The following is a 144,179-nucleotide window of genomic DNA, read 5'->3' on the forward strand; positions in this document are numbered from 1 at the left end:
TAATTATTTACGGAGCACCTAACTATGCAGAGAGTGCTCTGCTAGGTTGAATGGGAAATAAACAGTGTAAGACTTGTGATTCCCAGATGGTCCAGTGGTTAAGAATCTGCCTACCAACCAAGGGGACACATGTTCGATCCTGGTCCAGGAAGAACCTGTATGCCACGGGGCAGTGAAGCCTGTGGGCCCTAAAGCCTGTGTTCCCAAACAAGAGAAGCCACCACAATGAGAAGCCCTTGCACTGCAACTAGAGTAGCCCCAGCTCACCACAACTAGAGAAAGCCCGAGTACAGCAACTAGGACCCCGAAATAAATAAGCAATAAGTAAATAAACACATTTTTTAAAGGGTGTAAGATTTGGTTCCTAAATTCAATAAATTTACGATCTAGTTAACTAGAAACAATGCTTTACACTCTTTTCACCTGTACATTTTTTTGAAGTATTTCAAATAGTTCATCTTAATCCTGACAATGCCATTCATTCATTCATTTATTCAAATGTATTTATTGGTTGACTGGCCAGTGCATGGAAGCACTGAACATTCTGGGAATTAAATGGAGAGGAAAATAAACACAGTTCTTATCTTCCTGAATATACCTTTCAAGTTAGGAAGACAGATCTTAATCAACTACACGTTACAAACTATGAAAAGTACCACCACAGTAAAGTACACTGAATAGTAAATAGGGCAGGAATAGCTCTACCCATTTTGCAGAAGACAAAACAGAGGTAAGCAAGCACCTGAGTGTTCTAGAGGCAAAGAGCAAATGAATTCTGTGAGAAGGGTTAGGCCCTTCGGCTTTTAACATGGAGTTGCTTGATTATAATCCAACATTTGGTTTTATTTCCTCTCTTCAGCCTAAGGTCAGGGGATGTGAGGAATCAGCAGGGATGTGAGGCCTCCTGTTCCAATCAGGTCAGGACACTTCAGCCACCAGTCTCCCTCTCTGCTTGGCTCAAGAAGAGAAATAGTCTTCCTTGTAGAACATGATACAGACCCTGGTCCCTGCCTGCCGTCCCACTGCTCTAAGTAAAGGGTAGTTTTCTTTTCTTTTCTTTCTTTCTTTCTGGCCACACTGTGGGGCTTGCAGGATCTTAGTACCCTGACCAGGGATTGAATCTGGGCCCTCAGCAGAGAAAGCACAGAGTCCTGACCACTGGATCTCTAGGAAAGTCCCTAGGATGGCTTTAAACTGCTGGTCAGCACGGGCCAAAGTAAACCAAATGGATTCTTTCCTATCATTTCACTTTCTCGGCATTCCAGCCTCCTCAGCACTAGTTAACCTGTCCTAACTTTTGCAAAAAACTGTCTCACGTTATAAATACTCTTCTAGATAACTTTGAAATACTTTTTTAAAGATTCACAGAAAATTGGGATAGGACAGAGTTAGAGAGAGATGGTGGCTTCCCAGATGACTCAGTGGCAAAGAATTCGCCTGCCAGTGCAGGAAACATGGGTTTGATTCTTGGGTCAGGCAAAGGAGGGCATACCAACCCACTCTAGTATTCTTGCCTGAAAAATTCCATGGACGGGGTGCCTGGTGCACTATAGTCCATGGGGTTGCAAACAGTAAGACTCGACTGAGTGACCGGTCCCAAGTGAGCTGATGACTATTTTATGAGTGGATTCGAGAAGAAAACTTTGGTTTTATTTCTTCTGGGTGACACGCATACTGGGAGGAGGGACAGTGTATTTAATTAACCAAGGAAGCAGAGGTCTGGCACCAGCCCAGGATCTTGCCCTGACTTCATCTTGACAAGCAGCAGCGGGGCCAAGTCACAGACTGTAATCATGGAGCCTGATCCAGAACCCAGACCTTCAGACTCCTATTCCAGTGCTTCTGTCACTGCAATTCCAGAGACTTAATAAATCCTTGACCAATTCATTCAACAAGCAGAATATCATACTGAGGACTAGAATGTATGAAAATAACATTCTGGCTCTCATCGTCTGCTCCTTGAGAGTCCATCCCCCACCCCAAAGAGCAGGTTAGATACCACCTCTCCTTTGTGCTTTTATAATACTCCTGTGTTACTTCTTTCATTGTATTATACCTATTTGCTAATATGTCCATTTCTTCCACAAATATGTACTGTGAGGACCTCATAGACAAGATCTTGTTGTCTTTTTACCAGAACCTCACGCAGTTCCCAACACTTAGTAGGGGCTCAGTAAATCTTTGCTGAATGAGTAGATGAGATGCTGGTCCTAGCCTCCTTGGTCACAAACCTAGGTAGTATATAGGCACGTATATCCCAAGTGAGAACTGGAAAGCTGGTATATCCACCCTATGATTAAATGGCATCACCAGGACTGTAGATGAAATAGAACAGCATCTAGGTACCTAACAGAGTACTTCCACTCCCTCTTCCTGCAGGCCCATTCCAACTAGAGGTTTGACTCAAGTAAAACAACAGAAGTTGGTTTCATGTGAATGTATTTAATAATGTGGCATGTTTAAAATTGAACAATTCAGAAAACTCTCTTTTATTTTATTTCATCCATGAGTAGCCAATCTTGGGTTTAAACAGGGTAGTCTTTCTCCAAGGCAGGGTTGTTTTATTCTCCTATGCTTCATTTTTGTTTTGCAAACAAGATAAAAGATGCAGCTAGGAGAATGAGGGCCATATTCAAAACTAAGTTGTTGCTCAGCCAACCCAGAGAGAGGAGAATATTCATAAAACTCATCTATATAATTTTTCATACAAAATCATCATAATGATGTAAAGCAGGATCTTGGGAGCCTCCGTGGTCAGCTCAGCCTGGACTATGCACAGGGGATGGGGAGATGGTAGCAGTGGCCTTCTTCCCACGCCATTGTCCACGGTGTGACCCTGAGCCCCAGCTCTTGGAGGCAGACTTGGGGGACACAGTTCCAGTATCTGTTCCAGTTTTAGATACAGAACCAAACTGGGAGATAAGTAGAAATGTCATAGAGAAGCTCAGAATCAAGATAGTGGAGTAAGGACTTACCCTGTGGTCCTGTGGTTAAGAATCTGCCTTCCAATTCAGGGGAGGCAGGTTTGATCCCTGGTTGGGGAACTAAGATTCCACATGTTGCAGGGCAACTAAGCCTGTACACCACAACTAGAGAGAAACAATCTAAGACCCGATGTAGCCAAGTAAATAAATTAAAAAAAAATAGATGGTGGAGTAGAAGAACGTGGAGCTCACCTGCTCCCACAAATACATCACAAAAATACATTTTCCACATGCAGAACAATTCTCACAGAATACCTACTGAACACTGCCAGAAGACCTCAGACACTTGAAAGGACAAGAAAGATCTCCATGAAACCAGGGAGGGCGACAGAAGTGTCATAGAAATCTGATTAGGTGTTTGGTAGTGGTTTGTAAACAATTTCTCCACCAAGCCTTTTTGGGTCTAAGCACATCTCCATAATTGTGGCTCGTGAGCACTGGTCTGTTCTTGTGTCTGGAGACAGCTTTGGTTTGGTTCCTCCCCTCCACAGACCATCAAGCTGCTGTCAGTCCAGCCCAGAAAGAAATTAGCATCAGTTTAATAAATGAGTGAGTGTGTATACATATGTATGCATGCATGCTCCCGCGTGTGTGTGCATGAGTGCCTACATGTGAGGGAGCAGGGCAAAGAGTGAGAGAAAATATTTTGATTCATGACAAAGACAAATTGAAATTCTTTCTCTCAGCTTTTTCTTGGATAGTTTTCTATTCATCCTCCCTTCAAGAGGGTGGATAATTCAAATTGGAATCAGTAGGTCCTTAACTATTCATCACACACCTGCATTCTCAAAGGCAAAATGAAGTGCATTCAACTGGTTCAAATTTGTAGGGGCTATATCTGCTGCTGCTGCTGCTGCTAAGTCACTTCAGTCGTGTCTGACTCTGTGCGACCCCAGAGACGGCAGCCCACCAGGCTTCCCTGTCCCTGGGGTTCTCCAGGCAAGAACACTGGAGTGGGTTGCCATTTCCTTCTCCAATGCATGAAAGTGAAAAGTGAAAGTGAAGTCACTCAGTTGTGTCCGACTCTAGCGACCCCATGGACTGCAGCCCACCAGGCTCCTCCGTCCACGGGATTTTCCAGGCAAAAGTACTGGAGTGGGGTGCCATTGCCTTCTCCAGGGGCTATATCTACGTAGCACCAAATAAGCGAAGATTTTAGAACTGAATTCATATAATTAGTAAATGCAGATTATTTAAGCCCCAGTGTAGATTATCTGAGTTTGAACTGCTCACTTTGGCTATCTACACTAATTCAGAACCCTCTCTCTGAAAAATAGCAAATATATATATATATATATATATATATATATCTCCTAACCTATTCTATATATAATGTATACAAACATCTGTAGGCAAACTAGAAAATATATACATAACTTATAAGTCTAAATACTTGGGAACATCAGGATAACAGTGAAATTTTCAGTCAAATATGAAAATGGCTACAATTTTCAAAAAACATGCCTGAGCTATCTGCATAGTTACCTCCACATTCTACAAGGCTGCTGTAGTTATATAAATATATTTATATACCATTCTATTTAAATCTGCAAACACACACATTGTGTAAGCTACTAATATGCAGAAACCTATATATGTTTATATGCTGAGATATATAGGGATTCATAAGTACATTGTTTTATTTATTAATTTATTCATTAGATTTCTATTAGCCATGTCTATTTTGGTTAATTATCTGGGAGAATCTGGCCTCACAGAGCCCTGCCTCCCTCTTTCCATATTTCTGCTGCCAGGAGGTCCTGTGCCCCAAGGCCTGGGAATTTTTAGCTCCTTTCTGTAAACTAGAGAAAAGGTCAATCGCAGCCTGAATGAACCCATAAATATTAATACTGCCCCATTTCCTGGAATGTTCTTACAAGAAGAGTCATCTATACACTATCCTCCCTAATAATTTTTTTGTGTAAACAGGGGCAGTCCTACAACAGAACTGCCCCCCTTCTTGGGATGAGGAAAGAGGCGGTGCAGGGGAGAACTATATGGAATCCTGTTTCCACCCCAAGTTTAAATATAACTCAGAGTCAGTATAAAAGTGGCAGGTAACCACTCTGCCCCTATCTTACCCTACTTAAACTAACTAGATAGTAAGCTGAGCAAGTAGGCAATGAAATTTGGGCCCCATGACCCTATTTGTGTGTCTTTGTGTTATTATTGTTTAGTCCTTAAATTGCATCTGACTCTTGCGACCCCATGGACTGTAGCCTGCCAGGCTCCTCTGTTCATGGGATTAACCAGGCAAGAATACTGGAGTAGGTAACTATTCCCTTCTCCAGGGGATCTTCCTGGCCCAGGGATTGAACCTAGGTCTTCTACATCGCAGGCGAATTCTTAACTGCTGACTCAACAGGGAAGCCCTTTGGGTGTCTTTTGTGCTGTGCTGTGCTTAGTCACTCAGTCTTGTCCGACACTTTGTGACCCCATGGACTATAAGCCCACCAGGCTCCTCTGTCCATGGGGATTCTCCAGGCAAGAATACTGGAGTGGGTTGCCATGCCCTCCTCCAGGGGAGCTTCCCAACCCAGGAATTGAACTGGGGTACATTAACACCTAAGGAGCCTTTAAAAAATACTGATGCCTGGGCCCCACTCCACACCAGCTGAATATATACATCAGGGAGTAGGCATTGCTACTGCTTAAAAGTCCCCCCAGATGATTTTGATCCACAGAGTTGGTTGAGAGCCACTTATTTACACTGATCTGGTTCAGTATAAACCAGAGACATATCCCAGGAATTGGGGACCGATAGACAAACAGAGTGATTCTAGCCAAAAACGAACAAACTAACAAAAAAAACAAAGGTTGCTTTCACAGAGCATTATGTGTTAATATCAGATCATGTAGAAACAGCCAAGAAACTGGGTTGGGAGTGGGGGGATTGGTGTCTTTTAGGAACCTCACATTTGGGAACCCATTCCCAGAGTAGTTACAAGGAAAACTGGGGCATGTGTGCGCACGTGCACATGCGCGCACACACACTCATCCACGCAGATTTACACACCATGTGACTGCAAGCAACTTAAAACAAAAAAATTTTAATTGAATTTCGGGGCCTGGGGAAGATCTGAACCTATAATTATTTCTTAGCAAACTGCTGAACACAGGGTTTCTCTCCTCTGGGACGAGATGAGACGGGTAGCATAATGAACCCTCTTTAATTAAAAAATAAAATGTTTAAGGATAATCATATTCTTCCAAGCTACATTATTTTTTTTAAAGGAAAGGAAGGAGGATGAGAAAATGCCCATTTTCAAATGCCCAGTGTTAGGCTGCCACAGATGGCCTCATTTCTCACTCAACCCTCTAGATTCAAAGTTAGGTCCTCAAGGGAGAACTCGAGTCTGCATTATTCCCAGGAGGAAGCTAACTTCTTCATCCCAGCTTTATTCCCAATTCTCTTAAAATCAACAGGCAGATTCAATGCCAAATTGATTCTAGCCAAGGAGAGCTGCAGGAGGGGAGCAGAAGTTGAGACACCAAAACAGAGACTCTTTGCCCAACAGCCCTCTGACCTAATTTGATGCGATTCTCCAGGAAAGAAGTGCACTTTTCCAGACTTATGGAAAAGGGGGTGGGGGAGGGTTGGGGGAGGTGCTAAGAAGGAGAGGGTGGGACAAATGGAGAGAGTAGCGTGGAAATATATACACTAACATGCGTAAAATAGACAGTACGGACAGTGGGAATTTCTGTATGACTCAAGGAAACTCAAACCAGGGCTCTGTGACAACCTAGAGGGGTGGGATAGGGTGGGAGGTGGGAGGGAGGCTCAAGAGAGAGGGTACATATGTACACCTATGGCTGATCCAAATTGATGTATGGCAGAAACCAACACAATATTGCAATTACCCTTCAATCTGTTGCTAGTTGCTAAGTCGTCTGACTCTTTGCAACCCCATGGACTGCAGCACACCAGGCTTCCTTGTCCTTCACCATCTCCTGGAGTTTGCTCAAACTTATGTCCTCTGAGTCGGTGATGCCATCCAACCATCTCATCCTCTGTTGTCCCCTTCTCTTCCGGCCTTCAATCTTTCCCAGAATCCTTCAATTAAAAATAAATGAATTAATTAATTTAAAAAAAGAAGTGCACTGTTGATGTTTTCCACCATAGAGTTCTTCTGCAGTTCCTTAGGAGAGAGATATTTGGAATGTGGATATACAGGCAGAGGCGGGGAAATAGCAGATCCTGGGACTATGGAAGGGGCTGAGGGAAAGGCGGAGGAAGGCGCATGCTCTAATTAACAGAAAATGCTTCTCTTCAGAAAAGGGAACAAAACAAAGATGTCCATAGAACTAGACGCCTGAGTTCTACCTCTCAATTGGATCTGAGTTTATTGGTGGCCTTGGGGTACAGTCAGTGATCAACCACCAGGATAAATATGAGACATCCAACTCAGGATGTTGTTTTTTAATTTTGTTATTTTCATTTTCTTTGAATCCTATTTTCTCTTCTACTACTTCTGGGTCCAACACTCCTAATGCTATAGTTTCTGCATTTAATGGAGATCTCTTTATTCGAGGTAATAAGTAATACACTGGAAAAACTAAATGAAAATTCTATTTTTCCAGAACTTTTCCTACCCCTTTTCCCTGAAGAAAAAGTAAAGGTATAAGGTTCAGATAGAAAAGAATCCATCTGCCAATGCAGGAGATGTGCCAATGCAGGTGGAGAAGATCCCCTGGAGAAGGGAATGCAATCCACTCTAGTATTTTTGCCAAAGAATCCTATGAACAGGGGAGCCTGGTGGGCTACAGTCCATGGGGTTGCAAAAAGTTGGACACGACTGAGAGACTAAGCACAACACACACGGTACATAAAACAGCTTAAACCTATTACTGTTGCTGATTTCACATCAAAAATGACTGGTGACGGGATGTGTCTGTACTTCCAAGTGCAGCAGGTACAGTGGCTACTTGTGCAGCTTCTTTAAGCACTTAAAATACATTACAGCCCTTTTCCTAGGCAGTGCAAACTTAGGTTCTCATAGCTAAAACGGAAACATCCACACCTCAAACTACATGTAGACACACACACACTGCTGCACCAGAAACATTCACGCCGTGGCTGAACGAAGTGCTAAAGAGCCTGGAAAGCTACCAGTGGGGAGGGACCTCTCTGTCAACAGCCTAGAGAGCTTTGCCCTGGCCAGGTCTGCACCTGCCCAGGGAGAATTTTGGTAATTTTAATAAAACCAAATTAAATCCTAAAGTAAGACCAGTTGGTGATTCAGTAGAAATGGCCCCAGACCATTATGGAGTGACTATAAAATAAAAATTATAGATGGATAAGAATAGGAGCAAAGCAAATAAAATCATGTTAATGGAAGAGAGAGGGACCACGGCAGAGAGGAGGAAAAACTGCCAAGTGTGGAGACGGGAGCTGTTGACAGGATTCTCCAGGTGAAAAAGCTTTTGAGATGCGGGCCTGAAAAGGACAGAGAAGAGAATTGGCACTGAGCTTGGGATTTGTCCATTCGAGAGGAAAGGCTGGGCGGGGGTGAGGGGGAAGGCTTGAGGGAAAAAGCCTCCCAACCAAGCATGGAAGGGGCAGACGCGTGAGGTGCTGGAGAAGGTGGAGGGTTGTGGGGCGGGGAGGGGAGAAGGCCGCTGAGATCCCGGCTCTCAAGGACGTTCTCTTTACATCAGGGGGACAAGTTTGGCTATAAGACACTCTTCTGGGTACTTGCTGTGCATGTTTTACTCTGTTCTCATGACATCTTGTGAGAAATAGTCTATTATTCAATTCAGATTTAGAAAGTGAAGTTCAAAGGGTTATGTAACTTGCCCAAGGTCCAAAAGCTAGAATGATCAAATCTAGGATTTGAACCCAGGCTGAAGCCCACTTCACCATACTCTTTCTAATGCTTGACAGAGACTGACTATAATGTCGGTGTTTCCCAGAGAGATGTGGGTCTGGAAGGATGCTCAGCATTAGGCCATCCAACCGACTGCTGCTTATGCTAAATCCTGCCCTCCTCCCTGGACTCCTTCCCTCACCTGAGAACTTCCGTGGGCAGGGCCTCTCTGGCTGAGGTTGGCTTCTCTCTCCCCACCCCCACCCCTTCACAAGAAGAAGACATCAAAGATCGCAGCAGGGCCATAAAGAGAGGGAGGGTGTTAGAAGGGAGCCACCCTGGACTCATAAACTGGGCGGGGGTGGGGGTGGAGACCCACCCATTTGTCAGGGACACTGCATCTCACTTTCCCCAAAAACTGAGATGTCAGCTTTTGCTTGAGGGCAGGGCACTTAAGTGCAGATGGCTGCAGCGAGAGGCGGGGTGGGAATAGGGGTGATGACTGGAGTCATTCTGACATGGAAACGGTGCCACCTCTCCACCCGACCTTGTGAGGCCAAGACACTTGGGGGGGTGTCATTTGAGACCTGAGTTGCAGTTTCAGTTCCACTGCCCCGTGGCTGTGAGGAACTTCTTTCTGTCTCCTCAGTCTCTTTACCTTGTTCTGGGGTTGATCTTCGCTGGCACCCTCCTTTACCTTGCTGAGAAGTTCACTGGAGACCACACAGTGGAGGCAACCTACAGAGCACAGCTGAGTTCCCTGGGCCACAACCAGGCTGCACACGTTGAAGGACAGCTAGAGACCCCAAGAGTATCAGTGGTCTCCCGGTCACCACCTCCTTCTACCATCACAGTCAACCAGAACCTCCAAACTCTTGTTGGGTGGTGTCTGAAACTGCAAGTCATGCAAATTCAGTAAAAAAAAAAAAAAAAAAATGCCTGTGTTCTTAGAGCTAAGTGCAGTCTCCTCCGTTAGCCTAGGAGCATCTCAAGGACAGAAATCAAGTCTTGTTCCCAGATAATTCTTCCACTAAATAGAGAGCTCTGCACACAACGGGGGCTCTTGAAATGCAGTCAGCAACATCCACATGGATCAAGAAGTCCATGTTCTCCTAGGCAAACTGGAGAATCACAATTAAAATTCTCCCTTCCTCCCAATCACATTCACCATAGAACTGCTTTTTTTTTCTGAATCACCGTAATTATCAACAAGCTTTTATTAAATATGGTGCTGTGCTTGTTGCTTGACATGACAGATATCACAGGTCCTGCCACCAGGAGACGTGATATAGACCTAAAAATATACAGAGTGTTGGGAGAGCTTGAGTTCTGGGTTGCAAACGCCTGGGTTCAAAGCTCAGCTCTGCCTCTTTTCAGCCATGAAACACTGGACAAGTTCTGTAACTACTGTGTACCTCTTTCCTCATCTTTGAACAGAGAAGACAAAAGGCCCTACCACACAGGGTTGATGTGGTGAGTAAATTAGATGATGCGCACAGAGCACTTAGGATAGTATCTGACACATAGCAAGCACTCAACAAGGTAACCATGGGAACCAGTTTCTGAGCAGAAAAGTGGCCTGATTAGGGCCGTGTTTTAGGAAGACAAATCTTGCAGCAGAGTCTAGGATTGTTACAAGGGAGAAAATTGAAGGAGAGGAGGTTTTTTGTTTGCTTTTTACAACAGATAAAGCTTTTACAGCAGATAAAGCAAAAAGGCAAGGACAGCCTGAATCAGAGCAGAAGGAAACAACAGCTCCTCTTACTCTCGGAGCCTTGACCTCCCAGAGAGACCAGGAGCAACCACTATTATTCAAAAGCTGATGTGAGAAGAAAAGGCCAAGGAAGTTGGTGAAGAAAAGTATGAAACCTGAAAAGTATGAGTTCTGTTTATAAACTCATGAATCGATGTTACACTGGAAGTTTCTAGACAGCTTTCCAAATCACATATAGCTATATAGATGCAGATATAGATACATTGATAAGTAACCCCTACCCCAACTCCCACTAACACAGAACTAGTTAGGATGGTAGCAAAAGAGATTATATTAGGCCTAAGATCTGGGTTCGATCCCCTGGAGAAGGGAATGGCTACCCACTCCAGTATTCTTGTTTGGAGAATCCCACAGACAGAGGAGCCTGGCAGGCTACAGTCCGTAGGGTCGCAAACAGTTGGATATGACTGAGCGACTAACACTTTCACCTTCAGTTCAGTTCAGTCGCTCAGTCGTGTCCGACTCTTTGCAACCCCATGAATCGCAGCACGCCAGGCCTCCCTGTCCATCACCAACTCCCGGAGTTCACCCAGACTCACGTCCATCGAGTCAGTGATGCCATCCAGCCATCTCATCCTCTGTCGTCCCCTTCTCCTCCTGCCCCCAATCCCTCCCAGCATCAGAGTCTTTTCCAAGGAGTCAACTCTTCAAGTGAGGTGGCCAAAGTACTGGAGTTTCAGCTTTAGCATCATTACTTCCAAAGAAATCCCAGGGCTGATCTCCTTCAGAATGGACTGGTTGGATCTCCTTGCAGTCCAAGGGACTCTCAAGAGTCTTCTCCAACACCACAGTTCAAAAGCATCAATTCTTCGGCGCTCAGCTTTCTTCACAGTCTAACTGTCGCATCCATACATGACCACTGGAAAAACCATAGCCTTGACTAGACAGACCTTTGTTGGCAAAGTAATGTCTCTGCTTCTGAATATGCTATCTAGTTTGGTCATAACTTTCCTTCCAAGGAGTAAGCGTCTTTTAATTTCATGGCTGCACTTAACATCTGCAGTGATTTTGGAGCCCAAAAAAATAAAGTCTGACACTGTTTCCCCATCTATTTCCTATGAAGTGATGGGACCAGATGCCATGATCTTAGTTTTCTGAATGTTGAGTTTTAAGTAAACTTTTTCACTCTCCTCTTTCACTTTCATCAAGAGGCTTTTTAGTTGCTCTTCACTTTCTGCAATAAGGATGGTGGCATCTGCATATCTGAGGTTATTGATATTTCTCCCGGCAATCTTGATTACAGCTCGTGCTTCTTCCAGCCCAGCGTTTCTCATGATGTACTCTGCATAGAAGTTAAATAAGCAGGGTGACAATATACAGCCTTGACATACTCCTTTCCCTATTTGGAACCAGTCTGTTGTTCCATGTCCAGTTCTAACTTTAAGATAAAATAAATGACAGACATGGAATAGTTCAGTGGGCTTCTGCTGCTCTGCTATCTTTGAGCACCAGTCATCTAGCCACATGTTGACAGTACGGCCCACAGGTGGGGTCCTGGAGAGAGTAGCCTCTGGAGTTTCTTTCTAAACCAGACTGCTTAGAACACTCAATATTTCATCAACAAAATATTATCAGGTTGGCATATCTTTCCCAGGTTTCTTAATATTTTCTTATCCTTGCAGTTAGATTTAGGTTTTTTTAGACCTCATTTCTATTTTTTTTTAGATCATGCTGTGTGGCATGTGGGACCTTATTTCCTCAATCAGGAACTGACCCCATGCCCCCTGCACTAGGAGTATAGCATCTTAATCACTGGACCACCAGGGAAATCCCCTCTACCTCATTTCTTTTGGGGCCCATGCCAAGACCATCTTATCCTTAACCATTCATAAGACTTCATAGGAAAATCTGTATTCCCCACCCTGAGAATTCTTCCGAAAGGACTCTCTCCTTTCTTTCCTTGTTGGACACAGATTTTCAGCCCCCTCATAATGGCCACTAGACTTTAGTCAGATGCCGCATGTGTCTCTGTGTCGCTAACGAGTTCTATACCCTTGAGGAAATCACATTAACTGCTCTGTACCTTGGTTTCCTCCTCTGTCAAATGTTAGAATTCCGTTACACAAAGCTATTGTATGATTATAAATGAAAGCACTTTGAAACTGTAAAATGCTATTAATATTTAAATGTTTGTTATTTTTACTACAATATTTACCCATTACAAGAAAGAAAAAAGAGGGAGCTGGCAGGGACTCTGACCCCAACCCTATTTTTTCAGTTGTGACCCACAGACTCAGCTGCTCCACAGCATGTGGAATCTTCCCAGAGCAGAGATTGAACCCGTGTCCCCTGCATTGGCACGCGAGTTCTTAATCACTGCACCACCAAGGAGGGCCTCCTATTTTTTTTTAATTAAGTTTTATTTTTGGTTGTGCTGGGTGTTTGTTCCTGGGCAGGCTTTTCTCTAGGTGCAGTGAGCGTGCCCTACGCTCTAGCTGCAGTGTGAGGGTTTCTCATTGGTATGGCTTCCCTTGGGGAGCACAGCCTCTAGAGCGCAGAATCCAGTAGTTGAGGCACATGGGCTTCAGTAGTTGAGGCTCTCAGGCTCTAGAGCACAGGCTCTATAGTTGTGGTGCGTGGGTTTAGATGCTGCATGGTATGTGGGATCTTCCCAGATCAGGAATCAAACCCGTGTCTCCTGCATTGGCATGCAGATTCTTTACCACTGAGCCACCAGGGAAGCCCACCAACCTTATTATTATTATTTTTTTTAATTTATTTTGGCTGTGCTGGGTCTTCGTTGCTGTGTGGGCTTTTGTCCAGCTGCCTTGATAGGTGGCTTCTCTCTAGTTGGAGTGTGTAGGCTTCCCATTGCAGTGGCTTCTCTTGTGGGGGCGCACAGGCCCGTGCTGGCTTCAGCAGCTGCAGCTCCCAGGCTCTGGAGCACGGGCCCAGTAATTGTGTCACATGGGCTTAGTTGTTCTGAGTCACGTAGGATTTTCCCGGATCAGGGATCAAACCTCTTGCATTGGCAGGTATATTCTTTACCACTGAGCCAGGGAAGCCCCATCCCAACCCTCTTTTGACTTGCACATTTTGTCATTTTTCTAAATCAAACTGCCTTTTTTCAATCCTCAGAAAACTGGAACACTGATGTTTTCCAAGAGGGTAACACCTATGCGACTGGTAGACTGGGCTAAAGCAAGTATTGTGTCATCTAAGAACAGAGATTTAGGGATCTTTTGTGCACCAGTATGTTTAGAGGATCACAGGGCTTCCCTGGTGGCTCAGTGGTAAAGAATCTGCCTGCCAATGCAGGAGTCGTAGGTTTGATCCCTGGGTCAGGAAGACCCCCTGGAGTAGAGCATGGCAACCTACTCCAGTATTCTTACCTGGAGAACCCCATGGACAGAGGAGCCTGGTGGGCTACTGTCCATGGGGTCGCACAGAGTGGGACACCACCAAATGACTGACCACCACCACACGCATCTGTATGTGAGGTCCTGCCATTGTCACTTCCTAGTTGGTCTGAGAGGACTATTAGCCTCCACACTCTGTGCAGGAGGCTGGGACAGGAGCTATATCTGGGATTTGAGGGAGTGTAAACTCTGCCCCAGGATGTGCAAATGAGGCCTAGAGGGAGTAGATCAGAGAACCGGGCGCCATGCTTTCTCCCCCAGTTGTAGTTACAGTAGGATTGGCAGATGTGGGCTAAGGAGAGAGGAGGAAGGAGTAGAGCCTCCAGGAGCCCTCAGGGCAGTGCCTGTGTTGAACTACCTGTGTTTAGAGTCAGGCTGATGGTTGTCTGGCTTCTCCAAGGAGGAAACAATAATAACCCTGATCATCTTCAACATCAGAAAATGATCATTAGTGTCCAGCTCCTTTTCTCCCTTCCTCAAGAGTAAGGGTCCAAGCTGCTCCCATTTTGTAGACAGAAAACTGACTCATTATGAGCTGGGGAGAGGTACCAGGTTTGGAGAAAAGTTTCAGGTGTTTCTAGTTGTTATTTTGTCCAGAGGCACAGGTTTAGCCCCATAAAGATCCCTATCCAGCCAGGGTGGATGCCTGTCTGAATTTTGGCAATGGCAACAATGGGAGGAGGCGGAGCAGCACGTGGGCCCTGTCATGAGAGGGCACAGGGCAGAGTGCAGCAGCTCGGCATCCCCAAGGGGGTGACACTCGGTGGACTGGAAACTTCTCCTGTTTGGAAAGCTTCAAGACTCTGCATTCCCAGCGACTTCTCTCTCCACAATTTTCTTGCAACCAATGACAAAGTACCAAGTCTTTCCTCTTGGTAAGGAGTTTCATGAAATCTAAAGGAAAGAAAGAAGGAACCTCAGGACAGGACACTTCTCCCCCAAATTAGGGAGAGGGACAGAAGGGAAGCACCTAATTCAAAGCAAGCCTGTTTACCAGCTGCCAGCCCAGACACACCCCCAACAAAATGCCATGGAGAACGATGTCGTGACTCATGGCTTGGCAAGTACCAGGATCATGCCCCGGGCTCCCAGATACCACACTGGCTCCTCCAGGTCGCTCTGGCTGGATCTCCTCCTCCTCCTTTTCCCCAGAAGCATTCCTCATCTTGCCCTCTCTTCCCAGCCCCTCCTCTCCTCAAATCATTCTCTGCAGTGAGAGGTGGGGGTGGACAAGCAGAGGTAGAACTGGGATTCGAGTTAGGGTTAATTTCAGGATCAGGATTAAGGATGGGATTAGGAATGGAGTTAGGGGCTTCCTTGGTGGCTCAGACGGTGAAAGAATCTGCCTGCAATGCAGGACACCTGGGTTCGATCCCTCAGTCGGGAAGATCCCCTGGAGAAGGGAATGGCTACCCACTCCAGTATTCTTGCTTGGAGAATCCCATAGACAGAGGAACCTGGTGGGCTACAGGCCATGGGGTTGCAAAGAGTCAGACATGACTCAGTGAGTAACACTAGGGATGGAGCTACTTTGAGACTGGGTTTAGTCAGCGGACTTTTGTCGGTAGAGACAACAAAACTCTACTAACTTATATGCATTAATGTCTTGGGGTAGCAGAGGGTTAGATGTCTTGGCCAGAGGTCCACGTTCTTTTTTCTTTCTTCTTTTTTTTTTGGCCGCACAGCATGCAGGATCTTAGTTCCCTGACTAGAGATAGAACCTGTGCCCCTGCATCGTAAGGGTGGAATCTGAACTGCTGGGCAGCTGGGGAAGTCTCAAGGTCTGCTTTCTTTGAGATCAGACTAGAAGAGTTAGAATCTGGTTTAGAAGGAAGGAAATGTCACACTTAAACAAAAATGTACTCAAGAATCACTTCCTAGGAATCTGAGCAAATGTTTCTGGGAATCAACTTCATCCCTAAGGATTGTAGGTACCATAAAACCACTACATCCGTTCTCCAGGCACTGGGCAATATTCTGTGACTTCACCTTGATCTCAAACTTACAACTTTCTAGTATACCCAAGAGTCTTTCTTGGATTTCTTCTCCTAATCCCCTCCTGCTGCTGCTGCTGCTGCTGCTGCTAAATCACTTTAGTCGTGTCCGACTCTGTGTGACCCCATAGATGGCAGCCCACCAGGCTCCTCTGTCCCTGGGATTCTCCAGGCAAGAATACTGGAATGGGTTGCCATTTCCTTCTCCAATGCATGCATGTATGCTAAGTCGCTTCAGTCATGTCCGACGCTGTGCGACCCTATGGACAGCAGCCCTCCAGGCTCCTCTGCCCACAAGATTCTCTAGGCAAGAATACTGGAGTGGGTTGCCATTTCCTTCTCCTGATCCCCTCCTAGTCTTATCCAAAGAATTGTTCCACTGTCCCATAGTCTCCAAAGCACCAGGGCCCTGACATTTGGGTACCTCGGGCACTGTCTTGGCAGTGAGGCACAAAGCATGCTGGGGCTTCCCAGACTGAGACATCTGTCAGCAACCTCAGGAGGCTCCCTTGGGCGAAGGACAAGACACATTGCAAGTTCTAAGCTCAGTTTTCAAAGACAGGAAGAAAATAAAGTAAAAAAACTAGTGGGCAGTAGCAGGGCACGGAACAGGAGGCTTCCCAGGGGCTCCTCCGGGAGAATTTGGTCCATAAACTGATGTGATGCACTGGGTTGGATCCCTAGAAACCTACACACATGAATGCACACCAGCACCTTTTTACATTGCTCAACTCAGAAAGATGAACTAGCAAGCAGCCCACCAGTGCTATGCAAGCAAAATCTCTTCCATTTCATAGGGGCCTGAATTTGTCTTCTTTCTCTCCAAACTCTCCTCCCACATCTGGCCCCTTAGGTGCTTGGAGATCCTCCCGCAGAGGGACGAGAGGCTTCGAGGCTGGCACAAACCCCACCTCAGCCCTGCCCTCCCCATGAGCAGCAGCAAGACGGTGATTAGCTGCTCTCCCCAAGGCTCCAAGGTAAGGGAATTTTTTTCTTTCAAACATGTCACATCTGGCACATCTGCTTTCCTAGCAATGATGCATCCCAAGGGGTATAATCAACAGTTGGGGCGGGGCTGGGAGGCAGGTCTGTACTGACAGAAGCCTGAGCCAGAGATGCCAAGAGCAAAACATAGGAACAGCCACTACCCCCACTCCCATTCTACCGCGGGGGCTGAAGATGAGTCCTATCCCTGCGCATCTTCCTGCCTTACAGCCAGGTGCCCTCCTCACAGGCCAGATCTAGTTTAGGGCACAGAGACCACGCATGGAGCACTTTGCTTTGGGAAATTATATAATCCTTTCTCTTGTCCACCCTTAAACTCTCCTATTGGAATAGAAAGGGAAGTGGAAGAGAACTGGGCATCCATCCCCCTGCCACAAGTTCAGAAGCCCTGGTAGTGGCTCCCCACTCTTCCTCCCCTACTCCTAGTAGCCACCTTCATCTCTTCTCTGCCCACCCTAACTCCTTGTTCTTTCCAAGCCCAATTCCTCACCACAGGGAAAATCTCCCTCCCCATCCTGGATGTAGTGTTTCAAGGGGCTACCTAAATGCCTCCTAGCAACAATTGGATGAAACACCATTAGCACTTTTATCCTTCTGCCCATTGGAACAGCCCTCTCCTCCACCTCCCACTTCCCTATGACTTCTTCACTTAAGACACTGCCTGTCAGCTTGGCAATCTGCTTCTTTCCCTGCAAATGTCTCCCCTTCTACCTTCAAGGTCATTTTTTTCTTTCTTCAAAGACACGGTCCTTTCCTTTCTTTCTGGTCCTAATCCACCTCTCCCAAACAGTCCCTTACAGTCTCTCCTGAAGGAAGTCCTCTGTCAGTAAGTCACCCATTTTGCTTCTAATGGTGTCTCTCCATCCTCCATCACTACCTAGACCTCACCCTCATCTTACTATGTCCGCGTGTTTGTCATTATCCTGGGTATCACAGTGTTCCCATCACACCTAGAGTCTCCCTCTTGTGCCCTGTATACGCCAATTTCTTGATGCAGTAAAGGAAGGTAACTGAGCAAGAGAAAGGCATAGGGTCTAATACCTACTCCGCTCGCACAAAAAGACGTAACCAACATATATACACGTACACACACGCATACACATACACGTACATACACCAAGTCATCCCAAAGATGACTGAGCTTGTCAGGTATAAATCATGTTTGGGTTTCAAATGCAACAGTAATTACATGGTATCTTAACTATCTGTGCAAACTGTCAGAGAAAATATATTGGCAATTCAGGGGAAAGAGGAGGAGAGGTTTGGAACATCCATTGAACACCACCCTCACCTTCTCTGAAGTCATCTGGAGATAGGACAGCACAGAATGGCAAAGACGTGCTGGGGCCAGTCCCAACGCTTTCAGAGCCTAATGATTTTTGGGGTGAGTTGTGCTGTCACAAGCTCCCAGGGAGGAGGGGACAATTCAAGATGAATTGTAGGCATCCCCAGTCTCTGGAGGTATTGCAAGCAGCAGCAGGAAGGATTTAGGCTAAATTTTCTGCAGACAGTCTGACAAAACAGTGGCCCCAGAAAGACTGAGTCCTTCCTCTGTGAGTTTGGGAATCATCTGAACCCTTGGCATCCAGGCAGAACTAGATCTAGATTATTCCAGAAGGGGAGTGATATTTAGAACATTCAATTTTATCTTTTTTAAAGGAATGAATTGGTTTAAACATCTATTTATTTATTTTGGGCTGTGATGGGTCCTCATAGCTACGCACGGGCTTTTCTTGAGTTGCCAAGTGGGGGCGACTCTTGGTTGCAGTGCGTGGGCTTCTCATTGCAGTGCTTTCCTATGTTGCAGAGCAGAGGCTCCAGACATGTGGGCTCAGTAGTTGTGGCTCACAGGCTCTAGAGCACAGGCTAGGTAGTTGTGGCGTACGGGCTTAGGTGCTCTGCAGCATGTGGGATCTTCCTGAATCAGGGATCGAACCTGTGTCTCCTGCATCAGCAGGCAGATTCTTCACCACTGAGCTACCAGGGAAGCCCCCTAGAGCACTCATTTTAAATGTAAAACATATTCATATATGTAGGAAGTCTCCATGTCTGAGATTAGGATTACATTACTTCTTCTTAGTTGTAGCTACAATTTGGGGCGCTCCTCCCCCAATTGTTTTCTCTGCGAACACTCCTCCCTGCCCCAGATTGACATTTGCTTGGGCTCCTCTTTTCCTAGAAGCACTGCTTACCTGTGTCCAGCCTACGTTTCATACCCATCTTCCTGCCAGTGGTCTTAGGGATAGCAGACTGATAAGTTTCAGAAGGAGAAAATGTATGTAGGGACAGTGCAGGGAGTGGGACGTGAGAGATGGGAACCAGACTGAGGAGGGAGAGATCAGACTGGGGGCAGGAGCGCAGGCCTAGGGTTGAAAAGCTCATTGCTGCAGGGCAGAGCCGGTGAGGAGGGCAGGCGGAGAATGAAAGAAGCAGATTTCTCGTGGCTCCTCTAGCCCACCTCTTGCCTTTGGACAGATTTCACACACACACAATTGGTTCCCCACCAACATCAAGCCAGGGAACTGTCATCTAAAGCTGAGAAAAGAATAGTGTATCAGGAGCTGGCTTATGAATATTTCTACTGTGTGTGTGTGTGTGTAGGTGTTCCGGTGACTTTGTGCGCAAGAGGAGAAGGAAGCTGCTTGGACAAAAGGCTGTCATATATGGCGGCAGAGGGCAGGGCCTTCTTCATCAGAGATGTAGGAAATGCAGATGGAATGTGTCTTCCCAGAATGATTCTGGATAGTCTATTTTTATATGTTCCCAGATCTTCTTGACCTAACCAACTAATAAAACAACACACATACACACACACACAAGTACATTGTATTATTACAAACTTGTATAAATAGTAACCCCCAATTCCCTAGTTGGCATCTGGATGAATCCCATTTGGTTCAACACCCCAACTGTTCCTCTAGGCCACAAGTTTCTCTGTCAAAGGAATAAGATCCTCTCCATTTTTCTCACCTGGGGACTTCAAGTTCACAAGCCCTATTTTAGTCTTGGTCTTACTATCAGTATCTCATTCCCCTAGAGTGGACATTTTAACTATCCTGTAAATGACCACTCGATTTAAGGAACAAAAGTAGTATGACAGTCACACGAGCCACAGAGATTCCGGACAGACCCTAACGGCCAGCACAGCTTTCACATTTCCCCGGCAGGGTTATTCATATGCTGCAGGCAGGCAACTAGAGAAGAGAGAAGGGATTGCTTTTTTAGTTTGTGGAAGACAGCTCTCCAACCCAGCCCATTCTCCAAATTCCTAGATTCCTAAAGATTCAGCATTCCTGAACTCCAAACACTGGAGTTTGCAGGGCTGAGATTTCCTGACCTGTCCCTGCAGAGCCGTGAAATTCAGTTATAAGGCAAACAAGGCCATGTTTGTCCCATAAAACCACCATGTGCGAGCTAATTAAATGACACCATAAAACAGAGAGATAAACGCAGGCGGCAGGGAGCTCGCCTAGAGATGAAGATAGGATCAGATGCGTGGCTGAGATAAAGACAGGCAGGAGAAGAGCTGTGAGTGAATATCCCCAACCCCAACCTCAAGATTCCTCAGGAGCTTCCAAGCACAAGTGAGGGACGAGGGAAAGGAGGGTTTGAAGATAGAGAAAAATTACACGAGGCCTAAACGGAAAGACGCTAGCAAAGGATGTAAAGTGGGCTACACAGATGTGGACCTCCCCATCCTGATACACTCATGGAGACTCTTACATATTATAGGTAAACGGATTTGCATATATACACGAAGTCATATGTAGAGATACAGATACACATAAGGAGTTTCATAAAAACACCTTCTACACAAGATAATTCTCCATTTCACCCCCAAAGTGAGTTAAGCATCTTCCACTGCAATGCAGGGATGTGTAAGTCATGACCACAGGAACTTCCTCCAGCCCTAAAACAGTCTTTGATTTTGTGATCTCTGAGCACACTGAGAAAGAACATTTTAAAGTGACATATGATCACTGCTTCCCCTAAATAGTAACCCATTGAGAATGTCACAGAAATGACGGGTACCTAGAGAAAATAAAACGTGAGTTTGTATCTGGTCACACAGCCTCGAGTTCTGCTGTTTGCAACAGTAGAATGGTTGAGGGCTATCACTGGGCAAGGTGCCTGTCCCAGAGGAATACCGTGGCAGGTGAGGTTCAGGAACTCACAGAATTCCAGAAATAAGCTTCAAATTTAGCTTCCTTCATAGATCTTCTTAGACAAGTACGAGTGAGTCTCAGGACCTTCCCCCTCCCTTCTTCCTTGCCTCACTGCTCCACCCAGGCTCACATCTCATCCAGAGAAATTCGACTAAAAGTTCAATTCCTCATGCCTGTGCCCTTTCCCAAAGATATTCCCATTAGAAGGAAAAATTGGAAGTGAGGGAGATACCAGATCAGTAAGACAAACTCAGGGATAAGGGCCTTCTATATACCAAGCACAACTGGAGAAGCAAAAATGAATGACCCCGAAGAAGTAAAATTGTCACTATTTGCAGATGACCTGATACTGTGTATTGTTGCTGTTCAGTTGCTAAGTCATGTCTGACACTTTGCAATGCTGTGGACTGCAGTACATAGGCTTTCCTGCCCTTCACTATCTCCCTGAGCCTGCTCAAACTCATGTCCATTGAGTCGGTGATGCCATCCAATCATCTCATCCTCTGTCACCCCTTTCTCCTGCCTTCAATCTTTCCCAGCATTAGAGTTTTTTCCAGTGAGTTGACAATTCGCATCAGGTGGCCCAAGTCTTGGAGCTTCAACTTCAGCATCAGTCCTTCCAATTGATACTGTATGTAGATTACCCTAACATTTCCACCAAAAAACCATTAGAACTAATAAGTGAATTCAGTAAAGTTGCAAGTTACAAGGCTGATATATAGAAATCGATTGCTTTTCTATACACTAATAGTGAGCCATCAAAAACAGAAAGCAAGAAAACAATCTCAATTAAAATTGTTTAAAATTGCATTAGAAATGAGTAAAACACCTAGGAATACACTTAACCAAGGAGGTGAAAGACCTATACTCTGAAAATTATAAAATAATGATGAAGGAAATTGAAACTGATACCAAGAAAAGGAAAGATATCCCATATTTTTGGATTGGAAGAATTAATACTGTTAAAATCTTCACACTATCCAAAGCAATCCTTATCAAAACACCCATGACATTTTTCATAGAACAAATAACCCTAAAATGTATATGATAATCTAAAAAAGAGTGGATGCATGTATATGTATAACTGATTCACTTTGCTACACACCTAAAACTAACACAACATTGTAAGTCAACTATACTCTAATAAAACCTTCTTTAAAAAATCATGGAACCACAAAAAGACCAAAATCTCAAAGCAATTTTGAGGGAAAAGAACAGCTGAATGGATCATGCTCTCTGACTTCAGACTATACTACAAAGCTACAGTAATTAAAATAGCATAATTCTAGCTCAAAAATGGAGAAGGCAATGGCAACCCACTCCAGTACTCTTGTCTGGAAAATGTCATGGACGGAGGAGCCTGGTGGGCTGCAGTCCATGGGGTCGCTAAGAGTGGGACACGACTGAGTGACTTCACTTTCACTTTTCACTTTGAAAAGTGACTTTCACTTTTCACTTCCATGCATTGGAGAAGGAAATGGCAACCCACTCCAGTGTTCTTGCCTGGAGAATCCCAGGGATGGCGGAGCCTGGTGAGCTGCCATCTCTGGGGTGGCACAGAGTCGGACACGACTGAAGTGACTTAGCAGCAGCTCAAAAATACATACATGGATCAATGGAAGAGAATAGAGAGTCCAGAAATGAGCCCATGCACCCATGGTCAATCAATCTACATCAAAGGAGGCAAGAATAGACAATGGAAAAAAGACAGTCTCTTCAATAAGTGATGCTGAGAAAACTGGACAGCTACATGTAAAAGAATGAGATTAGAACATGTCCTCACATCATATACAAAAATGAACTTAAATGGATTAAAGACCTAAATGTAAGACCAGAAGCCATAAAACTTCTAGATGAGAAGATAAGCAGAATGTTCTTTGGCATAAATCATAGCAATATTTTTCAGATGTCTCCTATGGCAAAAGAAAGAAAAGAAAAAATAAACAAATGGGACCTACTTAAAAGGTTTTGTATAGCAAAGGAAACCATCAACAAAATGAAAAGGCAATCTACTTAATGGGAGTTTTTTGCAAACGATGTGACCGATAAGGAGTTAATACCCAAAATATAGAAGAAGCTCATACAACCCAATATCAAAAAAAAAAAAACAAAAACCTGATTGAAAAACGGGCAGAAGACCTGAAAAGACATTTGCCAAAGAAGACATACAGATGGCTAAAAAGCACATGAAAAGATGCTCAACATTACTAACCATTAAAGAAATGGAAATTAAAACCACAATGTTACCTCAACCTATCACCTGTAGGTATGGCTATCATCAAAAATTCTACAAATAACAAACGTTGGCAAGGGTGTAGAAAAAGGGAAGCCTGTACACTGTTGGTGGAAATGCAAATTGATGCCACCACTGTGGAAAACAGTATAGAGGTTCTTGAAAAAAAATAAAAATAGAACCACCATACAATCCAGAAATTCCACTCCTGGGTATATATCTGAAAAAAACAAAAGACTAATTCAAAAAGGTACATGCACCCCAATGTTCATAGCAGCATTATTTACAATAGCCAAGTTATGGAAGCAACCCAAGTGTTCATCAACACATGAATGGATAAAGAAGATGTAGCATATACATACAATGGAATATTATTCAACTAAAAAAAATGAAATTCTGCCATTTGCAACAATGTGGATGGACTTAGAGAGTATTCTATTTAGTGAAAGAAGTCAGAGAAAGATGTACAAGTGATGTACAAATCACTTATATATGGAATCTAAAAATAAAACAAATGTATGTAACAAAACAGAAACAGACCCACAGATACAGAAAACAAACTAGTGGTTGCCAGTGGGGAGATGGAAGAGGGAGGGACAAGATAGGGGTATGGAATGCAGAGGTACAAATTACTACGTATAAAACAGATAAATGACCAGGATAAACTGTACAGCACAGGGAAATATAGCCTTTATTTGGTAATAGCTTTAAATGGAGTATAATCTATAAAAATACTGATTCATTATGCCATAAATCTGAAACTAATATAATATTGTAAATCAACTATACTCTAATTAAAAAAAGACCCTGATCCTGGTCTTGAAGCATACATCTCTCCTTGGACAAGACTGTCAGCGATCCAAAAGGAGTCCCGTATTCCAAAACGCTAGCCTCAACTTTCACCATTCTCTACTGAGTTCTTTTCTGTGCTGAATGTGCAGAAAACTGGAGCCCTGAATCACTGGCAGTTGAGGAGATGGTCTCCCTGGACACTTAGGTTCCTTTCCTGGCTCCACCCTGTCTCGCTGGGCAGTTCTGGACAAGTCATGGACTCAGTTTCTCTACTTGGGAAGCGGGGGAGGCTCCCACTGACTAGTTCTCAACTTCACAGAGCAGCTTGGTGATTAATGGGTTAATTTCCGTGGGAGGCTTTGAGCTCTTGGGATGAAAGACACCCTAAAGCCCTGACTCTATTGGAAACTGCCCAGCCAGCAAGATACCCTGAAACCAGAAAGGGGGCCTTTGATCATATATTAAGGGTTGTCTTTGGAAGAATGAACTAGAGGGGATGAGTTAAAACAGCAGCAGAAATTAAAGTAGGATGAAAAAAAGAGGACTTTCTGGCTCCTGGGTGGAGTCCCTTGCCCTGGAGTTGTTTTCAGATTTTTCACTTGCCTATAGAGGGGGTGGTCTGAATCATTTCTGGAAGCTTTTTTTGGACTTCCTATAGCCCACTCCATGTTAGCTCGTCTCTGACAGATATTTAATATTTAAGGTTAAATATTTAACCTTAATGTCTCCCTCCACTCCACATATGAAACTAGCTACCTCTCCCACTGCACAAGTTGGTAACAAGCATAAATAAGAATGGTCCACTTACTTTAAAAATTGTTTTAATCATTTTAAAAAGTTAAACGGGGACTTCCCTGGTGGTCCAGTGGCTAAGACTCTGTGTTCCCAACACAGGGGGCATGGGTTCTATCTATGATCAGGGAACTAGCTCCTACATGCTTTAACTAAGAGTTCACATGCTGTAACTAAAGATCCTGCATGCTGCATTGAAGATCAAAGATTCTGAGTATCACAACTAAGGCTGGGCATAGCCAGAAAAATAAACAAACACCTTTTTAAAAAGTTAAGTGTATAGAAGAATTTTGCTATAGAATTTATCCAAAATCTCAAAATACTCATTATCAGGATAAAGTATAAACATTGAGATTTCAAGCTTGGTTATGGGGTCAGGCTTAAGCTTAAACACTGGCATTGCCATTTTCCAGTTATACAACTCTGAGCATCAGTTTAATCAACTGTAAAATAGCAATAATAAAAATTCTAACTTTGTATGTATTGTAAGGATTAAACTGGAAAATTCTGAGACTACTAAGAGTTGACAAGGATGGTAGAACAACAGGAACTCTCAGATAACTCTTTTTAGAGTGAAAATTGGTACAAATACTTTGGGAAACAATTTGGTATTACTGAGTAAACTTGAATATTCACATATCCTCTAACCCAGAAATCCCACAACGAGGTATAGACCCCCCAAGACATGGGCACATTTGTACTAGGATACATGTTTAAGTCTGTTCAAAGCAGCATTGTTTTCAATTGGTTAAAAACTGGAAAGGATACAGATCTCTGTCAATAGTAGAATGGACTAAATATCAGCTATTCACACACCATGAAATATATACGGCAATAACAATAAACTACAGCTAAAAGCATATTCAAAAGCAGAGACGTTACATTGCCCACAAAGGTCTGTCTAGTCAAGGCTATGGTTTTTCCTGTGGTCATGTATGGATGTGAGAGTTGGACTGTGAAGAAGGCTGAGCGCCGAAGAACTGATGCTTTTGAACTGTGGTGTTGGAGAAGACTCTTGAGCGTCCCTTGGACTGCAAGGAGATCCAACCAGTCCATTCTGAAGGAGATCAGCCCTGGGATTGCTTTGGAGGGAATGATGCTGAAGCTGAAACTCCAGTACTTTTGGCCACCTCACGCGAAGAGTTGACTCATTGGAAAAGACTGATGCTGGGAGGGATTAGGGGCAGGAGGAGAAGGGGACAACAGAGGATGAGATGGCTGGATGGCATCACTGACTTGATGGACGTGAGTCTGGGTGAACTCCGGGAGTTGGTGATGGACAGGGAGGCCTGGCGTGCTGTGATTCATGATTTGCAAAGAGTTGGACACGACTGAGCAACTGAACTGAACTGAACAGCTAAAAGCAACGACGTGAATGACTCTCACGTATAGTATGCTGAGTAGAAAATGTAAGACTAAAGAACACTCACAGTGTGAGTGTATTTATATAAAATTCAAATGGGACAAAACTTTGTTGTTTGAATATATGCTGTTATATAGTAGCTAAATTGTGTCCTCCTCCTTGGACTGTAGCCTGCTGGGCTCCTCTGTCTACGGGATTCCCCAGGCAAGAATACTAGAGTGGGTTGCCATTTCCTTCTCCAGGAGATCTACCTGACCCAAGGACAGAACCTTCGTCTCCTGCATTGATGGGTGGATTCTTTACCACTGAACCACGTGGGAAGCCCCTTAAGGATACATACATGGGTACTAAAACCATTATGAAAAGCCAGAAAGCTATTATTACTAAATACAGGACAGTTGCCTTTGGGAAAGGGAAGTGAATGTGATCAGAAAGGGGGCTTCTAGGGTGCTGGCAAAGCTCTTCTTTTTATGAGTGTTGGCTACATGACTGTTTCTAGGTGCCACAGTATTCTTTAAAATACACATATGCTCTTTATATACTTTAATGAATATGTGTCATATTTTACAATTTAAACATAAAAAGATTTAATTAGATTACATATGTAAAGTGATTAATAAAACATCTAGTGAATACTAAGCTCTCAGTGAATGTTAACTATTATACCCATTATTTATCCACCACTAGTTCAGAAATTGTCTGTACTCTTTCCCCCCATTAAGTGTGGTAGATATGTGGGTTTGTGTTAATCACATTTAGTTGCCTACTATGTGCTGGGCTTCCCTGGTGGCTCAGTAGTGCAGGAGATGCAGGGTTCTATCCCTGGGTCAGAGGAGCCCAGCCAGCTGCAGTCCCGTGTGTGTGTGTGTGTGTGTGTGTGTGTGTGCTCAGAAGCTTCAGTTGTGTCCGACTCTTTATGACTCTATGGACTGTAGCCCACCAGGCTCTTCCGTCCATGGGATTTTCCAGGCAAGAAGACTGGAGAGGGTTGCCATGCCCTCCTCCAGGGGATCTTCCCGACCCAGGGATTGAACCCACGTCTGTTATGTCTCCTGCACTGGCAGACGGGTTCTTTACCACTAGTGCCACCTGGGAAGCCTGGCTACGGTCCACAGGGTTGCAGAGTTGGACGAGACTGAACGACTGAGCACGGACACGCACACGCACGCACGCACGCTATGCGCTACACACTGAATGAAGGAAAGATGAACCAGAGAGCATTCCCATCCAAGGTGCTCACTGCACTGATCTGAATGCACCCAGACAGCTCCTGCTTCCCAGACTAGCAACTTCTCTTTCCACCTACCTGGGTCAAATGTCAACTTCTCAACGATGATTAAATCACAAACCGGCATTTGTATCTAGAAAGAAATCTCCACTTCAAACCACCCCTCCTGCATCCTTACCAATTGTATTACTGCCCCAGACAGTGGGTATCCACTCACCCCACTACAGACACACCAGATGCAGTCATCATCCCATCTGCCACACCCTCCACTATGGCAGAGAAAAAAAAAGAGCCATGACCAAAAAATCTCCCCAGTGTCTGCACTAGCCTCCTCCTCATGGCTTCCCACCCCAACCCCACCACCCCAGCTTCAGGGCACAAAATACATTATGACCCAGGGCCTTCGTTTACATGTAACAAACAGAGGTCAATTTATTTCTAAATCACTTTTTTTACGGCTCTATTGAACTATTTGCCACATTATTTATACGTTAATGGGCCAGGCCCCTCTGGGAAGCTCCCCATCTAATAAATAACGTGCCAAATCATTAAGCAAGGTGATAAAATCAAAACCATTTAAAAATACATCAACCTGCGTTCCCTTCCAGTGAAATAAGCTCCAGGGGACCAGAGAAGGGACGGGGGAGGGGAACCATCTTCTATTACTGAGTTTGGTCGGGTGTAGGGTTTTTTGTTGTTGTTTTTTTTTCTCCTCTGGGCTGGAGATAAAAATCAGAGCTGAGACATCTAGATAACCTGGCTGCTTAACCATATCCCTAGCAGCTAAGAGTGAGAGGAAGTGGAGAAGTATTCACTAGGGATGGCTTCCTGCCAGAGGAAGAAGGGGCATCAGATTCTATCTCCCACCTGCCCTGTAGTCTATTGGAGGTAGACAGAGGAGCCCAGCTGGGCAAAAGAAGTTACACCTTCTGTCTGGGAACTAGGAATTAAAAAGAAAATCCACTGAAGCCCTTTGCCTTTCTACCTGTTTCCCATCACTATAATTCTCTCTTATGAATCTCTGTATTTACAATTAATCTGAGTCACAGAGAAGAACACTAATAATAACAATTACTCCGGCTACCCCTCCCCCATTCTCCACCTCTCACCCTAGAGGGCTTTCCACACCCTTCTTTACCACTAACCCCCTCAGAAAACCTGTCCCGAGCTGGCATAGCAGTGGCAAGAAAACCTAGGCTAGAACATTTACTCCTGAGCACCCTGAGGATTTGACCTTGAGTTCCCAAGGGACTTGACCTTGAGGTTCTTCCAAGTAGTCCAGAGAAAAAAGGCACAGGGGAACTCTTCAATCTGTCCCTACCCTGAGGCTCCCTGTGGGTAGACCCCTGCCTTAAGTGTTATAAGGAATGATTCAGCTAGATCATGCCCTCATTGATGAGAAAGATAAGACCCCTCCTCAGGACTCTGAAAACATAAACAGCAATACAACTGAAGGAAATACAGGTTGAATATCTAAGCAGAGAGGGCAGGCAAAGCAAAGACATTATCTTTTGAATAGGAGAGGTTTAAATAAATATGTAAGTCCCTTTTTCAAGGAAACCAAACATTGTTTATTTTGACCATAACAAGAGCCTTAAAAGGTAAGTATAGATTCAAAGAAGTAAAAAGATTTAATCAGATTACATAACAGATAAGTAGAGGGTCAGGGCTTGAACCCAGGTGTGACTGTCTATAAAAGGCTATATTCTTTTTATTAAATCATCATGCCAAGGAGTACAGATGAACTTTGAGTTGAGTTCTAAAGGAAGAGATCAATAGGGATAAACTAAGAGAACTAGGGAGGTAGGGTTGCCAAATAAAATTCAGGATGCCTGAGCCTGATTATTTCATGGGACACACACTAAAAAACTGCTCATTGTTTATCTGAAATTTAAACTTAATTGGCATCTGTATTTTCATTTGCAAAATCTGTCAACCTTAAAGCAAGCAATTCTTGGGACTTCTCTGGTGGTCCAGTGGTTAAGAATCCACCTTCCAAGGCAGGGCACATGGGTTTGATCCCTGGCTGGGGAACTAAGATCCCATATGCCACAACTAGAGAAAGCCTGCATGCCGCAATGAAGACCCAGCCTAATCAAAATTAAAAAAAAAAAATTAAAGCAAGCAACTCTTAAACCTTAAAGCAAAGCCAATGGCCTAAGTGAGAGCTCCAAAGTGAAGGGAAATAAGGCTTGCAGAAATGAGAAATAGGTTTGCCTGCTTGGTACAGGCAGTTCCGTACTGGAAAGTCAAAAACTAGGGAGATGATGGTCATAGCCAGCTGCTAGAAAGGTCTTGAAGAATGAAAAGTTTAGACTTCATAGGGAATTGTTGCTTCTAAATTGTAAGCTTTGAGGAAAGGACAAAAATAGTTTCACAGAATTTAGAACTGGAATTTAATTTATAAAAAAGTAACACCTTTTATTTATAGATTATAGTTTTCAAAGCACTGTCACATACGTTTCATTTGATCCTCATATAGACAATGGCAACCCCCTCCAGTACTCTTGCCTGGAAAATCCCACGGACAGAGGAGCCTGGTGGGCTGCAGTCCATGGGGTCTTGAAGAGTTGGACACAACTGAGCGACTTCACTTTCACTTTTCACTTTCATGTATTGGAGAAGGAAATGGCAACCCACTCCAGTGTTCTTGCCTGGAGAGTCCCAAGGACAGGGGAGTCTGGTGGGCTGCCGTCTCTGGGGTCGCACAGAGTCGGACATGACTGAAGCGACTTAGCAGCAGCAGCAGCATACCCCTGGTATGGTAGACAAATGGATGTTATCTGCTTCTGTTGGGTCTGTTCCCCCTCAGTCTAGCTGGTCTCCATCCTTCTCTCTACCACCAACATCCTGAAAGGCACCCCACTGCCTCCCACCCCCAACCTTACCACCCTCCTGAAACTGTGCTCACAGGGTCACCCATAACTTAGCCAAAGGCTTCTTTTCATTCTCCATCCCACTTTACCTTTCTTTGGCACTAACATTGTGGACAACCTCCTTCATCTGTGATACTATTGACTTTATTTTTCTGGGCTCCAAAATCACTGCAGATGGTGATTGCAGCCATGAAATTAAAAGATGCTTACTCCTTGGAAGGAAAGTTATGACCAACCTAGACAGCATATTAAAAAGCAGAGACATTACTTAACCCACAAAGGTCCGTCTAGTCAAGGCTATGGTTTTTCCAGTGGTCATGTATGGATGTGAGAGTTGGACTGTGAAGAAAGCTGAGCGCCGAAGAATTGATGCTTTTGAACTACAGTGTTAGAGAAGACTCTTGAGCGTCCCTTGGACTGCAAGGAGATCCAACCAGTCCATCCTAAAGGAGACCAGTCCTGGGTGTTCATTGTTCATTGGAAGGACTGATGTTGGAGCTGAAACTCCAATACTTCGGCCACCTGATGGGAAGAGCTGACTCATTTGAAAAGACCCTGATGCTGGGAAAGATTGAGGGCAGGAGGAGAAGGGAAAACAGAGGATGAGATGGTTGGATGGCATCACAGACTCAGTGGACATGGATTTGGGTGGACTCCGGGAGTTGGTGATGGACAGGGAGGCCTGACGTGCTGTGGTTCACGGGGTTGCAAAGAGTCAGACACGACTGAGCGACTGAATTGAACTGATTGATCTCTTGTTTCCTCCTACGTCTTGGATCACTTTTTCTTGGTCTCCATCACTCTTCTCTTGTCCTTCCATCCCCTCCCTAAACTAGGTATTTCAGAGTTTCCTTGTTTGATCTTCTCCTTGGGTGATTTCATCCATTCTATTTTCAGTCACTGAATGTATGCTGATGACTCCCAAATTTACATCTCTCATTGGTTTTCTAGATGATAGGTTTGGATTTTAAATTGCCTCCTAGAATTTCTACTTTCTATGTAAGCTCAGTCACTCAGTCATGTCCAACTCTTGAGAGCCCATGGGCTGTTTCAGGGCATTCTCCAGGCAAGAAGACTGGAGTGGGTTGCCATTTCCCTCTCCATGGGATCTTCCCAACCCAAGGATGGAACCCATGTCTCTTAAGCCTCCTACATCGGTAGGCTAATTTTCATCACTGGTGCTACCTGGGAAGCCCCCAGCTCTATTCATCCTCCTACTGCCACCAAATCTAGCCATCTTCTTCAATTAATGAATAACTCCCAATTACTTACAGGATAAGCTCCAACTCCTCACCACACTCGTCCATGGCATACAGTTATGGTCAAATTTGGTCTAGATCAGGAGATGGCAAACTTTTTCTGTAAAGGACCAAATAGCAGATATTTCAGGCTTTGCAAGCTGCATATGGTCTTTGTTGTACATTCTTCTTTGGTGCTTTTTTCCAGTACAACCCTTAAAAAATGTTTGAAAAAAATTTTCTTAGCTTGAGGGTTGTACAGACTTAGGGTCACAGTCTGCCAACCTGTGATCTAGGACCAGAACTCCAAACTTATTCTCTTTTCCTTGTTTTCAGAAGTTAAAAACTTATATGTGTAGAGCATTCACAGCTTAAAAAATTTCTCTCGTGCACTTCATTTTATTTGCTGTCACTTCTTTGAACTTTAGTGGTACCTCCTTTATGATATACCCTCCATTTCACAGCTTATTACTCTACTAGGCTGTTTGTGAGAATAATGGTTATCTCATTCATTTTTTATATTCCATAGCAACCAGCCCAATGTGTTATTGATAATGGGCACTTCAAAATGTTTGATGAAAGAATTAATAACCTAATTTAAAATTTTTGTTTAAATAGGAAAAGTTGAAGAAGGATCTGAAAACTGAACACTCGGTCAGCAGATGTTCTTCTGGGCTCTAAGGAGAGCCATGGGGACAGGAAGGAACGGCGAGAATGAGAGAAATCCCTCAACACTAAGATCTCTGCTTCCCCCACTGGGAGTCCAAGAGTTGAACTGCCCAAGATTTTTCCAAGAGAAGACCTATCTGGTTTTCATTGCCTGTGGGTGTCTTAACTGCTTCAGTGGAGCTTCAGAGGCCTCCAAGGAAGATTGGAATGAAATCAGAGAACCTTATATTTATTGGGGGTCCAGCTTCCCACCTAAATAGCTACAGTCAACTCCCAGTTATCTGGGCTCAGGCAGGAGAGCTGTAACGTGGCGCTCACCAAGTCAGCAGAAAAATTAAATAATTTCTTCTGGACTTCTTAATGCAGCATTTTTCTTTACCTTCCAAAAATGTGTCTTTGCTTTCAGAATTTCTTAGGAAGTATGTCTCATAAGTACACCTTGCTGGGAAATAAAGGAGAAAGTAGCCCTGATTAGGAAAAGATTGAATGAGAGAGTTGACAACCCTATTCCTGTAGCTAATCTGAGGCCTGGGGGGGTTAGGGCAAAAGTCATTGCATTTTAATATCAGGGCCTCAATAAATGTTAATAAACTTATCAATCTATTCTTCTCCCATATCTTCCTGTCTTCTCTTATTAAATCATGCATTTGAAAGTGGCTAACAAGGAAAAATTCCAGACATCTGAGCCTGGGCATTTCAGGAGGCACAGCTAATTGAAAGACTACAGCAAGAGCCCTGAGGCTGGGTCACTTTCATACTAAATATCTCAGTCTAACTCAACTTGCAGCTGCAATGGAATGGGTTGCAGATGCCTCCACCAGTGCATCATCAATCAGTAGACATACCCAGAGCCTACAGTAAACATGGCTTGCACCCAGGAAGGCTAAAGCTCCCTCTCATCACTGAGGCTCATTTCTTTGCACAAGCATCACCAAGATGTGTCAATACAATTGGCCAAGTGTCAACTCCCTTTTTTCTTCCAGGAAGAAGCTGACTTGTATGACTCACAGAACTGTTTTAAACAAATGTCTTATCTATTCAGGGGCTTGTTGGGTGACTCGGTGGTAAAGAATCCACCCACAATGCCAAAGATGCAGGAGATGCCACGGGTTCGTTCCCTGGGTCGGGAAGATCTCCTGGAGGAGGGCATGGAACCCATTCCTGTATTCTTGCCTGGGAAATTCCATAAAGAAGCCTGGCAGGCTACAGTCCATAGGGTTGCGCAGAGTCAGACATGACTGAGGTGACTGAGCACTATTCAGGAAATAACTCTGACAGCTGGGGACAACATGAGTCAGAAAATGGTTGATATAGAAACACAGTAAACAATGTGTAGGGCCTTACTCCTCACCCTGTGATCCAGGGACCAAGAGCATCAGCACTTCCGTTCAGATCAGTCGCTCAGTCATGTCCGACTCTTTGCAACACCATGAATCGCAGCACGCCAGGCCTCCCTGTCCATCACCAGCTCCCGGAGTTCACCCAGACTCAAGTCCATCAAGTCAGTGATGCCATCCAGCCATCTCATCCTCTGTCGTCTCCTTCTCCTCCTGCCCCCAATCCCTCCCAGCATCAGAGTCTTTTCCAATGAGTCAACTCTTCGCATGAGGTGGCCAAAGTACTGGAGTTTCAGCTTCAGCATCATTCCTTCCAAAGAACACCCAGGGCTGATCTCCTTCAGAATGGACTGGTTGGATCTCCTTGCAGTCCAAGGGACTCTCAAGAGTCTTCTCCAACACCACAGTTCAAAAGCGTCAATTCTTCGGCACTCAGCCTTCTTCACAGTCCAACTCTCACATCCATACATGACCACTGGAAAAACCATAGCCTTGACTAGAAGGACCTTTGTTGGCCAAGTAATGTCTCTGCTTTTCAATATGCTCTCTAGGTTGGTCATAACTTTTCTTCCAAGGAGTAAGCGTCTTTTAATTTCATGGCTAGCCTATTAAAGTGCAGAACTTTGGGCCCCATCACAGATTCACCGAATCAGAATGAGCATTTTAACAAGGTCCCAGGTGGTGTGTATGTTTATTAAAGTTTGAGAGGCACTGGTGTGTTGGATGAGGTTCTGCTACTTAACAGCTGTGTGACCATGGACAACTTATTTAACTTCTTTACAGCTCAGTTTCCTCGTCTGTAAAGTTGGGATAATAATAGTATCTCCTCAAAGGTGTTGTGAGACCTTAGTTAACACATGAAAAGTGCTTAGAATTGCACCTGACACTTGGTAAGCATGCAGTTAATGTCAGCCAGTATTACTCTTCTCTCTGATGCACTCCTCAAACTTCATTAAGGGGAACTGGCTGAACTTAACAGGACAGGATAAGAGAAAGTAGGGGAATACATTCTATGTGTGTGTGGTGGGGTGAAGAGAAGGGCACTGATTACAGGAGGAATAACTTTTTTGATTAATAACAACAAAAAATTTGAGGGAGACAGCATATGGCCTAGCTGGGGCTACCCAGAGCCCCAGAAGAGTGAATGATGGATTCATTCATATTCATTCATTCATATGATGGATTTATCAGTAGATACAACGCCAGGCCTACAGAGTGGTAAACAAGACAGACAAGGCTCCAGCCCCTAAATTAGGGAAATTCAGAATTTCTATTAAACACTAACAAGAAGTGAAGGCCTGTGGATGCTATATACTGCAGCCCATTTAGACAGCCCAATTATGAGGCCTTGGAAATTTGGTTTGACTCTCTGCCCAGATCTTATCAGCCTAGAGTCTCTGTTACTCTTCTCTCTTCCGTATCCCACACCCACTGTCACCGGAAGCAGTCATGCCGCTCTCGTTGGCTGTGTCGACGGCTGAGTGGAACACGCTGAGAGTAAGGACTAGCCTGCCCAGAAGCCAGTTGTTCACGTTGTCCCAGTTTTCTGGAACTGTCTTTCTTTCATTTTTCTTTCAATCATTGTTTTTCTTATTTTTATTTTATATGGTAGCAGAGTCCATTAACAATGTTGTTTCGGTTTCAGGTGTGCAGCAAAGTGATTCAGTTATACATGTATCTATTTTTTTTTTCAAGTTCTTTTCCCATTTAAATGATTGTTACCACTGCTATTTTGATCACCACTTTTAAGGACTTCCTCCTAGAGTAAGCACCCCCAAAGTGGATGTTTGTCAGGCAGGAGCAGGGGCGAACTTCATAGTTTGGTAGCAGGAGTCAGGATGTTCCTAAGAAAGTCCTGAAAGCCTTGGCTGTATTTCTTGGTTTTGTATGGCAAAGCCTGGCCTCTTTGTAGGGACCGGAAGCTAGGATTGCTCTCGAAACTGGTTCTGGAATTGTCTTTCTAAAACATAGATCTGATCTTGTTACTCCTCTGTTTGGAAACCCCGAATGGTACACAAGGCCATTCACACTTTAGCCCCAAACTGTTTGGGAGTTTCCTTACACCTCTACCTAGTGCAGTGTGCACTCTACACCTTAATTACAAGAGTGGTTAAAGACTGGGGCTCTTTTCAGAACTAGGTTTCAAATCCAGGCTTTATTGCCCACTATTGTGTGAAATTGGGCGAGATACTCTACCCAAGCCTTGGATTTTGCATCTGTTAAATAGGAATAGCAATAATGAAACAGTAATTTTCAAAAGAGCTAATATTATTCTGTGTTAAGTACTCTTCTAAGCACTTTCCATCTACTGAGTCACTTCATCTTCACAACAGTCCTACCTCATAGCATTGTTGTAAAGATTAAGTGTGTATGTACCATGTAATACACATGAAGTAATATTAACTGCTATTATTATTGATATTAATATTACAAAGCAAAAAAGCTTCATTGTGCTTTCATATTCCCTGTCCCTGGAATGACCAACTCCCTATTCTGTGCTGAAAACTCTTAGCATTCCTCCAGAAACCTCAGCTTTTTGAGTTCCTATACACATAGTACTTTAAATATACCCCCCTATAGTTCACTTATCCTAGTACATTGAAAATAGTCTTTGCCTGCTTTTCTCTACCACTAGACTGTGAGCTTCTCAGCAGTAAATATCCTGTAATATTTACTTTATGTCACTAGGGCCGACTCTAACATAAGAAACATAGCAGGTACTACATGAATGTTAGTTCAATGAATAAATGAAAGTCTGACTGAATAACTAAATACTTATAAGAAAGGACCTCGCGTGGGAAGTCCAAGAAAGGAGTTGGGGAGTAAAACAATCTAGATAGCTTCTGCCTGTATCCCCTAGCCTCTGAGCAGCAAAGCCATTCCCCAGCCCAAGCTGCCTCACATGTCACCGGATGGATTGGAACTCCCCATCAAGAACACTCCCCGATCCCCTCTTGCTGTAGACACACCACTCGCCTCTGGCAGTGACAGAAATAAAGAGGATTACATCATTTGTTACAACAAAATGGTTATTATAGTAATAAGTATAATTAGCATCAGACAATTACAATAATAACATATTTCCTTGCTGCAGAGGTACTTTTTTAAAAAACAGGTTTATTTAATACCCCCCCCCTCACACACCCCCAAGAAGAAAACAACTCTTTTCGGGAAGAGCAAAGGCCTCTTTCATTCTAGTGAGATGCTATCTTAATTAAGGAACATTATTGACAAAGCCCATAAAATGGGAGCAGATTCCCTTGGAGCAAAACCTCCTTTGCTCTCTCTGGTTTCTTGGGGGAAAGGAAAATCTTGTGCCTCTCTTTCTAGGGATTAGGAGAACTGGTTGAAGGATAGAAAAGATGAGGCCGGGGAGAAAGAAAGAAAGGAAAGGAAAAAACCCTTCTCAAACAACTAGAGTTTAATACCCGTTGTTGACAATCTCCCTTGTTTTCTTCCTGGTTGGATGGACCTGGAAGGGAAGACAGTCTATTTATTTATAGAGGTAAATAGTGGTATCATTTATGGATAGAAGTGAATACGTGCTTTAGGTAGTTTTCCAAGCTCCATAGGAGCAAGAAGTGCCGAGAGCACAGGGCCCCAAGAGGAGCCTGAAGGTGGGTAACCAGGCATAATGCCACTCCGTGCACAGGCCCGTGTGAGATGCTTAACGACATCACGTTTGTTATCTCCTGCTTTTTTCCGAAAGATTTGGGGGAGCTTACACTAATCTGTAATGCAAAATGTAAAAACTAGATAGATGATAAAATTAGGATCCACATAAACATTTCAAAAACGTGACATATAGGTACTTCCCTGATGGTCCAGTGGCTAAGACTTCAAGCTTCTGATACAGGGGGCCTGGGTCTGATCCCTGGTCAGGGAGCTAGATGCTCCCACATGCTGTGACTAAAGAACCCAAGTACTACAGCTAAGACCTGGCACAGTCAAGTGAATAAATAAAAATAAAAAAATATTTTAAAAATGACATATACCTAAGTACATGTACAGTTTCCATACATACCTACAAATATACATACATAGACATGTACCTTGTACATAGTAGGCTCTCAATAAATACTTGGTGAATTACTGAAACAAACTCACCCCAAAGACAAAGAAATGTAAAAATAAGTGACTTGAATAGATATAGCCTAAGATACAGAGAGAAATACAAATAAATGTTCATATATAAAATATATATATGTGACCCCATGCCTTGTATATATAAAACAGACCACTCTCTAAATACACATGTCGTGAATACACCATTTTACACACACATACACATAAAAAATTGAACCTCTTCCTTTTACAATAGACACAGCCATAGTTAGACATGTGAACACTTTTCAAACTCATATATACACATAAAACATGGCCACATTTCCACAAATATGTGCAAGTGCACACTTACTCATATAAACACACATTCATACACATAGACAGGTGCATACAGAGTACTCACACACAAACAGAAGTCAAACAGAAACAGCTATGAAGACGCACGTCTTTCCTCATCATTCTTATCTTCTCTAAGTGATGGTGCCCAGAGGCACACACTTAATTTAGGGCTCAAGCTCATCACACCCAATGCAAGAAAAGGCCAAACATTTGGGCCACCCACCAGGGAATGTGTCTCCAAAGCCATCCACATATGTGTATGTTCAAGCACCCCGGCATTTCAACCTCCCCTGGAGAAATGTGTACTGGCCTCCTTTTCCAGGTGCTTCAGATAAGCCCTTCTTCACCCTCACTGACTCTCAGCACCAAATCCATCCCATCACACTTCCCAGGTGAGCGTTTTCCTATTCGCCTTGAATTTTCAGTCAAGTAGGTTGCCCCATAAACCATGGCTACCCGCTCTCCACACCCACCCCATCAGCAGAGAATATTCTCTTTCCTCGTTTGATGTCAGTGCTCCTCTCTTCCAAGGAGCCTTCTCAGAGCTTTCCCTTAAGACATTCAGCTGCTTATGGAACACTCATGTTTTCTTTCCATAAACAGCTTTCCTTTCCATAATGTCTAAAATGCATTTATTTCAGCTCTCTTAAATCACATATTGGTTTAATGTCTTACTCCATTATCCACATGTCCTTTATGTCAGGATATATATCTTAGATTCAAAGTTTCTGATTCTTAGGAGATTGGGCCTCCCTGTGGATGCCTTTGTACAGTGGCCAACTCTTGTTAGGTATTTTCCTTCTATCCCCCTCTATTTTCAGATAGACTCTGTCTTAGATGTTTTAGGAAGATACATAGAGTTCTAAAGAAGTGTGCTGCTGTTGCTGCTAAGTCGCTTCAGTCGTGTCTGACTCTGTGCAGCCCCAGAGATGGCAGCCCACCAGGTTCCCCCCATCCCTGGGATTCTCCAGGCAAGAACACTGGAGTGGATTGCCATTTCCTTCTCCAATGCATGAAAGTGAAGTTGCTCAGTCGTGTCCAACTCCTAGCGACCCCATGGACTGCAGCCCACCAGGCCCCTCCATCCATAGGATTTTCCAGGCAAGAGTACTGGAGTGGGGTGCCATTGTAGTGCCCATCTTAGGGATTCTCAGAGTAATGGTAAAAACAAATATGAAGAAAGAAACAGAATAACAAGGGGAAAATTCTATAATGTCAGAGCCAGGACAGAATTGAAGGATCATTTAATTCAGATCCCTCATTTTTCTAGTGAAGGAATGAAGGTCCAGAGAGGGGAAGTGACTTGCCCAGAGTCACCTAGAAGGAAAAGTGCAGGTTCCTATCTCTTGGTTCAGTATTCCTTCCGCTACATCAGCATTCCCAAAACTTAAGTTGAGGAAACACTGATGTCCCCAAAACTGACACCACGTTTTTCTCTAAAAGGGGTCCACTAAAAAGGGTACTATGGTCTAAATAATATTGTATATGGTGTCCCCTGTTAGAGATTCAAAATGCATATCAATATGTTCAAGGTTCTGAGAAGTCCTGCAGTTTAAGAATTTTGCCCAGTGTTTCCTAAACTGACCTGTTCATGTAATACTTTTTAAAGAAATTTCTATTCACATCACATGGGACTGTTCTGACAATTACACAATTTAGGCAACACAGCACTTGTCTGAATGCAACAATGAAGAGGACCTGAATTGAATTCCTTCTAGAAAAGATAGAACTGATCACAAATATGAATGTAAGACTGCCTTCTTCTCTATGGAGGACAATGTGAAGCAGGGTTCAGTGAAAAGCAAGGTGGTGAAACCAAGCAGGACTTTGTTTGGCTCCTGGGCATGGAAGCCTTTCTGTGTCCCCCATACCTTGTTTGTAGGGAATAGACATCAATATTCATGACTTTACCTGAGTCCCAAAGGGCATATCCAAAGAGTCTCTCATCCAAGAAGGAAGGAGATGCAGAGACAAGGGAGGAGGAGCCAAGAAACAATATCCAGACCTGCAGCAGGGTCCTGGTTCTGCCCCAAGGGATACACATAACAATATCTTTAAATTTGTTATAGAACTAAAGCCCCCAACAAATAGAAGATGACAGCTTTCTTCTTTTCAGAGAAGACCATCTGAGGCCAGATTAAAGGAGCCAGAGAAATTCATCAAGAGATTACCTGAGACCAGAATAAAGGAGTGCAGGCTCTGCACACACCCTAATCTTATCAGCAACCCCACCCTTGAACCATTGCTATAAAACTCCTCACCAAATCCTCCTGGTGGGACACAGTTTTTTGAGGACAGGGAGTCTGATGTGTCCCCCTTTGCCTGGCAAAGTAATAATGCTCTACTTTTATACTTCATCTGAAACTCTGTCTCCGAGATTCAGTTTAGCACCAGTGCACAGAGGCCAAGCTTTCTGCGTCAGCAGAAGAATATTACAAGAGGTGGAAATGATCGATCAAAGACTTAATGAAGGGAGAGGGATAGGGCTCAGAAACCAAGTTCTCCCAATGGTAGAAAAGGAGGGGAAAGGTGTTATTATTACTACTACAAGATGTTATAAAAGGGGGGTTTCAAATCATTCAGTTAGAAGGTGAAAGTAACAGCATTCTCCAGAGCAGAAGTCCGCACACCCCCATCATGAAAGGCCGAGTTCACACACAGTAGGCATTCAGTAAATCTGTTGAGTGGATAAACCAGTGAAGCAAGCTGATTTACTTCAAGTCTTGGAGAGAGCTCATGCCAAGTGAATTCAAAGGTACTGCTCATCTTCTGCACCTCCAGGGAAGATTAATGTTCTATGGGAAAGAAGAGTAGGAATCTATATCCAGATACCCATAACCATTGGCTCCCTTATTTCCATAGGGTCTGAGGGGTTTTTCCTGGCAAACCCCAGCAATGAACTGAGTATGGCTGGTGGAGGGAATGAGTCAGGTTGAGCTGTTTGTTTGTCTTCCAGGGCAGGGACATGCAAGAGTCAGTAAACACACTGGAGCCTCTTTGACTGGGCCTTGGAGCAAGAGATCAGCTTGTTTGTTCTAGGGAATTTGAACTTGGGTCAAAATGGCTCTCAGGGCCTCCCTTCCCGGGGGTAGAGACCTCCAGGAGACAACTGAGGTCATCTGCTGGGCAGCCAGGTGCTCCGCCTAACAATGCATTCCACAGAAGAAAGTCCTTTCACCAGCTATTTTTTTTTTCTTCACAACATGCAGTGGATATGCCAGCCTTCCACCTACTATCTGCAGGGTATCTCATGTAACACAGGCCACAAAATTGGTGACAGTGTCAGCTTAAGGCTATAGCACATCCAAGTATGTTCACATGCTTCCAGAATCCCAGGACTGGAACAGCCTTAAGAAACCATTTCAAATACATCCTGCCCTCAAAGCAGGATCACCATACCCACCTATCTCTAAGTCAGTCTTCTTTTCTTCTTTCCTTTTCCTGATCACAGTAAGAATTTTAACTTTCTCAGGCTATCCAATCCCTGCTAGTCAGGCAACAATATAAAATTCCCACTATGTGTTCCAAACTTTTTTATTGGGAAGTTCCTAATCTAGGTAAATTGAAAGTGAAGTGTTAGCTGCTCGTGTCTGACTCTTTGTGACCCCATGGACTGTAGCCCTCCAGACTCCTCTGTCCATGGCATTCTCCAAGAATACTGGAGTGGGTAGCCATTCCCTTCTCCAGGGGATCAACCCAAGGATTGAACCTGGGTCTGCTGCATTGAGGGTAGATTCTTTATGGTCTGAGTCATCGGGGAAGCCCAATCTAAGTAAACTGATAAAACTTAAATTTGTAGAAGCTGACTTGAGAATGCTTATTAAGCAAGAAAGCCCACAAGTTCAAACCAACAACTGGCTGAAAAGATAGAGACCCAAGAAGTATTAGAAGACAAAAGAGGTTACTTCAGGGAGCCTTCCTGGAAGAGGAGCTATGAAGCTAGGTTAGAGAGGAAGAAGGGAACAGAGGGAAGAGAAAAGTCGGACACGACTGAGCCTGGGGATGGAAGTGGTTTAAGGGACATTTGAGAAGCCAGAAAATGTGTGGTATGGACAGGAGTCCAGGAAGCAGCTTGGTTTGGCTAATAGACAATAGGGAGGGACAGAAAAGAACTGAGTGGAAGGAAGTTGATATGGGATCCTTGCAAGTAAATGTAGAGTGTGAGTGTGACAGGCATGGCGAAGTGTAGTATTAAATGTCTTGAAGTAGGAGGCAAGAGACATGGTTCCAGTCCTAAATCTGTGACCATCTGTAGTGCCATAACTCTTAGTCTTCTCGTCTGTAAAATAAGGACATTGGATCAGAGGGCCCCTTGCAGTTCTGAAACTGTAGGATGCTAAGGTACAAGCATTTTTTCCTGTGGTCATGTATGGATGTGAGAGTTGGACTGTGAAGAAGGCTGAGTGCTGAAGAATTGATACTTTTGAACTGTGGTGTTGGAGAAGACTCTTGAGAGTCCCTTGGACTGCAAGGAGATCCAACCAGTCCATTCTGAAGATCAGCCCTGGGATTTCTTTGGAAGGAATGATGCTAAAGCTGAAACTCCAGTACTTTGGCCACCTCATGCGAAGAATTGACTCATTGGAAAAGACTCTGATGCTGGGAGGGCTTGGGGGCAGAAGGAGAAGAGGACAACAGAGGATGAGATGGCTGGATGGCATCACTGACTCGATGGACGTGAGTCTGAGTGAACTCCGGGAGCTGGTGATGTACAGGGAGGCCTGGCGTGCTGCGATTCATGGGGTCGAAAACAGTCGGACATGACTGAGCGACTGAACTGAACTGAACTGAAGGTACAAGAGACAATGAGGACTACAATGGTGGTTCCTGGACAAATCCATTTAATATTTTTTCCTTACAAGACAAGTCTAAGTTCCCTTTATCCCTGCTACTGAATTACAGCTTGAGCATATTTACTACATCAAAGATTAATCCTCTAAACCCGGCAAGCTCAATGGTTGAGCAGCAAGGAAATATCTCTATAAAGAGAATAGACTCTATAAATTATTGGTCACTTACCTAGGGTTGTTACTAAATTATTTTAAAAGGATATATATTCTGCTCCTACACTCTCTCTTCTGTCTTTCTCAGACTAATTGCTTCCTGAACTAAGAAGGGTGCCCAGATGGAGACCTGGGAAGTTTGATATATTCTGGATCCTTCAATGACTGAGATTCCGGAAGATAAATAAACTGCTCAGTGGAATTTGAAACAACCTACTCACAGACTTGAAAGGAGTAGAAGGGTAAGCCATTGAAATTGCCCTCCTTTTTTCTCTTCTAAGCATTCCAAGCAGCAGAATATTTCCACTGGATTCCACGAGGAAGTGTCAGCTTTCCCTTGCTCCTACCTCAGGCCTTATCACGTGGTTTTTTTGTTTGTTTGTTTTTTGGCTGTGCTTGGTCTTTGTCAAGGCATGCAGGCTCCTTGTTGCTGTGCACAGGCTTCTGTATTTGCAGCATGCGGGCTTCTCTTGTGGATGGATCACAGGCTGTAGGGTGCTCGGGCTCAGTAGTCATGGATCATGGGCTTAGCTGCCCCGAGGCATATGGAATCTTAGTTTCCCCACCAAGGATCAAACCCAAGTCCCCTGCATTGAAAGCTGAATTCTTAACCACTTTATTACCAGGGAAGTCCCGTTACATTGTATTTAGATGTTTCTTTTTCTGTCCACCACTCTAGACTGCAAGCTCCTTGATGGCAGGGATTTAATTTTATTTATCTTTAAATAGAGCTTGCTATTCCCTCCTGGCCTGAAGAGTTTCCATTGAAAGATCAGCGGTTATCCTTATGGGAATCCCCTTGTGTGTTTTTGTTGTTTTTCCCTTGCTGCCACAGGACCCAGCAATCCCACTGCTGGGCATACACACTGAGGAAACCAGAATTGAAAGAGACATGTGTACCCCAATGTTCATCACAGCACTGTTTATAATAGCCAGGACATGGAAGCAACCTAGATGTCCATTAGCAGATGAATGGATAAGAAAGCTGTGGTACATATACACAATGGAGTATTACTCAGCCATTAAAAAGAATACATTTGAATCAGTTCTAATGAGGTGGATGAAACTGGAGGCGATTATACAGAGTATAATCGGTAAGTAAGCCAGAAAGAAAAACACCAATACAGTATACTAACGCATATATATGGAATTTAGAAAGATGGTAACGATAACCCTGTATGCGAGACAGCAAAAAAGACATAGATGTATAGAACAGTCTTTTGGACTCTATGGGAGAGGGAGAGGGAGAGGGAGAGGGAGAGGGAGAGGGAGAGGGAGAGGGAGAGGGAGAGGGTGAGAGAATGGCATTGAAACATGTATAATATCATATAAGAAACGAATCACCAGTCCAGGTTCGATGCAGGATACAGGATGCTTGGGGCTGGTGCACTGGGATGACCCAGAGGGATGATACGGGGAGGGAGGTGGGAGTGGGGTTCAGGATTGGGAACACATGTACCCCCGTGGCAGAGTCATGTTGATGTATGGCAAAACCAATACAATATTGTAAAGTAATTAGCCTCCAATTAAAATAAATAAATTTAAAAAATAATAATAATAAAATTAAAAATAAATAAATAAATAGACCTTCCCTGGTGGCTTCAGTTCAGTTCAGTTCAGTTGCTCGCTCGTGTCTGACTCTTTGCGACCCCATGAATTGCAGCACGCCAGGCCTCCCTGTCTATCACCAACCCCGGGAGTTCACTCAAACTCACGTCCATTGAGTCAGTGATGCCATCCAGCCATCTCATCCTCTGTCATCCCCTTCTCCTCCTGCCCCCAATCCCTCCCAGCATCAGAGTCTTTTCCAATGAGTTAACTCTTCGCATGAGGTGGCCAAAGTACCGGAGTTTCAGCTTTAGCATCAGTCCTTCCAAAGAACACCCAGGACTCATCTCCTTCAGAATGGACTGGTTGGATCTCCTTGCAGTCCAAGGGACTCTCAAGAGTCTTATCCAACACCACAGTTCAAAAGCATCAATTCTTCGGCGCTCAGCTTTCTTCACAGTCCCATTCTCACATCCATACATGACCACTGGAAAAACCATAGCCCTGACTAGATGGACCTTTGTTGGCAAAGTAATGTCTCTGCTTTTCAATATGCTCTCTAGGTTGGTCATAACTTTTCTTCCAAGGAGTAAGCGTCTTTTAATTTCATGGCTGCAGTCACCATCTGCAGTGATTTTGGAGCCCCCCAAAAATAAAGTCTGACACTGTTTCCACTGTTCCCCCATCTATTTGCCATGAAGTGATGGGACCAGATGCCATGATCTTAGTTTTCTGAATGTTGAGCTTTAAGCCAACTTTTTCACTCTCCTCTTTCACTTTCATCAAGAGGCTTTTTAGTTCCTGGTGGCTTAGATGGTAAGTAATCCACCTGCAATGAGGGAGACCTGGGTTCAGTCCCTGGGTTGGGAAGATTCTCTGGATGAGGGCATGGCAACCCACTCCAGTATTCTTTCCTGGAGAATCCCCATGGACAGAGGAGCCTGGCAGGCTACAGTCCTTGGGGTTGCAAAGAGTTGGACACGAGTGAGTGACTAAGTACACAGCACATCTTTAAATAAGACCTAGCATAGTGACTACCACATAGTTGATCCTTCCTTGTTCAAGCCTGAGTACATAAATGAAGAAATCATTATCTGATTTAAAAAGACTGTCTAATATCTAGCCTTAGTCTTCTGCTATCACAAACACTTACCTCTTTCTGTCTACAGGGCCAGTTAATGACACCTCCTTGCTCCTGAGTTAAATGTCTAAACCCTCATCCTGGTACCTGCTAAGCATCTTCATCACAGCTCTGATCAACTCTATTGTAAACGCTCTACTTATCTAGCTTCTCACCCACCTGACAGCACTAAAAATGTGGACACCTTGCCTTATTCATTTTGTACCCCTTGTTCAGAGTAATAGCTATTATAAGTAAGGCAATTTGTTGAATTAATCAAAGAAACACAGAGGTTTATATTTTCCATGTTATAACCAAAGAAAGAATCCTTTAGGAGTTTATTAAAGATCAATCTCTATGATGTTGTGCTTAGACCAAAGGAGAGGCTTCTGGGGGCAATTGTATGGCTATTTTAATGATCTAAACATGCTTCATAAAAGCAAAAGTTGTCTATACAGTTCAAATAGGTAACTGTTCACCTCTAGTACTTTGGAGTAGTATTAATTCAGTCTCTCAGTTGCACTATGAGGAGTGGGGAATGGATTTAAAAAATGCAGACACGGCTCTGTTGTCAAGGATGCACAGACTAAAACACATCAATGAGGGTGAACATAAGAAAGATGAAGACCATCAGTGCCATACAGTCATCCAAAGAAGGGCATCAGGCAAGGGAAGGCTCTGGGCGTGCTTGGCTTGAGAAATGGGAAGAGGTGGCTAATCATTCATGTTTTGAGAAACTCTCCTCTTATTGGCCCAGGAGAGCTTCTTAGGTATAGGGAAGAAAGCACAGACTGCTGGAAGAATGAGGAAAAGACCATCTAATAGTTTGAGGGAAATCAAGGCCAGACCCAAAATGTGAAAAAACTGCCCCAAAATTATGAACGAGGAAGGCCAAGGTAAGTGGTGGTGAAATAGGAAAAATAGGCCTAATATGTATGGCTGAGTCCTTTTGCTGTTCACCTGAAGTTATCACATTGCTTGTTACTTGGCTATACTCCAATACAAAATAAAAAGCTTTTTGTAAAAAAGAAAAGAATAAAATAGGCCTGATTCAAAAGTGTTAGTTGCTCAGTTGTGTCAGACTTTTTGAGATCCCATGGACTGTAGCCCATGAGGCTCCTCTGTCCATGGGATTCTCCAGGCAGGAATACTGGAGTGGGTAGCCATTCCCTTCTCTAGGGAATATTCCCAACCCAGGGATCAAACCCAGGTCTCTTGCATTGTAGGCAGATTCTTTACCATCTGAGCCACCAGGAAAGCCAATGAAAGGGTCTCATGACTTCTTCTGAAAGTTATAGGTGTGCTGTAGGTGAACACTAGGAGAGATTGATGAGAATGTGAACTAATTAATCAACTGGAAAACTGGATGACCAGACTCTAGATGATCCATAATGGAATCTATACTCCCAAGTTGTGTGACATCTCCCACTTACCCACCTCTGCCCAAGTGGCCATTTCCTCTAAGAATAATCTCCTCCTTTTCAACATCATGTTTGTCTCCTCCAAGAAGCCTTCCATAGCTAATGGAATGGAAATGCCCTTCTCCATCCACAGCAATTTGGATCTTGGCTGCTCTATGTACTACTCATTCATTCCTGACCTTTTGTCATTCACTGTCTACCTCTGGAGACTGCAGTCTGTCTCATCTTTTTTAGAAGGGTACTCAGAAGAGAAAGCATCTTATCCTCCTTTGTTCATTTTGCTTCCCAAAATTGTTCAAGGCAGGAAAGCACAGACCACCCAAGGAAGACAGCCATCAGATGGCTCCATTCCCTGCATCACAGACTCTGTGACGGGCTCTTCTCTCACACTGGAGTTATGGAGCAGGAGTTATAGCTCTCCCTGTAAAAAGTCATTATAATTATGAAAAATGTCTACAGCTCCTTCCACCGTTTAGGCAAAGCCTCTGGCTGTCCCAATGAGCAGAGATTTAAGATCCTGTTCTCCATAAAGATGGCTAGATAGCTGTAGAGATGGATGTGGTAACGCCTAATTGGTCACTGTTGAGTCATCAAATCTGTTTCAGAAGCGGGACTGGACAGTCTCATCTGATAAGGGAGGGCTGAAAACAGCTCAGGCGGGTGGTGGCAAGGGGTTCTTTTCACCATTTTATCTGCGCTAGCTGCCCCCTGCCCCCACCCATTTCTGATATCTCTTTGCTTGGGATTTCTAAGAACAGTAGATTCCGCAGTCTTTCTCAGAAGTACCTTCATTCAACTTCCCAGTACCGTAGGGCTTCCTTTAAGTCTAATCTCGATCTCTTGAAAGTCCTGGTTGTCTCTGCTCTGGCCTCATGAAGGCCAGTATTTTCCTCTTTGTGTGTGTGTGTACGTGCTTTCAATACTTTATTTTTTAAAAATAAAGTGTTTATTTATTTATTTGGCTGTGCTGGGTCTTAGCTGTGGCACACGGAATCTTTAGTTGTGACATGTGAACTCTTCGTTGGGGCACATGGGATCTAGTTCCCTGACCCCGGCCCCTGCATTGGCAGCACAGAGTCCTAGCCACTGGACCACCAGGAAGTCCTGCTTTCAATACTTTAAATCACTGGTCAGCATCTTCTCTACCCGCCTGCTTCCTCTGTCATCACTCCTCAGTCTTGATCTTGCTCTTCCACATATTAATCACAACTTTCTTAGTGATAAACATTTTTCAAAATCTTGTGACTTTTAAAGAACACTCTTCTAGAATCCGTAATGACTATCACTTGGTTCAGAGTGGGTAAAATATATTATTCAAACAACAGTGCCTTTTAGCAGCAAACAATATGGAAATATAGGCCAAACTCCAGGGGTCTATCACTAGGAGGTAATAACTGATCCAGTGTAGAAGTGAATGAAGAAGACAGCACTGTTCACAATTTGTGGCTTTAAAAGCAAGGGAAAGAGGTCAATCTGTGGTAAAAGTAAGACTTTTAAGATGGTAGAGGGTGTGAAATCTTCATTTCAGGCTTTTAAACACAAAAAAACCATCCTCCTGCCTAAATCTGAAAATATTTCAAATGGTAAAGATAACTTTCTAGGTAGATAGGACAGAATGACTTTTCAAGCAAAACCTGTGACTCTTCTTTCTTCCTAAGGAAGATGATTTGGTTTGTGAAAATGGTAAAGGAATACTGTTTGTCCTAGGAGTAAAGGTGCAGAAGCCAAGGGCAAGATGGGAAATAAGGACTGGTTCCCTCTGCCAGTGGTGCTCCCCCTCCCACCCACCCACCCACCCCTTCCAGCTGGATGCAACTGAGCAGCAACTCCATTTGTTCAGTTCAGTTCAGTTGCTCAGCCGTGTCCGACTCTTTGAGACTCCATTGACTGCAGCACGCCAGGTTTCCCTGTTCACCAACTCCCAGAGCTTGCTCAAACTCATGTCCATTGAGTCGATGATGCCATCCAACCATCTCATCCTCTGTCTTTCCCTTCTCCTCCTGCCTTCAGTCTTTCCCAGCATCAAGATCTTTTCCAGTGAAACTCCATTTGAGTTACCCCAAAAAACACTCTGCCATCATCCAACATTACTACTGACCAATGCCCGGAACATCAACCCTACCCCTCCCAGGCAGAAAAGTAGAGCCTGGTTATGACCTGTGTATTTATTGACTAAGGGCACATATTCCTTAAGGTTGTCCTCAGTATCCTTCCGTCTCTGGAATGCTCTTCCACCTCAATCACTCAAGTCAGAGATGAAAATTCTCTTCATTTAAAATGCATCACAGAAGGTGCCTCTGCCACTTCCCTGGTGTGACATCTTTCCTCTCTCTCTCCTATAAACCTAACATCACTCCTGGGCAGCCGTAGTCAGAACCCATTTCCTTTTCTTCTCCTGCCTACCCACAGAGTTGGTCGTCCAAGCTCTCTTGGACCAACCACTCGCCTCCCATTTCAGTCTTAGAGATGAAGGTCAGACCAGGTGGTTAGCCTCCATGCCTAAAGTCTGAGTGCTCCTCCACATCCAGATCCTCTTGAGACACAGGAGCTAGAAATGAGTCTGGTTTCTGTCACTCCATGCACCTCAGAGCGGCTGCACCCACTAGAGATGGGGCATTTCCTAGTTTACCGAGCTTGTGCAGGGCTACCTGCCCAGCTCCAGAGGCAGGTAGTAAGACGGCAGATAGTAAAAAGGAACCTCGCTGATACCCATCAGAATCCAAGGCAGATAAAGCAAGGCAGTTTGCTATTCCTCAGAGGGCCTGACACTCCCTGGAGGGACAAAGGGAGCTGGGTACCCTGATCATCCAGAGTAATTGCTGCCGCCGCCACCCTGACAATAATAACCCCCGAACCACAGGCAGCCCTTTTCATCTGAAAGATCTCAAAGCTCCTAGCCGCCAGGTGCTCATTAAGCCCTCTTGGATGAGGTTGGCCTGACGGGTCTGAGCCTTGCTACAGACGGTCAAGGTCAGGGGGTGACTCAGAGAACCTGGGGTGCCAAATGATGCAGAGGAGGGGGCCCACCACCTTCCTACACGTGGGAAAATGATTCTCCTTGGCCCAGGTCTGAGTCTTGACTCCAGAGGAATAAAAAGGAGACTAGCTCCTCCCCCAGCCCTCTACAAGCCAGGTCATGTAGAATGAATCCAACACAGAGCTCAACTACCCCAAATACCAGACAGGACTGTTTACACCCCAAGAACTGGTGGGAGTCACAGGGAAGTGGGAATGGGCACGGGGAGTTTTGAAAGAGAAAAGCAGAAATGAGAGACAACTTTTCTCTTCCTGGAAACAGCCCCTGAATCAAGAGGCTGGTTCTGGGCATGACCCTGGGTAGCAAAGCAGGGAAAGGCTAGTCTTCATTGCCCTGATATCAAAAGAGGAAAAAATCTATTTTTCTACAGAAATGGCCTCTGTACAAAGCCTGAATTCAGAGTGAGAAGGGGGAGTTGTCATCCACTGAACTCTACACTTATTATGTGTAGGTCAGAATGTGAGTTCTGTTTACCACCTATTCTGCTATCCTGTCTCACTTGAGAGCCTCCATCAGACCACGTCAGGAGTTACACGGATCAGGTAAATGAAAACATCCCCACCTGCCTCCCTAGTCCACAGAGATCACTATACTGAAGTGAATCCAAAATCATTTTGAATGGCTCTTTCTGACACAGACCACAAAGCCTGCCTTTAGAAAAATGGCCCACAAACCAATTCCATGGACCATTTGGATGGATCATTAGACAGACAATCTCAGAAAATCACATCCTTCACTCACTCCCTTTTTCTATTACAACTACCACAACAAAAGTTGAAAGGCCTTTTATCTGATGGCATATGTGGTTTTGAATAGAGTCATATCTAATCTAAAAATAAGCTACAAATTAATGGTATCTTTGGTAACAATTTGAAAATGTACAAATGGGCAAGACTGCAAGCCTGTCTTGCTCTCTTTAGATGACCCAAAGCTAAATCACTACTGATTCATCTAGTAGCAATTGTTGGAATTTCAGGTATAGGTGCCTTCAAGAAAACGGCCTTTATTGTACAGCAAAAACTAACACTACATTGTAAAGCAATTACACTCCAATAAGAAAAGAAAACTCCCTTTATTGCACTAACTTTCATACTCCAAAACTAGAAGATGAGAGTAGACACACTTAGTGGCCTAACCTGTGAAATGGGAGGAAGATCATTTCCTGAGTGTTAAACTTGGAGAACCAATGACTTAGGAAAACATGAGGGAGGAGAAAGAGTCAATAGTTCCAGCTTGCCTCTGGAAACCAAAGCCCAGGAGACTCCAAGAAGTCCAAAGAGCCCCAGACCTGTTGTTTAACAGCCCCAGACCTGTTCCTCAAGGTTTCCATCTCTGCACAACTCTACAGTCAGGAGAAATATCAGAAGTATCCTCTGTTTGGGGGCTTCCCAGGTGGTGCTAGTGGTAAAACCGTCTGCCAATTCAGGAGACTAAGCAACAGGGGTTCGATCCCTAGGTTGGGAAGATCTCCTGGAGGAGGGCACGGGAACCCCCTCCAGTATTCTTGCCTGGAGAATCCTATGGACAGAAAAGCCTGGCAGGCTACAGTCCATAGGGTCGCACAGAGCCCAACACAACTGAAGTAACTTAGCATGTACACATGCATCCTCCATTTTTATTTACTATACTCCTCAAGGTCATTTTTATATACCTTTGCCCCTAAAAAGGACCTGCCCCTACCCTCCAACCTCAATTCTCCCAAGCCAAAAAAAGGAGAAAGCATCCATTTGCCCAGAAATCAGGGGTTCCCACTCCCAACCTCGAAGAGGTGAGGGAGGCAGGGGAAAGACACTCATTAGTAAGTTGCAGGTGCTGTTACTAGGGTATTATTTATTATTTGTTGGCTGCCAAGGCTTCCCTGAGCCTGCAAAGACAGAGCCATTGCCTCGGGGGCTGCAAAGTCTGAGACAGACAAACAACACACAACCCGGGCATGAAATCCGCCCCGCTAAGGAACTAGGGGCAACCTCAGGGATCAGAGCCACCCTCTTCTTTGGAGAGTCTTCTGCCTCCTGAAAGTCTTGGGGAAGGTACAGATGTTCAGGGCAGACCCTGGTTCAGAGAGGAGAGGGCTGTCCATGGAATGAGAGGGGCTCCAGAGAAAGGAACCCAGGCGCAGGTTGAGGCAAGAGGTCTTAGAATGGTGTGAGAGGTAGGAGGAAATGAGATCAGGGTTACAGGCTGGGACAGCAGGCAGAGGAGGCGGGCTGGAGGGGGAGGCATTGCTGAATGGATGGGGGAGGCCAAGAGATGTCATCAGCTGTTGCGTGGGGGAGCACTGATGCCAGAACTCAAGTTGTGGCAAGAATGAACCGCCAGAGGTACCAAAAGATTGAGTTTCACCAGAGGCAAAGAGGGGCGGCTTGGTCACTGATAATACCCTCTGTTGAGATGCTATTGCTGCATGATAACTGGTCCATCCCCAGTAAAAAGCAGGCAACAAAAGAAAAGGCTAGCACCTGGCACTGAAGGGCTCTTCAAGACATCTGGTCATGTATCCCTTTGCTGGGAGAAGTCTAACCATCTCAGAGATGGGTGAAAGCTGTTTAAGTCTTGCCCATGATGGCTTTCCCTAGGAAAGTCATTTGAGTGCTCAGCATCCCCTGGAATCTCTGTTCCATATCCCATCTTCTTGGTCTGGCCTCATTCTCTGTGCAGACTTCACTAGTACAAGGGAGCTTGTTAGGAGCTTTAGAAGGGAAGACTTCTCTTGTCTAACCAAAGACAGCACTTCTAACTAAAAAAAAGCACTTCCTGACTTTATTTTTTTTTTAATGTTCAGGTCAAGAGGGACGTACATGAAAAGGAGAGGGAAACAGGGCCTCCCATCCAGTCAGCAGTGGAGATTGACGAGGTGAGAGCCGTCAGAACCACACTCAGCCTTCGCACCCCACACAGGGCGGCAGAAAACAAGGCCTGGGCGGAGGACAGAAGGGACTCTGTCAGCTTCCTCACTCTCAGGAAGTCCTGGGCTCAGGCTAACTTCAGCACCTCCACCTTTGAAAGATCTCTTCTCATTCAGAAAAGGAGAATAGTAATTACCCTTCTTCATTTCGCTACCCCAGAAACTGGTTCTACAAGCCCCAAGCCAGGGTATCAAACCCCTGAGCCCCCTGTAAACTCAGCAGTCCTGGGTTTCATTTGCTGGTCTCTTCCCAAAATCCCAGGCTGCACCAAGTGAGGAACCCGAAGACAAGCAACCTGCCCGGGTTTATTTATTTCTCTCCTTCAAAACCCGCACCCATTACTCAATAACCTTGGAGGGCTCGCCTCCAAACACTGCAGGACAGCCCTCTCCTGCTATTCGTGCCCAAGCAGAGAGGCCAAACGCCAGCCTTCTGCTTTAGACTCACTAGCGCTACCCGCAACGGGATGGAAACTTCCTAACAGTCTGGTCTAAAAGGGCCCTAGGAGACAAGCCAGGACATCCCTTCTGCAGGGACAATTACAGGGTCATCGTGGAGAGCGAGTCTGCCCTCCTGCAGTGTGTTCCCAAACGGTGTGAATGGAAACGTCTTCTACCCCATGCACGCTTGCTCAGTCGCTCAGTCATGTCTGACTATTTGCGACCCCATGACCGGAAGTCCACCAGGCTCCTCTGTCCAAGGGATTCTCCAGACAAGAATACTGAAATGGGTTGTCATTTCCTCCTCTAGGGGATCTTCCCGACCCAGAAATTGAACCCGCTTCTCCTGCATTGGCAGGCAAATTCTTTTACCACTGAGCCCCAGCTTCCTCCAAACTGTCAAAGCCCCTAAATACCATAAGAAGTAGCCAAGACTATAAATCTCTCTGTAAGTTTCCACGTTCACCCCAAATTGTGAAGTCCTACACCTTGTGAACACTGGGAATGGAGAACAATTACCTAGACGATCCAAAAATATTTAATAAATTTTTCAAAATCCATGTGGCTCTGAAATTCAGTGTTTTTGCACAACACGTGTTTATCTGTGTTATTTAAGCTGACATTAGATTGCTTTTCCCTAGCACACGCTTGCTTAGAGCTGGGGGTGGAGGGGGAGCAAGCCCAGGGTCACAAAGATGTCCTAAAATGAAAACGAAATAATTGTTCAAGTTAAAAACTATTGCCAAGCGAATCCTCATAGTCATTGTATACAGAGAAATCCAGAACTACCATGCATCCACCAGGGGGCCAGCTGGCCAGCAATCCTTCCCAACAGCAAACACTGGGGCTGAGGGAAACGAGATATTATTACTAATCACTGCAGGCTCTGAGGGCACTGGAAGGTCTACTCTCATATTTTTAGTGGTGGAATCAATTCTATCCTTCAATTGGTTTTCAATTTGACTAATTTATTGAAAGGAGGAAAGGCAATCAGGCCAGGCACCGTGGAAGACTTCCTAATAGAAATGTGGATCTATTACACTCTAGCATCTCTTAGACTGGTTAGCTTTAAAAGCATAGAATCTGTCCTCTTTTTCAAGCTAGATTATAAGACAGTCTGTCCTGAGGCCACGAGACTGGTAAAAGGACACTCTTGCTCACTCAGTCTTGACTCTTCTCTCCTCAGGGAAGCAGATTCAATATCCAGAAGGTGAGGGCTGCAGTGTTATTTTACAAACCAGCCCTCCCTATATCAACGCCACTTACTGTACTGGAAGCCAGTATTAAGTGAACCACTAGCGTAGTGCATCAAAGGCTTATTGAATATTGATTCCCATTTACGTGACAGCAAAATGGCCTAAGAAATCTTCTCTGGATGCCTCAGCTCCTTGATAAAGAGGATGTTAGTTTTGTTTTATGAAGCCGGGATCCCAGCCAGTCACATCTTATAGCTCCACTTACTTTTATTTAATAAAAACAAAGGACGGTATGAGTGAGGAGGGGGGGTGTGTTGTGTCATGTTGTTTTTCAAGAGGATTCGATCTGTGAACAAAGCAGGAGAAACAGGAGTTAGACTTCAGGGAGGATTTTGTCATGGGCCAAAAAGGGAACAGAGACATCCTAAAATGAGCCATCTCAAAGACATATATACAGGGTTCCTTCTTCCAAGAAAACAGCAGATAGGGAAGGAATTTTGCTGGCTTGCAAGTACCATACCAGCAAACAATGAAACAGACTGCTTTGGCAGCAAGGGCAGAATCACAGTGTCTGTCTTCAGGGAAGCCAGGATAAAAAAGTTTCCATATCCCTTCTGTATATGCCAGGTCTTCCTAGCCCAGCCCTTAGTGGGAATTCCCACTAGTCTCCAAATTTTACAGAAAAAGAGATTCCACTATTTTCCCACCCCTAGTTTCTAGCAGATAAAAATTCCCTAATGTTAAGCCTTAATTCTATTCGCCCATTTTTTTAAAGTTTTCCGTCTTAGAAGATAAGCTACAATACTTTTGTGGAAAAGAACAGACAGCTCCATATCTGAACAACATGAGGGTGGGGTGGGGAGCATGGAGAACAGGAGTCAGGCTTAGAAGGTGAACCCTCTCCTGGATCCTCACCCCCATCCCGCTCAACCTCAACTCTTCAGGTGAGACACCGGACAAAACTCCTCAGTGTGGAAGACCACAGGAGCCACCTCCCCTAGCGCCTCTAACTGGATGGGTGCAGAGCAGACAGATGCCAAGACTGGAAACAGAGCACAGAGGGAGGGTGAAACAGGAGCTGGGGAATGCCCACAAATTGGTCAGCCTGCCAAGAGCCACTGACCCCGTTTTAATATCCCAGAGGTTGGAGGCGAGAGCAGAAATCACAGGCTCCAGAAAAAACAATCTTTGCAAGAAAATTGCCTGTCGCAGCCAGAGATATATGAAAGTGCTGTTACAGTCGGGGGGAGAGACTGTAAAACTACACCTGGTTATTGCACGGACTGGCTGACACCATGATGCTTTTGCACAGCAAACAGTTTTGTTTGAAATGAAAAATCCCTATGGACTCGGGTAACTAAGATTGTGCTGGATGAGGTAAGTAGAGAGAGGAAAAGTGGGCAGGGCTGCTCCAGCTTCAGCGTAGAAGCAGATCTGGGATGATTGGGTTGATACCGGGATGACCAGACTGCAAGGAGGAATGAGAGGTGGGACCAGGACATGGAATTCAAGTCCCACAGTAGCCAGAAGCAGAAAAAAAGCAGGAAATTTCTGGCCCCAGGGATTTCACACCAACTTCCACAAGTAAACTCTCCGTCTCTCTCCCCTGACAGCCTTCGCACTGCGTCCTGTCCTTCCCATCTGACTTTCTCTCTCTTCTTTCACTTACCTTCCACTGTTGCCCTCTCCTTCGCCCATCTTTGTATCTTTCACTTTATCTCTGCTTCTGCCTGGTTTTTACTATCTGGTCCTCTAACTTACAACTATTTTTGTGTCTTTGTCTCCATGGTGTCTTTGGCTTTTGTTAACCCTCCTTTCTTCTTACGTCAACCTCTTGTGTCTGTCTACTTGAACATCACTCTCCCTGATTTTCTCTACCAAAATCATAGACAGGGAATTCTAAGAAAACTGTTCACTACCTTTTTGTGAAACACTTGCTTAACATTCTTTTATTTAATCCTTACGAGTCTGAAAATTAGGTCTTATTATCCCCATTTAACAGATGGGAAGACAAGAGCAAAGACTGCTAAGCAGCAGAGCTAGGATTCAAACCCAGAACTGCTGACTTCAGATATCCAACCTTAATAATTAATGGGCAAGAAAAAACAAACAGAAAATGATAAGAGGGTAAGTAGATGCCCCGGAGAAAACCATAGAGATAGGAGCAGATAAATGTTCCAGACCAATCAGTGGGAGCAACCTGAAGTCCTTAACCTGCCTGCCTTCAGGCCCAATGGACCAATTACCAGATCTGTCAAGGAGATCCTCAGCTCTGTCCAGACTCAATAGAGAACCACTAGCCCCAAGAAGAGCATCCTCCCCTTAGGCTGGGCCTAGTCTTTCCTAAACCTCCTCTCTAATTGAGCCCTGAAATTCTTTGTGGGGGAAAAAAAAAACTGGCGCCTTCTGCCTTGGGATGGCACTGTCTCCACAGCCAGACATCTGTTCATTTGTTATGTGTAAATATAACATCATCAGAAACTGTGTTGGATCACAAAATTCTCAGGCTGGAAGACAAGCTTTTTTTTCTTTTTCTTTTTTTAATCTATACCCAATAAATCTCTTTTGTTGTACAACTACAGTCCTCTCCATGTTCCCCGTTCACGTTTACAAAGTTTTCCTTAGCGCTCCTGTTCTCCCCTGCTAGAACTGAATCTCGGTCGCCAGACTTTGCCATCCAATTCTCGGATAAGCAATGGCATCTTCTAGCTCCCACGAGTGCCTGGCGTTTGCCACAGAGCATGAGATGGGATCTCTGTTATCTCCGCGTCATTACAAATGGAATAATTGGTCATAAAAATTATGCAGCCTGTTGGAAAAGAAATAACACACATGCTCATTACAGATTTCTGAGATAGCTTCTCCTGGCTAAAATTTCATGTTTCTCCACATCCCAGTCACCACCAATATCCCCTACTTCCTGTGCCCCAAAACATTGAATCGTCTCCAGAAAGAAGCCTGAGACAGAATACAGACTCAAAGCTATAGCCGCATCAGAAGTTTTCCTCAACTGAACCAACATAACCTGACCTAGAAGTTGAGGAGTTACTTCTCTCATAAACCAAAATCTTAGATAGTTTTTGAAGTGGAAAGGCGGGGTGGACCTCCTTAAATTTCCTCTTCATCAGCCAATCTGTATACTGACACTGGTATGAAATGAGATCCAGAGAAAGGAGGTGCCGTTCCCTGAGGGCAGGGAAACTTCAGTTTGATGGTGAAAATGGGCGTGTTTAGGATACGGACATACTGAACCCAAAGTTGGAGCAGAGCGGTGGTTCTGAGCTCCCAGAGCTGGTGTGAAATATAAGAGGGAGATGCACTGGGCTTCCGAGGCGGTGCTAGTGGTAAAGAACCTGCCTGCCAATGCAGGTAGATATAGGAGACCAGGTTTGATCCCTTGTTTGGGAAGATTCTCTGGAGGAGGGTGCGGCAACCCACTCCAGTATTCTTGCCTGGAGAATCCCATGAAATGGCTACGGTCCAGAGCATCGCAAAGAGTCAGACACAACTGAAGTGACTTAGCACACACACTGGTAATAGATGAAATGACCAGCCCCGTGCCACCCCACAGAGAAGAAACAAGGAGTGTTATTATTTATTCTGAATGATGAGATACTGGAAATCTACTATCTATAGGCACTATCGATATTCTGAAAGATCTGTGGTGCACCCCGCCTCATGATCCTGACTATCAGGCCCCAGCGCCTCACCCTACCACATCCAGGCATGCATAACACCCAAGGATTAGATTATTACACGTGGTGAAATCAAAGGGCACTGCTCCAAAAGAGAAATGCTTTTAATTTTTTTTTTTTAATTTATTTACTTATTTTTGGCTGTGCTGGGTCTTCCTTGCTTTGCTGGCTTTTCTCTCGTTGGAGGGATCAGGGGCTACTCTCTAGTTGCTGTGTGCAGGCTTCTCATTGCAGTGGTTTCTCTTGTTTCAAAGCACGGGCTCTAGGCACTCAGGCTTCAGTAGTGCAACTCCCGGCCTCTAGAGCACAGGCTCAGTAGTGTGGTACAGGGGCTCAGCTGCTCCACAGCATGTGGGGTCTTCCTGGACCAAGGACTGAACCTGAATCTTCTGTGTTGACAGGACTCTTACTGTTGAGCCACCAGGGAAGCCAAAGACATGCTTTTTTTAAAAAAAATTTATTATAGTTGATTTATAATACTGTGCTAGTTACTGCTGTTCAGCAAAGTGCATAAGTTATGCATATACATTTATCCACTCTTTTTAAGACTCTTTTCCCATATAGGTCATTACAAAGTATCAAGAAGAGTTCCCTGTGCTATAGAGTGGGTCCTTATCAGTTATTTATTTTACATATAATATAGTAATGTGTATATGTCAATCCAGTCTCCCAATTTATCCCTCCCAATACCACACTTTCCCCCCTGGTAACCATGTTTGTTTTCTACATCTGTGACTCTATTTCTGTCTTGTAAATAAGTTCATTTGTAGCATTTTTTAGATTCCATATATATACAATTATCATATGATGTTTGTCTTTCTCTATCTGATTTCTTTCATCAGTATGACAATCTCTAGGTCCATCCATGTTACTACAAATGGCATTATTTGTTTCTTTTACATGGCCAAGTGATATTCCATTGTGTGGGATAAATGCTTGGAGATGACAAGAGACACACATGAGGCCTTTTGCTCAGGCTGTGGTCTGGAGGTCTCTGCTCTCAAAATTACCACTAGGAAGAAAACAAGAAACACATTTCTCCACCAATAGAGCAAAATTTAGAGACTCAAGAGCCCAGAAAAACATGGGAAAGATGCAGAGTAACCTCCTCCCATGACTCTGGGGGAAACCTCTCATTTATATTATTTTCCCACTCAGCAGGTCACCTCTTCTTCCCCAGTTTACCCCAAACTATTTTGCTCTCTGGGATTCCCAGGTAGCTCAGTGGTAAAGAATCTGTCTGCCCATGCAGGAAACGTGGATTCTATCCCTGGGTTGGTGAGATGCCCTGGGGGAGGAAATGGCAACCCACTCCAGTATTCTTCTTGCTTGGAGAATCCCAGGGACAGAGGCGCCTGGTGAGCTACAGTTCGGGGGGGTGGGGGTCACAAAGAGTTGGACACGATGGAGCGACTGAGCTTGCATGCACTTTGCTCTCTAGTTGCTCTATAATCCCATTCAAGATCTAAAAAGAGGCAAGGCCAGTAGTAGTTCCTGGCATCCTCTTCTGGAGATGACCAAGAAGCACCCAGCACTGGTCTAAAGACTTTCACGCTCCTACCCCAAGTGTGCTCTGGACATCACAGTTCTACACCCGAACCTGGGAGAGCAGGGAGCATGTTGCCTACTCTCCCTGATTCCCCATGGGAGAGGGAACAAAAAAGAGGGAGGCTGGCTATAAGCCAAGCAGACTGAGAGACCGGTTCCTAGTTTTCCCAGCCGTGGACTCAACTTCTTGGAGTTGAGTGGAGAGTGAGACGAGGAGATTGCTATGTGAAGAACAGGTCTGACTCCTACACCCTGTCTCCACTCTGTGCTTCTCCGTACTCCCTCTCTGCGGGGTGAGGAGGAAGGAGGGAATTACACCAACTCCTCAGCCATTCCCAGCCACAGTCAACCCTCCTACAAAATATGAATCAGCGTCGGTGGCAGAGACAGAAACCAGGAGGTTATTTTGAGATCTGTGAGCTCTGCCTCTCCCTAGGACCTTAGGGACAAATGTCTGCTGGGGACAAGGTACCATTCTGAGGTGAACACCATCAGTCAACCTCCAAGAGAATTTTAGGGAGCTTGAACTCTGTCCTACGCAACTTGGAGACAGACGCCTGGGAGGTTCCCATGCCTTCCCCTCAAGAACACTGTCTCCTCTGCCCTCCCAGCCTCTCAGAGTCAGTTCCCAGCTTTCTAGGCAATTCTGATGGGGTTTCATAAATTCAAAGGACACAAATATCCTTTTTCCCCTCTTCAAAAATATCCACACAGTTTGAATCTAGTCTGGAGTGCTATTTAAGTAGCTTTTACTCAGGCACATCTACAAGATAAATTCTGTATCATCCCTCCTTCAGCAGAGCTTCTCTCACTTTGTCACCCATGGGGTTGTTGTTCCGTTGCTCAGTCCTGTCTGATTCTTTGTGACCCCATGGACTGCAGCACGCCAGGTTTCCCTGTCCTTCATTATCTCCCAGAGTTTCCTCAAACTCATGTCCATTGGGTCGGTGATGCCATCCAACCATCTCATCCTCTGTCGCCCCCTTCTCCTCTTGCCTTTGATCTTTCCCAGCATCAGAATCTTTTCCAGTGAGCATAGGGGATCCTGTCCCAATGCAGATTCTGACTCCACAGGTCTGGGGTCGAGCCTGAGATTCTGCATTTCTAATGAGCTCTGAAGTGAGGCCAATAGTGCTGGAGCCCAGGCCACCCTGTGAGTGTGGAGGATCTAGGATGGAGTAGGTGAACCCAGGGGAGAGTTCTGTGGGAGGCTCTTGCCTTGAGGTTGCCTCCAGTCTGAGAGGAAACTAAAACACAAAGAAGACAGAACGGGGTAAGAGCCGCCAGGCAGAACGCTACAGAGTGCGGGAGGGGTGGGTCACATGATTAAGGCCGGGGCATCTTAGGACATCAGGGAGGATGTCGAAGCAGAAGCATGGAACAGAAGAAGAAAGTAGGGGCCGGCAGCACGAGGGCAAGGGGGAGGCAACACGTGCACAGGATCAGGCGGGGGAAAGAAGGACCCTGGAACAGGAGCCTGGGGCCAGGATTGCCTCTCAGAGCAGGGCGCTGAGCCAAGAAATGCTACGAGCTCATTGGAGGTAGTCTATGGGGGCAGTGGAGATGGGTCTAGAAATCCAGCCCTAGGACCTGAAATTTAACAGAAGAAAGAAAGCCTCTGTGGTCAGAATGGTGCTATAAGAAGCTAAGTCAAATGATAGTGGCGGCATGCCTGGGGCTAGGGGCAGGGGGTGCGGAGTTAGTGTTTCATGGCACTGAGTTTCAATTTGAAAAGATGAAAAAGTTCTGGAGCTGGACGGTGGTGATGGTTGCACAACGATGGGAAGGCACTTGATGCCACTGAAAACCACACACATAAAAATGGCTTAAATGGACAATTTTATGTTATATCTATTTTATCACAATAAAAAAAGTCATAGTGGAGGCTGAGGTCATAAAAAGATGGCACTACTATGTAAAAATGACTAAAAAATTTAAAATTTAAATAGGACTAAGATCCAAGCCCACCCTAGACTGAGGAGATGCTGGAAAATGGGCCTCTTGAAGTAAACTAAAACCTGGAACTCTTTCAACCCCAAACCCCACCCCCCTCCACTTCACTCTCCTACCATAATGCGCGATGCTTATGTTCTTAAGGATTTGAAAGAAAAACAACCACATTACAAATGGGTTTCTGTTGAGTCTTTGAGCTCGACCTGCTCATCTTGAGTCACTAGGAGCTGTTCCGCAGGCAGTGCACAGATCTCCTTGCTCAGCAGCCTGCAGGTGAGAGAGCAAGCCAACGATGAGGAAAGGCCAGCTCTTAAAATGCCCAGGCTCAGAGTCCTTGGGAATAGGCAGCTGTTTCCTGTCTCTGCAAAGGAATTCAGGAGAAAAGGGATGAGCTGAACCGATAGAGAATGAAAACAAACTGTGAAAAGAACCTACCAACCATCCAAATTGGAAACCTTCCCAAGAAGAAAATAGTGGCCACCCTAAGAGGCCAGAGGAGCAAAGAGACAGGTCTGTCTACAGTCAGAGGCGTGGACATGCTTGGGCTGGAGAAGGGGCTGCACAGAACAGAATGCCAGCACGCTGTGTCAATGTTTCTACCAGGCGCGGGCTGTGAAGTTGGCTTGCCTGAGAATCACGGATGAGCCTCAAGCCAGACAACTAGAAGAAATCCCTGACAGGATTATGCAGTTGAGGAGGGAGTCTGGGGAAACCAAACAAGTTTCCTCGGATCAGAGGGGAGGCAGGTAGAGGAGAAAGGAAACCTTAGAAAAGTGAAGCAGCTCCCCTAAAACCCGTTATGTTGATCCATCCAGTGGAGAGATTCCAGAGCGATACCCCATCACAACCCACCCATCAGGGTGAGCTCAGACAGCCAGGGTTCCAGGGAGCTGGGAAGATCCCGGAATCCAGGCAAGTTCTCTGCCCCTGAGCAGTTTCTGCCCCAGCTTTCTGCCTCCACCCTCTGTAGGTAATGGGGTGAATCCAGTGGCTGCTCTTAAGTCATTAACAGGAACAGAGCTTGATGATATTTTCTGACTCAGGGCAGCCTAGTCAGACTCTTAATTTCTCTTTGGAAATCCATCATCTGGGATAAAAGCCTCACTACCGCTCTCCCATGTAATCCTGGGCTCCTCCCGGGTCATCAGAGAAATCCCCCTGTCTCCAGTGATAACGCGAAGGAACTACCTCATGATAGAGGTGGTGGTGGGGGGACGGTTGTTGGATCTCTCCTTTTACTTACGTTCTCATGCCTAAGTGGTTAAGGACTCCTTTCTGAAGTCTGTCCTCAGTCCCTCTTACTTCAAGGAAAAGTATTGGTTTTTGTCAAGAAAAAAATTTAAAGGGACATGGGTCTCGTTGGCAACAAAGCTCAAAGAACTGCTGTCTACAAATTGAGTACAGAGGGAAAAGACTAAAAGTTGACGTAATTCATAATTATTTAATATTCTCTTTTTAGCTATACTATTTATAGGAGAGAAAGGCTCTTCTGCATTTCTACTGAGAAGTTAAGAGGGAGTCACGATCTAACCTTCACAAAGTTTTTAGGGAACTATTACACCCATCCTTTCAGCCAGTCTTCACAAACACCCCAAGATATGGGAAAGCAGGTATTATTATGGTTATGAGGCTCATTTAAAAATACTTATTTGTTTATTGAATATTGAAGCCCAGGGAATGATCTGGACTGCAGGAGTTAGGTAACTAAAGTTAGGTATCAAGAAGAATTAACCATCTGTAGAAATTCTGAAACATTAGAAAGCAATACTAAGGGATAAGAGTCCATCCAACTTGTCACAGCTGAAAGAGGACTTTGGGAAAAGGTGGCCAGGGGCCTTCACTTGTCACCTTCTATCAGAATTGCTCAGGTGTTCTGTGCTTCCTCAAACTGCTCAGAGCCTGTGTGTCCCCCAGAACCAGGTCCTCAGCTGGCTGGCACTTACCAGGCCCTCGGTAAGTATTTGACGAAAGAAGGGGTAGGGAGAGAGGAAAAAGGAAGGTAGGCAGGGCTGAGGGGCATTGGAGGGAGATTAGGGGAGGTTGAGAGGAAGCTCAAAAAGGAGACAAGACGGGGAAGTGGGGGAGAGCCCAGGAGCTACCATATACCCAGAAGGAGAAACAGGCTTAGGGGGCACAGAAGCAAGAGAACTAGGGGAACTAGGGGCCCCCAGGACACCAGTAGTACAAGATGGGGAGCAGGGTCATAGGGAAAAAGAAGGTTATGGGGCAATTTCTATGCAAGAAGCACAGTTGGTGCCTCCTTTTAGAGGTACCTCCTTGGGGATCCTATAAGTCAGGGACTATGTTAGGTGCTAAGAAGAGGACGGCTAAGAAGGGAGTGTAAGACAGACAAGCAGGAGACAGGTATTTTTGCAGCAAACATCCCACAGCAAATCAGCAAGGATGGAGAAGCCAGCTTTGGCAACCACTTTACTGAGAAGTCACTAGACAAGTCAGGCAGGTGGAAGGAATTCGGGGAGCACATAGAAGCTACTATGTCTAAGACATGATCTCATGTTGCTGGGCATCTGGGTGCCCACTTCAACTCAAGAGCTGATTACAAAGAGGGTAGGTCTGGGGCAAAAGTCAAGGGACTCTGGGACAGGAAGCAGGGTAGAATCTTCAATATGCTAGGTGTCTTTTGGAGAGGAACTCAAGCTCGCTGGCTTTCACAGGGAAAGTGGATAGAGGATTTTTACCATATCCAGGCCTCACACTTTTGACACTTGAGCCACAGAAGCAACAGCTTCTACCCACTCCCTGTTACCACCTTCTGCTCCCCTGATTCAATGTCCTCTGCTCAACAGCAGACAGACTACGCTGAGATGCCTTGAAGAGCTGGAGAGATACAGTGTGTGAGAAACTGGTTCCTATTGCTGCAAGGAAATTTTCAGGAAGGATCACTGGACCATGGATACCCAAATTAGTCTCTGGTTTCAGAGGAGAGGTCCATCTGTCTAGCTACAGATAAGGATGGCGCTGCTCAAAAGATTCACTGAAACCCCAGACCACACCACTGGTAAGAAGGGACACTGGCTTCTACTGCATCTTTCCATCCACAGACTTCCTGAATGTACCTAGAGAAATCAGAGTAGGTAATTCAGTTAACCTTGGAACTAGACTCCACCGCTATTAAAGACCCCTACTCTCACCCACCTCCCCATCCCAGATTTTGATTCTTTTGAGGATGAAAAGGAAGCAGTTCTCCCTTACAGCTTCTCCTGACCTGCTGCAGGAATCAGAATAGAAATGAAGATTTCGGCCATCACCATGGAAACCAGCAGTCTCTATGGCTCCCCCTCTCACACACTCTCCCATCAACTCTTTCCCTCCCACCTCTAAGTCATATCCAGCTCACAAGATTCCTCTTTGTGACCAATACACTAATTCATTTGGAACAAAGAACAGAAAAATAGCTGGTCTGGGCAGCAGGGGAAGACTGACCCTTGGCTTTTTAACCACTCACCTCAGCTGAGATTCTCTCCTAGACCATCACACCTCTGCTCTCACACAGATGTTCCTCTTCACCCCCACCATCCATTTTCAGCACCCCTCTGAGCCCTTTGCCTCTTTTCACACAGTTGCCCCATCCAGAACCCCTTTTCAATTGGCCCCCAATATAGATCCATTTGCTTCATAAACCCCAGTTCACCACTGCTCACCCTCATACTGCCATCCTCCAAGTCCAGGCACCTTCACCCATTCTTCACACCTCCCCATACACAGCCACTGTTTCCACAGTCCTGGAGCTTCTCATCCCCACCCAGTTACCCTCCATTCTTAATGTTCTCCAATTCAGGGTCCTCATCACTTATTCTGCACCCCACCCCCCCAGAATCTCAAGCACTCCTTAATGAAAAGGGGTCTTACAAAATATCAGTCTTTCCCATTATCCATTCCCCTTTCCCCGCTCAGTCTTAATTCATCTGAATTGGAGGTTTGAACCGTGGGCCCCTTGAGAGAAGAGGAGAGAAAGGAACTCTCTCTCTCAATGCTCCCTTCTCCTAACTTGGTCCTGCGTCGGTCCAGTCTTGGTCCCCACTGGGGGCTGTGAAAGTTAATTAGCCTTTTCCAGATTACTCTGAGATTCCCAAGACAGGCTCCAAAGACTATTCTGAGCTGGGAGGAATTTTATCAGCATCTTTTATGGTTTTGTTTGTTCTTCAGTTTCTCCAGCTTGGACTCTTTAGCTGAGTCTCTTCAGTCATAAAACAACCTCAAAAGAATAAGCTGAAACCAAACGACGTAGATCCACCTTGATGCCTGCCCCTCATCCCACCCTGTGATGGGGAAGGGGTGCCTGGATCCCCAGGCTGCCCCTCACCTGCCCACCCACTCCAAACATGGTATCTCACAGCCCCCCCATCTGGGAAAATGGAAGCAGAAGATGACTCAGGGGGTCAGGGAGGATCAAGGCTTGTTTAGAGCTTTGAGATCTCTAGATGAAAAGTAAGAAGGGTGGGGAGTTGTGAAAAAGTCAGCGTCTGGGGCTCAAGAGCAAATCACTGTCCACCCCACCCACCCACTTCCCAGACTGAGGTTCTTAGTCTTTCATAAATGGGTGCAAAACAGGTTTGCATCGAAGCATGAGCATTTAAGCTAGCCTGAACAGAACTGCCGGGCATTTACTTCTCTCGGGAGTTGAAAATTTAGAAGACAGACACTTCTTTTTAGGAGAGGCCCCATCAATTTCAGCAAGATGAGCTAAAAAATCTCCATGAAAGCCCAGTCTGTTACCCTACTGGTCAAGATCCAGACTTCAGTAGAGAAGAGGCTCAAGAGGGCTGAACATAGGGTCTTTTCTGTTTCCAGAGTTACTTAACCTCACCTCTCAAGAATAAGACAAGAAAAATCTGGTAGCAACACCAGAAGACATTAAAGGTGGACGGATCACATACTCTCTCTTTCCCAAAGAAACCTCCAACTTTCTAGCTTTCCCTCCGGATACTTTTTTTCCTCAATTATCCCACCCATTTTCACAGCTTCGATTATTATTTCTATGTAGGTGAGTTCTCAGTCTATCCTTCCATCCCTGACCACGTTCTCCCTAGTCTTCTACTTTCCACATATGATGAATTTACCTAGTGGGGGTTCTACAGCAATTTAATCTAAAATGTAATTCATATTATCCTCCAAACCAGCTCTTCTAACTTCCTCTTTTTCTTTAAATAGGACCAGTATTCTATCAATCACCAAAGCTGAGAACCTCCAGCTTCATCTTTGACTCCCATTTCCTGTACCCTCTTCTCCATCGTACCTACACTCCCCACCCCTATCCCCGTCGAAGCCCATCAGTGACCAGGTTCTGCTTATCGTGCTTGTCACAGTGTTGATTGCTCCACCCTTTCATGTCTATTCCCACACCATTGTTAGTCTTTTAGCATCTCTCATCTAAACTTCTATACTAGCATCTAACTAGCATCCTTGCCTCTGTCTTTTTTCCAGTTTATCTTCCCATTGCCTCAAGAATAATCTCATTTAAGCAGTTTTTTGGATGTCATTTCATCCTCTCCATTAGAACCTACAGTTCTGTCCATATCTCTTTCAGGGTCCTCATATAAACTCTCAGTGCTGGATAAATGGGTCACTCTTTCATTTATTCAACAAATATGCTTTAACATTTACCTCTCACATCTTTTGCATGTTGAGAGAGCAAATATGAATATATATAATTCTTGACCTTAAGAATCTTAGAGAAAGCTCCATTGAGTATCCCTAAAATACGTCTTTTACTTCTTGTTTCCAAGACTTTGTGCATTCCAACCATGTAGAATGTGCTCTTGTCCAGTCTAAAAGTTTTCCTTAAAATCCTATCTCTTCCATGAAGCTTTCCCTAGCCTTCCTGGCACAATTCTCCCTTCATTCTCAGAATTCCAATAGCATTCAGCTGTCTGTATCACTGGGCATGTCTTAGTGCCTCGGTGTATAGCTTCCCAATACTACCCTTAAATACAGGAATACTTCCCCAAATGAGGTGTCCCGGGTGGTGCTAGCGGTAAAGACTCTGCCTGCCGATGTAGGAGATACAAAAGACGCGGGTTCCTTCCCTGGGTCAGGAAGATCCCTTGGAGTAGGAAGTGGCATCCCACTCTAGTATTTTTGCCTGGAAAATTCCATGGACAGAGGAGCCTGACGGCTACACTCCATAGGATGGCAAAGAGTCAGACACGACTGAGTGACTAGCGCTTTCCCTGGATGATTCCAAGCATCTTTTTATCACCCCAGAAACATTTAGCACAGTGCCTTACGCACACGGTTGTGCCTGTAATATGATGGGAGACACCATACTGGCCAACAGAAAAGTGAATTTCCAGAATGGAAACACAATGTCACTGAAAAAAGCACCGGTTCCAAAATCAGAAGAAGTGAGTTTACCTTCCAGCTCTACCAGTTATTAGCTGAGACCTTACATCCTGAGCACAGTGTAGAGGGTTTTATGAGGATTTAACTTCATGAGAAAACACATGGAAAGAGTATACCAGTGCCTAGCACCTAATAAATGCTCAATAAATATTCGTTTCCTTCATCTCAGTTTGGTTCTGACAAGAAGGAAGGTTGGATAAAATAACCTTCTTTGGGGGCCTTCCAGCTTCAGCGTGTACAGGTCACAGGAATACAACCAAGGGAGAAGAACTAACCTACTCAATCACTGCTGGCTTTCTCGCCAGTCTTTATTCTTAAAATCCTCAGCACTTAGTCTGCTTTTTGTTATCACGTTTGTCATATTGCAACCTCTCCTCTCTAGGGAGTTTCTCACTCAACTTTCACTCAGGATTGCCCAGACTAGGAAATTGGTTCAAGAACTTCAAGTCTAGAGAATTTATTTATTCCATCCTCCCATTTCCTAGACCCGGCATCATCTCATCTCTTTTCTGAAGATGCTTAAGCCTTTGAGGATATTACGTCTCAGCGCTTCAACATCCCTTCAAGGAGCCCATTCTCATCATCAACCTCCACCTTTTCCAGCATCTCCCAGATACTGTGAAAAGCTGGGGACAGTGGCCTGAGCAATGAAGTGGCCAGGAAGGCTCAGAAAAATCTAGCACCTCCCTGTTCAGCTGAAATAGTCAAGTCATCCATCCTGGAAGGAGAAGTGAGTGAGTGATAATTGCTCAGTCGTGTCTGACTCTGCAACTCTATGGACTGTAGTCTGCCAGGCTCCTCTGTCTATGGAATTCTCCAGGCAAGAATACTGGAGTGGATAGCCATTCCCTTCTGCAGAGGACCTTCCCGATCCAGGGATCGAACACCACATCTCCTGCATTGCAGGCAGATTCTTTACCCTCTGAGCCACCAGGGAAGCCCCTGGAAGGAGGGGAAGTGATTAAAAGGTTCTTTCACTTTTTCTTTATTTTCACGTTAGGGTCTAAAAATAGACAAGGAAACACAAAACAGTAAAACCCAGGCGTCCCGACCCAGCGGCGTCATCCTCTCCCGGCACCATCTCCACTAGCAGCAGCAGCAGCAGGTCTCCACCAGGACCGTGAGAGCTCCTCTAATGGGGAAAGGGGGAAGGTAGGGATGAGTCAGCGGGAGCTGAAACAGAGTGTTTTGTTCAGGGGAAGAAGTCTGATGCAAGCTCTGGGGAACAATGTGCTCCCTGTATCTTCAGCCCCTCCCCTCCCCTCCCTCCTCTCCCCACACCTCAGCCCGGTCACTGACCAGGCCTCTGGTCACAGCAGAAGCTTCCTAAGCCTCTGGCTTCCATCTAGCCCTTCCCAACTCAACAACCTTTACCTTCACCATTATCCTGACTTTTCTTCTTCTCAGGGGCCAGTAGTGGCTCACACTCTTAATTTCAGATGATTATTCCTCAGTTTAAGCTTTAGAGTTTAAGTTTCATGCTGCGATTCCACAGTGCTCACTCATTGCTTTGAGCAAAGGAAAACTGTTTCTATTCTTTCTGCCTCCAAATCCTTAGACCAACCTCTGTCTGGCATGTCCTTTTCTTTTTTTACCTAGGTCTATCCCTTCCTTTCTTCCAAGCCCTGCTCAATATTCTCCTCTTGTGGGAAACCTTCCCCAGGTAAGCCAGATTTTCAAATCCAAGCCCCCTTTTACACTATGTACCCTCAGTCTCTGGTGTGACTCTAACTTGTGTAGCCGATGTTCCTACTCCCCTTCAATAATTTTTTGAGAGTTTTATGTTCAGCATCAAGCATAAAAAGAGTCCAAGTTGAAGCGGTTTAAAAAATGGAGTGGGCAGCCTGGGGAAGGAGGACGTAGGGCAGTGATGGGGTGGAAGATCGCGGAGTTGAGAGTGTTTGATGTAGAACTGATGTAAGAGACAGCAAGTCATGAAAGTATGATCATCAAGCTTTTCTTCACTATCTGTACAGACTTCTGGGCCTGGTTATACAGAAAGAAAAGACACAGATGGGCTTCCAACACATTAAAGTCTCATAATGTAGTCATAATTGTATAATAAATAAAGGACAAATGAACCCCCCCCAAAAAAAATCAGAAGACTAGAGACTGAAATATTAAATTAGAATATCCCACAGAAGCCAGAAACAATTCTGAGAAAAGAGAACAAAATATATGCAAAATGAGAGGAGGGGACAGGGTTTGAAAAACGGAGTGGGGAAGGGATACAGGATGAGGCTGGGATAGTGGGCTCCAAGCCCATTCATAGTGAGACCAAAAAAGTCACCAGCTCTCCTCTAACTCAGAAGACATCTGAAATAATGAAATTCCATTGAAATAATGGAAGTTTTGGAATGCTCTGAAGGGTAGAAAAGAGAAAGGGAAAGCAAACAAGCAAAAATGGATTGGACCCATGCGTGCTCTGCTGTGTCCAACTCTTTGCAACCCCATGGACCCTAGCTCACCAAGCTCCTCTGTCCATGGGATTTTCCCAGCAAGAACAGTGGGTTACCATGCCTTCCTGAAGGGTATCTTCCCAACCCATGCACCGAATCCACGTCTCCTGTGTCTCCTGCATTGGCAGGCAGATTCTTTACCGCTAAGCCACTGGCAAAGCCCCAAAGAAAGGAATGAGATTAGATGAGCCCAAGACAGGTAGAGAACGGTTCTCTCCGATCTTGGTGCTCCACCAGTTAGTCCAGTAATCCCAGTCCAGCATGGCTCCCTGGGGCAGAGAACTGTTCCCAAAGCACTGGCTGCTTTTTGAATGAGTTCCATCTCTTCTCCCCTACCCAGGAAATGCTTCTACTCCCTGCTGAAATGCAGGACTTCATATCCTGAAATAAATCTCATCAATAGACCTCACAATTGTGACATTTTACAGTTTTCAAAGCATTCTCATATATCTGTTCTCGTTTGAGACCCCCCCACTTCCTATGAATTTCTATCCCACTCTGTGAATAATGCTTAACCCCCTTTTAAGGGTCTAAACTGTATCACAGTTAGACATGATGCTCCTAGCACCTATTTCACACTGCCTGGAACAGACAGAGCTGTGGCTCAATAAACACCAAGAAATAAAGGATTGATTAATTGATCATATGTTCTCATTTCAACAGAATGGGATGATGTTTGATCTGAGAGGACTCAATAGTGTGGATAGGAAGGTAGTAAAAACAAAAAGCATACATAGTCACAGAACTGTTCCACAAATCCTCTGGTTAACGTGGACCTCTAAAATGTCTTTTCCTCCAATTTTAGCTTCTAAAAGAGAGAGGAAAGTAGTACTTGTTATATTCCTACTATGTGTCTGTAGTAGGTACTTATACATACATTATCTAATCAATCAAGCCATATGCCAACCCAGCCCTTCCAGAAAGATTGCTTAGGCATTTTCTTTAATATTCTGCAGAGAGGTTGACTTAACAACTCACACATGGGGCCTTTCTACTTCTACTCTTAAGAGTTTTTCTTTTGACTAAGGGCATTACTTTACAGTGCAATTTAAACTCATTTCCATTCAAAGCTTCCCTCTTATAATCCTTACCTTATCCCTCGCTCCCTTACTCAGCACCCCTACAAACATCCCACATATATTTTGTTTTCTTCTCCTCTGGGTTTCTTCCTCCCTTTTTCCACCCCAAAGGCAAATGACATTCCCTAAACAGCAAAAGGTGGAAGAAAAAAATAAGGAAGCAGAGGACACTGGGGGATGATGGAAGCCTTGAGCCCAGAGAGACTAACAAGGGCGAGAGGAGAGAGCCACCCGCCCTCCGTCAAGGTGGCTTTGCCTGCAGTTTTTATTATGCATCGATTTTCTTATCCATCTTCTTTAGAGCCTCTTAGATCTTCAGGCTGCGGCTGTTTCTCCAAATTGTCATTCACTCCAAGCTCTCTAGCTCCTTGCAGCAGCTAAGGGAGGGTGGCGGGGATTGAGGTTGGGGTGGGAGGGTAGTGGTGGGGGAGGTGGGGAGGTGGAGGGAGAAGGCAGCCAAGAGAGGTGAATGAGGGTTGCTAAGTAACCGTTGCCAAGGAGCCAGGACCAAGGAGCATCCCAAGCTGCTTGCTTATTCCAACCTACCCCCCTTCCACATCCTCCCCTCACTTAAGTTCTCTCAGGTCTATAAAGCAGCTTGGTTATGTCACCTTCACCAGCTGCAGAGCCATTTCCTCAGCTCCTCAGGTGAAGGACTGCAGATTCCAGGAACTGAGAATCTCGCATTTCTAGACCTGGGCTGATTGTCACGGGCACTCATCTCTCCTTCAGACGGCACAGTTAAAAACAAATTACTAATGTGTTTTAATTTGATAAAAAGAAAGATCCTGTCTGCAAAGGCAGGTTATATGTACTGGTCTGAATTCAGAGGGTAGACATGGGGGCCAGGCGGAGAGTCAGAATAAGTCCATCACCCTAAGAGGATTTCAACCCCCTCAGGGAAGCTCCATTATTTGATCTGAAATTTTGTGAATCCCTTACATCAGGATCAATTCCAAACTAAAATGACATTTTGATTATTTAAATTTCGGATTGTCTACAAATTAGGATTATCCATGACTGCCCCCTCAGTTAATGCAGAGAATCCAGGAAGTACTACATAATATTTTTTAGCAAATTTACCTTATCAATTCCATTTGACTCAAATAAATATTAGAAGTTCACATCCCTTCAGGGGTAATAGGAGGAGTATATAGAAAAGAAGAAAAAAAAACGAAGGAGGTGGGGCTGGGAGAGTGTCATTGAGGAAAGCCAGTTGAGAATTCAAACTCTGCCAATAGGTGGTCCAGAAAGCAGATAAACATTCTGCCAGTCACCCCAGGCAACGCTGGAGCCACCACCTCTTCAAAGCTAGTTTAGAGGAGGTAAGGTGCTACCCTGAGCTCCCCAGCCTCCCATTCCTAAACTGACTACGTGCATTCTTCTCACTAGATCCACAGTTCGTAATATATGCCAGATATTGTTCTCAGGACAGCCAAAAGGCTCTGGTCCAAAGAATCTCTCAACCATCTTCCTGTCACTACTGAGAAAAATATATTCCAGTCCCCTTACAATCTACCAGAGTTCTCCACTGTTGAGAGTCAGTACATCTTAAATTTCCCTGATGCTGCTTCAGACCAAACGACATTACTAAGGATAAGAAGCCTTTTTAGGGGACTTCCCCAATGTCCAGTGGTTGGGACTCCACCTTCCAATGCAGGGGGCGTGGGTTCAAATGAACTAGGATTCCACATACTACACAGAAAAAAGAAAGAAAGAAAGAAAGAAAGCCTTTTTATCTAAAGATCTCCAAAAGGTAGCCATCCAATATAGCACAGTGGTGGGTAAAAGCAAAGCTTTAGAGTCAGACATACGTAACTCCTTGAGCAAGGAACACCACCTCTCTAAGCTTCAGTTTCTCAGCTGTAAAATGAGAATCATATCACCTATTCCACTGAATCCTTATAGGACTGAAGTAGGTACAGTGTAAACATGGTGCTCAACAAATAGTGGCTGTTGTTATCATCAGTGTTATCCCTGGTCTACTCAGGATTAGTGCATGCACGCTCAGTCGCTCAGTCGTGTTCAACTCTCTGTGACCCTGTGGACTGCAGCCCACCAGGCTCTTCTGTCCTTGAGAGTCTCAAGGCAAGAATACTGGAGTGGGTTACCATTTCCTCCTCCAACTCAGGATTAGGCAAATGAATAAATCAAAACCAGGAAATGCTCATCCAAAAACCCCATGTTTTATGGCCACCCAGCTTCCAGACCTGAGCTAATTATCCGTGAAGTGAAGCCAGAAGGCTGAGGCTACCATTCTAGCAAACAACATGGACCAAAGAAGGAGAATCTCACTGAACTAGGATAGCGCTGAAGTCCAGACCGTAACCTTGGTTCATTCTGCCTGCTGATGAGCCCACAGAACATTAGAAGTCCACAAACCAAGTCTGAATTAAGAAATGGAGAAGGAAAAAGGGGTTGAAGAATATCGTTCTATGGGGCCAAGGAGTTTCCTTTGCCCTGACCCTTCAACTAACCACATTTTATTTACATTTCTGTCACCTGGGATTTCCCTAGTGGTCTAGCGCTTAAGACTTTCATTGCCAAGGGCCTGGGTTCGATCCCTTGTCTGGGAACTAAGATCCCACAAGCCCCATGGTGAGGCCAAAAAGTTTTTTTAATAATAATAATAAATAAAAAAAAATATGAAAGTGAAGTGTTTAATGGCGATCACAATTTTGATTGGAGTCTCATATTTCTTTCATCCCCTAATCCAGGGAGTTCACTTGACTCCCTTTCTTCCTCTATCTCCCATCTTCTGCTCCTCCCCCTACCATCTTTTGAACAAAGCTCCTTGGGAAAACCTGCCCATGTTCACTGGCGTTAATGTGAGCCCTGGATCAGAATCTGCCTTGGCCTGCCCTGAGCTACATGCCCTGTCCTGTTTGCCTAAGAAGCGAACAAATAATGCTGCTGCCCACTGAAGGATAAACTCTAGAAAGGACCTCAAACTCACAACTAGAATATTGGTACATCTAAGAAATTATTAACTCGGTCCCCAATAAAAATCTTGGCTCCCTACGTTCAGCAGTCGGCTTAACCATTTCCCCTGCCTCCACATATATTCTTGCCGCACTCTTTCTTTTCCTCTTCCAAGCAGTGTTATTTCTGTTCCACCTCATTTACTCTGTACCCATAGCATAAAGTCCCTTATCAGATCTAAAACCAACCTCAGCTCATCTCAGGTTCCGGCCCTGGTGCAGATAGAAGAAGGTATACAGCTATCCTGTATGCCTCCCACTTCAGGCATAGCAAGTGACCCAGCTTGGACAAGAACTTAGCTATTTGACATCAAGAGTTGTGTAGGTACTCTACTGTCTATGTATGATGATCACAAGTCTGTCTTATGTATGGCCTGAGCAGCTAAAGGGAAATGTAGCTCTTCCTCCTCCAGCAAGTGTCTCTTTTAAACAAAGTAGCCTGAGTCCTCTAGGTACATTTCCAGATGCAGCAAAGAGGTAGAGTTCATCTGGAACTGTGCAAGGATACAGGCTCCATCCTTGTGCAGAATGCCATTTGCAGAGAAGCTAGTCCTGGTGGGGTGGGATAAGGCTGAAGAGAGCCAAAGGCTACAGCTTCAATTAGAGAAACTTACGTCAACCTGAGTAAGACCCTCTCAACAGACTGAGGTGTTCCTCAGTGTGACTAAGGAAGTCATGCCCTTTGTGGGAAAGAGAACCATTAGTCTTGAGCTAGCAACTGAAATGTGTCATCCCAACAGGAAACAGGGGTCAGGAAAGGGTTAGTGAATGTAATATCTCCAGGTACTGGTATAAGACTCTTACCCTCTCCCAAGCCTCTCTTAATGGGACCAATCCTATATGAGAATCAGAAATTAATGCTATCGACTTGTGCCCGGAGGAGGGGGGAAGGAAAGTGGTCAAGAAGGACCCTGGCAATGAAAGAATTACCCAAAGATGCTGGGGCTCTGGGAGGCTGCATGCTCCTCACACTCTTGATTGTCTTCAGCCTTGGAGATGGGATCCAGGAAAGATGGAAGTGTGTGTTGGTTGCTCAGTTGTGTCCAACTCTTTGCAGCACTATGGACTGTAGCCTGCCAAGCTCCTCTGTCCATGGGATTCTCCAGGCAAGAATACTGGAGTGGGTTGCCATGCTCTCCTCCAGGGGATCTTCCCAACCTAGAGATCGCACCCAGGTCTCCTGTGTTGCAGGTGGATTCTTTTGCTGTCTGAGCCACCGGGGAAGCCCCTCCAAAGCCCCAAAGCCTTGACCAACTCCCCCTGGATCCCAGAATCTACTGAGACTCAATTAGGAGGTGAAAGAGTCTCTGAGACAGCAAATTGCCTCTCTCTTCTCTTTGTCTACCTCTGTCTCCGTCTCTCCCCCAGCTTCTCACATCTTGGGGCATTATTTCAGAGGCCTCTGCCTTGATCTGTCTCCAAGTCTTTAGCAAGATCAAAGCTCTTAACACCTGTTTTGCTTGTCAACTCCTAGGCTAGAAAAGAGGGGCAGGGTCCATCCTGAGGCAAGGGGAGGGCCCTGACTTCCCCTCTTTCCAAGGCAGAAGGGAGGTTGGGAGATTGGGCCAAGGAAAGAACCTAATTGGAGGTTGGGTTAACAAAAACACCCCCTGATGGGAAGGCTGTTATTCTTATTCTGCTGTTGATTTTATTATTGTTGGTATTCAGGTTGTAAACTGAATTAACTCATCAGCGTAGTTGGGTGACAATGACCAGAAAGACCTTTCCTAACCTCCTCATCTAAAGAAGACTCCCTGATATTCTTTATCACAAGACTCTGTTTATTTTCTTCCAGTATTTATCACAATCTATAACTATTTGAAGATTTGTTTTTCTTGCTTATTGTCTATTTTGAACTAGGAAAAGCTCTATATTAGAATGAGAGAAAAAGTGAATGACAAAAAAATAAATCCATCATTTCATCCTTCGGCTCAGTCGTGTCTGACTCTGAAACTCCATGGACTGTGGCCCTCCAGGCTCCTCTGTCCATGGAATTTCCCAGGCAAGAATACTGGGGTAGGTTGACATTTCCCTCTTCAGGGGATCTCCCTAATCCAAGGATTAAACCTGTGTCTCCTGTGTCTCCTGCATTGGTAGGCAGACTCTTTACCACTATGCCACCTAGGAAGCCCATAAAAAAATTAGATATGTGCATAAATCTACCAGTGGAATAAAAAGTCCATAATAATATGATCTATACCTGAAAGTATCATATTCAGACTTTTCTTAACAATAATATCCTTAATCAATATCCATAATACCCCTACTTCTGCATCTCTACCCATGGCCTCTTTTCCTACAACTATTATGTTACTCATTAATGTTACTTAACAATTCTAAACAGCACTATGGAGTAAATATAAAAATATACAGGACACAGTCTGCCCACTCCAGAAGCTTACAGTTGAGGAAGAGAAGACATACAATAAACACAGCTGAAGACAGTATACCCTAAGACAGCACAGGATAAGACAGAAACTCAAAGGAGGGTAGAAATTCAAAGGAAATAAATTGCTTCTGGCTGAGGTTATCCAGGAAGGCTCAGGCAGGAGGTAACATTTAAGCTGGTAACATTTAAGTGCTAACTATGTAGGAACTTCATAGTCAGAGATTGGAAGGAGGGAATTTCAAGGTAAAGACATAGCTGCTGGAAAGGAGTTCTTGACTTTGGGCATCATCTGACATTGAACTTCTGTTCATCATTAGAGAGTGAAATACAAGCACCAATGAAATTCAAGATAAAATGGCAGAAGCTTGAGGCTTTAAATCAGGAAGACAGGAACCAGGACCCTGTTCCCAGCTCAGGTTCCATTTCATCCTCAAATCTCTTTCATCTGGTCTTATTTGAGGGATACAAGTTCAAATAGAACTGCTGCTGCTAAGTCGCTTCAGTTGTGTCCGACTCTGTGCGACCCCATAGACAGCAGCCTCCCAGGCTCCCCTGTCCTTGGGATTCTCCAGGAAAGAACACTGGAGTGGGTTGCCATTTCCTTCTCCAATGCATGAAAGTGAAAAGTGAAAGTGAAGTCGCTCAGTCGTGTCCGACTCTAGCAACCCCATGGACTGCAGCCTCCCAGGCTCTTCTGTCCATGGGATTTTCCAGGCAAAAGTACTGGAGTGGGGTGCCATTGTCTTCTCCTCACATAGAACAGTGTACCCATTATGTCTCCATCTGTACGTCTCTCATCTCCTCTCTCCCGCACTGAGTTCTTTACTAACAATGAAATGATTTTAATCTCATCAGTGAGAAGAGCACAAAGCACAGAAAAGCATATGCTACACAAATTAAGTAATTTGTATACCTGGGAAGGAGAGAAACTCCTCTTCCTTTCAACTCCACAGTCAATTTTCCTTGATCTCCTGACACTGTATGTCAATAAATATCTGTATTTCCTCCTTCCCTGGACAAGAGATGCTGTTAAATGTCAAATGTAAAGTAAAGTTTGTCATAAAAATCCCTCATAAAAAAAAAATATCTTCCAACTACAGCACTGGAAGGTGGAGGAGGGGAGTTCCTGTTGTGTTTTTCCCCTAATAATGTTCAAGTCACCCACCTCCTGCTTCCGGGAGCATCTCTGACAGCCTCTTCTTAAACTTTTCTAAAGTAAACAGAGGCATGCAACTCCCCTTATCACCCCTACCTCTGAGAAAGCTCATCCTGTTTTTTCTTTTTGTCAATGAAATCAGTTTCACAAGTGACCAGTTTCTCACAATCTCGACTCTAGATTCCCTAATTAGTATAATTTTCAATCCGTCTTTCTGGGATGGCTTAAGTATAGGGTCTCAGTCGGAAGCAAAGAAGTAAATGAAATGGTTTCTCTTAGCACCTTCCATCGGGGCCTTCTCGAGCAGACGTGGCTGTGGAGGTGGTTATGAGGATGCTGTGCACACAAGGGCAACTGTGTATTCGGCTAGCAAGTAAGAGACAGGAAGGGATTGCCTTGCAGCTGCTGTTTCTCTTTCTCTGCAAACCTCCTCTGATTATAGCAGATTTATAGGGGCCCCAAAGCAGCCCAGCATCTTAGCCATAAACTTCCCAGAAAGAAAACTCATTGAGGCTCCCTTGAGAGGTGATGAAAAATAAATATCAGGGTTTGGTACAAACACATCAACCAGGGCCAGGGGTGGAAGGCAGCCAGTTCCCTATAGCTGGTTTAACTCCTTCAGGATTTGTGTACACACACACACACACACACACACTCCACAACCATACCCTGAAAGTCTAACAAATACACTCATGTTTATAGACCTACTGAGATAAGCGTACCCCACTCCTTGGTACCTATTTTCAGTCAAATACAAACACAAACGTCCATGGAGTATATACACACACATGACTTTCAATGAGTGGCTCTGTGAACATAATATAGCCAACCTCTCTCCCTTCCCAAGCTCCTGACTCCAGGGCAGAGCACAGTGAAGGTGAATGAGGGAATGTCTGAGTATAAGCTTGCATGTGTCACTAAGTGAGTCTCTGACAACGTTCCAAGAAACAAATAGAAATCGCTTTCTCGGTGTTCACTATTTGGGATCATTCACCGTCTTTCAGTTAGCTTTCAATACACCATCAAGTTCCAATGATCATCTGTCCCTTTCTGAGTCGCTGCTCTGTGCAGGCTACAGCCCAGGGGTTAGCAGCACGAGCTTTGCACAAATGTGGTACAAATCCCAGCTTCACTACTCACTTTGTGCAAATGACTCAACCTCTCTGAGCCTTAGTTTCAACTTCTGTAAAATGAGAATAACAATACTCACCTCATACACATTCTATTAAATTCAATAATCATGTAAAGTGCTTAAGAACAAAGTATAGGGCACATGATATGACATGACAAAGTCACTTTAGTTGTGTCCGACTCCGTGTGACGCTATGGACTGTAGCCCGCAAGGCTCCTCTGTCCATGGGATTCTCCAGGCAAGAATACTAGGGTGAGTTGCCTTGGCCTCCTCCAGGGGATCTTCCCGACCCAGGGATCGAACCCACGTCTCTTGCGTCTCCTGCATTAGCAGGTGGGTTCCTTGCCACTAGTGTCACCTGGGAAACCCCAGTATTGGGCACAGGAGTCAGCAAATGGTAGCTGTTACTGTCATTGTGTTTCAGGCGTTGGCACTATAAGGAAGTAATAAACAAAGATGCTCTTTTCCCTTAGGAGTCCTTAAAATCTCATTGATGAGACAAGATAAACACATAGAGAGTGAAAGGACATTAGGTTTCTATCACCTAAAACTCTTATTTGAGACTGAAAATGCAACTTATTCTCTTAATTCCAAGCCCTGTTTTGACATTTTTAGTAGTGATTTCAATGAGATCGGTTTTTTGTTCAATCATTTACTGTCCCCATGCCCCACCACCTTACATACACCACACACCCACCCCAGTTGTTTTTTTTTGCGGCGGGGGGGGGGTGTTGTGCTGGGTCTTCATTGCTGTGTGCAAGCTTTCTCTAGCTGCAGCTAGCGGAGGCTACCCTTCACTGTGGTGTATGGGCTTCTCGTTGCAGTGGCTTCTCTTGTGTACAGTATGGGCTCCGGGTGCACAAGGCTTCAGTAGTTTCAGCACACAGGTTCAGTAGTTGTGGAGCACCGGCTTAGCTGCTTCACGGCATATGGAATCTTCCCAGATCAGGGATCGAACCTGCATCCCCAGCATTAGCAGGCAGACTCTTATCCACTGTACCACCAGGGAAGTCCTTGGTTTTTCACTAAAGGAGTTGGGATAGGAAAGAGTATGAGAGGGAATTCCCTGGCATTCCAGTGGTTAGAACTCAGACCTTTCACTTCATGGAGCACAGATTCAACCTCTGGTTGGGGAACTAAGATCCCACAAGGCACGAGGCCAAAGAAAGAAAGAAAGAAAAGAGTGTGAATTCACTTGGTGTGTTTCCCTCTTTCCAGGAGGATGTCTTCTGAGGCATCCCAAACCAAACTGATGCCACCGTGTGCATGGCCAGAGAGAGAAAATCCCCATCCTCCTATCTCCTTCAATCACTCCCTCTAACCTCAGATGTTTCTTTATTTTCAACCTCCATCTATTTTCCTTCAACTTTGAACTCTCTTTGTCACTCATTCTTATTGGGGATGAAATAAACAGCTTTTCCAAAGCTTAAGAAAAGTTCTCAAATGCCTACTTGGTGATTTTTCTGCATTGCCTATCACCCCAGTATCTGGAAATATATGTGCCAAATATTTAATCCATTAAAAAATCATCAAAAGAGACTTTAAAAATGAATGATTTGGCCCTTGCCAGGGTATAGCACCTTTTCCAGTCATCTGATCTCCCTTTAAAACCTTTGAAAGATGAAAATATTTTCATTTCCATGACAGATAAAGAACTTCTATTTCAATCCCTCCGGCTCCCCAGTTAGTATAATCAGATTGTCACTCATTTGATTAAGGGACAGCACAACCCTGAAGCAGGGGCATGACTAATATGACCTCCCTGGTCCCTTTCAGTTCATTCTTATGAAATAAGGGAAGCAAAATTGGCAGCAGTTCCAACCTACGCAATGCTTGCCCCAGGGGAGCCCCTGAGGACCAGGCAGACTCCAGCGTGGGCACAGTAGATATTTTCCCAAAGTAGACAGAATGCCAAACCCTGGCATCGTGACTGGTGTGGGAGGCCTAGAGACAAGGAGGTGAGCCAGGGCCCACACTCCCTGCTCTTCCCCAAATTCAGTTTCCTCAGCCCAGGTCCCTCCTCTTGTGCTCCTGATTTCCAAAGTTCCTAGTGTTCACCTAAGACCAGATATCTATTTTCAAGGCTGGTGTTTCTCAAACTTGAAAGAGCTTACAAATGACTTGAGGGCTTGTTAAAAATGCAGATTCTGATTCAGTAGGTCTAGGTTGGGATCTAAGATTCTACATTTCTAACAAGCTCCCAGATGACACCCATGCTAATGGTGCATGGACCATACTTTGAAGATCAAGCATCCAGATGACTGTAGCCATTTCTGTAAGAATTTCCTAGGAAGAGTCCATCCATTCATCTCCATCTATCTATCCATCGTCCAGACAGCAATGAGAATCATATCTTGTACCTTTCTGATTCAGGAATCTCCCTCCACGGCACAATACACAATACAAGCCTGGCTCATAAATTCCACTTTAAAGGTGACAAAACATCCCTCACAAGAGTCTCATTCTTTCATCACTCTAAATGTCCACGCAGCCTAGAATTGCTGTCTCATTTCTTTTCCAACTTGCCTATCCTTCTTTTGTTTCCCAACTTGCACTAGAGGCATCCTCCTCCAGGAAGCATCTCTTGACCAACATTTCTTTCCCAGTTTCTACTTACATCTTCCACTATCACAGTAACGATGTTTCAATTCCTGTCTATTTACTAATCCCTCCTATTTCATTCCTAGTCTTTCTCCCCATTTTGGATGTGAATTCTTTCTCCCCAGAGAATCTTTGATGCTCTCACAAAGTTTTTACACCTATCAAAAAAGCCTCTTAAGGAGGTGGCAAGTATTTGAGTAACCCTGCCTCTAGTAGGCTTCCCCGGTGTCACCTACTCCTTGTTGGGAGTATCAGCAGTTCCACAAGTAAGAGAGTTGCTTCCCATCTCTCCCTCCCAGGTCAGGTCCCTTACATAAATACAATAGAAAAACACTGGTCCTTCTATACCAAAGCATATAGCTCTGACTGCTTCAGGAAAGATGTCTGTTGTGCCCACGCTGGAGCCAGTCTAGTCTTCAGGGATTCCCTAAAGTCAAGTACAGTGAGTTGGGCCTTTTACCAATGTCTTTACTTCCTGCTCCTCCCCAAATTACACGGGACTCCATAGAGAGGAACCAAGGGAGGTCTTTCAGGCATTCTCCTGCCCCGGGGTTGAATTACACCTCATCGCTCTTTGAATGAACGCTATTCTCACCATTGAGTCTAAAGGAAGGAGAGAACCTAGTCCCTGCCCTGAACAAGATTTCACTATGATGGAATAGACAGCAAGAGTCATCAGGACTCAGGCACAGCCCAACAAAGACCAAATGAGAAGCAGCTGGGGCCAGCTCTAGACACCAGAAGGGTGGGGAGAAATGCTGTTTCTTGAAGAAGTCTCCTAGAACTTTGTTTTAAAGGAGTTTTAAAAGACAGTATAGTCTGAAAGGAAGGAGAATCTTTTTTTACTTAAGTATAGTTGATTCGCAATGTTGTGTCAATCTCTGCTGAATCACAGCAAAGTGACTCAGTTTTATATATATATATATCTTTTTTTAATATTCTTTTCCATTATGGTTTATTCTAGGAGACTGAATATAGTTCCCTGTGCTATACGTCGGGCCTTGTTGTTTATCCATTCCAAATGTAATAGTTTATACCCACCAACACTGAATTCCCAGTCCATCCCTCTCCATTCCCCACTCTACTCTGACAACCACAAGTTGATCTCTATGCTTGTGAATCTATTTCTGTATGCATGTGGATAGGTTCTTTTGTGCCGTATTTTAGGCTCCACACATAAGTGATATAATATGGTACCCCGCTTTCTCTTTCTGACTTACTTCACCTAGACTGATAGTCTCTAGTTGCATCCATGTTGCTGCAAATGACATTATTTCATTCTTTTTTCATGGCTGAGTAATATTCCATTGTATAAATATACCACATCTTCCTTATCCATTCATCTGTTGATGGACATTTAGCTTTTTTCCATGTTTTGGCTATTATGAATATTATGAACATAGGGGTGCATAATCTTTTTGAATTATAGCTCTGTCTGGATATCTGCCCAGAAGTGGGATTGTTGGATCATATGGTAACTATCTGTAGTTTTCTGAGGAACCTCCATACTGTTTTCTTTTTTTAATATAAATTTACTTATTTTAATTGGAGGCTAATTACTTTACAATATTGTATTGGTTTTGCCATACCATACTGTTTTCTATAGTGGCTACACCTACATACATCCTCATCAACAGTGTAGGAGGGTTTCCTTTTAAAGGAGACTCTTTTATACCAAAGAAATGTACAAGGTTCAATTCAATTAAATAGGAATTTATTAAATGTTCATTATGTGTCAGGCACCTAGCTGGATGTTGTGCAAGAATGAACGAGATTCAGTCCTCACCTGTGATCTACAATCTAGGGACAAACAAGAAAATAAAGACACACAAATAACTATTGTATTTTAATCGAGGTGCTTTATTAAGTGAAGCTAGTGGGGCCTTCCTGGTGGTGCTAGTGGTAAAGAATCTGCCTGTCAATGAAGGAGATGCAAGAGACAGTTTCAATCCCTGAGTCAGGAAGATCGCCTGGAGGAAATGGCAACCCACTCCAGTATTATTGCTTGGAGAATCCCATGGACAGAGGAGCCTGGTGGGCTAAATTCACAGGGTCACAAAGAGTCAGACATGACTAAGCAAAGCATTTGAAAGGAGCCTTTGTTTCATTCACTTCATCTTTATAGGTGGAAGGGCTTCAGTGGGAGCTTTGATTTTCAGAGTGTGATCCCTAGACCAGCAGCATCAGCATCAGTCAGAAACTTATTAGAAATTCAAATTTGGGTCCCATTCAGACTCTCCTAAATTTGAAACACTGGGGGTGGAGCCCAGCAATCTGTTTCAACAAGCCATCCAGGTGATGCCGATAACCCTCGAAGTTTGAGAACCACTGGGCAGAGTAATATTCCTAGCCTATCTCCCCACCCCTCACCGTGATCCCTTTGATTTGAAGAGACATCACTGAGCATGCACAGCTCAGCCTCTTCCAGGCTTTCTGCTGGTGTTTTTATTTTTCCCCAAAGTCAGCCTGCCCATAGGACACATGCACTCCAACCTACTCAGACACAAGAAAATCTAATAAAAGTAGGTTCTATCCTAGGGGAAGGTGGCTGCCTGTTCAGCACTACCTATAATGAAAAGTAAGCCTGTCTAATTTAGTGATGCACTATTAGCAAGCGAATTTGCCTGCAGATCTAAAGTTGACTGTTTAATTTTCTGTCTCTACTTCTGGATTAATCAATTAGTTCCAAATACAGGAGCGGGGAATGGGTTATTTATTGTACCTTTAAAACACCAACAATGGGTTATAGTGAAAAGCAGGCAGGATACAAATTCAGATTGCTTGCGGTAGAAACCTAGTTTAGAGAGTGAGGGCAGAAGAACCAGAGAAAATCCACCACCTGTCTGTCATGTTAAAGATAAAGAAGCAAAGCACTAAAGGAACTGAGTGGCTTGCTCAAGGTCATAGTGCCTGTTAGTGCAAACAAGACTAGAACCCAGCATACATGGCTCTCAGCTGTACACTTTCTGAGCAGAATAGAACAGAAACTTTAAGAATACAGATATCACCAAACAAAAGAATCCAACTCCAGGGCTTCCCTGATGGTCCAGTGGTTAAGGATCTGCCTGTCAATGCAAGGGACACAGGTTTGATCCCTGGTCCAGAAAGATCCCACATGCCTCAGGGCAACTAAGCCAGTGCACCACGACGACTGTGCCCGCAGCTGGAACTACTGAAGCCCAAGTGGCTAGAGCCCGTGCTCCGCAGCAAGGGAAGCCACTGCAATGAGAAGCCTGCGCACCGCAACACAGAGTAGCCTCCACTCCCTGCAACTAGAGAACTAGAGAAAGTCTGCGCGCAGCAGCGAAGACCTAGCACAGCCAAAAGTAAATAAATAAATCTTTTTAAAAAAAGAAAAGAAGAACCAGCCCCAGAATTTTCAGCATGCGTTCAAAGCCGAAGTGCTTGGTGCTCACAGGAAAGCTCTGGCTCCAATGCGTCTATGCACCGTCCCCATTCACTCAGCCAAGGCTCAGGCTGCACAGCCTGCTCAGTGTGTTCTGAAACTACTTCAGTCTCCTGCGCTTTTCCTAGTGTTACCCTCTCTGCCTAGAATTCTCCCCTGTCCCCGTGTGTGGTGAAATCTTATCTATCCTCCAAGAGCCAGCTCCCAGCGCCATCCTCTACAAAGTCTTCTCTGATTTCACCAATCAGCCCTCTCCACTGTGCCAGCCCAAAACCATCCTCCTCCACCCTGAATTCCCAAGATGCTTTATTTATATATCACTTATGACACTTGTCACTTTCTCCTTTGTGTTGCAGCCTGCTTCATCCCTTGCATCAGAATATAAGTTCCTTAAGGGAAGGGGCCATGTTTCATCTTATATGGGCTGGCCTTCCATAATGCCTAAGATGTGTGCGCAGTAAAGATTTACTGAATCTATTCAATCAACCAACCAAAACTCAGAAGTCAGATGTCACCTGTTGCAGCCCAGATATCACAGAAACTGACACCAAAGTATGCCATCGCAAAATCAAAACTGCTTTTCCTCCGAAAAAGTGCCAAATACCTCCCAACATTCTGCTTTTTTACGCACCACATGACATAATCCCATTTGGGTTTGTCTAACTCATGTAGCTTCATGTACTAATTAAGCTGTAAGACACAACAGGGCATGAATTTATTGTGCAATAACTCACATGCGGGATGTTTGCGCAGTGCTTGGGCGTGAGTTATGACACATTAATTCACGGCCTAGAGGGCCTCATTGCAATTACAGAACCATTTTTAAAATAGCATCTGGATTTAAAATACAAATATTGGTCCCCCCCCAATCTGAAAACCCTTAGTCCCAGAAATGAGCTAGCCAAGGTCAGAGGTTACTCTGGCTCCCTTTCTCCTGGTTCTGTGTTATCCATTTAGCTGTATTAATGACAAAGGATGCACAATCCAACCCTGCACTTTACTCACCTAGACCACAGAGGTGCCCAGAAGAGACAGGAAGAGGGCAAAGGGAGTAGGGACTTCCTAACCACCTGCAGAAACAGGAGACACTGGCTACTGGGTAAGAAAACACGAAAGTAATGGATGCAGCAGTCAACTAGGGGTCCATTACTGAGAAAGGAGAAAAGCCAGAAAGGACATTTTGTGAATTCTGACATTCAATAAACTTCACCCAAAGCAAGCAGGCAAAATTCACTACCACTTTTTTATGTCCACTGTTAGGAGAATGTGATGGGTAGGGAAAGAAGAAATAAGTCACCTGGCTTAGCAGCTCACAACTAAAAACAATTCCTTCTGTCTGCTCTCTCCCCAGGGTTCTGGGAGAAAAGGTGAGCTCACTTCTGTAGACAACTCTACTCTCCGGCCACACTGTGCTCTGTAAACACCCCATCTGTGATGTCAGCCACCAGCCACCTGGAGAATCTGCTCTGCTCCATGAGTTTGTATTAAAACACTCACTTATAACTCCCTATTAATTTTTCACGAGGAGTTATTTTTAACTCGCTCAAACCATTGTCTGAATGTGCCAAATAGATTTTCATAATGAACAAGCCTGGCATGTGGTTCCTCCTACCCTCAACCCCCCTGCTGCTATTTAAATAGTCCCCTCCTCACGGAGAGCAAGGCTTCAGATGAGCAATTCACAGCGATGCCCCAGAAATGGGGAGCACAGAACAGAAAGAACCCCATCGAGCAGCCCACACCATCCTCCCTACTCAGGCATTGGTTTTGAGAGGATTTCAGGAAATGTTGTCAGACATTTTTAAAGACAGGAAGATCAAGTCAACATTGAAAACCCTTCTCGACAGATCATCCAAAGGGACCCTCAGGTTATTGCATCAGACTTTCCCTCTACAAATCCCTCTAGACTACCTTTTTGGCCACTCACCAGTCCCGATATTACGATTTACTCACAAGCAAGAGAAGTAAAGAAAGTCGATTCTTAACTCATAGAACCTTTCTAAACTATAAATTTGATTGAGTCGTCCCCCATCACCACCACTGTCACCAACACCACCAATGTTAACACAACCATCACCAACACACCCGCTTAAAACCCTTCGGTGGTTCCCCACTGCCCTCAGGATAAAACCTCAACTTCTTAGCACGGTGCTCCCTTTCTTCACAGTCTGACCCATGCTTATTTCTCTAGCCTGACTCCCTTTCCAGCACCTGCTCTGGCAGCCCAATTCTAGACTCATCCTGCTTCCTTGCCTCTGATGCTTTCTTGGCCCCCTTCGCTTAGCTGACTCCTACTTGTCAATTCCCAGCTCAAAAATTCCTTCCCCAGGAAGCTTTCCCTGACTCTTAGGCTGAAATAAGTTGCCCTTCCTCCATATTTTCACAGCACCCGTGTTTATCCCATTTGCCATTTATCATAACACATCACAATGCCGGTTTAGCTATCTGTCTCCTCCACTAGAGTGTGAGTTAGGCGCTCGATAAATAGGTGTTAAGCAAATATACAGAGAAGAGAAACCCTGAAAGAACACGTAATCCAGAATTCCCATTTACTTGACTTTGAGATACATACTTTGTAGCCAAGCAACCTTTATAAATCTGACGCAGGTAAATTATAAATGGTATTACATTCCCTGTAGAAGGCTATCAAAATGAAAAGTGTGAAGGGAAAACCAACTGTGATAAAACCTTGACCACAGATAATTCATGGCATGTAGAAGCCACACATAGGTGATAAACAACTGTTTGCCTTTGGGGATACTCGTCTGAGAAGGATCAAGCTGCCTTAGGTTACAGAGAACCAACCATCCATGCTCATTAGAGAATCTCTACTTTTTTGAATATATCATGCTCAGCACCTATAATCTAGGCAGGACACCCCCTAAGCCAGAGGGTCTCACTTTGAGAGGCAGAGGAGTCATAGTGAAGATACCTGTGGACCATTTTCAGACTCCATATCCTTACCCTCTGGAGATTCTTTTCCAACTAGACCCTTACTTCCCATGACTGCCTGAAGCCATCCCAAATGACAACTGTCCTAAATTTAAAAGAGAAAAGATTCTAAAATGACCCTTCATGGATGTCTCCAGCTGTCCCATGGTTAAAATTTTGCCTTCCAATGCAGCGAGTGTGGGTTTGATCCCTGGTCAGGCAGCTAAGATCCCACATGACTTGTGGCCAAAAACCCAAACCAAAACAGAAGCAATACTGTAACAAATTCAATAAAGACTTTAAAAATAGTCCACATAAAAAAAAAATCATTTAAAAAATTTTAAAAATTACCCTTCACAGGAAAACAACACAGTTTAGTAGTTAAGAGTAAAAGCTCTGCAGATTGCTTAAGTTCAACTATTAACTCAGTCTCATAGCTGAGTGACTCTGGACAAGTTACTTAACCTCTCTGTGCTTTAATTTCCACAAATAGGAGTAAAGGTAAATCCTTCTAGTGTTGTTGTGAGGGTTAAGTGAAATAATGCTTGCAAAGTACTTGGCTCAGGGCCTAGAAAACAATATGTACTTAATATAATCTAGCTAATATTTAATATTAAAATCTGATCCAAAGTCCCCAAATTTTGACTATCAATTAGTCTTTATAAATATCTAGTCTCAAAGTCATCCACTAAAGCCTGAGGCTCTTAGCTAGCCCTCCTGAGAAACGAAAGCAGTCTTATTCCACATAATTTGCCCTGAAGCTCTAAGGACTCGCATTAGACACCTTCACCCATGCTGGTGCTGAACACTTCAGGGGTTCCTAGGCTGCTCGAGTTATACCAGGCACTGAAAAAATGCCAGGCTTGGGACTTCCCTGGTGGTGCTTCCAATGCAGGGGCATAGGGTCAATCCCTGGTCAGGGAACAAAGATCCCACATGCTATGTTGCACAGTCAAAAAAAAATGCCAGACTCAAATACAATAACAAAAATAATTATGATAATGGCTGACACTTACGAACCTTTACAATGTGCACTATATTAAGCATTTTGCCTCTACTTCCTCCAACAACCCTAACATGTGAGTCTTGTTATCGTCTCCATTTTACCTGTTAGGAAACTGAGACTTAGATGAATTAAAAAAAAAAAAAAAAACTGTACAAACCACAGACAGGAAATGATAGGATTTGAACGAAAAGTATCCGACGCCAAAACTCTGCCATCCTGCCCTCCTTCCGCATCTTATTTCTAGAAGAGGCAATACTGGCTACTATAGTAGTAAAAGCAAAGACCATTATGTCAAAAATTCTTCATGTGGGCCCTGGCTCTTCTACTTGACTATATAAACTTGGATAACTTACTTAATCTCCCTAGACCTCAGATTCTTTATCCATAAAGGGGGAATGATAATAACACTTACCTTACTGGACCAATTCGAGAACTAAATGAGAAGATACAAATTTTCACGCACTGCTGGTGGGAGTGCAACTGAGACCACCATCCTGAAGCACAATCTTAGTGCAATTAAATATGCACCTACTCTCCGACCCAACAATCCTGCTTGAGGTACACACCCAAGGAAACTGTCTCCCAAGTCCATGAAGAGGCCCATATGAAGGCAATCATCACAGCACTGCTTGCTGTAGGAAGAAGTTGGAGGCAACCCAAGAATCTATTACTGGAGGAGCATATAAGTAAAATGTACTGTATGGGTGCAATGGTACATTAAACAGCAATCAGATAATGAAGTCGATCTACCCACAGCAGTATGGGGAGAAACAATGTTAGAAGCAATATTAAGTGGGAAAAGTAAAAAGCAGGATGAGGTATACAGCACAATGTCATTTATGTACAGTTAAAAAGCCAAAATAACACTGTATATTTTTAAGAATATACATATATCTGCTTAAACTGTTCAGATCATATCATTCCTCTGCTCAAAACCTTCCACAGTTTCTTTTAATATTCAGAATATAAGGGCTTCCCTTCTGGCTCAGCTGGTAAAGAATCCTCCTGCAATGTGAGAGATCTAGATTCAATCCCTGGGTAGGGAAGATCCCCTGGAGAAGGGAAAGGCTACCCACTCCAGTATTCTGGCCTGGAGAATTCCATGGATTGTATAGTCCATGGGGTCACAAAGAGTTGGACACGACTGATCAACTTTCACTTTCAGATTATAAAGTCTGTGGGCTTCCCTGGTAGCTCAGACAGTAAAGAATCTGCCTGCAATGCAGGAGACCCAGATTCAAGCCCTGGGTTGGGAAGATCCCCTGGAGAAGGGAATGGCTACCCACTCTAGCCAGTATTCTTGGCTAGAGAATCCCATGGACAGAGGAACCTGGAGGGCTATATCCATGGGGTCACAAAGAGTGGGACACGACTGAGCGACTAACACACACACACACATAAAGTCTGTATTAACACACACACACATATAGTCTGTACTTCCAATGGCCTGCAAATCTCCTACATTATTTTGCCGCTGACCCAGCTACCTCTCGGTCTTGTTTTTCTCTCTTCTCACTCATTTAGCTCTGGCCCCTTGCCTCCTACCATTCTGGCCCCCTAACACACCAGGCAAGATTCCACTTCAGGGCCTTTGCACTTGCTGTTTCCTACGCTAGACCACTCTTACCCCAGGCATCCATACGGTTGTTCCCTTACCTGCATTTGGTGAAACATCACCTTTTTAGTAAGGTCTTTCTTAATCACCCCACATAAAACTTTAATCTGCTCACAACCACCCACAACCCACTTTATTCCCTGCCCTTTTTGTTCCATAGCACTTATCACTCTTTAAGTTACTATATGTTATTTAATTTGTTCATGATTTGTCTCACTCCACTAGAATGTAAGCCCCACAAAGGAAAGAATTTTGTATAGTTTTGTTCATGACTATTCCCAGCACCTGCAACTGCCTGACACGTAGTCAGCACTATACATTTGTAGAATAGGTGAATATATCTAAATAAACATATAGAGCATGGATTGGAAGAGGGTGTATGAAACACACTAAAGCAGGTGCTTGCTGTTTTCATTCTGTCTGCCCTCTGATGGAAGAGGATATGGGGCTTCTGGAAGCTTCCTGGTGGGAGGGTGTGGCTGTGGGTAAAACTGGGTCTTGCTCTGGTGGGCAAAGCCATGTTCAGTAAAACTTTAACCCAATTTTCTGCTGATGGGTGGGGCCAAACTATGGCAGGGGTAATGGAAGTAATGGTGACCTCCTTCAAAAGGACTTAGGCCAGCATGCTGTGCCTCCCAGGACTGTTGTAATCAGTACACCTGACCCCGAGGCAGGCCACTATTGACCCATGCCTCCACCGGAGACTCCCGGGCACTCACAGGCAAGTCTGGCTCAGTCTCTTGTGGGGTCACTGCTTCTTTCTCCTGGGTCCTGGTGTGCACAGAGTTTTGTTTGTGCCCTCCAAGAGTCTGTTTCTCTGGGGGTTCTCAGTCCTTTTGCTGGCTCCCCAGGTTGGGATATCTATTGTGGGCCCTAGAACTTTTGCAACAGTGCAAGAACTTCTTTGGTATAATTGTTCCCCAGTTTATGGATGGTCTGCTCGGCGGCTCTATGGTGGAGCTAATGGTGACCTCCTCCAAGAGGACTTATGCCATAGGCCCCAAGCCCCAGGTCTGCTGCAGTTGGAGCCCCTGTCCCTGCAGCAGGTCCCTGCTGACCCTCGCCTTCGCAGGATGCACTCAAACACTCAAAGGCAGGTCTGGCTCAGTCTCTTGTGGAGTCACTGCTCCATTCCTGGGTCCCAATGTGCTCGAGGTTTGCCCTCCAAGCATCTCTGGAAGGTCTGAGATTTGATTCTAAACACGATTGTGCCCTTCCTACCATCTTGTTGGGGTTTCTTTGCCCTTGGACACAGGGTATCTTTTTTTGGTGGGATCCAAGATTCTCCTTGAAAGAAAAGCTATGACAAACCTAGAGAACATATTAAAAAGCAGAGATATCACTTTGCTGACAAAGGTCTCTATAGTCAAAACTATGGTTTTTCCAGAAACCATGTACAGATGTGAGATTTGGGCCATGAAGAAGGCTGAGTGCTGAAGAATTGATGCTTTTGAACTGTGGTGTTGGAGAAGACTCTTGAGAGTCCCTTGGACCACAAGATCAAACCAATCAATCCTAAAGGAAATCAACCCTGAATAATCACTCAAGGACTGATGCTGAAGCTGAAACTCCAATACTTTGGCCACCTGATGCAAAGATTCAACTCACTGAAAAATACCCTGATGCTGGGAAAGATTGAAGGCAAAAGGAGAAGGGGGTGGCAGAGGACAAGATGATTAGATAGTCAGATAGCATCACTGACTCAATGAACATGAATTTGAGCAAGCTCCAGGAGATGGTGAAGGACAGGGAACCCTGTGTAGTCCATGGCGTCACAAAGGGTCCGACACGACTGAGCCACTGAACAACAACAAAAGCAGGTGTCTCCAGTAAGGAGGAGAAATGAGAATAGACATGAGGGATGAAAAGGGAAAACAGAATGAATTGGGAAGGGGCCTGACATAAATGCATGATGCTAATTTGCCATGAACTGGAGGGAGGTGACTGACTCAATTCTATGCCCTTGAGGGTCAATAAAGGAACTGAATGAGATGATGCAGTGTGATCACCTGGTACAGAGCCTGATGAATGGCAGCTATGCAGCTGATTGAACCTGAAGAGGACTCAGAATCCTGTAGATGTCAGGATGTGGCGTGTACAAAGAAGGAATACCAGCTAGAAAGAAGGGGAAAAAGTAGCACCCCTCCTACTAGCACCCTGGGTACCCCTTTCCCTTCTCCCAGTTTCTCTTTCTCTTTCCATCTATTTCACCTGTCTTGGAGGCTCCAGCAATTGACACTAAGGATGCTTATACCCCATTTCTGTCTGGGGAACTGTGCTCAGTCACCTACCTCTCAACAAAGAGTAGAACAGTGGTTCTTAACAAGTTTTGAATCACAGGCCCCTTGGAGGCCACTCACCTCAGAAAGATGTCACACACTCCTCTGAAGTCCATCCATGAACCCTGAGCAACAACCCAGATGAGGAACCTCTAAATGGCAGGTTCGGAGGTGGACAAGATTTTGCTCATTTCTGTTTTCCCCAACTTTGTTACTCAGGGTGGTCCTTGGGCCCCTCCCTCTTTTACTGAAGATGAGTGAAAATAGACCTACAGATGAAGTGTGAAGATAGCAGGGAGGCAACCTGAAGAACAAAACAAATGGGAAACTATTTTGTATAAAATGGGCTTCCCAGGTGGCACCAGTGGTAAAGAACTCTCCTGCAACACGGGAGACACAAAAGATGCCAGTTCGATCCCTGAATCAGGAAGATCCCCTGGAGGGGGGGCATGGCAACCCACTCCAGTAATTCTTGCCTGGAAAATCCCATGGACAGAGAAGCCTGGTGGGCTATAGTCCATAGGGTCCCAGTCAGACACGACTGAAGCGACTTAGCATTCATGCACACATGTATAAAATAAGCTACAAGGATATATTTTACACCACATGAAATATAGCCAATATTTTATAATAAATATAAGTGAGTATAAGCTTTAAAAATTGTGAATCACTATATTGTACACCTGTAACTTATAATATTGTACAGCAACTATACTTCAATAAAAAATGGGAATTAAACAATCATATTTTATCACTGAAACAGAAGCAGGTAGAACAAACAAATAACCAATCCTACAGAAGAAAAAAACGTGCTTTTTTAGAGGAATCCTGAGAAATCCTACCTTCAAGCCATCCTATAACAATAAGCAGAAACATCTTCCTCAAATGCAATGTTCAGAAATCCTCTTTCCTTGTGAATAATCTGCAAATAGTCCAATTATTCCAAATATTCCAGTAATCTGGAATTCAGTCCAGACTCTTCAACTTTAGCTGTCAAACCCTTCCCTGATTCTACCTCCTCCCCACCCTCAGGCCCATTATTTCATTCCTAACTCAGCTCCTCACGTCTTGACTTACACTCCACACAATGAGACTTCAGCCTGTGGGAGTGACTCACTCCTTCCAGGATGCCCTCCACATGCCTTTCTAACCAGTCTTGACCCTACGATCTTCTTAACTCTACTCTACAACCTTCCCCGCCATCCTAGAAAGCCCTTTCTAAATCATTCTGAACTGTGGTGTTGGAGAAGACACTTGAGAGTCCCTTGGACTGTTTGGAAGGACTGATGGCTGAAGCTGAAACTCCAATACTTTGGCCACCTGATGCAAAGAACTGACATTGGAAAAGACCCTGATGCTGGGAAAGATTGAGGGCAGGAGGAGAAGCGGAAGACAGAGGATGAGATGGTTGGATAGCATCACCGACTCAATGGACATGAGTTTGGGCAAGCTCTGAGAGTTGGTGATGGACAGGGAGGCCTGGCATGCTGCAGTCCATGGGGTTGCAAAGAGTCAGACACGACTGAGCAACTGAACTGAACTGAACTGAACTGAAAACATCTGATTCCCCAATCTCCAACCTTCCTCCCCAGTTCCCTGGCACTGAGAGCTCGCCCTGATGCTCAGCTGAAATAAATTTTCTCTTCTGTCTAGTGGAGTCCTGGGTGTGGCCCTTAGATTCCTTTATAGTCTAAAAGCTCCCAAAGGGCCTCCTCTTTCTGAGTTCCACATTCTCACTCATCCCCAAACCTCTCTACCTAGGATATGGATCTGCTCATAATTGTACCAGGCAACAAAAAGGGGAGTTTAGGGCAGATAAATAAATACATAGATGTATCAATTGACTACTAAATCTTTAAGATTCCTAGAAGTAGGAAAAAAATTTTTTAAGAGAGAAGAAGGGCCAGACAGAGGTGGAAACAAGAGTCTAGAACATTCGTGATCATCTATTTCAAGAGTATTTCCTAAGTCTATTTCCTAACGAGGGCCCTGGGCCTGTGAAGTTCAGTTTAATTAGGAAAGTCCTCCCAAAGGAGGTGCTTGGCACAGGGGACGTGCTTAAAGAAATGCAGAGAGAGGCCAGGGAACAGGAAGCCAGCTTGTCTGAATTCCACAATGCCCCCGGCTCCCTCCTTCCCTCTCCCTCCCTCCCCGCCCTCCACTGCCGCCACCACCCCACCCCACCCCCCCCCCACCCACCACACCCCCTGCCCGGCTTCCCTGTGTTTCAGTCTCTGAGATCATTCCAAACTCCAAAACAAAAATTCCATCCCAAGTAGCCAAGAAAACTCCTGTCAAATCCAACAATCCACCCACTAAATTGCAGGCTGTCCTCCTTTCCCAGCCAACCCCACCCACTTTGCTTCGTCCTAGAGGTCACCGTGTTCACTCTTCTGTCTCTAAGAAGGGCACTGCCCTTCCTCTAGACCTTTCCTTTTCAAAACATTTGTCCCAGGCAGTAAGTCCCGCTGGTTCCCTTTGGTTGGGTGTTACGAATACTGCCAGTCAGGAAGTTTGGCCTCGTGGCTCCTGCTGAATAGCTTCAAATGTAGTTTGGATCTGAGTTGCTTTGCTAGAAGTTTGATAAAGACTTGAGAGAGGAAGGCTAATTAGGTTATTAATTATTTCCAGGTCTCAAAGTGTCAAAGACATGAACTTTAAATGTCACATTTTCAGAGATCAATCCTCTGTAGGCTAGTATAGCTCCTTTTCTTATTTATTCATATTTTTTTGGCCACACCGCACAGCATGTGGGATCTTAGTTCCCTGGCCAGCGATTGAACCTAGGCCCCTCGCATTGGAAGCTTGGAGTCTTAACCACTGGACCACCAGGAAAGTCTCTACAGCTTCTTTTCTGATTCCAATTATATGAGTTCTCTTATCCTCCTTAAAATTTCCAGAGAATGAAAACTCCCAGAACCAATCAAACCAGTGTCTCCCAACAAACAAATATAAAGTTTCTGGATATCCGGGTTTCCCCAGAGTTTCCAAAGTCCTAACTTGAACATCCTTACAGCTCTGGTAGGGGGCAGTCAGGAATTGAAGAGCAGAGACTTTGAGTTAGGGGTGAGAACTTTAAATAATCATGAGTGTGCTGTATGTAGTAGACCAGGGCTTCCCAGGTGGCGCTAGTGGTAAAGCATCCACCTGCCAATGCAGGAGATGCAAGAGACTCGGGTTCAATCTCTGGGCTCAGAAAGATCCCCAAAATCACATTCTTGCCTGGAGAATCCCATGGTCAGAGGAGCCTGGCAGGCTACAGTCCATGGGGTCCCAAAGAGTCTGACACGACTAAGTGACTAACACTTTCACTTTCATGTAGTAGACCAACACTTCCAAATTGAGAACAGCTGAGAATACACTTATGCGGGTAAATAGGGCAAAAGCCACCAGGAAAACTGGTCCAAATCTCATATCCAAGGTTAGAAGAAAGTAGTCGATCAAGCCAAATGAAAAATGAAATCTTCCCATTTCTTTTCAGTTTGCTCCTGCTCTGTCTCTAGTCATAGTCATGATCATTCATTCATTCAACAACTACTTACTGGCCCCCAAGTATTCAACACTGCAGACACAATAAGGAAACCACAAAATCTCTCCACTCAGGCTGTTTACATTCCTGCAGGCGGAAGCAGACAGTAAGCAAATAATTGAAAAGAATATATTGGATTATATATACCCGGCCTAATACATTGTGTTGGATTGCAATCAGTGCTGCTGAGAAGAGTGAAGCAAGAAAAGGTTAGGGTTGAAATTGCAACATTAAAATAGGTAGTCCAAGAACGCCCCACTGAGAAGATGACATTTCACCGACAGTCAGAAGCAGGTAAGAGAACAAACCACAATGCAGATCTCAGAGAAGAGCAAGTACAAAGACTCTGGCCATTTTTTAATGATTTTTTTTATTATGGTAAAATATATATAACATAGGGCTTTCCCGGCGGCTCAGAAGTAAATAATCCACCTGCAAAATGCAGGAGACCTGAATTCTATCCCCAGGTTGGGAAGATCCCCTGAAGAAGAGAATGGCTGCCCATTCCAGTTTCCTTGCCTGGAAAATTCCACGGACAGAGGAGCCTAGCGGGCTACAGTCCATAGGGTCACAGAGTTGGACATGACTAAGTGACTAAGACTTTCACTTTCATACATAACATAAAATTTATCATTTGAGCCTTTTTTCGGTGTACAGGTCTATGGCATTAAGTCTATTCACACTGTTGTGCCACCTTCATATCCATCATTCATATCCACCTTCATTATCCATCTCCATAGTTTTTCATCTTCCTAAACTGAAATTCTGTGCCCATTAAACAGTGACTCCCTACACCCTCTTCCCCCAGCCCCTGTCAACCGCCATTCTACTTTCTTTCTCTATGAATCTGACCTTGCTAAACACCACCCTTATGGCAGAAAGTGAAGAGGAACTGAAAAGCCTCTTGACCAAAGTGAAAGAGGAGAGTGAAAAAGTTGGCTTAAAGCTCAATATTCAGAAAACAAAGATCATGGCATCCGGTCCCATCACTTCATGGGAAATAGATGGGGAAACAGTGGAAACAGTGGAAACAGTGTCAGACTTTATCTTTTTGGGCTCCAAAATCACTGCAGATGGTGATTGCAGCCATGAAATTAAAAGACGCTTACTCCTTGGAAGGAAAGTTATGACCAACCTAGAGAGCATATTGAAAAGCAGAGACATTACTTTGCCAACAAAGGTCCGTCTAGTCAAAGCTATGGTTTTTCCAGTGGTCATGTATGGATGTGAGAGTTGGACTGTGAAGAAAGCTGAGCGCCGAAGAATTGATGCTTTTGAACTGTGGTGTTGGAGAAGACTCTTGAGAGTCCCTTGGACTGCAAGGAGATTCAACCAGTCCATTCTAAAGGAGATCAGCCCTGGGTGTTCTTTGGAAGGAATGATGCTAAAGCTGAAACTCCAGTACTTTGGCCACCTCATGCAAAGAGTTGATTCATTGGAAAAGACTCTGATGCTGGGAGGGATTGGGGGCAGGAGGAGAAGGGGATGACAGAGGATGAGATGGCTGGATGGCATCACCGACTCGATGGACGTGAGTTTGAGTGAACTCTGGGAGTTGGTGATGGACAGGGAGGCCTGGCATGCTGCGATTCATGGGGTCGCAAAGAGTCGGACACGACTGAGCAACTGAACTGAACTGAAGGACCTCATACAAGATGAATCATCCAATATTGTCTTTTTGTGATTGGCTTATTTCACTTGGCATAATGTCAGGGTTCATCAGTGTTGTAGCGTGTACCAGAATGTCCTTCCTTTTTAAGGCTGAATAATATTCCATTGTATGCACATACCACATTAAAAAAATGTATCTGTTGATGGGCGTTTGGGTTGCTTCACCTTTTGACTGTCTTGCATAGTGCTGCTATGAACACAGGGGTTCAAATATCTTCCTGAGTCTCTGCTTTCAACTCTTTTTTAATATTTATTCATTTATTTGGCTACGCAGAGTCTTAATTGCGGCACACAGGGTCTATGAGTTGTGTCATGTGGGATCTAGTTCCTTGACAAGGGATTGAACTCAGGCCCCCTGCATGGGGGGCACAGAGTCTTAGCCACTGGACCACCAGGGAAGTTCCCTTGCTTTCAGTTCTTTTGAATACATACCCAGAGGTGGGAATGCTGGACCACGTGGTAATTATATGTTTAATTTTTTGAGAATCATCATGCCAGTTTTCCACAGCGGCTGCCCCATTTCACATTTACATCAGCAGTGCACAGGAGTTCCAATTTCTTCTCAGCAACACTTGTTATTTTCTGGTTTTTTAATAATACCCATCCCAGCGGGTGTAAGGCAGTACTGCCTATTTTTGAGGAGTAACAAGGAGGCCTGTGGGGCTGGTGCAGAGTGAAGCAGAAGCAGCAGGGAGTGAGGTAAGAGAGAAAGCAGGAGGCCAGATCCTTCTCAGGCTCAGTAGGGCCTGAGAGTCACTGTGAAGAGTGTGGCTTTTACTCTGGGTGTGATGGGAACCCTAGGTAAAGTGACAGCTTCATAGGTTGGCTACTGACTTTCACATTCTTTGAACTAAGTTTTTGGCTCTCAGACTAAGGACTAGTCCTCCAGAGTTTGAAAACAAGGCTTGGAGAGAAATTAGATGTCTGGTGCTTCTGATAACACAATGGGGACTGCACAAGCTGAGATTCTCCCATCTGCCTCTCTTTCTAGGTACCAAAGAAGAGATGTCATCCATCCTTCCATGGGATATGAACATGATGGATTGCTTTCATGGAAGCTGTTCCCTTTATGGATAATCTTTAGCCAGGATTCCACCACTTAAAAATCAAATAAGAGTCATCTTGGTATCATTCACTCTTTTAGATTATCCCCTCCATGACTGTAGATAATCAAGCACTGACATGGAGAGAAAGGGCACTTTTTTCGGAAACCGGTAACATTGAGAGCTGCAAAGACAGGGGTAGGTGGATTCCCAGAAAAGGCGCAGGAACAGTGTGAATCAGGCAATCACAGCCTTGCAGAATTAAACAGATGAATTTGGTCCCAAGCCTCAGATGCCTCAGGAAGGATTGTCAGAAATGTCTGAGATGATAAGAGCTAGGGAGAGAAAGGGCCCCAAAGGGAAGCCTGAAAACACATTTTTGAGAGGCAAAGAGTACCTCTCATAACCTCGCTTCCCCCAGGCAACAGGGATGAAAGCTTCAACATCAAAATGAGCAGTCCAAGGAGTTATAGATTTTCTCAACAATAAATAATCTGCAGAGAATGGCTGCCTAACCACCATTTATAAATGTTAGAAAATACCCACTTGTGTTGGGCTGGGAGGGGTGGGGGGAATGGAAGATGGAGAAGGAGAGAATTATGGGGTTGTCCCCTCTGGGAAAGGAGGAGGGACAGAAATCAGTTTTCACTATGGCATTCTCAGGATTCAAATGGGGAGGGAAGTATGGTAAAATCTGGAAACTTAAGTAACTAATTTCTCTCCAGAAGAAAACAGGCCATGTACTCCTAGGTTCTGTTGTCTTTCTTTCCATCAGAAACCACCACATTATCCTCTCATTATCCTATCTGAACCCTGTGCACTCACCACCCACCACCACCACCCAGGGTAGACACCTGCTCACCTCACGTCATAGCCCCCAGTTCATTTCCCTTCTCTGTGGTCTCATCACAGAGGTCTTGGATTACCTTTTTTTAAGCCCCAAACATTTATAATAAAAGTGGGACAAGGATAGAGGAGAAGGCTGCTCTTCAGCCTCTACTCAAGTAGAAAAATCATGGACCTAAGTGGCAATGAAAGTTTTAGGTCATTCATTAAGCATCTTCTAAACGCAAGTCCCGAGAGGGCCTTGGACGGCACAAAGTTCAAACCAGTCAATCCTAAAGGGCATCAACCCCGAATATTCATTGGAAGGACTGATGCTGAAGCTGAAGCTCCAATACTTTGGCCACCTGATGCGAAGAGCCGACTTACTGGAAAAGACCTTGATGCTGGAAAAGATTGAAGGCAGAAGGAGAAGGCAATAGAGGATAAGATGGTTGGATGGCATCACCGATTCAATGAACATGAATTTGGGCAAACTCCAGGAGATGGTGAGGGATAGGAAGGCCTGGCATGCTCCTCTCCATGGGGTTGCAAAGAGTCAGACATGACTTAGCAAGTGAACAGCAACAAACGCCAGTCATTGTGCTTGGTATGACAGGCATAACAGGAGGGGAAAAGACAGTCCTTGCCCACATGGTACCCACCATCTTTAAGTAAAGTTCTTATAACAGACTTGTGGTGGCCAAGAGGGAAGGGGGTGAGGGAAGGATGGGAGGGGGTGAGGGCAGGATGGGTGGGGAGTTTAGGACGAACAGAGGCAAACTATTATATTTAGGATGGATAAACAAGGTCTTACTGTATAGCACAGGGAACTCTATTCAATATCCTGTGATAAACCGTAATGGAAAATAATATGAAAAAGAATGTATATGGTACAACTGAATCACTTTGCTCTACAACAGAAAGTAACACAACACTGTAAATCAACTATACTTCAATAAAATTTTTTAAAGAATGTTCTTATATAATGGTGGTGGTAGTTTAGTCACTAAGTCATGTCCAACTTTTGCAACACCATGGACTGTAGCCTGCCAGGCTCCTCTGTCTATGGGATTCTCCAGGCAAAAATACTGGGTTGCCATTTCCTTCTCCAGGGGATCTTCCCAACCCAGAAATCGAACCCGGTCTCCTGTATTGCAGGCAGATTATTTACTGATCGAGCTACAAGGGAAGCTCCTTTCCTGTATAATATCCTGCCCAAAATGTGTAACCTGAATCTAACGATGAAAACAATCAGTCCACAAAACCCCATTCTTCAAAAAGCTGACTTTTAAAAAAATATTACTTTATTTAGGCAGTGATTAACACTGAAAAAGCATTAGTCACTCAGTCATGTCTGACTCTTTGTAACTCCATGGACTATATCCTCCCAGGCTCCTCTGTCCTTGGAATTCTCCAGGCAAGAGTACTGGAGTGGGTAGCCAATCTCTTCTCCAGGCAATCTATTTAGGCTGTGCCAGGTCTTAGCTGTGGCATGCAGGTTTTTTTTTAGTTGTAGCATGTGGGACCTAGCTCACTGACCAGGGATCAAACCCTGGCCCCCTGCATTGGGAGTGTAGCGTCTTAGCCACCGGACTACCAGTGGAGTCCCCAGAAAGTTGATTTTCTTCAGAACAATTGACCTGTAATCTTCAAAACTGTCAGTCAAGAATTACCAGTTGAGGAACTATTTCAGATTAATAAAGGAGAATAAAGAGACATGACAATGAAAAGCAGTGCATAACCCTGCATTGGACCTGGACTGGGGAGAAACATTTTACAATAAAAAAATTATTGAACAATTAGCAAAACGTGAATATAGAGTGTATTAGTATTTCATATATGTGTATATATAGAAGAGAGAGGATGAAATGTGGCAAAATATGAAAAATTGGTCAATTATGGTTAAAGGTATGCTATGCTATGCTAAGTCACTTCAGTTGTGTCCGACTCTGTGCGACCCCATAGACAGCAGCCCACCAGGCTCCCCCATCCCTGGGATTCTCCAGGCAAGAACACTGGAGTGGGCTGCCATTTCCTTCTCCAATGCATGAAAGTGAAAAGTGAAAGTGAAGTCACTCAGTCGTGTCCAACTCTTAGAGACCCCGTGGACTGCAGCCTAACAGGCTCCTCCGTCCATGGGATTTTCCAAGCAAGAGTACTGGAGTGGGGTGCCATTGCCTTTTCCAGGTTAAAGGTAAGTGGGTGTTAATTATACTGTTCATGGAAACTTTTCTCTACCTCTGATATTTTTCAAACTAAAAACTCAGGAGGAAATCAAGAAATCTTGATTGTATAGGTTATGAAGTCTCCTTCCCTGAAGAGCCTAGATAAACAAGCTTGCCATCATTTTTGTTTGGAACAAATCCTACCCAGAACGATCTAGCCCCAAATCAGGAACTTAGATCAGAGGGGTGGGTGGGAGGATAGAACTCCTTTGTCTTTGATTTACAACCAAAATTGTCAGCAAGTAAAAATGCCTGGAAAGAAACCACAACCTTGGCTCATGTTAGTATAGTTATAAAAACTACATACTGTTATTGTCATTTTGTGGGACTAACACAAATTAATAAATCAGGGCCCTAGACTTGAACTCTGTGAGGCGTTGGGGAAGAGTCACAGAAGCCGGAGGCAAAGAAAAATGGTATCTGGAAAAGAGAGATACCAGGCATATGTGCAAGAATTACAGAAACCTGAAGAGGGAGGTGAAAGAGAACCAGAATTTTGCTTAACTGCAAGTAATGCACATATGTAATTTCATCTAACCCCATAACAACTCAGTGAAGTAAGTATTATTACTCCACTTCACAGACTGAGAGATTAAATTACTTTCCCAAGATCATATAGCCAGTAAAAAGAAGTGCTGGAATTTGAACTTGGTTCTTTGTAACTTCAAAGCCCATGTTCTTTCTACTGAGCACTCTGCCTCCACAAAGAGTAAGATTAGTGGTTATTATTGGACAATTGGAGCCAGTTCTTATTCTAGTGCCCAAGTCAGCCTGTCAGTGTCTTCGCTTTCCTCCCTAACAGACACTGATGGGCATGGGCTGGAAGCAGTTGGATTATTGAATCTGAAAGCTCCATATAAACCACCTGCTACAATCCTAATCCAACCAAGGGCCAAAATGTCTCCAGATTTTGCTCTCAGATGCCAAGAAAGGCAATTCCAAAACATCCCTGTAGCCATTCCAATAATTCCCAAGTGCAATTTTACATTTAATTACAATTCCTACCCACAACTCTAACCCATATCCTCTAGTTTGACTTTTAATGGAAATATATAATAGGATAATATTAATACATCTATGTGCTTAGTCACTCAGTCATGTATGACTCTTTTCTACCCATGGACTGCAGCCTGCCAGGCTCGTCTGTCCATGGGGATTCTCCAGGCAAGAATATTGGAACGGGTGGCCATGCCCTTCTCCAGGGGACCTTCCTGATCCAGGGATCAAAGCCAGGTTTCCCACATTGCAGGCGGATTCTTTACCAACTGAACCACGGAGGAAGCCCAATACATCTCTAGATGTCTATATGTCACACTTCTTTTTTTTGTTTGTTTTAGTTAGTTTTTTTTTTTCTTTCTATTTTTCAGCCATGCACGGCATGTGAGATCTTAGTTTCCCCACCAGGGATCAAACCCATGCCCCCTGCAGTGGGAATATGGTGTCTTAGCCACTGGACTGCCAGGGAAGTCCCTATGTGTCACCTTTCTGAGACTCCTTTTATCATACTATTCCAAATCTTTTCTGTTTACTACCTCATTCTTGAGAAGAACAAAACCATCTTCAGTTCAGGTTAGGAAGAACTAGAGAAAGAAATGAAACCTTATTCTCTTTGGCTAAAGGAAGATGAGGGTGGGGAAACAGACAATTTTTAAAATGGGAGCCCAATGACAGGAAGATGGTTGCAAGTTCCCTGACAATCTAAATACCTCCAGATTTGGCCTTCCTAAACCTCAACCGTCACCCAAGGCTTCCAGATGCTGCCGGCACACACCATTAAGAAACATCTGTCACAAAGGACAGCCCCAACTGGGACAAAGGAGAACAGGAAGGCAGACGGTGCCAGTTTAATGAGGATGGTTTAACAAAATGTCTTTTAAGCTTCCTAATTCACTTGGCCATTTGCTCCCTAGACTTGGCTGCCAATCAGGAGCAGACTGGAAATGTTTGCCAGAGAACAGCAATCTCTTCCTTATCCTTAACCCAGAAGAACCCAGGATTACAAAAATGTCAACATGTCGGTCACTCTAAAACATGATTAACCCCACTCCAGAGCTACAAATTCATGATGATTCTGGGGGAAAGGACTTCAGCTACATCACCTTGATCAGGACAGTTAGACTGTTGGTGACCAGAGATCAGACTTGGTAGAATATAAAAATGAGCATTAGTGTTCCCATCATAACCCACGTCTGTGCCCAGCTCTGAGCTCATAATACCTAGAACATTCTTAATACTTATTAATCATCCATAGAAATAAGCACAAAGGCCGATGGACTTCAGACATCAGCATAGACCTCTTGGTCTTTATATGGATCTCCTCATGATTTTGTAAAGGTTATTATAGGGTATGGACTCCAGATGAGAAATAATGGGTATATGGAAATGCTATGAGTATAGGAAGATCAACAGAGAAAATAAAGGACTGTCTTTCCATTTTAGTTTCACAAGGAAGAAGGCGCCAGATATGCCCAAAGACAGGGCATTGGCAAAGCAGCATCTAAGGATCCTAATTTTATTCAGGGAAATTGCATTAAAATTTAGATTAAACCTAAGGAATTTTACCCAAAATCACTGGTTTCAGATATTTGGGGATCACCAACCTAGCTGTCAATTCAATTCAGCTAACATGAAATCACTTAAATACTCAGCACCTTGTCCCCACTATCTATCCAGTAGGTTCCTATAGCTGGCAAATACTGTGTATCCAGGGCCAGCCTCCTGCCAGACTCTCTGGTCCACCCTCCTGGTCCATAAAATTGGTCCTTCTAAACGATGAGCTGCTCTCAGATCCCACTCAGATTCCCCCAGCAGCCATCAGAGAGTGCTGCCCTTCCTTGAAGCAGACGACAGCCCTAAATCACGACTGCCCTGACTGCTGCATTGCAGCAGATAACTGAAGTGTGAGTGCCCTCTACCCTCCTTCTAGAAAATGACACGTTCTTCAAGTCTTAAAAAGACACACACACACACACACACACACACACACACACACACACACACATACACACCCCTTCTCCCAACCAGACCTGCAGTTTTCTGATCTCTGCTAAATCTGAACTTCTATAATGGTATTTTCAGGACTTTCTTTTTGTTGTTCTTCTATCATGTAGTCCTACTATTAACCTTCTCCATGGCTCTCTACTTGAATAGGACAAACCTTTCCCACACATGAACACTTCGCTGTCACTCACAGGACTGCCCTCGCACAGACTGTCCCTCTCTGCCTCTGCACAGAATACCCTCCTTCCAAACCTTTTTCAACATGACCCTTCTTCAGGAAGCTTCTCTAGCCACACCTACAGGCATTTGATCTCACCAGTATGTTCTCTTTGCCCTGTCTCTCCCCTCGTTAGGGTCCAGCGGTATAATTCACTGGCCTAGAACTTGGCACTGGGAGAACACCCAGTTGGGGGAAAGAGCAGGAGTCATGAATGGTGACATGGAGCTGACTTCTCCTTCCCGCTAAAGCCTGAGGTACAGTCAACTGGGCACTGGCAGGGAAAAGTGAATTCCCATGACAAAGTAAAAGTGCAAAGGGAATAACCCAAATTATCTGAGACAAAGCATATTATCTGTGACGTTTTTTATTTGCTCCAGTGTCATCCCCTTGATGTCCAAAGACTGAACAGACAACGGAGTTTTATTACTTTCATTGCTTTACTTAATTTGGAAAATAAGTCATCTAGTGCTTTGCCAGCAAGCAGCATGATATGATACTCAAACTGTAATAACTAAGTTTAATATTACACTATAGTAGAGAGGGGTGGTCTAGTAGTCAAATGGCTGGATATTGTTTAGAATAGGATTTTCCTTGTTTCAGGAGGATTGTGGAGGTATGCACAAAAACCTATGTGTTGTAGGCTCCCAGAGAAGAGAATGTTCTGAATTGGCTATCATTTATCCCATACTGTCTGCTTATTAGTACACAGATGGATTCTGTTACTTTGGGGTTGGGTCTAAAGTGAAAAACTGGACAAATCCTATATGGATTTTGGTTTCTTATGGAAACCACAAAAACTTTCCATGTGAGAAAGAATGTTTTCAAACTATTAAAACCCAGAGTTCAACTAAGTGTAAATGAATACAAAGACAAATTGCAAGTTAGAAAACTCAGGCACCAGAATGATTCTTTGTGCAAAAGAATTCAGCCAAAACCAATGTCTTTTTCCCCCTAAATCATTAACAGAACCTTCATCACCTCCAAATCACCACACACTAATTTATACACAGTGCGAGGCAATGGTGACAGAGGATTCTCCCCTCTGGGAATGCACAATTAGAGGCAGTTTATAAATGTTTCCCCAACTCCCAAAATAAGTAAAAGATACATAAACCAGGAACCGGAAAGGGTATTCCTAAATCAGAAATGAACAGTATGATATTTACATCAGAGACAAGGGCATGTCAAGACCCCAGTCAATGTTACAGCTGACAGAAGATAACAGTAGTAGGGCTTCATTCTCCAGTGTTGGCGAGATTAGGGTGTCTCTTCTGTCCATCAAGGCACGTCTGAGAAGGCTGCATGGAAGAGGGGGAATTGCTCCATCTTGGCCCTTTGTTCAAGTTTTCCAGGGAAACATCAGTTCAAACTACATCTTCATAATGGTGTGAAGCCTGGGCTATAATTCAATAAATCCAGCCTTATTGAGGCCTTTCTTTCATGCCTCCCACCAAAAATACAAAACAAAACAAAGCAAACTCAACAAAACAAACAAATCCAGTTTGCTCAACTATTCAGATCCAGTTTAATATACACACACGAATACAGACCTCAGTACTAAAATACAACAATAATTTTTTTAAAAACCTCAGTCTTGGTCTGTGAAGAAAAGTAAGAGTCTATTAGGGAGAAACCATTTCAGTGTAATAAGTCTGTTACATCTCCCCTGAGGAGAGAAAAGTCAAGCTCAGGAAGTTCCCCCTGAAAGTTTGGAAAGAAAGCCAAAGTGACCAAATTCAACTCTTACCAAGGGAAATACATATGCAGTCTTCTCTCCCAGAAGTCTTCCAAAAAGCAGCCTCACCAAACTGATCACTTGTCCCATGCATCTTCCCTCCACCTATGGGCTTACTCTGTGCTGCAGTCTGATTGAATGCTACTTGGGAGAATACTCTGTCTCCCTTTCTAAAATAGAAACTCCTTAGGGTAGAAGCTGCTTCATGTTCTCTCACTGAGGCTAGAAACCATAATTCTGCAAGTAAATATTGCCAGTTGCAACCAAGACTTGAACTTGAAAGCTGTGGCAGCCCCCAAACAGCTACCTCATCCAACTCAACTAGCTACCCCACCACCCACAGCACTACCCCTCACAAATCCCATTCCAGTCTGACAGAGGCTGAATTCGAAGTAGTGAAAACCTATCCTGATATAGACCAAAACATTCCAAATTTATACCAACCTGGTGTTGACAAAATCCACCTACCCAAATATAATCCAAAATCCATGTAGATGTAGACCAAAACATTTTGCTTCCTTCCCTCAATATCCATGGAGCCAATACTACGTGCAGACACTACATGAGTATCATTATACCACTCTTTGGGTAAACTGAGAGCCAGAGCCGCCGATGTGAAATCCAACATTCCTCAGCCATGATTTGACATATTTTCAGGTTTAATTTCGGTCAGAATCCATAATAATCCATTCTTAACCTTTCTATCATATCAAATAAGATCATCAACTTGACAAATGCAAAAGCAAAAGCAGAAGCCTCAATCCCAAAGAAGGACAATACCAACGAATGTTCAAACTACTGAACAACTGTGCTCATTTCACATGCTAGCAAGGTTATGCTCACAATCCTTCAAACGAGGGTTTAGCAGTATGTGAACCGAGAACTCCCAGACAAACAAGCTGGGTTTAGAAAAGGCAGAGGAACCGGAGATCAAATTGCCAACATTGTTGGATCATGAAGAAAGCCAGAGAATTCCAGAAAAACATCTACTTCTGATTAATTGACTATGGTAAAGCCTTTGATTGTGTGGATTACAACAAACCGGAAAATTCTTAAAGAGATGGGAATACCAGACCACCTTACCTTCCCTGAGAAACCTAAATGCAGGTCAAGAAGCAACAGTTAGAACCAGACACGGAACAACAGACTGGTTCCAAATTGGGAAAGGAGTACTCAAAGTTGTATATTGTCACCCTACTTATTTAACTTATATGCAGAGTACTTTATATGAAATGCCAGGCTGGACGAATCACAAGCTGGAATCAAGATTGCTGACAGAAATATCAACAACCTCAGATATGCTGATGATATCACTCTAATGGCAGAAAGTGAAGAACTAAAGAGCCTCTTGACAAGGAAAGCTGGCTTGAAACTCAACATTAAAAAAACTAAGATCATGGCATCTAGTCCCTCACTTCATGTCAAATAGAAGGGGGGAAAGTGGAAGCAGTGACAGGTTTTCTTTTCTTGGGCTCCAAAATCACTGCAGATAGTGACTGCAGCCATAAAATTAAAAGACCCTTGCTCCTTAGAAGGAAAGCTATGACAAATCTAGACAGTGTACGAAAAAGTAGACATCACTTTGCCAACAAAGGTCCATATAGTCAGAGCTATGATTTTTCCAGTAGTCATGTATGGATGTGAGAGTTGGACCGTAAGGAAGGCTGAGAGCCGAAGAACTGATGCTTTCAAATTGTGGTGCTGGAGAAGATTCTTGAGAGTCCCTTCGACTGCAAGGAGATCAAGCCAGTGAATCCTAAAGGAAATCAACCCTGACTATTCACTGGTAGGACTGATGCTAAAGCTGAAGCTTCAATACTTTGGCCACCTGATGCACAGAGCTGACTCATTGGCAAAGCCCCTGATGCTGGGAAAGATTGAAGGCAAAAGGAGAGGAGGGCAGCAGAGGATGAGATGGTTGGATAACATCACCATCAGTTTTGAGCACTCCAGAAGGCAGTGGAGGACAGAGCAGCCTGGTGTGCCGCACCATGGGGTTGAGAAGAGTCAGACACAACTTAGCGACTGAACAACAAGAATCTTTCTATCATATCAAACGATCATCAACAGGACAAATCCAAAAGCAGACGCCTTTGCTTCTGGAGCTCTTCAGTGACTAGATGGGCTACTACAAAGAATCAGATTTTCCAAACAGGATTCAGAAAGAGAGCTGCAAAAAGCCAAGAAGGATATGAAAAGGATTAAAAGGTGATGTGATATGTTGATGTCAAAAGTGAAAGTCAGTTCCTTCTCTCCTTCTCCCTGTGATTCTCTATTTCCCTTTTCTCAACCTATCAACCCAAAACTTCTAATTACAGTCCTCAGATGAAAACAGGGGAAGGAAATCCATCTTCCTGTCCACCTTATTTTCCAACCTACAACTGTAAGACAGGAAGGCTTTTGTCTCAATAGGCACTAATCCACACTCATTTTTTCCAAGAAGCCTTACTAAACAGCTTTAGTTTTGTTCCCCGCTTCCCCAAACCTTCCTTTTTCTGTACACATAGAATCTAGAAATCCAACCAGGGATCCCATGTATCACTGTATGCTGTCTCTACTTTGAGACTAGCAGTTGTGAGTAGCCAGAGCCCACAGGCCCTTCTACCACGGACTTCCTCCCAACACCCATGATAACACACTGCATATGAAGTGGCTTAGGAAATATCAACTACCTCTCTGGTTATCTTCTGTCATATCTTTAAAGGTGTCCTCTGTCCACCCCATGTAAGTAGATGACCACCTCTCTCTCTCTGTCCTCTCTCACCAGACTTTGCTGAGTTCCCCTTATAGCCCTAGGTTGCTACTCCACATCCCACCATCTCCCTTGGAGAGTTAATTTGTTTTAGAAAGACACCAGATCATCCGAGTTATAAGAAGGTTGTATCATACCTCAGAGTCCTGAGTTCTTATCCAAACATAAATCAGTGTGACTTCTCCACCAAGACCCACCCAGCTCACGTCATTAGCATCTACAGCAAAGAACCTTCACCACCATGCTTTTTAGGAGATGCATTCATTCCCTGATCTCTTCTTGCTTTTTTTTTGACATGCCTCCTGCAGTGGAAGCACAAACTGCAAACATCTAGACTGCCAAAGAATTCCCTCCCTGGTTCTTGCTCCAGACTGCCTTGTGACTTCTGTGATAATAAAAAGGACCAAAGAATAGAATCCAAAAATAATTTTTATGAATTTGGAACAGACTTTTCAAAGGAAGCTAGCCTTCCCACATGATTTTGCTTACACTAAAGTTAAAATGAATCTGCCTTCTGGGGGCATGCGTCACATGTCGATTAATAACAGAGAGAAGCTGCCCAAGAGCTGCTGGAGGGCAAGAGAAGACAGTTTAGAAATAAACACTTGCCACAGCCAATCAATAAAACAGGTGTCATGCACGGGTAACTGTTGTCTGAGCTTCTGGTGTTGGTGGCAAGTGGGGGCTTCTCTCTAGTTGCAGTGGCTTCTCTTATTGTGGAGCACAGGCTTTAGGGCACTCGGGCTGCAGCAGTTGCAGTGCACAGGCTTAGCTGTCCTGTGACATACGGAATCTTCCTGGACCAGGGATTGAACTGGTGTCCCTTGCATTGCAAGGCAGATTATTAACCACTGAACCACCGGGGAAGCCCCTACCTCAGCTTTTTTAAATTAGATAAGAAGGGGAAAGAGATTACCTTCAGCAGTTGTAAAAATGTCTGTCCAGCTCCTTGAGCATCCAGGAAGAAGCCCACCCAATCCTCTCTCATTCGTGTGGACCACCTTGTCAAACTGGACTAATGCTCTGCAGAGTCCACGTAAATGTCCTCCCTGAGATGATGAGATATGGAGACTTTCAGAACCACAAGTGAGAAAGGTGAAAAACCCGAAGGAGACAGCAGACCCAGGAGGAAGAATCTTCATTCATTCAAAGGTCATGTCTAAGTACACTATGTGGCAGGCCATGCTGCAATAAAGCAAGGCCCTCACCAGTCCAAAAGGCCAGGAGCAACAGCGTGGCAGAAGAGGGAAGGATGCTGAGGAAAAAGAGCCAAGGACTAACTTCCCCTAACATATTTTCCTAGGACCCATCTACTGAGGACTTGTCTGGTTTGGTGGAGAATGGAGTGTAGGCCTCCAAATCACTCTGGCTCTAGCAAAGCTACCCATCCCCTCAAGCTCCCAAGGCCTCTGATCTACACCCCCTCTAATCTAAAGTCCTACCCTGGCACCATGGAATACTCTCTGCTCAAACCCCACAGAACTTCTGTGGCCAGCAGCTCTCTGGGCCCAGGCTTCTTCCTTTCTGGCTCTGGCTATTTTCTTACCAAGGCTACAACCACAGAAAACCACTTACCCATGGCCTTTTTCTACCTCAGAGGAGAAAAAACTGAGAAGAAAAATACAAGCCAAACCCAGGGAGAGGTAAGGACGGGACTTGGCCAAGCAGCATCAGGAAGAAGGCCAGGGTGCCCAGAGGCGGGGCTTTGGGAAGGAGTGGGAAAGTGTGAAAGAGATGGTTTAGCCTGGAATCCAGGAGGAGCTGGAGGTGGGCAATGGAGAGCAAGATGAAACCAGTCATTCCTAAAGTGAAAAGATGGTTTAGCCTGGATTCCAGGAGGAGCTTGAGGTGGGCAATGGAGAGCAAGAAGATGAAACCAGTCACTGCTAAAGGACATCAACTTTGAACATACATTGGAAGGACTGATGCTGAAGCTGAAGCACCAATACTTTGCCCACCTGATGCAAACAGTTGACTCACTGAAAAGACCATGATGCTGGGAAAGATTGAGGGCAGGAAGAGAAGGGGGTGGTAGAGAATGAGATGATTGGATCACTCATCCAATGATGAGATGTATCACTGACTCAATGGACATGAGTTTGAGCAAACTCTGGGAGATAGTGAAGGACATGGAAGCCTGGCGTGCTGCAGTCCATGGTGTCGCAAAAGACTGGACATGACTCAGCAGCGAATGAACAACAATGGAAGCCAACCAGGGCCCTGTCTGGGTGAGGAGGCAAAGTGTGTTAAACATTCAGTCACGTCCAACTCTTTGCAACCCATGGACTGCAGCCTGCCAGGCTCCTCTGTCCTTGGGAATTCTCCAGGAAGAATACTGGAGTGGGTTGCCATGCCCTCCCCCAGGGAATCTTCCCAAGCCAGGGATCAAACCCAGGTCTCTCACATTGCAGAGATTCTTTACCATCTGAGCTACTAGGGAAGCCCAAGAATACTGGAGTGAGTAGCCTCTCTCTTCTCCAGGGGAACTTTCCGACCCAGGAATAGAACTGGGGTCTCCCAAATTGCAGGCAGATTCTTTACCAGCTGAGCTATCAGGGAAGCCCGGGGAGGCAAAATGAAACTTTAAATGGAGATTGGCTGGAGACTGAGCAAGAGGCTATGGATTAAGAAATAAACATACTTTCTAGGGTCCTGTGTAAGCAAGGGGGGTTGATTGATTGGAGGAGAGTCTGGGGAGGTGGTGGAGCCCCACATGTGGAGATGTGGGAACCAGTCCCAAATCCAGTTAAAGGACCTCGACTCAAGAGTCCTCTAAACAAGGATAGAAGAAAACAACCCCACCAGCCTCTCCCAAAATCCTCCCACCAGGCTGCTCTATGCCCACGACCCATTCGAGCCCTCATCACCCATATTCCCCATCACTCCAGAAATAAAACTAAAAGGAAACTAGTTTAAGCTTTATAACAAAGTAAAAACTGAAACAGTCATTCAGTCAGTTCTAGAAAGACTCAAAGAAATATCTGGAGTCAGAGAGACAGACAGACAGATGGACAGATATACTGACTATATTACAGCACTGACACTGGGGCAGAAAGAACTGTTCCAGATCTCAGAAAGGACTCCCAGCTGAAGAAAACCTCAAAGCCACCGACCCTGCCCTAATACGTCTCCATCAGGCATAGAGCATTAATTGAACACCTCCTTTATTCCAGACACTATGCCGGGTAGTGGACGAAGGGGTCCCAGTCAAGGGTACAGAACCCAAATTCCTAGAGGCAAGGGAGACAGGCAGGAACTGGAAGGATGGCTGCAATGACAGAACAGTTGGGGAGGGGCTTCTGGGTGTTTGATTTATGTCTGTTTCAACAGTCCTAGGCTGTCTTCCCCTGCTGCAAGCTGGGGTTTTCCCAGCTGTGCATCTGCTGGAGGGAAAGAAGGGCGGGTACAGGGGGAGGGTCCACGTCCTTGCATCTGGTCCCAAGAGCAATCCCTTCCCCTTTCTCCCCGGCTATCCACTGCCTGCTGGGCAGAGGGTGGGGGCTGGGGGAAATGCCAGGGCCCGAAGATAATCACCAGGTAATGAAAAGTACTGGCCCAGGGCTGGGGGGAATGCAGAGGATGCGGAGTTGGGGCCATAAATCTCTCTGGGAGGAGGGGGTACAGAATGGGGGGGGACATGACAGTTGGAGCCCATCCAGGTGATTTCACATGAAGTATCTGAACCTTGAGGGGTGGGAGGAGGAAAAACGAGAGGTGGGCAGGGGTAGGAGCCAGAGACAGGGGAAGAGGCTGAAAGAGACCCAGATAAGAGAAGCAAATGAGAGATGGAAGGGCAGGCGAGAGATGGAAAACAGTGATGGGGGAGGCAGCACAAGGAGCCAGATGGGAGGAGGAGGAGATGGAGATACTAAAAGGCACACACGGTGAAACTCGTAAAGATGTGATGGTCCGAGCGACCCTCAGAGAGAGGCAGGATGGCACGAGGGGGAGAGGGAGAGAGAGGAGCTGATGGCAGAGTTCTAGAAAGACTCGGACCAAAAAATACCTGGAGTGAGAGAGACAGACAGACAGACTGACAGTCAGTCAGTCAGATCTGCCTGACAGAGATGAAGGTGAAGGAGGCAAAAAAGAAACAAAGAAAACAGGGATGCGGTGAGGAGATGGGAGGGAGTGAGACAAAGAGAGAGCAGAGGCAAGTGTAGAGCAGGAGGAGGGAGCAAGGCCGAGGAGGAGGATATATATTTTCTTTATGATCCTCTTCAATCTCACTCGGCTCACTGCTGAGCCGGTTCCCCTCTCAGGTGCTGCTTGGTGGTGGATGTGCCCAGAAAGCTGATCAGGTGAAACCGCTGCTATAGCTGCCCCCGGGCTCCCTCCCAGTGCCAACTTGGGGGATCTCAGAGACCCCTGCCCGAATGTGAAAACCTGGCCTGCCTCTCCTTCCTACTTCTCCCCCTAAATACTGCAATCAAAAGAGTCCTGAAGCTTAGCCAGAAATTCTGCAGAGCAAATGGACCCTCACACAACCAGTACGAGGGCTAGTGGGGCAGAGGAGAGAGAGAAATAGAGGCAGGCAGGCAAGATCTAGCAGAAGGGACATATTTTGGTCAGGTGTCGCTTGGAGAAGAACCAGTAGAGGGAAGGACTGGGATGATGTCTGCCTTTGAGAGCTAAATGAGCAGAATGCAAAGGATAAGTAAAATAAGATACTAGTGACTGTCCATCAATTTGGGGTCGACCATTTAGACACCTTCTGAGCAATTACGATCAACCCCTTCAAGCAACTCTCCACTATAAAAGGCCCCCACAAATATACACAGGAAATATGAAACCCACAAAGAGGAGAAACTGAGACATAGAATAAAGATCCTGAGGCTAGTGTATATGCATGAATCCAGATTTTAAGGGACCAGTGATGGAGCAACCAGCCAAGCTTTGAAGACCTAAGACTTAGCACTGCAAGCTGGACCCTGCCTTGAGCTGAGCTCTGCAGACACGAGCTCCCCCAGCTTCTTTCAGGGCAACAACAATCTGAAGGGGAACTGTTCTCCCCAACCCCTTCTCTGTCAGCCACCTTTAAAGGTCCCAGAAGCCAGATGTCTGATTATAGGTAGAGCCCAAAGAGTCTCTTTAGCAGCAGGAGGAATCTTATCCCAAATTGTTTGGGTCTCCCAGAGGTAAATTCAGAGGCCGCAGGACAACAGCTGAGGTCACCTAACTCTTCCTACAGCCATCTCAAAGAGGTATGGGTGGATGGCCACTATGGGACAGGAAGGGAGGGACTTCACAAACCCCGGAAAAGGAGGACCCAATACCCAGAGTGTCTGTCAACAACTAGGTAGGTCAGTACTTCTGGTATAGGAACCAAGGCTGGGCAGCCCAGGCTCCCAATCAGCTTAGGGACCCCGGAGGCGGCTCCAGGTCGGTGTCTTGGCTGGGTCAAGCAAAGCTGCAACTCGGAAGCTCTGCAGTACTAGAGGGGACCGCTAGGGAGTGCGCGCCAGCAGTCAGGCTCTAGAGAGGCTGGAGTCGGCTGACGTGGAGGAGACCGGAAGGCAATCGATCAGAGTCGCCCTGGCAACCGGGCTGAGCCTGAGACAGACAGCACGTCGATAATGAAATCATCGTTAAATGACTTCAAGCCCTAATTAATAATCCGGGCCAACCGAGGCCATGCCTGACTGGGGTCGGGGGGAGGGGATGTCATTGTTGGGGGAGCATTGGAAGCTTCTGGACAATTAATCAATTAATCCACTCACTCAATAATTGGCTCCTTTGTCCTCTGCTGTGCCCCCTCCCCCACCGCATCCACCTCTGACTGTGGAGAGGGTAAAAAGAGATGTAGGGCTAATCATTTCCAAGGCTCACAGTCCCTCCTTCTCCTCTTTATTCACACGTCTGTTTCCTGGACCATCTCACTGAAACCTTCCCCAAGGTTGGACGTTCCTATGCTTTTATTAGACTTTACCAAAGGGTGAATATTTCAGGACCTGGAGCCTTAGCTATCCAGGGACTTCCCCATAACCCTCTACTCCTTATCCTATTGCATCCTCACCCACCCCACCCACCCCCCCCCCACACACACACCCCGCGCGTGCGCGCACACACACAGGTGCACAAACAGACTAATCACCCACCCACAGCCCACCCTGACTGAGGAAAGAGCCCTGAACTCCAAGCCAAGAGTCAGGTTTATCCCAGCCACACAGGCCCACCTTTAAATATGTGCCCTTGGGCAGATTACATGTCCTCTCCAAAGATAATCAGTTTCCCCATCTGTTACATGAGGGGGTCCAACTGATTCGCAAGATTTTCTAAGATTCCTTCCTGTCCTGTATGCAGTCTCCTATGATGCTAATAATGGCACCTGGATCACCTCCCACTCCTCTCTACTCAGTTTCTTTACCTTTGGGAGATAAGGGAGATTGGAAGGAGTGCCAGGCACTGATTTATCAAATTCCCCATCCCCAAAGAATTCACCTTGAGACCTGGATAAAGGGAGATGGCAGAAGAGTGTATGGAAGAAAGCTTCCCCCAGCCCATCCCCCACCTGCCCAGTCTGTCTGGTCCCCGCGCCACCCACCTTGCTTATTGCTCTCCACAACCCCCAGCAGGAAATGAAAAAGGTACAGGAAATTGCACTTTAAATCCCCCAGCTCCTGGCTCCCTCCACCAAGCCAGGGAGCTCGGGACTGACTAACCTCACAAAGCAGGCTCTCTCTGTTTGTAATTAGTAAGCCACTTAAGAAGGGAGGGGCCTCCCTGCAGAAAGAGCCCCTCCCTCCACCACAACCAAGTGGGCTATTCAAAAAAAAGGGAGTGTTGGGGACAGCACATGGGTTTGGAGAGAAGGAACCAGGAAATATAAGAAAGATAAAGAGTGTCAGTGAGGCACCTAGACTGGGCAGCACAGGTCAAAGTTTCTGGGAGAGCTGGTTTATAGCACCACCTGTAGCTGGGTGACCCGGGGTGTAGCCAAAGGCTGGGATGGGGATGGACGGTGGAGAGGGAACCCTCCAGAGAAACCCTGCAGAGAAGACCAGGGAATAAAACCCACCAGGTCCACCCCACCCCCATGGACACTCAGTAGTTTAATAAAGTTCAGAATGTCCAGGGCTTATGTGTAATTAAAGCCAGGAGCTGGGTAATTACATTTCTTCTCCGAGTTCTACCCTTGACCTGCTTCCTCCCCCCACATACACACATCTTTTATGAAAGACACTGAACTTTAGAAAATATCTCCACTAAAGAGATGGGCTTCATTTCAGCAAAAGAAATTGAGAGTACACTTTGAAAAGAATTTCAAAGGGGAGGTAAGTGCTAGAACAAATGAGAAGTACAAGCACACACGCACAGAAGTACATACCCCCAACAGGAAAAGGAAAGCCTGCTCTTGACTGCCATTTCTTTTCATGTGTGATTGACCTCCAGATGATGTGTCTCACATCATGCACCAAAATACAGTCTCTCTAAACAGGACAATAATTCCCCCAACCCCTATCTCCAGGAAGCCAATGATTGTTCCCCTTGGGGTCATGGCTACCATGCCAGCAGAAGGGTTACACAGGCCACAGGCAAGAGCCCCAGGTGGAGGCACCTAGCCTGGTGTCCTATCCCCCAGGCCCTCCGTCTTCTGTTTTATCTCAACCTCTTTGTACCTCTCAGCATCCATTCTTTGAACTCACCCTGTGAACCCCGTTCTGGGAAAGGGAAAGGGTCCAAAGAGAGGAGAAGAAGGGCTCTGATCTCTGGAATGTGAGAAGAGAGACACACAAGACAGGCGATCCAGACAGAAAAAAAGTGCATGTAAGTTAATAGAGTGTAGCCAGATCCTTCAGGTGCCGATGGGCCTATGGAAAGGGGAGAGGAAATAAAGAGTGAGACTCTAAAGCAAGATCAGAGAGGAGTAAATGCCAGGTTTAGAGGCTAGAAGGTGCAAAGGGCTTGGGAGGCAGGAGGCTGACGTGCCCAGTGGGTATGGAGAGAATAAGCTGGGAAGACATCAAAGATGCGGATGAGGACGATTTAAATGCCGAGTACATTCATAGTTATAAATCTTTACAACTGTACACAGTTATTTTGCATAAATTTCATTTTATTCTCAATAATAGGCCACAGGCAGGTACTGGTATCGCTATTTTATAGACAATGAAATTAAGGCACAGAGAGGCTGAGTAACTTGCTTTGGTTCACAGAGCTGGTAAGTGGCAGAGCAAGAAATCAAATTGTGTGTATCAACTCCTGCTGGTTCTGCTTCTTGGGCAAGTAGTAAAGGAGAGACTACCTCCCAGAGGGCAAAAGACCTGCCTCCTGGTGCCCTTCTCAGCATGTTCTGCGCAGGAGACTCTGGGTAAGTTAGTCAACTTGTCTAGGCCTCTTGCGTGAAACGAGGAAGTAATATCTTAACCTCTGAAGATGGAAGGTTAAACCTGGTAACTGACTGAAGATTTTTAGCTTTAAAATGCATAATTCAATCCACGAAAGGGGTGCGCTTCCTCTCCTTCTTTCACTGATCCCCAGAGGCCTCTTCTCCACATTTCACAGTTTGAGCAGCTGTCTCCACCCAGCCATGTCTCACTAGCCCATGAAATCCAAGCTCATCGGGCTGTAAGAGGACATATCAAGGTCAGGGAAGTCAACCTGACTTCCCAGCATCTCGCCCATGCAACCCAGGGTCACTGTGGAGCTACAGCATGGGACATTCACACTGCTGTCTCACAGCCCACCACCACTGACACCCTCAAAACATCCAGCCCCAGAGGGAGGGATGGTCCCCGGGACTTCTCAGCCCAAGCTCTCCGGCCAAACCCCTCCCTCCAGCAATCCTGCCCTCCAAACGCTGCCTCCTCCAGCCCTCTGCCTCCCCAACACACACTCCTTAAGCACACATCCACGTGCACAGACGCAGACACACAGACACACACACGTCTACACATTTCTTCCTCATCTGCCTCCTGGGTTCACATTCCCTACCCTAAGATAATGCACCTCCTGAGAGTTGCCTCTCCTCTCCTTTCTACTGCTCCCTACTAACTAAAGGAGTGCCATTTTCCTTGTCTTCTAGGAAGTCTTCTGGACCTCCTCCTCATCTTCCTCCATCTTCCCTCCTTCAGTCATTCCCAGTCTTGTCATCAGAACCACAAGAAGGTATGATCCAGTAGCTTTTGACCAACTCAACTCACAAGCTCTTGCTAAGGGGGGGTGCCCAGCAGGCCCCTAGGCCCTGGCTATTAGCCTCACGTTACCATCAGCCTAGGAGTGCCCCCAGGGCAGGGCCCAGGGTCCTCCCCTCTGGGTCTCCCTCCAGTCCATTCAGAGGCAGTGTGTGACTCCCGGTTCTGCTCCCTAGGAGTGAGGAGCAAAGTCAGAGAGAGCAACCCAAACAGGGATAGAATTCTGTGCCCACGCTTTGCCCTGTAAGGGTTAGTGTCAGAGCACAGGCAGCTGGAGGGGACTGATCTCCAGTGTGGTGCTGCTTTCCTTTAGCAATCCAGGGCTCCTTTGAATGCGTGTGTGTGTGTGTGTGTGTGTGTGTGTGTGTGTGTGAGAGAGAGAGAGAGAGAGAGAGATGCGAACCTGCATGGATCGGAGAGGAACATGCAGGTCTGAGGCTCCAGGAGTCTAGTTCCTGCCTGGGGTTGGAGTATTGGGGAAACTGGACTCCTAGGCTCACTGCAGCCTCTCAGCAGATCTAGTCCCACACCTGCATCTACAGAGGGCGGCAGCTGCAGGACTGACACAGCTTAGGCTCTGGGCATGCCTCCATACCCCCTGGGTTTGCATCTGCTCAGTTCAGTGCACCAATCCACATCGTTTCCTATGCTCTGCCGTTCAGTGCAGTCCCCATCTTCCCTTCTCATCCACACTCAGGGCTCGGAGCTTAGAGCATCTGTTAGGATGAACCATATAAAATTCCTGATATTCGATTGGTTTGGGGCCTATAAAACCTGCTTTGGGTCTTCTGTCCTCAAAACATTTTTTTTTTTAACTCCAGGCTAAGGAGACAGGGGAGCAGATTGAGGAAGGGTGAAGAATAATAATGGTCTAATATTTATTGAGCACATACATTGATTATAGGTGTGTTACATTTATAATCGCAGCACTAATCGCATCTAAGGTTTATTTCCCACATTTTACAGGTGAGTAAGCCCAGGTTAGAAGGTTACACGGTGAGGAATTAGGGCTGGGATTCAAACTCAGCCCAAGAGCCACCGCTTCACAACTGCCACCCGCAACTAGGGAAGTCCAGGAAGAGACTGGGAGCCAGCGATCCTTGCGTGCAGCTTCACAAAAGGAAGGCAGGGGGGAAAAACAGACCAAACTCAAACTGTCTCAGACCAGAAGAGCCCCAATCAGAGGGGGCGGGTCAAAGCCCCAGGGACCACACCTGAAACCTAAGGTTAGACGGGTCAGAGAGACAGAGGGCCCGGGAGGAGGCTGGGAGACTCCCGCCGCCGTGGGCAGAGCGCGGGGGAGCGGAAAGACAACGTGGAGGAGGCCAAAACCGGTGCAGATGAGCTGAAGGACAACGGCGCGGAGGAAGCGGGCTACGTTGTCTGCGAAGCGAAGCAGAGATCGATGGCGGCAGCAGGGGGAGGAAAGATAAAGTTCAGGCGAAAGTGTGGAGAGTGGGAGGGAGGGAGAGACCCTGTGGAAGAGACACAGAGACTGCGGCAAAAAGAGGACCCGAGGGTTAGAGGCAGAGCACGGAGAAGGGGGGAGCCGGACTCAGCCGCAGTGAGAGCGAGTGGGAGGGAAGGAGGCAGAGAGAAGGGAGGACGAGATAGACCCGGAAAAGAGAGCCAGAAGCTCACTCTGGCCGTCTGGTGTGAGAAGGGACCTTCATCTCAAGGACACCGCAAAAGACAGATGGATGGTGGAGAAATGGGGGAGCCGCGACCCCGGCAGGGCGGGCACCGGCCCAACCGGCCGCCCCCAGCGGCACGGTCCTCGCCCCCGCCGCCCCCGCGCCGCGCCCTCCGGACCGCGAGCGCCCCACTACCCTGCCCACCCCCGCCAGGCCCAGCCCGTGCTCTGCGCGGGCATGAAATTGGCTGCAGCCGTAATGAGTCCGCGCCGCGCGGAGGAGGCTGAGGGCCCGCCAGGGAGCCCTGCGCGCCTCGTTTAGCTTGTTTATTGTTCAGGCCTAATTAAAACGTTCCACCGCTCTGCGTTTACATCCGCCCCCCGCTAATGAATTCTCGGCCGCCGGGCGATTTCGGAAACTGCCGCGGGCCGGAAGGGGGGTAGGAGGTGGCGGGACTGGGGAAGGAGTGAAGGGGAGGGGGACGCGCACAAACACACACACGCACCAAACACACTCGCTGCACACACCCACACCCCTCCACGGCCAAAGAAGCAATTAGACATCCGATGATTGACTCCGAGGTCCGAGTGAGCGCCCCCAGCCCCGTCGCCCCAAACTCCGGCAAGCAGGCGTTTGGAGGGGATGGAAGGCAGGGTTTGGACGAGGAGTGGGGAGAGGGAGGTCATGAGTGAGTGTGTGTGTCCTGTGCGTGGCAGGCCTGCGTGTGTCTGTGAGCGCACCTGCTCCCGGAAGCGCGACCGGGGAGGGGCCTTGTGCGCACAGGACTCTGTGTCTGTCTGCCTGTCTGTCCGTCCTTCTAGCTGTTCATGCCGGTTTCTGTCCCACGGAGGGAGCCTGCTCTTGGCTTGCAATGTTTCTGGTGGCTCTGGGCGCAGCATTTTGCCATTTTGCTGTTTGCCTCCTTGTCACGACCTCAGCGAAGGCAGATGGAGCCAGTGGAGGGAGAGAGACAGACGGTGAAGCTTGGGCAGCCAGGGCTCCCTGCCGGCCCCTTTCCTCCTGCAGACACACACACACACTCAGCCCTCCACTGCAGGTAGTCAAATAAAACACAAAAAAAGCAACCGAAATGCCATTCACACTTGACCACATGGAAACACACAAATGAACAAACACTCGCAGACAGAGCAACTTGCCAATCACACATGCAGATTAAAAGACCACCTGTATGAACATGTTCCCCTGCCACGCGCGCACATATACACACACACACACAAGACATGCAAACTTGGGTACACACATCTTCAGGCAGTTGTGCGTGAACTGTCACTGCCTGACACATCTGTGTACCATTCAGTGGGCCCCAATTCCTCTCATAGAAAATTCAGATCACCCAGCCCCACCTTCAAAATCTGCCCCTCTCCATTCCCTTTCATCCTGGTTCCCCAAACCAACTTTTTATTCCAGGCCAGCAAAGCTATTCCCTGCCTGGATTATGGTTTGCTCCTGCTCCAGAATCATCAGAGAGGTGTTCTTCTGTTTTCCTACTCCATTCCATGCCTCGTTGAGTTTCTCCTTCCACAGCCCACATATAATTCTCCTCCTCCAGGCAGCCTTCCCTGATGAACTGACTCTGAATCTTCCCTGGTCAGTTGCACTTGTTGATCTGTGCAGTGGTGAGTGTCACCAGGTTACTTTGATAGTACGTTGTCAGGGAGAGAGACTGTAAGCTCCCCAAGGGCAGGGCCACTTGACCAAATATTTCAGGCCAATGTCAAGCTGAGTGTACCAGGCTTCAGTGCCAGGCTGGGATGTTCCTGAGAGTCCTATTACCTGGTTTTAACAAACAGAAAAATGAAACTAGTCCTCAAGAAGCCATCAGGAAAGTCTCCTTCTGTCATATCTTGCAAGTATCTCCTTCAGAATGACCTTTCAGTGCCACTTGGGAGGACACACCCTCCACTGGGCCTTCCCACATTCACCTTGTTCTTAACTGGAAATACTGCTTCCCATCTGGGCACTACCTCATCCTCCAGTCTTGGAGAAAACTTGGCTCTTTTGAAAAATTAGATTCATCCTAAAGAATAAAATTTTGCAGTACAGCTCAGAGCTGTACTGCATGCTTTAAAGGTGATTCCCCAAAGAGGAATGTCAGAAAGGACCAGGCAACTGCAGCAGCAGCAGCAGCTGAAGATGCTACTTTGAAGAAGATGGCATGCATTGGATTAATAAGGTTCTTTGTATTAATAAAAAGACAAGTTCATCCTAAAAATCCACTCGTTGACTTCCCCCCCAACTCACCCGAAAGGTTGTTTTATCCCAGCCCAAGCTCTCTGAAGAGACAGGTGCCTGCCTGCTACTCCCCTGTCCCCTTAGTCTGCCTTCTTCTCAACAGCCAAGTCTCTCTCCATGCCCCTCTCCCTCCTGCAGTTAAAGGCTGCCTCCCTCTCCATGTCTTTCATCTAAGCACGCCTCGGTCATATTTCTTTCTCCACCTCTGTCTTTCTCTGTCTTCTGTCAATTTCCCTACTGCTTTTTTCAATATCAGTTTCTCTCCCCGATTTCTGTTGAGGCTCTCCTTCCATATTCTGTCTCAATCTTTAACTTCCATCTTTGCTCTGCTCTCGCCCCCATGCTGCACCTCAACTGCTCAAGCAGTCACTTGGAGAGGGAGGACGTGTAGAAGTCTAGTTCAGCACCAGATGATTCTGGCATTTTGAACAGAGCTCTGAATTGCTGTGTTCCTACACACACACACACACACACACACACACACACAGCCTCTCCTCGTAACCGAGTCCCAGGTGGCGAGACACCAGCAGAGTCTAGCCTCAGGGTCTCCATCAGGCTCTGGCTTCCATCTCCTCTCTTCCCTTCCCTCTACTACTCTCTCTCCCCTTCTCATCATTCTCTCTGTGATCTTCCCTCCAGTCGCAGGTGGATCTGTCTTTGGCTCTGGGTCCCTGACTTTCGGTTTTCCCCTGGCCTTGGGTCCACTTCCTATCTCTGAGTCCCTGTCTGTGTCGGCTATCTCTACCCTCTGGGTGTCTTGTGTTTTTGTGTCTGTCTCCCATCTTTCTCTCTGCTCTCCGCATGCGCCTCTCTCTTCGCTCTCTTCTATCTCTGACTCTGTCTCTCCCCCGTCTCTCCGTTTCCTCTCTGCCAGTGCCTGTCTCAGTCCCCTCTGTGTCTCGGTCTCTTTTCATCTCCAGGGGGCCGTGACCCACTCGGCCCTTTTGGTCCCACAGCGTCGATCTTGGCTTGAATTTACTGGGCCTTTCTGTCCGCGTCAGTGTGTCTGTCTCTCTCTTCTCGGCCTCTCAGCACTGCCCGGCAGTCATGGGTGGGCTGGCGCGGAGGGCTTCGAAGGGGCGGGGGCGGGCGGCCCTTTGTGTGGAAGATTGACGGCCGCGCGGCGCAGCCTCCGCAGCGCTGATTAGGATGCAGCGCGGGCGCCGACTGCAGCATTCTCCTCCCCGCCCAACCTTCTCCGCGGCTCCAAACGCCGGCCCCTCCCTGCCCGCTCAGGGTCGTGTGGCTCATCCCTCCCTCGCCCCAGTTCGTCCACTGGGAGCCACTGGAAATTCTGGGCGGGCACCTGAGGGCCCCCTCTCTCACTCAAGTATCCACATGTCTTGGGTATTTTAAGAGAAAAGGAATGAGGAGAGGTGGGAGGCCTCCTGGAAGTGCTTTGTCCGAGGGGGGCAGGTGTCAGGAGCGCGAAGAACAGAAACGCGCCCTGGGACTTGGCCTCAGCATCGTCTCGGATCGAGAATGGCCTCGCAGCTCCTTGCGCCCTTCCGACAGGCACACGCGAAGCAACAAGTCCGGGGAGGAGACACAGATGCGTGCCCCTCTTTCACTTCCACCCCTTCATAGGACCTGTAACCCTTCCTGGTGCCTAGGAAGCTCCCGATAAAATTACTGACATATTTCACCAGTTCTCCCAAAATTAGCACCAACATCTGTGGAGCTCAGTTCCTTTAATTATGCCTCCTCATTCTCTCTGCCCACTCACCCCCCCCCGCCCCCCGCAACTCAATATCTGCTCTCTGGACAATTCCCCCTGCAAAGCCTTCCAAGTACCCCAGTGATTATCGGACCTCAGCTCCAAATCCCAGTTATTCCAACCACTCCACCCCAGCATCTATATGGTGTTCCTCCCGCCTCCTCTCCCTCCCTCATCCACCCCAGTGCAACCTGGCCCACTGGGTTTCTCCCCAAAGACAGTCAGTCACTAACGAGCACTGAGTACTAGAGGGGGGAGGGCCAAGGGCAGCCTGGTGGGTGGGAGAGGATTCCAGAGCTAGCAAATAACGAGCCCTGTCAGCATCTGTCAAATATGCCATCTCCCTCCATCATCCCTGCCTTCTGCCTCCTGGCTCCTGCCAATCCATCTCCCTGCTGACGACCGAGCTCAGGTGCAAATTCGCCGAAGCCCAGACGCATAATGCCTGGTCCACTCCAAACCCATTTTCTCCAAGAATATCACTAGACTCCGATGTCGTTCTTTGAAAACTGACGATCCTAGGAAACTGAGTTGTAGATGAAACCCAAAGAAAAAGAAATTGTCCTCTCTGATCAAAATCTTACCCTCAACCCCTTGTCTCCACCGCACACCCCCAAAAACAAAACTTAAAATATCAGGCAATGGTACGGAAGGTCAAATCTCAGGAAGACCTTCCCAGCTTTAAGGAAGTCGTGAGGACCTCAAGAAACTAGGGAGATGGTGAGGGGGTAGGGGGCAGTTCTTGGACAACCCCAAATCGCTTCTTGTAATATAGTCAATTTCCACCAGGGGGCGAAGGACGCGGCTCTGCGTATTTAAGAGGAACCGTCTCAGCGGAGACCTGCAAAGAGTTCGGCGGCCACAGGAGGGCGGCAGAGAACGGCGCTCCCTGCCGAGCCAGACCCCGGCCCTGGGTTCTGAGATGGGGCTAGACTGAACAGGCTGGGGGGAAGTCTTGCTCCAGAAAGAACCCTTGAATTTCCAAATTCAGGAAACCCCTCTTGCCTCTCTCTCCACCAGCATCTCTTCTCTGGCTCTCAGGCCCCTGAAAGGCTATCACCCACCCTGGCCCCCTTCCATTTTCTGGTCCCCCAGCACTGGGTCCACTGGCACAGAAGGGGCCTGTGGCTTTTCCATCACGATTGTACAGCGAATGACTCCAAAACGCAAAGAAGTGATGTTTCATAGGGTTTCAGCTGACAACTCTGAGAAGGCAATGGCGACCCACTCCAGTACTCTTGCCTGGAAAATCCCATGGGCGGAGGAGCCTGGTAGGCTACAGTCCACGGGGTCGCTAAGAGTCGGACAGACTGAGCGACTTCACTTTCACTTTTCATTTTCATGCATTGGAGAAGGAAATGGCAACCCACTCCAGTGTTCTTGCCTGGAGAATCCCAGGGACGGGGAAGCCTGGTGAGCTGCCGTCTATGGGGTCACACAGAGTTGGACATGACTCAAGCAACTTAGCAGCAGCAGCAGCATCTGACAACTGAAGCCAGACTAGAGCCCAGGTTTTCTTAATTCTCAATCCAGGGCTCTATCCCATTGTGCTGGTTGCCATTTCTGAGAGAAAAGCATACTCTACAGATCCCAATGGAAAACCAGCTTACAAATCAGTGTCAGAAATTCTCTGGAGGTCCAGTGGTTGGGACTTGGTACTTCCACTGCCGTGGGCCTGGGTTTGATCCCTGGTCAGGGAACCAAGATCCTGAAAGTCAAGTGGCTTGGCCACACACACACACACAAAATCGATGGCAAAGCTACACTGTTCCCCCTGTTTACATACGTAACTGGTGCGTATGGGGCTGTTAACCAAAGGGCACAGAGATGTACCTTCTCGTCCTTAGGCATACACACTCCTCCACCCCTCTCTCCCTACTTCTGAAGTACAAGAGAAACTTCTCTTCATTTGTAATTTGCAATTTTCATTATATTTGCAGAGGCTCCTTAAAGTTGAGTCAGAGAAGCACTTTCTCCGTTCTAACCTCGGTCCTCCCTACCACAGCCCTGTTTGGGTGGAGGAGAGGGGACCCTCCAGGTCTCTCCCAGTGATCCTCTGTCCCAAGCCTTTCACTGCCCGCTTGCCTCTCCCACCCCTCTGCTGACTAGCCTCCTCCTCTTCCAGATCTTTCTTGCCACTGGCTCTCCTTCAGCCTCAAGAGCTGAGTCACCTAGGAAGGTGAGCACAGAGAAGGGACAGAAGGAAAGGTGGGAGAGACAAGGAAGAGAACCTAGTCTCGAGTCAGGAGAGGTCTCTGTCCCCCTCCCTTTACACTCAGCTGGAGTACTACCTAGAATATGACCCCTGCCTTCTGGCCGGTCCTCACTCCTTCCACTCTCCTTGGAGGTAAAGAGCTGATGAAGGTGAGAGGCAGTGAGGAGGGATGGGGCCTGTCGGGGAGGGGTGGGAACTCATGCAAACTCCAAAGTCATGGGCTGAGTATGTGCATACGGGGGTACCACACCCCCACCACTTCCACAGAGCCCCCACATGTGCATTCCATGTCATTCCCTATCCAGGACTCATTCCTTATAAAACAAGAGGAGAAAAACTCCCCAACCTCTCAAACACCTTATTCCAACTTTCATCCTCCAGGGGAGATCTGAAAAGACAAAACCCTTCCCTTGTCTTCCCCGCTCCCCACGTGCCTCCTTGTCCACTCTGGCTTTTGAGATGTCCCCCTAGACTCTTGGAGGCAGCCCCCACCTTCCGCAGAATTGGGGAGGCACTAGCCAGAGCCTCCTCCCCACAAAGGACTGAGACAAACGCCAATCACGTTGGGGCCTCTCACGGTACCCATTCTGCTATGAATTCCCAAGGTCAAAACCATTCTGGTGTTATTAAAAACATAAATGTTGCATACCAGGCAGCAGGGGAAAAAATTATAAGGCAGCCAGACGAGAGGGAGATGGAGGGGCCGGTAATTGTCTTCGTCTTCCCAGAGTCAAGCTCCACGGGGCTGGAGCCGCACACAGAACATTGCTTTTTAATTTAACTCAGTAAGGTCAGCAGCAGCAAATGAGGCAGGGGAGGAATGGCACCTCAGAGGGAGGGCGCCGGGGCACAGCCCCCCACCCGGAGCCTGCAGAGCCAGGGCTCCTGGCCAGGATCTCCAAACAGTGCCAGCAGGAGCAGAGGGAAGATGGTGGGAAGAATTTCATGCCTCTCAGCCCACCACAGAGGGAGAAGGCAATGGCTACCCACTCCAGTACTCTTGCCTGGAAAATCCCATGGATGGAAGAGCCTGGTAGGCTGCAGTCCCTGGGGTCACGAAGAGTTGGACAGGACTGAGCAACTTCACTTTCACTTTTCACTTTCATGCATTGGAGAAGGAAATGGCAACCCACTCCAGTGTTCTTGCCTGGAGAGTCCCAGGAACGGCAGAGCCTGGTGGGCTGCCATCTATGGGGTCGCACAACGTCAGACACAACTGAAGCAACTTAGCAGCAGCAGCCCACCACAGAAGGGAGCTGCACTAGGGGCTGCAGGAGAAGGGACCATTGTGAGGGCTTCTGAGGAACTGGGATTTAGGTGCAGGGAAAGAAAAAGGCTCCAGAGGGACCCTAAGTGAAACCTAAGGACTCAGGCCGGTGGAGACAAAACCTTCCCCCAACTTGCCTCCCCACAATACCCACTCTACGGATGACAATAAGGGCCATGATTGAAACTCAGGGGTTTGCCTTTCCCCAGCACCTGTGAATCCTGAGGCCCAAGCAGAGAGAGTTCTCCTGTGGACCACTTTGTCCCATCACCAAGGGTCCAGTAGGACAGGGGAGTGGAGGATGGAGAATCCGAGGCAGAGTTGCCCTCCCTCAGAACCTTCCTCACAGGTTCCTTTCTCTGGCCACCTTCCCCTCTGCAGCCCTACTAGCTGTGTGGTGGTTCTCTCCATTTCCAGTGCTATAGAAAGGACTGGAGTTAGACCACAGAAGGGTCTTTCCAGATTAACCTCTTGGTTATGGCCACAACACAGGCCAGGGTAGCAAAGGCTAAGAAATCTAGGCTTTTCTGAATAGGCCCAATGAACTGAGCATGATGAAATCAGGGAATCCAGAGAAGATGGGCAATCTCCTGGGTATAGTGGGCTTGGAAAGACTATGCAACTATCAGAAGCAGTGACATCCAAATACACATTGGGATTTATTGGGAAGTTCTTCTGAAGGTCAGACCTGAAATCCTCCAGCTTTAGTTTCAGGCTATTTCTCTTTTAAGGCTCTTTCGGGGAGGGAGAATTTGAATAGTAGGTTTGAGACTTGATGACAGAGTTTCCATTATCTCTCTCCATCTAGAAGTGACCTTGCCACTTTCCTCCCAGATTTCAACTCCCCTGCCAGTTAAGAATCCAAAGCTCCCTGAAGAAACCACCAATGTCAATTAGGAATTCTGAGGCCTGCTACCCTCACAGTGCACACCCCTACCGGCCTTCCCTGCTCTCTTGCCAAGGAGGTCCCATTCTTAGCACCAGGACTCCATCTCTGCAGTTCTCAGTGCCTGCCACAAGGTGGCAGCTGACACATCGACTGGTCTAGAACTAGAGCTGGTGCCTCACCAGCGCCAGGACCCTCTCCTCCACCCAGATCTCCACTCACCCCACCCCCTTCTCCCTAGGCAGGGTGGCATCACGGTGGAGCTTCCTGCCACTCCCCACACCAGGCCCAGCATCCCAAGGGCCCCAGGACAGTAGTGTAGAGGGGCCTGTTAACTGGGCCAGAGGCAACCAAGAACAGGAAGAAGGACAGGAATGAGGGGTGAGGCCTAACCCAGAATAAAGACCAGGAAGGGTCTGTATTGCCACCTCCCTCCTCAGGAGGAGATCCAGTTGGACAGCATTAGCTCTCCCATCCCCAGAGCACAGAAAGGGGACAAGGTTCAGTCAATTCTCCACTGCAGTCCTGACCTTTCTGGTGCATGAGAGGGGTCCTGGGAGGGAAGAGAAATCAGTCCTGCCATTGAGGCACCTTCCATTCGGAAGTGGGAGCAGGGACAAGGTACACAGCTGGAAAGAGCAGACAGAAGAACCAGGAGAGACTTGCAGCTACCCTGGCAGTGGTTTAGAAGAACATTTGGGATCCAGAAACAGGAGGATTAATCAAGGAAGACTTCCCAGAGGAGGTGAGTATGAGGTGATATTGCAAAGGGTTGAGAGGCTAGTCTGCCAGAAGAGGAGGAGAGGAAATGGTTTAGACTGGGCATAGACCATGAGGCTAGGAGAAGGCAGGGAGGACCGAATGACGTGAGGGCTGCCCCTGGATGCATCTAAGAGAGCAGATGGTGGGGACCTGCGAGGGGATGGGAAACTGAAGGAACAGGTGTTGGCGGGTGAGGGGCCTCGAAGCCCAGCTGGGAAGACTGGGAAGGAGTTGCTGAAGGCTTCAGCAAGAAGAAGGGGGACAGCCTCCCATTAGCTGAAGTATTCCTCCCTCTCTCCCCAACTCCATAAAACCAAGAGAAGAGAAGCAGAGTTCAGGGTTCCCCACCTCTGAGGCTCCAGCTGCTGTCTGTAAAGTAAGTGAGCTGGAACCTATGGTTTCCAAACTCCTGTCTCTGATATTGTCCTGTGATCATTGCCTTCCTCTCTAAGAATGATCTGACCCATCTATGATCCTCCAGGCTTCAGTCCCCCATTCTCTGAGTGTCCCTAAACTTCAAACCCACTCCCCTATCCAGAAGAAGCTACTTCCATGCCAGGGGGTGCTAGGTTCCAATTTCACAAACTCAGCCTGGGCTTACTGGGCACATGGTATAGCAAGACGAAATAAGGTTAGACCCAGGAAGAACTTCCCAGCACAAGAGGTCTGAAAGCCTCAGCTTGGATGTCTCCAAGAGACAAGGACATTTGTTTTGGACCTGCCTGAGTAGTGCTAACTAGAGAGAAGTGTTCTCACTGTGGTTATGGATCACCACCACCCCCAGAGCCAGAGACCTTCACATGAAGACTTTCGGGGACTCTACCACCCTAAGGCAGAATGGGTGGAGGCTAGAGCTAGGACTTGCAGCCTGGGTAGAAGACACTCCTAAAATCTGGTGGGCGAAGATGTGCAGAGAATAGGCCTGACCCCTCCACTGCCCAGGCCCCTGTCTGGGCCCCACCTCCTCACTGCCCTCCTGGGTCAGAGCAGGGCCTCTGAGCACTTCAAATTCAAGCCTGGAATGAAGACCTCAGGGCCCGGGTCTCCACCCAGCCTCAGACCTGGGACCCTGACACCACCACCCCCATGCCTGGTAGGGCACAGGCACCCACTGTTCAGGCTATCCAACCCCCCGCATCCCTAGCAGAAACAGCCTTCCTCCCCTGGCCTCTCACCTCAGCCCCACCACATACCACATCCTGGAACCTGTTAGAGATTTCAGCAATCGAAAGATATCTTCGGCTGCGAGGCTCCCCCAGGACACGACACGCATTATACACCTATTCACCTGCATAGATGAAGATACACACACACCAAGGCACACATACATACACACAGACACCCTCAAAATACACACACATCCACACATCACATTCTCACACACACGCAACACAGACACATGCTCATGAACTCATACATATACAGACAAGCATATACACACAAACTTACACATATTCCTACACTCACCAAACACATACATGTGTCTCCACTCCTTCCTTCTGGCTAAGGATGAAGAGGCCAGCCCTCTAGATTCTAGAGGTTTAGAATGCCCCAGGGGAAGCTTAGAAACCCACAGGAAACCTATTTCCAGTTTCCTGACCCAAACTGGAGCTCCTATGCTGTGTTCCCTTTCCTGCCTCCAGAATCTCTGGGATTCTCGTCCATTGAAATGGAACCTGCAAAGCTCATTCATTCATTTATACAACATACATGTTTGCGCACCTGTCTGCCACACACATGCCTACGTGCCTGAAATTGAGGTGGACATATACGAGTGAGACCTCCCCAGTGGTGTGGTGGAAAGACCAAGAGTTCAGGAAGCAAGGACCTGAATGCAAATCCTAACTTTGCCTCTGAATAAGCTGTGTTACTTAAGACACAGTACACAACCTCTCTAAGCTTCAGTTTCACCACCTGTAAGGTGGGTTAAATACAATTTACCCAATAATTCTGTGACGATTAAGACAGGGAAAGCCTCCATCAGCAACGTGTCCACTGTGGAAAGTCACCTTCTTTCTTTCCCAGTCCCCCTGGTGAGGGTCTCCCCAACACTCTCCCAGTCCTGCATCCCTTGAAACAGAAACCCAGCCTCCTTCCGCCTCAGACCCCCAGGTGCGCGAACCTGGGGAAACTTGATCTCGGACTTGGCCGGCTCCATACGACTCCCCCGCCCCCACCCTGGTCCCCGCCCCTGCCGGTCCATCATGCCTCTCGCCCGTTTGCAGGTCGCGTTTTCCGTAATAACCTTTAATGCGGCTGGCCACGGCCCAAATGTTCGCGATGGAGCGCTGGGCCCCGCGCATCAGATGGACGATGAAGTGTTAATCATCCCCCAGGGAGCAGTCCCGCGGAAAGTCGTCATTAATTTCTCTGAATTACACCAATTCCGAGACATTCTTTATGGACAGACAGTGCGGGAGACAGTTATATGACAGGACTTGCTGTGCTAAGCAGATGTGGGAGAGATTGCGTCGCCCCATGAATACTAAACAATCGCTCGGAAGAAACCCCACCAGCTTCTGCTCTCAGAACTGGGAAGCCGCCCAATACACCCCCACCCTAATTTGCGCACCCAGCAGGTGCCTGGGGCTGGGGCAGGGAACAGGATCGCACCCCTACCCCAGCTTCTTAAGCAGCCTCCTCAACGCCCCTCAAGAGTCAGGCCTCAGCCTCGAAGTGGGAAGCGGCTCTGAAGGTCTGACGCTCACCTTCCTGGGACCCTCCAAGGACCCACAAACACCCTAGCTTTCTGTATCACAGCCTTTGCTCCCTACATTCCTTCCAGAGCCTGACCTGCTTTCTGAACTGCTGTCTGTCATCCCCACTCTGAGCCTCCTCTGGCTCTCCTTCTAGACAATTCACTACACTAACCATATCTGAACTTCCATCAGGCATTGTCCCATCCTGGTTCTTCCACCTCCGCACCCTACCCCATGTCTCTCTACCACTCCATCCTCCTCCATCTGCTCCATCACTCCACCTCCTCGCCCATCTCCAGCTCTCTGACCCTTTCATCCTGCCCACCTCCCACTCTGGCCCCCTCCTCTCCTCCTCATTCACCTCCCCAGCCTGATCACCTGCTTCTCTTGCCCACCTCCCCAAACCACCCCACCTCCCAGAGAGCTCTGCTTTCGCATTACCTCCATCTCTGCAACCTGCTGCATTCTACCATTTTTGCCCCACTTCAAGTTATTGCCCCTACATCTGCTTTCACATCTCTGCCACTCTTCAGAATCTAGAGGTGAAGGGAAAGGTTCAGAGCAGAATAAAACCAAGGGCCGCACTCCCCTACTCCTTTCCTCTCTCCTCAAGCCCTCTGCCTGCCTTCCTCCCTCTCTTCCTTCTGGCAGACAGGACAAGTGTAAATGAGAGCTTAAGAGACTTCTCCCCACGAGTAAAGCAGTGGGCGGGAAGTGGGGGAGGTGGAAGGTGACCAGGGAAAAACCTGCCGAGGCAATTCGGCCACACCTGAGGGAAGCCCCGCCCACTAGGGCGCGCCCCGCCCCCTCCTCAGTGGCCTCGCGAGGCCTGGCCAGCCCGCAGCTCGCCCCGCCCCAAGTCAGAAAGGACCCTGGGCAGCGCTGGGACCTCGGTCGCCCCAAAGCCACTCCTCCTCAGGAGAAGGCAGAAGGAAAAGGGGGACTGTTCCCCCATCGGGTGGTCTCACCACCCTCGCCTTCACTCGGGCTGGAGGGAAGAGCTCCCCCGCTGCTCCTAGCTTGGGATTGGGAGAAAAAGGAAAGTGCGCAGCCTCTGCGTCTTTTCTCCGCTCAGATAATTTATGTCTGAGAGCCGAGCAGATGGCGGGTAATTTAGCAATTACCGTGTGCAGGAATAGGACTCGCGCCTCCACACGGAAGCCGCAGCCTCATCTTCTTTTCTGCCCGTTTTCTCTGTTCTGTCTCCCCTTCCCCATTCCCGCCACACCTTGCTAAATCCCACCGCTCAAGGGGAGAGGATATCCTTCCATCGGTCCATTTTCCTCCTGACCCCTTCCTGGATCGGGCGGAGGATTTCTGCCTCGGGAAACGAGGAGAGCTGGCTGCTCCCTGGAAGTTCTTCCTCTCCTCTCACCTTAGTCTTTCTTGCTGCTATAAATGACCGTACTGTCCCGGGAAATTGTGAGGCTCTCTCCCAACCTTCTCTCCTCCCCCTGTTTCTTTAGGTTTTTCATGGTATTTCTTCCAGGTATCTAGGTTCCACATCTCAGGCTACAGAAGACACTTCTGGGCTCTTAAGATAGACCCAGGAGCTGAGGAGTCTGAGTCTCTGTCTGCATGGGCAGCAAGGAGAAAAGAAGGCAGTGGTTATTAAGATGAGAACAGGAGAGAGCCTTTTGGAGCTCTGTGCACACTGTGAGCGGGTAATAAGTGTGAAATGGCTGATTGAGAAGCTGGGCTTAGTGAGATGCGAGAGGGTAGAGGGGACAGGAATGAGGCTGGAAGGGTCTCGAATGTCTCCTCCCTGTTCCACTCCCTTCCTCTCTGGGCCACCTGGAGAAAGGATGCTCTAAGACAGGCCACGAGCCTGGAGACTGCTCTAAGCTGAAGGGGCTGTCCCCCCTCCATCCACCTCCACCAGCCCAGCCCAGGACTCCAGAACACCCACCACTGAGAGCCCAGGCCACCGTACCCCACACACCCTCTCTTCAGCCAGGGCTCCCAAGTATGTGACCCAAACCCTGCACACCAGCCTGATGCCCCTATCCTGGCAGAACCTTAGGTGACCTCTGGGCTCTGAACAGCTGGGCTCTTGGGCTTTGAGACACCCCCACCATCAGCTCCCCCAGATCCTCTTCATTCCTCGACACCAGAGGAGCACTAATTAATTAGCGTGTGCAACCAGCCATAGGCACGATCTCGTTACCCACCACAGGGACCCGCTGTTAACACACCAGACCCCTGAGACGCGGGCACACACTAATTACACAGCCAGCAGCTCAGCTAATCACATCTCCTGGTGACACTGTGGCTCACAGAGGAATCCCCAGCTTTTCTCTCCATTCCCCATCAGCCCCTCCCCCCAACCCCTCTACGCCCGTCCCCACCCCACCACCCCACCCCTGCCATGCTCCTGCCTCCTAGAACAGGAAGCTGGAAAGGAGGAGGAAAAGACTGGTTAGAAAAAAGTTGAAACCTGCTGGAAAACAGGAGGCCAGCCATGGAGTAGCTGCAGGGAGAGTGGGGATGAAAAGTTGGGAGGAAAAGAAAATTTTCCTACTAATCACTTTGGGCTATAAACAGCCACTGTGAAATTAGTGACTACAGCAAGAGGGAGTGGTGGTTAGACTATAAGAGGGACTTCCTGAGAAGGTGCTAGGGTAGAATTGAATCTGGGAGAGAGCAGCTTTCCGAGAGGCAGGACATGATGGCCACTGAGGTGGAGGAGGATGGGAGAGAGGGGCAGTTCCAGGAACTCAGGTGTTGGACTCCATCCTGTCTCCAGCTGCAGTTCAAGGATACAGAGAGGAGGCTGCCTCACTGCAGACGCAGATAGACGGCTTCCCCCCACACACGTCCCATTGACTTTGCCATTCTGCTGTCACTCCACAGCTTCTCCAAGATTTAACATATTGACTCTTCGAGCTGCAGAAAATTGAATTTTCTTCATTACGACTGTCTCCCGACAAAAGCAGCTCATAAATTCTCCCATCTTTTTCAGGCTTCCGACCCCCTCACCACCCAACATTTCTTGAGGGGATTCACATATCTGAACACACGGTTCACATAGGTGGAAAGACAAGGCATAGCCAGCACACTCCGGAGACATAGCTCCCACCAGACAATCCCTGACTGCCCATGACCAGAAGCAGTCTACACCTGGGCCAAGCCGCTGTGCTCAGAAAAGAGGGCACATGGGTTCCACAACCAGGGGCCAACGACGTGATACTCAGTGCCCCATAGCGCAGACACAGTTGGTCTGTGCCAGGGGACTAAAAGGCCCCATGCCTCTGTCACACGTGTACTTCTCCTGTACCCTAACAGCACTCTCACAGATGTCATTCCCGCATGCAACAGATTCATACAGCCTGACATGCAGTATTCACGGTAGGTTCACATCTGCGCTGCCTGGGCAGAACTAAAAGCCCCTCCCCACAGCATCAGAGCCCTGTGCATGGTCCCATTAGGGGATAAACCCATAAGCAGGAAACATGCACCAGCTCACATGATTTGCACAGACACAGAAAGAAGGGGAACATCTCCCAGGACCTAGAAGGGCGTCTTCCTTCACACCCAAGCAACCAATGCTGTCTCCTCCCAACACTGCCCCAGCCCATCCCTACACTAAGGGAGTCCTCCATGGACTGCAGCCTGGCGTCCACCCCAAGGTCCAGATGACCCTTTCCACTATGGAGGGTGGGGTTGACACTGGTTCCCTACCCAGGGTGCTCTCTCTCCATCTGATTCTCCTTCACTTTGGCCCCAGCCACAGAATTGGGGGAGGGCAGGGCCGAGTAGTAGTTCCTTTGGATACCTGTGCCAGTCTGGCAGCTGAGGCTATAATGGATGGGCAAGAGGCCAGGCTGATGGCCAGCACCATGTGGCTCATGCCCAGGGCCAGATTGGGGCGGGATGTAGTGGGCTGGGTGCCCAGGCACTCCACCCTCCAAAATGCCACACAATCTGTGAGAGGAAAGAGACAGAAAAAGGAACCCAGATAGATACAGACAAGGACACTCCCTAAGACCAGACTAAGCCAATCTCTCCCCCAATCCTGGCCCCTCAACAGCTGCTCCCTCCCCAACAGCTCTGACCCAGGCATAAAGGGAAGTTCCCCTGAACTGGCAGGAGGGAGGCCAGCCAATTCTTTCAGGTAAGACAAGTCCAACCTTACACAACAGGAATTAGGGGTTTGGGGTGCAACCAGAAAAGAGAAGGACAATTCCTAAATTAGGAGCGTGGTTGAGATTTGCAGGGGGAGTCTTGCATAAGCATTTTTATGTGCGCTAATTAATGTGCAAATGTTGTGTATGAAGTGCAGAAGAAAATCTATTGTCTTTGTAACCCCAACCTGCTCCTAATGGTATCTACACATACACACACGCTCTTTATTTCATCTGTGATTGACTCCTGTTTCTGAATTTCTGAACCACTCTCTGTCTTCTCCTTTAAGAGCATGCCTGGAGCAATAGAAAGATTGCCAGAAAGGCCTAGCTCCATAATACAAAGAATGACTCTCTGGAGACCAGGAAGTATTTCAAACCATCTATGTCCAGAAGGAGAACAAATTCCTTCACCCAGCCTCACCCTGACACCTGCTCCTTCCAACAAGTTCCCCATCTCAAGGAGGAACTCCCATCTACTGAGCCAAGAACCCGTGATCAGCCATGACTCTTCCTTCTCCCTTGCTTAGGAATGGGACAAGGGAATCTTTTTTTAAGCTAAAAGTCAAACTTTTTTAGAGTCACATTCCATTGGCATCCAAATGACTTCAAAAATCAAAATGTCCTGCTTCCCTCTCCTTCACCCTCACACCCTGTCCATGATACCTCCTAAAGAACTTTTCTGGGCTGCACCAGATGGTAAAGAATCTGTCTGCAATGCAGGAGACAGGGGGTTCAATCCCTAGGTTAGAGAAGGAAATGGCAACTCACTCCAGTATTCTTGCCTTGGGAATCCCATGGACGGAGGTGCCTGGTGGGCAACAGTTCATGGGGTCGCAAAGAGTTGGACACAACTGAGTGATTAACACTTTTTCACTTTGAGGTATGTGGGATCTTAGTTCCCTGACCAGGGATGGAACCTGTGCCCTCTGCAGTGGAAGCACAGATTCTTAACCACTGGACCACCAGGGAAGTCCCTAAATAACTCTTGAACCTGCCCACTTGGCTCCACTCTCTCTGGCAGATGAGGAGCTCTCAGCAAGATGACTGAACTGCCTCCTTACTGCTTTCCCAGGCTCCGGGGTTAACCCCCTCTATTCTGATGGCACTGGGGAGGCCCAGGAAGCTTAGAGGACATTCCCACCCACACAATTTCCCAGAGAGAAGTATTCTGAAACTGCTAGAAAGGTTATAGAATTGTCAAGTGCATGAAATCAATGACTAAAATTATGACTGTAACACAGCTTTGCTTACTTTGTGATACTGTAAAAATTTTCAAACTTTTCAGCAGAGTATAAAAATCATAAAAACTACAGAAATAACTCTTTCTTGAGGGGAAAAGACCACTTCTATCACTAGTCACCTTGGGCCCTGATGCTTCACCAACATTTGAAGTTCTTCCCAGAGGCTTCTTTTCTTCCAGGACAACTGTTATCAAATCTTGAATGTTGACTCAACCCCATGTTGATGGAAAGTGGAAATGGCACGTGGCTACATTTGACCCCCAGCCCCTTTGCAGTGAGGTAAAGTCATAGAACTGGTTATCACCAATGGAATATAAGCAGAAGTGATGTGTTACTTCTGGACTGAAGAGGTTAATAGTGGTTACCGTTTCTCCGCATGGTTTCTCTTCCCCATCTGCTGGCAGGATGACACCTCGGCAACCTGAGGCCACATAGTTAAGATGACAGAGACACAGCATGAACAGATCCAGATTCCTGAGTTACTTGACCACAGACATCCACACTGGATTATGTGATACTGAAGTCTTTATCATGTTAAGATGCTGAGATCGGGGGGTTGTCTGCTACAGCTGTTTTATCTAAAGTTACAAATTAAGGTAACAAGGCTGAAATAGCAAGAAACCAGGCCTAAGGCACCATAGAATTTGCACTGTAATGGATGTAGAAGGTAGAGGAGAGCACTTGGGATTCAGAAATTCTTTATTTTGGGGGCGTGCTTTACAGCATGCAGAATCTTAGTTCCCTGACCAGGGGTCAAACCTGTGATGCCCAAAGTGGAAGCACAGAGCCCTAACCACTGGATCACCAGGGAATTTCAAGGATTCAGAAATTCGTGATTTGAATATTATACCATCTCTGTGACTCTGTGACTCTGGTCAAGTTATTTAGCATTTTAGTCTTTTTGAGCCTTGGCTTCTTCATTGATAAAAATTACACAGTAATAAACAGGGGCTTCCCTGGTGGCTTAGTGGTGAAGCCGCTGGTGGCTCAGTGGTGAAGAATCCGTCTGCCAACGCAGGACACATGGATTGGATCCCTGATTCGGGCAGATGCCTTGGAGCAACTAAGCCTGTGCACCACAACTATTGAGCCTATGCTCTAGAGCCTGGGAGCTGCAACTACTGGATCCCACAAACCCAAGAGCCTGTGCTCTGCAATGAAAGAAGCCCCCACAATGAGAAGCCCCCACACTGCAACCAGAGCGTAGCCCCTGCTCACTGCAACCAGAGAAAACCCCATGCAGCAGTGAAGACGCAGCACAGCCAAAAGTAAATAAATAAATGTTTTTAATTACATAGTAATAATATAGCCCACTTCACAGTATTGATTGTAAGGATCAAATCAGTCCAAGAAGGTAAAAGCCCTTTGAAACCAGAAAGCTACATTGTCATTGGCTATTATTCCAGCTGTTGACATATAATCCTTATTCAAAATGTTTAATAAATAACTATAAATGAATGAGAATAAATGTATAGGTGAGTTCTCATAGCCACATCTTCTCACCACTAATAAAGGAAGGACTGATGTGATATGAACACTTTCAGATTAGAGTGGGTCTGAGAGTCAATAGAGTGAAGGGGAGCTCCAGGACCTGAGTATTACTGAAAACCCTGGATCACCCTTCCACCTAGCCTGAAGAAATAGCGCCAAAGAACTAAGAGGACAAAAGAAAATGGGCCAGGGGTCCTAAAGAGAAGTCCAAAAGAATCCAACCTTGCCCTAAAATAATGTTTATATTTTCCTGCTGGTATATACTGTTTGTGTCCATTCAAAATTCATATATTGAAACCCTAAACAGCAATGGAATATTTGCAGATGGGACCTTTGGGTGGTAATTAGGGTTAGTTGGTGATGGACAGGGAGGCCTGGCATGCTGCGATTCATGGGGTTGAAAAGAGACATGACTGAGCGACTGATCTGATCTGATCTGATCTGAGGTCATGAAGGTGGGGCCCTCATGATGGGATTAGTGCCCTTATAAGAAGAGATCAGAGAGCTTGTCTTTTCTCACTCTCTTCCACATGAAGACACAGTGAGAACTCAGCTGTCTACTCACCAAGAAAAGAGTCCTCTGCTGCTGCTAAGTCACTTCAGTCGTGTCCGACTCTGTGTGACCCCATAGACAGCAGCCCACCAGGCTCCCCCGTCCCTGGGATTCTCCAGGCAAGAACACTGGAGTGGGTTGCCATTTCCTTCTCCAATGCATGAAAGTGAAAAGTGAAAGTAAAGTCGTTCAGTCGTGCCCAACTCTTAGTGACCCCGTGGACTGCAGCCTACCAGGCTCCTCCGTCCATGGGATTTTCCAGGCAAGAGTACTGGAGTGCGGTGCCATTGCCTTCTCTGAAAAGAGTCCTCACCAGGAACCAAATCAGCTAGAACCGTGATCTTGCACTTTCCAGCTTCCAGAAACATGAGAAATAAATTCTTGTTGTTTGTGCTACTCATTCTATGATATTTTATTATGGCAGCCTGAGCAGACTAAGCAGCAGACTAAGCAGACTAAGACACCTACTTCCCACAGAGTCCACAGTTTGGATACACTAGTAACAGCCTACAATGTCTGATGTACCAGCTGCTTCTGTATGTTTGTAAAGCACCCAGCAGAGCGCCTGGCACTGGCAGGCACTCAGTAAATATTAGCCATTATGATTTTCTGAGAAAGCATCTTGTTATAATGGAAAAAGTATGGGTTTCAGAATAAGATTGTTTTTTGAGATCTTGGGCAAGTTACTCTCAGAGTTTCAGATTCTTGATCTGTAAAATCTGACAGCATCTTGCAGGGTTTTTGTGATGATTCAGTGGGTGAAAGGACTTTCTTACACAGTAGGCACTCAACTAGTGGTAGCTCCTCAAAGCATTCCAAGAGTACAAGACTAACTTCCATTCAACATTTATAATGTATCAGGCACTGGGCTAGATGAAGCAATGCCAGAGTTAGGGCTTTTACCAAAGAGAAAAGAGATTTTAAACTTCAGGAATATAGGATTCATTTTGTAGCAGCTCCTTCCACAGCCTCTAGAAAGCCTCCCCAAGATCATGGCAATCTTCCCCCAGCCCAATCAGGAGTCAGCCTGTATTCTGAAAATACCAACAGTCCCAAGATCTCACAACCTCACTCAGAAGGATTCTTCAATCCCTACAACTGTAATTTCCACTGGTCTTTTCTTTTCTTTTTTTTTAGGTTGCACTTGGTCTTCGCTGCTGTGCACAGGCTTTCTCTATTTGCAGTGAGCAGAGGCTACTCTTCTTTGTGGAGCACAGGCTCTAGGCACACAGGCTTCAGTAGTTGCAGCTCAAGGGCTCTTTAGTACAGTCTCAGCAGTTGTGGCACATGGGCTCAGTTGCTCCAAGGCACGAGGAACCTTTCCAGATCAGGGATCGAATCCATATCCCTTGCATTGGCAGGCAGATTCTCATCTACTGTACCACCAGCAAAGTCTAAATTGCCATTGGTCTTCACAATATTATTCCCTTTGTTAAAAAAAATTCTCAGTGACTAACTTCTTACTCCTAATGGGAATCAAGTCCAAATCTCTTAATCTGATGGAAAAGACTAGCTACTATCAAACATAAGTCCCCAAATGTTAGTGCTTTTACAAAATAGAAATTGATTTTTTTCGTCAAGTGAAATCCAAAACACATGTTCCAGATTCAGTTCAGTTCAGTCACTCAGACCCCATGGACTGCAGCAACCCAGGCCTCCCTGTCCATCACCAGCTCCTGGAGTTTACTCAAACTCACGTCCATTGAGTCGGTGATACCATCTAACCATCTCATCCTCTGTCTTCCCCTTCTCCTCCCACCTTCAATCTTTCCCAGTGTCAGGGTCTTTTCAAATGAGTCAGTTCTTCCCATTAAGTGGCCAAAGTATGGGAGTTTCAGCTTCAGCATCAGTCCCTCCAATGAATATTCAGGACTGATTTCCTTTAAGACGGACTGGTTGGATCTCCATGCAGTCCAAGGGATTCTCAAGAGTCTTCTCCAGCACCACAGTTCAAAGACATCAATTCTTTGGTGCTCAGCGTTCTTTATAGTCCAACTCTCACATCCATACATGACTACTGGAAAAACCATAGCCTTGACTAGACGAACCTTTGTGGGCTAAGTAATGTCTCTGCTTTTTAATACACTGTCTAGGTTGGTCATAACTTTTCTTCCAAGGAGCAAGCATCTTTTAATTTCATGGCAGCAGTCACCATCTGCAGTGATTTTGGAGCCCCCGAAAATAGTCTGTCACTGTTTCCATCTATTTGCCATGAAGTGATGGGACCAGATGCCATGATCTTAGTTTTCTGAATGTTAAGTTTTAAGCCAATATTTTCACTCTCCTCTTTCACTTTCACAAGAGGCTCTTTAGTTCTTCTTCGCTTTATGCCATAAGGGTGGTGTCATCTACATATCTGAGGTTACTGATATTTCTCGCAGCGATCTTGATTCCAACTTCTGCTTCATCCAGCCCAGCGTTTCTCATGATGTACTCTGCATATAAGTTAAATAAGCAGAGTGACAATATATAGCCTTAAGCACTCCTTTCCCAATTTGGAACCAGTCTGTTGTTCCATGTTCAGTTCTAACTGTTGCTTCCTGACCTGCATACAGATTTCTCAAGAGGCAGGTCAGATGGTCTGGTATTCCCATCTCTTTCAGAATTTTCCACAGTTTATTGTGATCCACACAGTCAAAGGCTTTGGCATAGTCAATAAAACAGAAATAGATGTTTTTCTGGAACTCTCTTTTTTTTTAATGATCCAACGGATGTTGGCAATTTGATCTCTGGTCCCTCTGCCTTTTCTAAATCCAGCTTGAACATCTGGAAGTTCACAGTTCAAGTATTGTTGAAGCCTGGCTTGGAGAATTTTGGGCATTACTTTACTAGCGTGTGAAATGAGTGCAACTGTGCAATAGTTTGAGCATTCTTTGGCATTGCCTTTCTTTGGGATTGGAATGAAAACTGACCTTTCCAGGCCTGTGGCCACTGCTGAGTTTTCCAAATTTGCTGGCATACTGAGTGCAGCACTTTCACAGCATTATCTTTTAGGATTTGAAATAGCTCAACAGGAATTCCATCACCTCCACTACCTTTGTTTGTAATGATGCTTCCTAACTTGACTTCCACTTGACCTCGCACTCCAGGATGTCTGGCTCTAGGTGAGTGATCACACCATTGTGATTATCTGGGTCGTGAAGGTCTTTTTTGTATAGTTCTTCTGTGTATTCTTGCCACTCTTCCTAATATCTTCTGCTTCTGTTAGGTCCATACCACTTCTGTCCTTTATTGAGCCCATCTTTGCATGAAATGTTCCCTTGGTATCTTTAATTTTCTTGACGAGATCTCTAGTCTTTCCCATTCTATTGTTTTCCTCTATTTCTTTGCATTGATCACTGAGGAAGGCTTTCTTATCTCTCCTTGCTATTCTTTGGAACTCTGCATTCAAATGGGTGTATCTTTCCTCTTCTCCCTTACCTTTCACTTCTCTTTTTTTCACAGCTATTTGTAAGGCCTCCTCAGACAACCATTTTGCCTTTTTGCATTTCTTTTTCTTGGGGATGGTTTTGATCCCTGCCTCCTGTACAGTGTCACGAACCTCCATCCATAGTTCTTCAGGCACTCTATCAGATCTAATCCCTTGAATCTATTTCTCACCCCACGTATAATCATAAGGGTTTTGATTTCGGTCATACTTGAATGGTCTAGTGGTTTTCCCTACTTTCTTCAATTTAAGTCTGAATTTGGCAATAAGGAGTTCATGATCTGAGCCACAGTCAGCTCCCAGTCTTGTTTTGCTGACTTGTATAGAGCTTCTCCATCTTTGGCTGCAAATAATATAATCAATCAATCTGCTAATTCCTGATTAGCAGACAGTTCTTTGCTGAGTAGTGATTCAGGGATCTAAGTTCCTTCCAACCTGTAGCCCCGCCATCTTTAACATTTAACCTTCGGATCACTGTGCATAAGGTC

The 144,179-nt window shown here is 45.9% G+C and overlaps 1 long non-coding RNA gene across 13 annotated transcripts; it reads right to left on the minus strand.

Annotated features, from left to right (window-relative positions):
• Nucleotides 1-6,505: 6,505 nt before the first annotated feature.
• Nucleotides 6,506-117,007, minus strand: LOC147371489 (uncharacterized). 13 transcript variants are annotated; one of them, XR_015163588.1, is made up of 5 exons: nucleotides 116,830-117,007; nucleotides 111,202-111,334; nucleotides 31,646-31,732; nucleotides 30,463-30,609; nucleotides 29,920-30,253 (listed from the first exon to the last, which is right to left on the minus strand). It is a non-coding gene; the product is annotated as an uncharacterized LOC147371489 (long non-coding RNA). The 13 variants fall into 13 exon arrangements; XR_015163590.1 differs by lacking the exons at nucleotides 29,920-30,253; nucleotides 30,463-30,609 and adding an exon at nucleotides 6,506-7,038 and having other exon boundaries at nucleotides 116,830-116,996; XR_015163584.1 differs by lacking the exons at nucleotides 29,920-30,253; nucleotides 30,463-30,609; nucleotides 31,646-31,732 and adding exons at nucleotides 58,527-58,796; nucleotides 93,367-93,589 and having other exon boundaries at nucleotides 116,830-116,997.
• Between the last annotated feature and the right edge of the window lie 27,172 nt (nucleotides 117,008-144,179).

Source organism: Bos grunniens, chromosome 5 (genome assembly GCF_055505025.1).
Source record: "Bos grunniens cultivar Pamir isolate PY7600 chromosome 5, Bosgru_T2T1.0, whole genome shotgun sequence".
Classification (NCBI taxonomy): Eukaryota; Metazoa; Chordata; class Mammalia; order Artiodactyla; family Bovidae; genus Bos; species Bos grunniens.